At 37.8% G+C, this 144,179-nt stretch overlaps 2 protein-coding genes and 2 pseudogenes across 2 annotated transcripts; 1 reads left to right on the top strand and 3 right to left on the bottom strand.

Moving 5' to 3' along the window:
* Positions 1 to 2,283: 2,283 nt before the first annotated feature.
* UHRF2 (ubiquitin like with PHD and ring finger domains 2) lies at positions 2,284 to 86,457 on the bottom strand. The gene is made up of 16 exons (XM_058695418.1): positions 86,030 to 86,457; positions 79,267 to 79,500; positions 66,981 to 67,240; positions 48,487 to 48,705; positions 36,591 to 36,700; positions 32,496 to 32,682; positions 27,777 to 27,900; positions 27,375 to 27,482; positions 23,802 to 23,906; positions 18,317 to 18,423; positions 14,866 to 15,028; positions 14,039 to 14,179; positions 12,242 to 12,338; positions 11,757 to 11,914; positions 7,782 to 7,880; positions 2,284 to 6,802 (listed from the first exon to the last, which is right to left on the bottom strand). The coding sequence occupies exons 1-16, from the start codon at positions 86,180 to 86,182 to the stop codon at positions 6,656 to 6,658; spliced, it is 2,412 nt and encodes an 803-aa protein (XP_058551401.1). The 5' UTR covers positions 86,183 to 86,457; the 3' UTR covers positions 2,284 to 6,655.
* A 28,006-nt stretch (positions 86,458 to 114,463) lies between these two features.
* On the top strand, positions 114,464 to 115,078 carry LOC131490886 (large ribosomal subunit protein P1-like; annotated as a pseudogene).
* Positions 115,079 to 121,930: 6,852 nt separating this feature from the next.
* LOC131490766 (zinc finger protein ZIC 3-like) lies at positions 121,931 to 122,645 on the bottom strand (annotated as a pseudogene).
* An 8,464-nt stretch (positions 122,646 to 131,109) lies between these two features.
* TPD52L3 (TPD52 like 3) lies at positions 131,110 to 132,205 on the bottom strand. Its single transcript, XM_058693317.1, has one exon. It carries the CDS (start codon positions 132,002 to 132,004, stop codon positions 131,156 to 131,158), a length of 849 nt encoding a protein of 282 aa, XP_058549300.1. The 5' UTR covers positions 132,005 to 132,205; the 3' UTR covers positions 131,110 to 131,155.
* Between the last annotated feature and the right edge of the window lie 11,974 nt (positions 132,206 to 144,179).

Consider the following 144,179-nt stretch of genomic DNA (forward strand, 5'->3'; position numbering starts at 1 on the left):
ACTAGAAACAATCTCAAAGCCCATTGATGGGTTAATAGAAGATAAAACTGACTACTCCTCAGTAATAGAAAGAATGAAACTATCAATATATGCAATGACTTAGGTGGATCTCAAGGTTATCATGCTATGGGGAAAAAAACACATAAATCTCAAAAAGTTACATACTGTATGTTTCCACTGATATAACTTTCTTGAAATGACAAAATTATATTCATGGAGAACTTATTAGCGATTGTCAGGAGTTAGGGTTAGTGAAAGGGTGTGACTATGAAGTGGATAGCATGAAGCAATTTTTTTGTGATAGAACATTGAAGTATCTTTTTTTAATGTTTATTTTTGAGAGAGAGAGAGAGAGATAGAGTGAGTGGGGGAGGGGCAGAGAGAGAGGGAGACACAGAATCTGAAGCAGGCTCTAGGCTCTGAGCTGTCAGCACCGAGCACGTTGTGGGGCTCAAACCCACCAACTGCAAGATCATGACCTAAGTGGAAGTTGGATGCTCAACCGAGCCACCCAGGTGCCCTGTGATGGAACCTTTAAATATACAGTTACACCCATCTATACATGTATAAAATGTCAGAACTAGATTTGTCTAAAATGACTTCATGTAAAAACTGATGAGATCTGAGTAAGATCTATAAATTCATATTATTGCACCAGTATCAATTTCCTGGTTTTGATAACTTCTTGTGGCTATAGAAGATGTATCTTTAAGGTAAAGGTAAGTGAAGAGTACACAAGAACTCTAGAACTTGTCAGTGTACAATAAATTTAAAATAAAAAGTGAAAAAAAGTGAGTCGGGGGTATTCTCTAGAAAACTGAAGTACTTTTATAAGTATTATATTTTATAAGTATCTTATAAGGACTTATAGATTTGTTAAGATGTGTTTGTGTGAATTTTTGGTAAATAAATATCTGGGACCAAAATTAAAATGTGTAGTCTATATAGTTTAGTGGTGGTTGCAAACAAGCTCAAAAACTCATGCAACTTTTACTGTGATTTCTTAATAGATAACCAAGCTCAAAAACTCATGCAACTTTTACTGTGATTTCTTAATAACCAATCAGGCAAATTCTAACTAGAGCATTTGAGCAATATAATATAGTTCACGATCTTCACACAAACAGAATGAAGAACAGATATATGTGAGAAGGGAAGGGCACCTCAAAAATTTTTCCTAGTGTCTAGTAGAGTTCTAGTTACAAGTTTTTTGGAGACCATTTCCAGGCAAAATGTTCATGGGATTGCTATGCTTTCTACCAGTATCGTTTCTCATCTATGGCAATTCACCAGAGATTTAAAAAACAAAACAGAACAAAACAAAAAAAACCCCTGTATTTTCTCAAGGAAAAAAATGGTATTGAGTTAAATTCTTGGGTATGGTAGGGAAAGAATATTTTCAGAAACAAAGTGTCAGGGTTAGGTCATTAGAGATCTTAATTGAGTCTATGAATAAGGTAATCTTTCCTAAACTTGACCACTTTAAAAGAGGAAAAGTGAATGGTATTCATAATCACTCTGGAACAAACAATAAAACTTGGTTTGTCCTGATGAACTGACACTTAGGGTTACCCTATCTGTATTAGTCATCTTTTGCTGCATAACAAATTACCCCAAAGTTTAGTAATTAAAACAACATTCCTTATCATAGTTTCTGTGGGTCTGGAATCCAGAAGTAGCTTAGCTGGCACCTCTGGCTTCTAACAGGTCATGTTGTCTTGGTCATATTGTGTTAACTCAAAAATCTTAGGGTCTGAAGATTTACTTTTCACTTATGGTTACATGTTAATCATGGCTTGGCTGGGGGTGGGGTGGGCCTCTGTATTATTCTCATTCTGGGACCCAGGTTATGAGAAAAGCTGTCTTGGTGCTACTGATCCCCATGAAAGGGCAAAGAAAACTCTGGAGGGGCAATGAAATGCTCTGCCTAGAAGTGACACACAGCATTTGTTACAGTTCAATGATTAACTGGTCACATGACTATAGCTAGCCACAAGGAGGCTAAGATGTACAATCCTAACATGCCCTTGAGAGTCAGAAATACCAGGAGTACAGTACCAATGACTACCCTCATTCTGGTCAGTAAATATTCAACCCACTCTTGTGTCCTACAGAAATTACACGTCCCCTAGAATGATTATAATGAAAGGGCAAAAATGAAGTGTTAGTGAGAATGTGGGGCAACTAGATTCCCATACATGACTGGCAGGAATGTAAAATGGTATAAACCACTTTCGAATATCTCTTAATTTATCTTGAGTAAATACTAATGAAATTGGTGGGTTGCATAGTAAGAACATATTTAATTTATAGGAAACTTTCAACTATTTTCCAAATACTTACACATGAAGCAGCTTTATACAGCAATATCCTGGAAACTCATATATCCATTAGCAGATGCATTAACAAATTTTGGAATATCCATATATAATGGAATACCCAGTAATATGTTCAGATTTTGTCTATTCTGTTTTGTCTATATTGTTTTCATTTATTTACAAGAATTTTAATCTCAAACTACTCTTCACACAGCAGCTTGTTGTTATTCTATCAATGCAATGCAATTTTATACTTGAGGATATAGTGTGGCATTCTTTCATTCATTCTTTCAATAGTAGTCATTTGGTCTGCCTGTCTGGTCCCTCTAGCTAGTTCTTGATATCTTGTGTCTAGTGTTGGGTTTTTTTTGTGTGTGTGTGTAGCGTCTGATTAATCCAGGTTACTAAATAATTAGTTCCTTCAAGGATTTAAAGGTCTGATATGGGGATCAGCCAGCATACAACAGTTAAGCACAAAACACTCTTCCCAGCATAAGCTGGTGATGAGTAGACCATCAAGCTCAGTTCCCTCAAATCAGGTAGTCATGAGCTCTATCTTTTCAGGGTGCTCTGAAGAATAGGGAAAGGTTTGATCCCTAATAAGCAAAAATAGAAATGCCACACAGTGGACAAATCAGAACAGATCTCTATCCAATTTGTATGTAGACTCTACACTAAAATCCAAAGCTTTTAAGTTACAGGCAGGGCCCTTTTCTGTTAGCCAAACTGTCCTAACAAGTTTGTGAGAGAGCTTACGGTGTTTTAGATTGCTACCTCCCCAAAGCTTACTTAATATTATTTTGTTTCATTTTGTTTTTCAATGTTTATTTAATTTGAGAGAAAGAGAGCATGTGACTGGGGGAGGGACAGAAAGAATCCCAAGCAGGATCTGTGCTGTTGGCACAGAACCTGAAGTGGGGCTCCAACTTGCAAACCGAGATCGTGACCTGAGCCAAAGTCAAGAGTCGGATGCTTAACTGAGCCACCCAGGTGCCCTCCTTTTTTTTTTTTTTTTTTTTTTTAATGTTTGTTTATTTTGAGAGAGGGCTTGTGAAGGGGAAGGGCAGAGAAAGAGAGGGAGAGAGAGAGAGAGAGAATCCCATGATGGCTCTGAGTTGTCTGCATAGAGCCCAACATGGCGCTCAATCTCACAAACTGAGATCATGACCTGAGCTGCAATTAAGAGTCTGATCAGCACTTAACTAAGCCACCCAGATGCCCTTACCTAACATTCTTAAACATACCTGGATGCACATATTTGTTGAGTGAGCCATATTATTTAGAAATGAGTCTATAACTAGAGGCCCTTCTTAATCTAAGAAAATTTAAGAAAAAAAACTGTACTCATATGAAAGTGGCTGAGTACTTAATAGTAATCACTGTAACCTACTACATGTACCAGAATCCAGTGAAAAGCTCCTCTTTCAAATTTAAGCCTGAGACAACCAGATACTATGTAGTATCTGAAGGGATAACCATATCACCTATGAAGAAATCTTGCCAAAAAAACCCCTCACACCTAAATCTGGTCATGCTTGAATTCTAGCTACCAATTTACATAAAAGAGAAACAGGTTAAACCATACCACATGGTTATTGTCAGCAAAATCTTACTCTGTCAGACTCTAGAATAATTTAAACATACAAATCACAAAAAGTAAAGGAAAATTGATAGAGGGGATATATACAGACTAAAAGATACTTAAGTGATAGCAATTAACAATAATGTAAGGTCCTCATTTGGATCCTGATGCGAACAAACTAACCTAAAATATCTATATATGACATTTGAGACAATGGAATTTTGAATATTTACTAGATATTTGATAATAACGTTTTTTTTCTTTACATGTATGACAATGGTATTGTGGTTATTTCCTGTATTTTTTAGAGTAAACTGAAATATTTATGTAAAAACAAATGAAGTCTTTTAAAAAAGTTTAAAAGCAAAATAAAATTGCTTAGTTTGGGGCCGTCCTGGACTCCTGAACATGTTAAGCTGGAATCAGCTTTCTTTCCTAGTCTATAATGTTATAGCAAAGTTAAGACAAAACATAGTGTAGGGATGCCTGGGTGGCTCAGTCAGTTGAGTGTCTGACTTAGGCTCAGGTCATGATCTCGCAGTTCATGAGTTCAAGCCCCGCGTCGGGCTCTGTGCTGACAGCTCAGAGCCTGGGGCCTGCTTCAGACTCTGTGTCTCTCTCTCTCTCTGCCCCTTCCCCACTCATGCTCTGTCTCTCAGAAGTGAATAAACGTTAAAAATGAAAATTAAAATTAAAAAAAGACAATATATAGCCTAACTATTGAAATCATTTATTTTGCTAATAAAAGCAGAACAATCCAGTTCACGTAGCTGAAACTGGGAGATGTTCCCCACCCTTCATGCAGAGAGATGGCCAGTGCCAAAGGGAATACACTAGATGATGCAATTTAATGATTCATTTCAATCTAAAAAGGTTCTATTTAAATTAGATCCTTCAAAATAAAAATGATTCCAATGTCTGTTAAAAACAAGCCCAAAGTGACAACCATTCCAGTCACTATGCTGTAAGTGTTCCCCAGAACTTGATTTTGATGTGAGATCCTTTATAGCCCAACAGTAAAGACTGCCAGCACCTGGGCTTACATTGCCTGGTTTTAGCACAGCTGTGCCACTTCCCTGAGGTATGAACTTTGGCAAGTTCTTTTTTTTTTTTTTTTTAAATGTTTATTTTTGAGAGAGAGAGAGAAAGAGAGAGAGAGAGAGATAGAGAGTGAACAGGGGAATGGCAGAGAGAAAGGGAGACACAGGATCAGAAGTAGGCTTTGGGCTCCGAGCTGTCAGCACAGAGCCCAACGTGGGGCTTGAACCCACCAACTGTGAGATCATGACCTGAGCTGAAGTCAGACGTTTAACTGACTGAGCCACCCAGAAGCCCCTGAACTTTGGCAAGTTTCTTAACCTTTCTGTACCTCTGAGGTTCATCCATAAGATGGGGATAACAGGACTGCCTCTAAGGGTTGTCAGAAGGATTAAATAAACACACATATACTCAATAAATATTGGCATTATATATGGCTCTGAATTCAGGAATAGAAAAACTGATTCAATCATATTAAAACTTTACTCTGATGAAAACAATATACTTTCAGAGACCAGAACAATGTTTTAGCATATTCTCATGTCTGTGAAATAAGAAGTAGCACTGATGCTAAAATTGAACATAAGACAAGTTATTATAGAAAATTTTTCTAATTTAGTAAAATTAAAAAAGAAAAATCAAACATAAGGTGAAACCTGTCCTTAGTTCATACTAGTTCTTATTACCAAAAATCAAGAATAGAGAATTGTACAAAATGTCTATTTTAAAATGCACAATGAAATACTCTGGAAGTGATTACTTCTGGAAGTGATTACTTCTTAAAAATACATACTTACAAGCCAGACAAATGTAGAAAAGTGAAGTAAGATGAGCTATTTTTCTGGTCATAAAATATTTATTAATGTATACTTTAGGGAATATAGTGAATATAAAATTTAGGATCACAATATGAAGCAATTTCAGTCCTCTCAAAAGTCAAGCCCAGCCCTCAATGCTCTGCAGATGTAAAACCACTGGTGAGACTCACTAAAAGCAGTTTGACTAGTACAGAAGAGGCTTTTCATGAACATTTACAACTAGAGCATCTGAATACCTCTTTTAAGTGCAAAACCACACCACATTACACTAATGCAGCAACAATGCATTCATATTGTTCTCATTAGTCATTAGTAGTCAACTTGCATAAAACACCAGAAAAAAAGCACAATGGAGCTCACAAAATGGGCTAAAAAATGAACTTGTCCTTGCAAAACACATTGTAATGGAAGAAGACATTAAAAATGTATTATGCACAATACAGAAGCTGCGTTCCAAAGATCTCGAGTGTCATTTCCTTTTCTGTAAAATCAAATTACATGAACCAGGCACAACTAATATTTGGGAGGCAGTGCGTAGCTAAAACTTCATTTAATTACTCAATGATTTAAAAAATCCCCATACGTCTTTTCTGTCCTGAGGTAGTTGCAAAATAAATCATAACTTGGATATCAACTAGAGCTGAGGCTTTGACTTTTTACTGATTTAAAACTAGTTGTTACTGACAGGAACTACCTTTTGATATTTAAAAGACAGTTGAGAAATGGGCCTCTCACTACACACACAAGATAATGGCTATGTAGGAAAGAGGATTAGCTGCTTCAGAACGTGAGAGATATGGTCCACCATAGCGCTTCCACCCTCCCCGCCCCCTCCCCCCAACCATTTTAGATTCTTTATTGTCCAAAAAGCCACCAAGAGCAACACAGTAGTAGACAAATCATCGTCCTTTGCTGTAGCCAGGGAAGAAAAGGTCAAGTAGAGTCTGCAGAATCTCATTGGGAATCATGAGATAATTCTGACCAAGATCATGCCGGCAAGCAGGGCAGGAGAAAACTTGAGCCTTAAAGGAGCGCTGTAAGCAATCCTAAGGCAAAATCAAAACAGAAACAAAAACATACCCAATTTCATCAGAGTATAGCATGTAGAAAAGTCAAAGGCTTATGCTTTTAAATAGGAACTAGAAACTGAAGATGAACTGTAAAGGCCTGAATCTGCACTCTGAAAACTAGTCTATAGACATGGCTTTAAGTTCCACTTCCAGCATATATTGTGAGACTTCAGGTAAATGACCTTAATTTTGAGTGCTTTAATTTCCTCATCCAATAAAATGAGAGTGTTAGAATTTATGTATGATTTTCACTAGCCTCACCTACGTTGGATTTTAATCCTGTTCCTTCATAACAGAACACCTAAAAGAAATTTAGGATTTCCCTGCTTAGAACTAAGTTATATATCTTATCAAATCACTTAACACAGAATGTGTCTTCCAGAAATATATGGGTCAGGCACAAACACATATGTGGAAGATTTGTTTCCATGTTACAAAAGAAATTAAAATTCAGAAGCTAGGTCAGGACACACAACCACTGAGCAGTAGAGCAGGATTCCAACCTTGGTTTGACTAAAACTCAATCTTCCCCTTTACACCACACTAATAATGCAATATTCAACTCCTCTGGAAATGCTACCAGACAGAATCTGTTTTAGGTTTCATTAAGTGGATGGAATTATTTCAGTCCGCACTATAATATATAAAACATACATAAGCTATAACAAAAATAGCAATGATACCTTACTTTCTTCTCCATTTCAAATTCTCAACAATTCCAAACATGATACAATACCTTTGACTATAGAATACATATTTGACTATTACTGTCTATAGTAATAAAATTAAAATAAATTAAAACATGCATTACTGCCAAAATGTAATGAAATGTTTCTTAACTGGCAAGGTTCCACAACTATTCTGCTGCATGGAAAAATGTTTCACGTGCTAAAACTGTTTGGAGGTTAGTTGCCCTCTGTCCTAACAAGGGAAAATGAGAAAGAAACCTACTTACTTTACAGACATTATGGAGGCAATCTGTTGTCACAGGCTGGTAAACTAGCTCCTGGCAGCAGACACACATAAAAGATTGTTCCAATTTTTTCAGAAAATTCTAGAATGGCACCCAGGGGGAAGAAAATAAAAAAGGTTAGCTTTGTAAAAAACTACTAAGATTATAAGTAATTAGGGAAAAAATGTCTTTGTCACATTTAACACATTTTGTATTAAAAAAAAGTAACGGTAACCATAAGCAAATATGAAAATATAAAACCGAAGAAACTTCATTCCATAATATATACACATTAGTTTTAAATCTTATAATTGGTTTGGAAAAGCTGCAAAGTGAAAATATATGGCATTAAAAAGTGAATGTCTCCCCTTAAACCTCACATTCCAGAGATTACTATTTTTGCCTTTAACACAGTCATGGACATGTGTTAAACTAGAATTTAAATAAAAACTTAAAAGGGGGAAAAATATCAATCATGGATAGCTTGTTTCAAGGTCATTACATATAGATGTCTCTTTTCAAAAAAGCTGGGTGGGTGGTATTCCAGTAATATGAACACATTATTTATTTAATCTTTTGCTGTTAAGAAACTTCAATATTTATTTTTTAGCTAAATAAATAAATAAATAAATAAATAAATAAATAAATAAATAAATAAAAGCATTAGGCAATAATACTCTGTAGTATCTAATACTCCAAAGAATCAACATATTTATTCTCCTAGGATTATCTTCTGTGATATTTTGCCTCAATCCAAAAATCCCATATTTTCCTGATGCCAATGTTTACTCAAATTGGGACTAAATTATAAACGGTAGAGCCATCTAAAGCAAATATGACCAAATGGGTACTCATACTCATCAAAAGCGATTACTGGTTCCATTTTACCCAACTATTTCTTTTAAACTAGAAAGGTAAGTAGAGTTTTGAATAGTCACAAGGCTAATCTTCTGTTCAGTTATTTCTGGTAATATGGGAAAATATTTTATGTTTTTTTCTGTCAATAAAAAAGTAGAATTTACAAGAGTTTCAAGTTAAAATTAAACCAAAGATCCCATTTCAAAGTTATATCTTGAAACTAACTTATTTATGGACATTATAAAAGTCAAGTGAATTAGTAACAAAATATTATACAATATACTGGAAGAATAAAATGGGAGGAGATATGGAAAAAACTCAAACTTTAATACTAAGTACACCCCCCCAACACACAACAAACTACTTTGTTAATGACTGCTAATTTCCCTGGCATCTCCATGATACTTGTAATATGTACTAAGATATTTCAAATTTCTACAATGGGCGAGGTACTCATCTGCATCGTGGTGACAAAAATGCAAAGTCTCTCCTTTCATGGAACTTTATAAAATCAATTTCAGATAGTAATAACTGAGCAAACAAAGCAAACTAAAGCAACAGAGTAAAAGAGTGGCTGTTTTAGAAAGCGTAGCCAGGGAAGACCTTTGTGAAGACCTGTACTTTGCAGAGACTTACAGAGAAGAAGGAGTGAATGACATGAAGGTGTAAAGAATTTTCTAGTCAGAGAGATAGTATGGGTCTAAGGGCCTAGGAGAAGGAACAGGCTGAGCGTGTTTAAATAGCACAGAGCGTGTTTAAATATGGCTGAAGCGTTTGGGCCTGAGAGGGCCCATGCCAGATCATGTAGGGCCTTGGGAAGGTATTGGGATAAAAATATACTCACATATACATAACATATGCACTTATTTTAAAGCCACCATTGGCCAACACTTGGTTTTTCTGGCTTAATAAATGTGTTCCTGGCTTATCTGAAGAGAATGGGCATAAAAGCTGTTCACAACAATAGTACATACACATCCAGAGTAATCAATAGCAGCAAGCTCATAATCATCTCACCCAGGCATGCAAGATCCTGCCAACAGAGGATAACCTACTGGATACAATTTTGTCTTTTTTTTTATTTATTTTGAGAGAGAGAGAGAGAGAGAGAGAGAGAGAAAGAGAGAGAGACAGTGACAGTGAGAGTGGGGGAGGGGCAGAGAGAAGAGACAGAATACCAAGCAGGCTCCATACTGTCAGTGTGAAGCCTTATGAGGGGCTGGAACCCACAAAAACGCAAGATCTTGACCTGAGTGAAACCAAAAGTCATATGCTTAACCAACTGAGCCACCCAGGTGCTCCCATCTTTTTTAAAATTGTGGCTTGAGAACTGTCAATTATTGACTTTATTTCATATTAAAGTTACATTGAAAGAACTGACAAGTATACTTGGTTTGCATACAATTGCCAAGTCTCACAGGACTCAATCACTTCAATAATTTTTTTTTAATTGATAAACAGTATACACATATTAGCAGTCTTACACTGAAGCCCAATACACACATCCAAACCAGTCAATAGATGTTCAAGAGAACTTCCATGTACACTCAGGTAGCTTTTTCCTCCACCTGTATCTGCTACTTTGTCTCCTGCCCACCCACAGCTGGAACTCACCCACGTTATCCACCTAACCACCAGCTGTACCCCTCCAACTAGAGAATATTTAGACTATGATCAATAACTGTTTGCTGCCTCTTACTTTCTCTAAGTGAAAATGACCTACCAGGGTCAGACTCTCACTATGTCTGGGTCTCTTGGCTAAAAAGCAAGTAACACTTCACACAGAGCTCAATCACTTTCCTTCTGTCCTCCAAACACATAAGCTTCATTTTACCAAGAATAACCCATTATCATATACATAAGAAAAGGAAATGATGACTCCTAAAGGGTATTTGATAAATTTCACCCATTTCTAAAACTTTAAAAATTAGGGGCATCTGGCTGCCTCAGTCTGTAGAGCATGAGCATCTTGATCTTGGTGTCATGAGTTTGAGCCCCATTTTTGGGTGTTACTCAAAAATAAGTTAAAAAATAAGTAAGGCGTCTGGCTGGCTCAATCGGTAGAGCCAGGGTAGATCTCAGGGTTCTGAGTTCAATCCTCGTGCTGGGTACAGAGATTACTGAAAAATGAAATCTTAAAAAAAATATGTATACACACACACACATAGAAATAAATAAATAAATGTTTAAAAATTATATCAGGGAACATTCTTCCTTAATATTGATGACTATTTCTCAAACAAAAAGCAACACAAAAATTCAGAGTTCTAAATTTAGATAGAAAGATAGATCTTAACTAACCCGATTTCAGACATATGAGAAATTCTGGCTAATACACTGACAGAAATAAAAGGAGCATTGGAAAGAAGAAAATTAGTAGAAGATGACAGGATAAAACTTCAAGAGAAGATACTAAGGTTCACTCACAATAGCTGCACAGAGGAAAAAATGCAGAGAAGTAATTATGTTACACCTGACAAGGGGTTAATATCTAATAAACAGAATATTCTAATTTTAAGCAAATAAATTAAGACATAAATAAGAGCAAGTGAACAAAGAAGGAATAGCCAATTCACATTTGAAAACTCCAGCTTTTAGGATTTGATAAGGAAGCCTCATTTGCAAAACACAGCTTAACACAAAATCCACACACATCAGTTGTAATTTCTTTTCACTTTAAAATTTCATGATTACCAAAAATGGGAAAAAAAATCCAAAACATATAAAGTATTTAAATAAATCAACACTGGTTTATTTTACAAACAGGTTAAACATGTGCTGAATTGCTTAAGACTTATGCCATCATCAGATAACTTTGAACTATAGCAAAAAATTTCCTGATGAGTTTTAAATTAAGTGTGTTTACACAACTGAAAATTCTTCCCATGAATAGTGCCTTCAACATAAATGATTAAGTTCAGGCACGAAGAGGTCAAAACCAACAACTAAGAGGCCTAAAATCCACCTAAGAGCATTTAAGTATTACCTTAGATTATTTCTGAAAGTGACACTGGATGAGATGATTACATAAAAACGTCAAGTTTTGACTGACTTGCAAAGGAAAATTATTTTTCATCATGTCAATAATAAATCATTATTATTTAAAAAATCTTTACATACTGGACCTTCCACAAGAGATGCAAGCACTTCATCCCATAGCTTCTGGTTTTGATGATCTTCTCTGATTAGATGTTGTTGTTGAGGGGTTAGTTGGAAAGCCTCAACTGCTTCTGCTGAATCTGATGTTTTTAACACTTTGGAGGCACTTGGACAATCATCTAGATTTATTTAAAAATACATAAGCAGGTTTACTAGTGGTTCTAAGCACAACTATGAGACCTAAGAGTTAACTGGTACCAGTTAATGTTTAGCATGAAGATAACCTACACACAGCAGCATCTAACTTCGATGGAGTTTAGAATACTATGTTTGCTGCTATTTTGGCTCTGACACTATTAAAATACACAGAAAGCCCCCCACCACCCCTCCACCCCCAAAAAATCCTTCACTTTGCTTTTAATTTCTTAGGAGTTTCTCAAACTTTTCTCTTAATATTTTTATTAGAAACTATGATTTTAGGACTTATGTTTGCAATCATTACCTACCATCTGTAGTTGGCCTTTTTGAAGCTCCACTAGCCTGCTTCTTTGACTGTCCTTTAGTCTTCTTCCCCTCCTTATCTGAAGGGTAACCTACTGGATACTGTTGGGGGAAAAAGTACAATACAGATTTAAGTTTCACAGAGAAAAGGGGTTCTAGATGCTGCTGAGAAATTAAAAAAGGGGAGGTGGGGTAAGAGTCTGTATTTTCCCTAAACTGAAAGACTTTATATAAAGGAAACAAACATTTAAAGGACAGAAGACTATTAAAATCCCCAATTCAGTGTAAAACCATGTAGTTTTGACTGTTAAACATTCCATTTTATAAAATAATAATCTTAGTTTCAGATCTAAAAGAGGAAAGACAAGTTTTCAGGAGGTTTGACTAGGTGGCTTGAAAAGTGTGAGGAAGAAATTAAAGAATCTAGATATGAAGGTAAATGAGATCAACCCCACAGCACAATATGGTACTCACAGAGATGGTAGTACACTCAATTGTGGAGCCCATCTTTAAAAAACAAAACAAAACAAACCCACCCGCAACATTAAGGGTCAAATTTCTTATCTCCCAAAATAAGGTGGGGCACAGGGGCTTTTAGAGGACCTAAAGACACTAAATTACTGAATTCTTTATCAGCTAAAGGTTAGACTTTAAGGAATAAAATTCTAACTATTTGTGTTTTACTGGCTACCCTTACGGGGAGAACATACTTTGTTGATAACACTGATATTTAAAGCTCAACATGTTTCAGGCCCCATCAATGATGTTTTTAACTTAATCATAGTAGATGAGCTTACATGCTTCTGCTTAGTTTCAAATCTAACCTATCTAGAGCATTGCTCTGCTGAACAATGAATCTGAAAAATTCTTTTGAAAATGGATTTAACAAGTTATTTTTTTATATTAAGTTATAAAAAGAATATTGGCAGTTATTTTATCAGCTGATGGGTCTCATTTAAACAATCAATTCTACAAGTTTAAAAAGAAAACAAAAACAGACACAGACTTGCACTAGAAAACACACACTCACCTGCCTGGGTGGTCAGACACTTGCCCATAGTTCAGCCCCTACACATGCAGTGTGGGCAGAGCCAGGGGAAATGAAAAGCTGGTAGTCTTTACAGGAAGCACAACAATGGGGAATGATGGAAGATGAACTCAAACCATGCTCTGAAGTCAGTGTCAGGGACAAAGTCTAGGGTGCATAGGCAGTGGACGGGGGAATGTAGCCATACCATCCATTATGCATACAAAACCAACAAAGTCTTATATGGGTTAACAGCTGAACATGGGCAAAGGGGAAAAAAAAGGCAAAGCACTAAAGGTGGTGACAGGACAGGGAAGCAGCTTTGAGGGGGAAGAGAAAAAAGGGGTGAGGAAAAGTGAGAAGGGTAGGAGAAGCAGACCACTCTTATAAGCCACCTCCCCCTTCCCCTACCAGAGACACACCCCCTGTGCCCTCTATGATAAACTTCCCTTCTTAAGGTCTTCTCTATATTAATTTTATGTATCCCTCTCCTTCATTGTTCAAGTCATTTCCAAATTGAATTACAACTATTTTACTTTTCATTGAAGGCTTGGTTTTTCCCAAGCACAATTCTTGGTCTTAGAGCAGTTTGACACCTAGAATGCTACTACCTTTTTATTTGTTTTCCTTCTGTATACTTGAATGATTTCATTCCTCACCCCTTACAGTCCACTGATCAATTGCTGTGAGCTGTATCCAGTGTTAAGGCACAAAGATACTACAGAGGTGTGTGTTTTTATGAGCATACAGGTAGCCTAGACAAATGTAATCTAACCTGTAAACGTAGACATAGTCTCCTTGACCGTTCTATTCCTTCTGAGGTCCAAGGAGCAGGTTCAACATCATCTCTTCTTAAAAGGTAGCGCCAAACCAAGAATCCATGGCTTGATGAAATCTCTGGCCAGTATTTCACCACCTAAATCATAATTATTTCGGTACTAGTTTGAGATTTAATATTTAGACTTATTCATAATGCCACATTACTAGTTTAACTAAGTACACTTGACCTAACTGAATACAACTTCAAAAGATACTTGCTTTAAGAATAGTAAATAAAAAATCACTAGAATACTGTTTTTACCTTGATTTTTAATTAAGGTAGTTCCCACATAAGTACCCATTGCTATAAGTTTGAAATATTAACAAGATTATGCTGAATAATAGAATCTTGCATAATACAATATAAAAATGGTGGCAGTAAATGCCTCCATTTTTTAAAACAATACAACCTATCTGAACAATTATAATGTGCTTGGCTCTGAAAATCTATTATAATTAAAATAATTCTGAAAGATATAACAATCAGTATCTATGATGCCCATGTTATTTAAATAGTTTTATCACAGAGAATATATACTTATAAAAAACTTAACCTAAAACAGAACTCTGCCCTTATGGACTTCAAATAAGCATTAAGAGAAAAAATATCAAAGTTAGGAGCTCACTTTGTATATCTGTTACATTTCCAGAAAAAGTAGAGATACCAACTAAAGTGGTCTACTACTTCCTTTAGCCCACCCACTGTAGGGTAGTTCCCTGTGGCAACCCTGTCTTGAAAGCCCAGGAAAAATGACTAACAAGATGTCATGCCAGATAGAGCACCTTATAAATGCCATCATATCTGTTGCCTTCTTCAGGAGCATATTTGCTGATCTTCCTCCCTTTAAAACTGCGTATCACTCTGACTGGCTTACCAGCTCTCCAATTCCGAGACTCTGCTCCAATTTTATCATCCAATGGAGCATCACAGTTTAGGGCCAATGCCCTAAAAAATAAAACAAAGTCTTTATACCAAGTAATCTTTAAGTATATAATCGCATTATTAGCTCAATTAAAAGGTGAATTATGCCTTACCTGATAGTTAAGATTCTATGATTCTTTCCATATTATTCCAGATAATAGGATTATGCTTTCCCCCACCAGCAGAGAAGACAAATCAGTTTTCTGATGTCACCCCCAAGCCAGGGGATTGGTTCTCAGATAGCCTGTAGGGTTCTTCTGAAAGTAATAACATCTGTGCCACGTATAATAGAAAACAACTAGAAATACATGGAATTTTTTTTTAAATAACGAGGGAAGGGAGAAAGTTGGACACTAAAGCAAGTGATTGTTGTAGTAGTTATTTTTGATAAGGGAGGGAGTGAAGTATATTGCTGGAATAATGTAGAAAGAAATCCAGAAAAATAAATTTGTCAGCAAGGTACAAATGACCTTTCTAGGTCTACTTTCCACATTCCAGATGATAGAGATTCCTTACCGTTTAAAAGTTATTAAAGAACAATTTTAATATGAAATTATCGTTTAAAGATTTCTAGTAAAAAGGTAAGTTTAAATAAAACTGAAGCAATCAAATGCCTGCACTAAATCATGATAATAAAGATTTTTGGCTCCTCCAGATCACTATTTTTATGATGACACATGAACAAGGAGGAACACTGAGTGAGAAGCAGCACCTGATTTACTTGAAGCTTCCTTAGTATGTGTACTCACTTAGTAGTAATTAATCAGTAAGGTTATGTTAGAAGACCTTTCTTGGGAGAACTTAGTCCTGCCAAAAAAACAAAAACAACAAAAAAAACCAAACCAAACAAAAAAACCCCGAAGTCCCCACCAAATCAGAAACTATTTAAAATTAGTATTCTTCCTCTGAGATACCTACTTCCTAACTTAAGTGACAAGACACCACTGAGAACATGTAAGGTTAAAAACACACACACCCAATTTGGTAAATTCAGATATGATACAAAATACTTTTTCAGGGCATAATTCTTTTTATGCAGCTTCAAATGAAATTGACCGTAAGATGAAATGTGTAATCTACCCAAATCTCTTCATCACAGTTATATTGTTAAAGTAAATACAGTGTTTTGTTAAAAAAAAAAACAAAAAACAAAAAAACTTTCATAAATGTGGTCAAATAGTTGGAGTTTACCATGTTTTTTTTTTTTTATCTCAAAGGGAGATGCATTAAATCTCTGGGAGGTAGAAGAAAATGTATCCAATCTTCTAGTGTTAGTATTATATCTTATTTATGGAATACCTATTGAGATATACATACTTCATCTTCTTAAAGAGCAAGGAAAAGAATAAGTACTATTTTCACATGAACAGAATGAACAGAATGGTTTGGTACTTACAAGGACCTTTAGTCAGAACTGCCACCACTAACTGGCATTAATAACTCACTTCTATTTTCACATTAAGTATGTAGGTTGTTCAAGTATGTGAAGAGATTCCAAGAAGATCAAACTATGCAAAACAAGGCTTTACCATTAGTCTGCAGCTCAATTGGTTGTTTCTAACTGCCCTGATAAAGGAAGGCCAGGATACCTTGCTGCCCACTTCAGTTTCATAAAGTGAAAGAGCTGAGAAGAAATAGGAACAACCTTCTCAAAGCAAGAAGCAAGGGTCAAACTCCCTCTTAGTGGAGAAGGAAAAATAAACTGGACCATACACTAGTCAGGAAAAAGTGTAATATGGGTCAGAGCTAAGGGTCTTTGACCTTGGTTTTCATGTTTATGAAACATATATGTATCTTTGCTCAAGAGGTCTTTATAATCACAATGTGTACTCAAAACTTAATGTATAAATTAACTGAATGGATGTCAGAGTCCCTACGGTAAGTCAATCCTAAATTGTTTTCAGTCAGAATTTTATTTTCACTACCTTCTCTTAAATACAAACATTTTTACAACTTGTCAATTATTTTCTGAGATTGTAACATAATGGTAAACAGGGTTATACTTAGATTCTTTAAAAGCTTGAAAAATATTTACCATTTACATTACAAGTGCAGGTAGTTAGGAAACAAATCTCATTCAATCAAAATAATTCATTATTATTAAAGGGTAAATATAATCTTCAGATGAGACAACTTAAAAAAGCACTTTTAAAAATTCAAGATATACTTTCACTGACAAAAACACATCAAAATATTTCTAACTCCTTTTAAGATCATTCCTCCTAAAGAGCTGCTTTCTCGCTAGAAAAAGACTAGGGACTGGACTCCTACTTCAGGAATGTTTTCACCAGCAAATCTGACCTGTCTCCTCTGCTGGTTCAGTTAAATAATCCTACTGTCAGAAATAATAGAGAAGGAAGACATAAAAACAGACTATGTAATTTGGTATGCAACAAATTCTTGAAATCATACTGGTATATTCTTTACTTCACACGGTAATCAGAAATTAAGGGCACACTACGTAAAACCGAGTGATTCAGATTCAAAGAAAAATACTCATTTTTACTCAATAATCCATAAAACACTCGTAACAATAGGATATAAAAATTTTGACTTTATGAAATTGATCTAAAAATTATGACAAGTTATAATGTGGTTGTTGCTATCTGATGATCTGGGTCACTTTATTATTATTGCTATTAGCATGCATTTATGAACTAAAACATTTTGAAGTGATCAAGTTTTCTGCTCCCATGGAAGCTGGCATATCATTAATACCATAGAACAAAGGTCAGCACAAGGTGGCTCTTTTGTAATGCTTTATAAGCATTTGGTTAGAAAAGGTCACTTTTATAACTAAACATTCTAACACTTAAAAGACATTATAAATCCTAAAAGCACCTTGAGTATAGCTTTAAGTTTATCTGATATTTCACTTATGCCCACAAATGTGGGCTCCCAATCTTAAACCTACTTCATATTGGTGAGTTTCCTCTAAAAAGAAGTTTGTTACTTTAAAAGACAAATCTGTGTTGGGTAAAACATAACTTTGATCCATGAGGTAGTAGATAAGCCACCTTGTTCTCAATATCACTTATATTAGATTCCCTTCCTTCAAAGGTTTCAACATGTTTTAAAATGTAAAGCACATGTATTAAGACTCGGAATTATGTTATTTACAAAATATAAAGAAATAAGTTACAATACTTATAAACAATTATATAATCAGATAATGGGATTTTAAATTTAGATCTTTAACTCTCAATTTAAGATTCTGCCCTACAGAATAACTTACAAATTATATTAATATAATCAAACTTTTATACAAAGCCCAAATAAATAGACTTTACAAACTCTAACAGTAAAGAATACCTGTTCATGTTTGTTAATGTTTGATCAGCTGATGGTGCACCAATTCTTTTATTACCAGCAAGATTTTTACCACCACTCCCAGTGTATGTGAATTCATCACCTCGGTCCTACAGGAGAAAAATTTCAACATTAAGATACCTAAGCCCAAATATAATTTCACTAATTCTTGTTTTACAGTCAGAGCACTTGGTTAGGATGTTATGAATTTACACATACTCTCAAGGTATATACCAAAATCAGACAAAATTTAAATGCGGTGGATGTAGTATACCTTCAAGTTATATCAAGTTATCAAGTTGATCATTTTAAAGTTATAGCTTCCAATACTTCTAAATGTGGCTATTCTCATGCTATACATATAAGCCAATAATCTACAGAATGTTAGAAAACGGGCTCCTGGGTGGCTCAGTCGGGTAAGCGGCCAGCTTTGGCTCAGGTTGTGATCCTGCGGTTCGTGAGTTTGAGCCCCACGTCAGGCTCTGTGCTGACAACTCAGAGCCTGGAGCCGGCTTCGGATTCTGTGTCTCCCTCTCTCTCTGCCCCTTCCCTGCTTTTGTTCTGTCTGTCTCTCTCAAAAACAAATAAACATTATAAACAAACAAACATTTAAAAAAATTAAAAAAAAGAATGTTAGAAAATAAGGTCTTATGGACTGGGAATATTATTTCATTTAATTCAACGGTATTAAAATAAACATCAATATTAGCTTGTAGGTTTTTACAGAATATCATTTCAGTAAATCTGATTTCCCATCAGCAATCGATGTCATACCCAAGTTTGCTGTTAAATTTCAAAATTAAAATCCTTACAGAATACTAAGTTCCCCACATTTCATGCTGTACAGGTTCACTCAAATCACACTGAGATAAAAAAAATCTCCTAGCATTAAAAAGAACATTGGAAAAGAATTTGAAAACTAAAATCTGTATAAAGTATCTAGTAAATGTGAAAAAAACATGCCAAAGGAAGTAGGTATTACATAAACTAGCTCCACAAATATCTCTGTAATAGCTATAAATTTATATTGATATTACTAAGTTTCTATCTGAATCAGTACTCAAAATCAATTGAGAAGAGTATCAGTATACAAATTAATTCTATTAGCACTATCAAAATAGTGGTTCTTTTTTTTTATTATTGTTATAGTTGACACACAATATAACATTAGTCTCAGGCATCCAACATAGTGATTCAACAAAATTACACATTACTCTAAGCTAACCCAAAGTGTAGCTACCATCTATCACCATACAATGCTAATATAACCATTGACTATATTATTTATGCTGTCTTTTATATTCCCATGACTTAGTAATTCCATAACTAGAAGATTCTATCTCTTACTCCTCTTCACTCATCTTGCCCATTCCCCCACCCATTAGTGTTACTTCTTTATTGCAAGATTTTAATTAGTTTAGACTGAACTCAAGATAATGAAGTGTTCTCTATTAAATCCTTGTCTGTAATAAAGGTCAATTATTTTGCATCTTGTTTTTCCTTTGGATAAAGTCAAAACTAAAATTTCATGTTTAAAAAAAAATTTTTTTTTAATGTTTATTCACTTTTGAGAGATGGAGAGAGACAGAGTGTGAGCTGGGGAGGGGCAGAGAGAGGGGGAGACACAGAATTTGAAACAGGCTCCAGGCTCTGAGCTGTCAGCACAGAACCCTGCACGGGGCTCTAACTCATGACCTGGGGCTCTAATTCATGAACCGTGAGATCATGACCTGAGCTGAAGTCGGATGCTTAACTGACTGAGCCACCCAGGTGCCCCCAAAATCTCATGGTCTAGTAAGTGTTCTTATCTGTCTAAAAACCTTGACTTCAGTTTTTGTTGATCCAATACTGAGGACTATATCTTAAAGACTAAGGCTCATGACCTGAACCAAAATCAGGAGTTGGACACTGAACTGACTGAGCCACCCAGGCACCCCAACTCTGTCAACTTTTGAAGTTAGAATTGTGGCAGTGCAAGGAAAAGGGAGTGGGGACTAGGAGAGAATAATAGGGACAATCTAAGCTCAGTACTGTTTAAAACGAAAGAACAAAAACATTTCTGATTATTTTTCAAGCAGCAAATAAGTAAAAATAGTTATTCTACCTCATATTGTATTCTATGTCATTAACTCATCCTTACTTTAATCGTCACACCAATAGAAACTTTAATTGTCACTGGGGAAAAAAGAATTGTCAGACTGTCAGAGCTCAGTCGGTATTAGTTCAGACTAATTTTCCTAAGGAAAAATGATCAGCCCAAATTTATTACATCTTTAAGTCCATGTACCCCTGTGAGCCAGTAGCCTAAAGAAGACTGCTGTTTGAGAACCCCTCACATAAGAAGTCATCATTTATAGAGGGGACATACCACTGCCCCACAGTGACTCAATTTCCCAGTCTCTACTCTTTTTTCAAGTTGTAAAGCAGCTAACACAATAAGCTGGATGTTCCCATTCCTGCCATCATCTTTATCAAGCAAAAGGAGTTCATCTCAAATCATCTCAACACCCCCCGCCAAAGACTATCAGATAAATATCCTAAAGCATAGTTAACATCATTAAACTTTTCTCAGACACCTTTGATGATTCCTTAATTCAAGGCTATTTAGATAGAATACAGTTGCAATTTCTGTGAGTTTCTCTCTTCTAATACTCCTTACATGTTTGCAAAACTGGGTACTACCACTACTGCTGGTAACACTTCCACTTACTGTATGTGTGTGTGTGTGTGTGTGTGTGTGGTTAGGCTAAGATTTTACATGGATTCTTTTTACCCTCACATCAACCCTGTGATGTAAAGTATCATAAAGCCTTATTTTATAGATGAGGAAGAGGTTCATTAACTTCCCCAAAGTCACTTAGCTAGTAAGAGATGGCACCAGGACACAAACCCTAACTGTTTAGTTCCAGAATCTGTTCCTATCACTAAGCAAACTACTTCTCAAGACAACTAAAAGGCAGACCAGCTTTGTGGATCCTCATTCCTTAAGTGAGGTCACAAAGGACACTAAAACTAGCATTTGATTGTCAAGTTACTAGACTAAAATATTAACCAGTTTATCAACAGGTATTCAGTAGTTTCATGTCCATTCATCTGGACAGAACAAAGATCACTGGTTACATGGATGTTATACTAAATTAAAGGTTTCAAAACAAATCATTTTCTAAAAAAAAAAAAAAAAAGGAGCTTATTCAGGTTTCCTCCACCTATTTCTGTACATATGATCTGCCTATGATAAAAGAGGAAAAGATTGAAAATGCTTATAAAATATATTAACATCTCCAGATACATCTTAGTTGGTGAACTAAGCCTATGTGTTTTAGCCTTAAAATATTCTTACATTATTTAACATTCTTTAACTGCTTAATACACATCATTGAGAACTCATCAGTACTGCAAATGTTTAATGTTTGATTAGTAACTATATTCAAAAGATGGGGAAAAAGGGAAGTAATAATACCCACCTGAATTCAATTGGCACTCATTTTCAACTTTACATGTTTATGTTTCATATATTTAAGATAATCTGCTATAGACAATACAATTGTTTGAATTCTTGTTATGTTCCAAGATTACATAAATTACCTCATTTAACATCAATTATTTTGATATAAAATGGTGATACTATTTTCTCTATTTTACACATGGGGAAACTGAGGTTCACTGGGGTAAAATAATTAGGCAAGTCTCACACACAAATGTGAGACTCCAGATCAAACACAACTGGGTCGATGCTAAAAACATATTAAAGAGTTTCTACTGTTGGCTTGTTTTCTTACAGAGCCTTAAAAAAAAATAAGTGCCTACTGTAATAAACTATACAACACCCTTTGTATTTCTGAAAAATACAACTTCAAAATATACATGTTAAAGGAGTACTCAAAGACTTAACTTGAATATTTCCATTTTGTTTCCTTTGCCATGCTAATGCAAATGTACTGCCAAATCTGCCAGTCAGAAAAATGGCAAACTTTTCTACCTTTGTCTGAAAGCATACTACATCTTGGCTTCTCCATAGCTACTCTAATTCATCATTATAATATACCATGAAAACAAACCAATGAAACAGAATGGGAGAAAATACATGTAAAGTACACATTTAATGAACAGCAAACCAAACGTGACCCAATTAGAAAAATGGGCAAACGACCTGAAGATATACCACCAAGGAGGCTATACACACAGCATAAAAGCAAATAAATCATGCCTAACATCATCAGCCATTTGGGAACTGTCAACTAAAACCACAATGAGATCTCACTACATACCTATCAGAATGGCTAAAGTAAAATAAAGCAACAACGCTGAATGCTGGTAAGAATGCAGAGAAACTGAATCACTTACACACTGATAATAGGAATGTAAAGTAGTATAATCCCTCTGGAAAACAATTTGGCAGCTTCCTAAAAAAACTAAATGTTCAACTACCATATAACACAACAGTACACTTCTGGGCATTCATCACAGAGAAATCAAGAGTTACGTTTATAAAAAACAAAAAACAACAAAAGCCTGTACTCAAACATTTATCACAGTCATCTGTAAAGTCAAAAACTATAACAACCTGAATGTTCTTCAATGAGTGAATGGTTAAACAAACTGTGTTATACCTATATCATGGAATACTACTCAGCAATAAAAAAGGAATAAAATATTAATACATGCCACAATTTGAGAATTATGCTGGGCAAAAAGTACCATTCCCAAAGGTCACATACTGTATGATTCCACTCATAAAAATTATTTTTTTTTTTTGAGAGAGAGTGAGAGTGTGTAAATGGGGGAGGGGCAGAGGGAGAGTGAGAGAGAATCTTAAGCAGGCTCCATGATCAGTGTGGAGCCCAGCCTCACAACTGTGAGATCATAACCTGAGCCAAAATCAAGAGTCAAACACATAATGGACTGAGACGCCCAGATGTCCCCAATTATAAAAATCTTTGAAGCAACAAAATTATAGGAATGGAGAACAGATTAGTGGTTGTCAGGGGTTAGGGATGGGTTGAGGGAGAGCAGATACAGTATGTGTGGTTATCAAAGGGCAAAATGAGGGATACCTGTGGTTAAGGGAAATGTTCAGTGATCTGAATATATCAATATGTCAATATCCTGGTTGTGATACTGTACTACAGTTTTGCAAGATGTTACCATTGGGAGGAAAATGGGTAAAGAGCACAGAGATCTCTGTAGTATTTCTAATGCTACATGTCAATCTGCAATATCCCAAAATAAAAAGTTTAATAAAAAAAAATGAGCTCTGTAAAGTATGTTTTCATTGCAATAATCAGCAACCACATGTATACATAAATGAACACTTGTAAAGATTAAAGACTGTCAATTGACTTTTCTTATAACTTATATAGAAGTGACCACTTCAACATAAAAACTATGCTAAAAAAAGATGGGGTTTTATACACCCTACACAAAACTTCTGTATTTTACTGAATGATTAAGAATGGTTCTAAAGAACAAGGTTGTATTTATGACTTACTACTTCATCCGCAAATCCACCAGCAAGGACAAGAGAATAAGCCCCATCATTACTTCGACCATGAATTCCACCAACATGGGGCCTATGGACACCCGCTTCGCTCACCTATGAAATAAAGAGAGTCTCAAAATACCTTTGAACAGTTATGTTTACAAAATGCTTTCGTATGTATTATTGGATCCTAAAACCCTCCAACTAAGAACTGAATGTCACCCAGAGTTCTATCTTTCCTCCCCGACTTTACTTCTTTCTTACTACATATCCCCTAGGTACTAAGCTGATGACTCTTAAAACTGCTCAGATCTAGAATTCCAAGTTTCAAAATAATTATTAAATAATCATCATTTTATGTCTACCCGTCATTCCAGCTCAACTTGGGTCAAACAGAATTTGCTATCAGTGGCCCAGATCCCTCCCCATCTTATTTCTTGTCTTTAATTATGGCACTGCTCCCTAGCCACATGAGAAAGGCAACAGTCATTTTTGCATCATTCTTCTCTATTCTTAAAACACATTTGGTCACAAATACTGCTGATTCAATCTCCTAAATCTCTCAAGTCTTTACTTTTCTACTTCTGCTATAATCTTAGTTTGAGTCATGAATGTTATTAACCCCCCTTTTTCACTGCCTCCAGTTTTTTCCCTTCAAACCCCATTCTACCGATCACAAACAGAAAATACTTGTAAGAACAATTCTGCTTTTAATATTCAACTGCTTAAAATATATTAAATGGTCTTATTGTATACCAAGCCCAAATTAAGTATTACACATTACTCTCTCTCAATCTGGCTCCTATCTGCTTTCCCAGCCTTAACTTTTTTTTTTTTTTTAAAGTAATTTATCGCAACGTTAGCTAACACTGTATACAGTGTAGTCTTGGCTTCAGGATTAGATTCCCGTGATTGATCACTTACATACAACACCCAGTGCTCATCCCAACAAGTGCCCTCCTCAATGCCCATCTCCCATTTTTCCTGCCCCCTCAACCCCTCACCCCATCAACCCTCAGTTTGTTCTCTGTATTGAAGAGTCTTTTATGGTTTGCCTCTATCTCTGTAACTTATTTTTCTTCCTTTCCTCTATGTTCTTCTGTTTCTCAAATTCCACATACATATGAGTGAAAATCATATAATTATCTATTTCTGACTGACTTATTTCACTTAGCATAATACCCTCCAGTTCCATCCATATTGTTGCAAATGGCAAGATTTCATTCTTTTAAATTGCTGAGTAGTATTCTATTGTGTGTGTGTGTATGTGTATATATATGTGTATGTGTGTGTGTGTGTGTTTGTTTTGTGTGTGTATATATATATACACACACACACACACATACATACACCACATCTTTTAATCCATTCATCAGTTGATTTGGGCTCTTTCCATAATTTGGCTATTGTTGATAGCACTGTTATAAACATTGGGGTACATGTGCCCTTATGAATCAGCACTCCTGTATCCTCAGGATAAATTGCTAGTAGAGCTACTGCTGAGTTGTAGGGTACTTCTATTTTTAATTTTTTGAGGAACCTCCACACTGTTTTCCAGAGTGACTCCACCAGTTTGCATTCCGACCAACAGAGCAAGAAAGTTCCCCTTTCTCTATATCCTTGCCAACATCTGTTGCTGTCTAAGTTGTTAAATTTAGCCACTCTAACTGGTATGAGGTGGTATCTCAATGTGGTTTTGGTTTGTATTTCCCTCGTGATGAGTGATGTTGAGCATCTTTTCATGTGTCTGCTGGCCACCTGGATGTCTTCTTTGGAAAAGGGTCTATTCATGTCTTCTGCCCATTTCTTCACTGGATTATTTCTTTTTTGGGTGCTGAGTTTGGTAAATTCTTTATAGATTTTGGATACTAACCCTTTAACTGATGTGTCATTTAAAAATATCTTCTCCCATTCTGTTGCTTGCCTTTTACTTTTGTTGACTGTGCCCCTTGCTGTGTAGAAGCTTTTTATCTTGATGAGGTCTCAACAGTTCATTTTTTGCTTTTATTTCCCTTGCCTCCGGAGACATGTCAAGTAAGAAGTTGCTGTGGCTGAAGTCAAAGAGGTTGCTGCCTGTTTTCTCTTCTAGGATTTTGATGGTTTCCTGTCTCACATTTAGATCTTTCATCCATTTTTAATTTATGTTTGTGTGTGGTGTAAGAAAGTGGTTCAGTTTCATTCTTCTGTGTGTTCCCAGCCTTAACTCTTATCTTCTCCAGCTTCTCCTTCATAGAGCAAATTTTTGAACCAAAACTACTCAATGTTACCCAAACATGCTACCCAATTCGTTAATCATGCTATTCTACTACTTCAATGGCCTATTGCTTCTCCCCATAGGTCTTCAATTTTGGCTCACTAAAACAGCATTACTTTGTGTTCCTCAAATTCCCTGGACAGTGCACAGTGGGGCAGGGAAAGACACACATTAGAAGCCAGTGAGAAGCTAATAAAAGCCTCAGAACCTGAGTGTAAGCCTTGAAAACACCAGGTACTTCAGAAGATGGGACCACCTGATTCTCAATCTCATCAATCCTGATGACAATAAATCTCTTCTGATTCTTCCCCACTTCCTAAATGGCAAATCCATTCTTCTAACTGCTCAGGCTAACAACTGCAAACGCATCTGAGACAGTATTAATGGGGGCTTTTAAAGTTTGGGAATGAATTAGTGATAGGTATATAAAAAAAGAATGAAGCAAACAAAAACCCAAGGCAATTAAAAATATGCTAAGTGTACTTTTTATTGTATTTATATTATATTGTATTTATTTGTAGTATTTTTTACTGTATTTAAAGATTTGAGTCATACTATACAACATGCATATGTATTTAGCCAAAATTGTAATATAACCATCGCAAACATGGGAAGACACACAGTGTGTTAAACTTAATGCTCATCAACCATAGAAAGAAGTTAATAAAACTAAAATACAAAGACAAAAGCAGTATAAACATGCTACTTAGAAATAAGGAGGTAAATCTAGAAGAAACAGCTAAAACTTCAAAGTGGTGGTGCCTGAGAAACAGAAAATGAGGACAAAAAACTTTTAAAATCTCTATAACGATAAAATTACCTTTATAATAAAGAAATTAGAAATGGATACAACAGGAAAAGATGTGACAAGTGATTTTATCATTGGATCACCTGGCACTTCCTCTGACCAACAACTTAACATTCATTCCGGAGGATAAGCTACAAACAAAACACCCGGAATGAGCTTTCTTGGACTTCAACAACATTAAATGAGAACTTACCACAAATTTTAAAGAAAGAAACCCCTAATATTTCAAATATTAAATTCTCAGCAAGAAAAATTCTCTAGAAAGTTTAATAATGTTAACTGTCATATCTAGAAAACAGTAAAAATGATTAAAAAAAGCACAGCTGATGCCTAATTCCATGATGTATGGACCTGTTAAACTATGTGGAAGAGTCTACTCATCCTATAGAGAATCTTTCATTGTAACAACTGAATGCCATGCGATACAACCTAGATTAGCCCACTTATAATCAATAGATACTGACACTGCTACAATTTTTTACAACTTTACCCTTTCAACAAAGTCAATTTAAAAACATACCTGAACTCTAAATCTCCATGTTGATCCAACAGGAATCCCAGGAATAGGTCCATAATGATTAGAAGGAACAATAGTACATTCTCTAGTGCGACCAACACAGGCCATCCCCTACAAGTTATAGAACAAGTTGTTTGACAAATTGGTTATGTCAACCCTTAAAGCCAAATCTTAAAGTCAAATAAAATGAGAACAAAACAGAAACCTAACTGCATAATTAATACATAATTTATATGATTTAATTAACACATAATTAAGTTATAGCAAATAAACAATAAAATTATTTAATATTTCTGATACAGCAAATGTAATTTATGTCACTACTACTGTTGGTATCAAACAGTTATAACTTGCATTACAGTTAAAACATTATAGCTAAGAAGGAAAGATGACTTTCTTCCTTACCCTGCCCCAGTCTCTCCGGCTTTCAGTACTAGCTGATGGCATCTTTGCTTTCTTTTTACTCATCTTGAGTCTTTCACCAGCCTTTACAACTTCACTGGAATCAGTTTTACAGGAAGGACAATACCTTTAAAAGAGAAAGGAATTTTAATATACCATATTAAAGCCAGTAACAGAATGGCCTTTCTAGGTCAGAAAATGTTTTAAGATGTAATACTTGGTGTATAATATAGATGTTCAGCTGGCATTTTAGTATTAACTTTTCAAAATATTTATATGGTTAAGGTAGCAAAAAAAAAAAAAAACCCTTATCATTCCTTTAAAGAATGTGAAAGATAATATCATAGAATCTCAAATTCAGTTCAAAAGCCAGAGCTGTCCAATTCAAATGGCAGCATGCGCTCTGATCTTATCACTAACCTGGAGAATGGAATTTACTCATTTGAAGTTCCTATTATTAAAACAAAAGTAGCAAGAATAGATGATCCTAGACTGTTCAACTATACAACTGATACATCTCCCCATCTAAATTAGTTATTAGAACTCTCCAAGTCAAAACGTATAGTCTATCACAGCTAATATAGAGGATTCAAGGATGCTTGTTTATGTATTAGCCTTATCCCTAGCTCTTTTTAATTCCCTATACTTGTTTTTTCTTTAGCCTATTTGTAGTTAGTTACCCTACTATAACTTATATATCATTATAAGCTACCTTAAATCATTTCTTTTTTATTTATTTATTTTTTAAATTTTTTAATGTTTATTTATTTATTTAATATACGAAATTTACTGTCAAATTGGTTTCCATACAACACCCAGTGCTCATCCCAAAAGGTGCCCTCCTCAATACCCATCACCCACCCTCCCCTCCCTCCCACCCCCATCAACCCTCAGTTTGTTCTTAGTTTTTAACAGTCTCTTATGCTTTGGCTCTCTCCCACTCTAACCTCTTTTTTTTTTTTTTTCCTTCCCCTCCCCCATGGGTTTCTGTTACATTTCTCAGGATCCACATAAGAGTGAAACCATATGGTATCTGTCTTTCTCTGTATAGCTTAAATCATTTCTAAAGAGCAAAGTATAAATAAATATGTCTATAGAATCAGATGGGGCTATTCCTATGTCAACAAGAAATGGAAACTTGAGGAATACCCTAACAAAGATCAACTGGCGTCTCCCTGCATTAATTAATCTTAAATGTGCCTATACTTTCCATTTCATAATTATCCATATGGCCTATAGGGAAAAAAAGACACCGATGCCCACCAGTTAATTCTGACTGCCTAATTATGAGATATCTTGTTTAGTACTACAGGAAAGAAAAATGTAAGTCAGTCACTGATTCTGAGAAAATCAGTTAAGTTGTGATATACAGATGCAAAATCAAGGCAAAATTAAAATGTAGAAGTCAACAGATAATACCAAGTAGAATCCCTTCTAACTGAGAAATCAGGAGGTTTCCCAAAATTAATTTTACCTGATGTGCTAACTTTTAAAACTAATTTTATCAGAGATCTTAGGGGCAAAGCAGGTACTATTTCTGATGAGAAAAATGAGTTCAGAGGTGAAATGATTTGGAGACATAGAAAAGATGGTCAAACCTTCATTCCTTCATCAGGTTTGCTCAGAACCTCCTATGTCAGGCACTATTTTGATACTGGGGATAAATGTGATCAAAATGTTTGTACAGAGTAGTTAAGGAAAACTAGTACATATAATGAAACAATTTCAGGAAGTGACAAGTTCTATAAAGGAAATACCTCAGGGTTATGTGGATGTTAAGACTGATTAAACATGGCATGTATCTTTAGATAGAGTAGTTTCTGAAGTGATATTCCAGCTGAGACCAAAGGAGTCAGTTGGCCTCCTTTGAGAAGAAGCCAGGGAAGGCATTCCGGGCAAAAAGACATTAAGTATAAAAGTCCCGAGGCATAAGAAGGAGTGGTATGCCTTGAAAAACATGAAGGTTGGGAAGCTGAAGTTTAGGTCAACTCTGAACTGCACAGAGATAAGCAATGAGGTTATAGAACAGGCAGAGGTCAGGTCATTGATGGCATGGGCTTAGTTTTATTGTAAGTGCAAAAGGAAGACACTAGGGGGCTTTGAACAAAGATTCGGACTTAGTAAGATCATTCTGCTGCTATGGGAGAAAGGACACCTGGTAAGCATTGTGAAAGCAAGGACACAAGTTGGGTGTTTATTATACAGTTCAGGAAGAGATGTTGGTTTGGACTGAAGGGTGAGAGTGGAGAAAGATTATGCAGGACTGACAAGATCTGCTCATGTATAATTGGATGTGGACTATGTAAGGAGGGCAAAGAGAGAATCAAAGATGACGTTTAGCTTTTAAGCCTGAGCAAGAAGACAGGATGACTGTAGTATTTACTGAGGACTGAGGGAGGAGGAGGGTTTTAGGGGGTATGTTTATGGAAATCAAGATCTCCAGCTGGACTACTTTTGTGATACTTGTCAAGTAAGCAATTGAATGAATACAGGAATACAGAGCCCAGGGAAGATTAGCTATGAAGATATCAAAAATTTAGAACCATTAGCTTCATATTTAAAGTCTTATGATAGGATGAGGTCATCTAGGGAGCAAGCATGAAGAACAAAAAGCAAGTGAATAGTGCTGGAATAGTTTTGGAAAACTCCAAAATCTGGTAGATATGAGAAAACCAACAAGAGATTAAGAAGGAAAGGCCAGTGGAGTAGGATGAAAATTAGGTCATATGGTATCATAAAATCTATAAAGACAGAGAGCTGATAAGTATAAGTAAGGAGAGGGTTTAGACAGGACCAATGGATTTGGCAACACGGAATGTGTCTGTGAGCCTAACTTAAACAAATATAGTGGAGTTGTGAGAAGGAAAGTCCAATTGGAGAGCTGAAGTATGAACAGGAGGAGAGGAAATGGAAATTACCAATGCAGACAGTTCTTGAGAAGCTTTGCCATAAAGGAAGCAAAGAAATGGGATCAAGGGAAGGGTGTGTGTGTGTGTGACTGAATAGATTATAGGATACTGAGAATAACCCAGCAATGGCAATCTGGGAGAGGAATTCAATGTAGGAATGAAGTTCCTGAAAAGGCAAAGGGATACGGAACTGTGAGAGCAGACAGAAGGGCTCGCATTTTAGAGAAGCAGGAACATACTGTCCACAGAAACAAAAGGGAAGAAAAATATATGAGATTTTAGAGGAAATATGTTTACAGATGGTAAAATTCAGGCTGTGACCACGCAAGGCAGAGGAAGGGGGTGAAAGGAAGAAGTTACATCCCTTCCCTCCACCCACCCTTACAGCCTCTGTGGTAATACAGTAACAACCCTCCCAACAGATGGGGATAGGCCAAAGGGAAGAAAACAATCTATTCTTTACAGTAACACCAGCTACCTAATTGTAATGTTATTACAAGCACACTTCATTTTATTGCACTTTGCAGATACTGTGTGGTTTTTTGTTTGTTTTTTACAAACTGAAGGTTTGTGGCAACACTGGATCGAGCAAGTCTATTCGTGTGATTTTTCCAATAGCATTTGCTCACTTTCTGTCTCTGTGTCACATTTGGGTAATTCTCACAATATTTCAAACTTTTTCAATATTATTATGTTGTCAGGGTGATCTGTGATCAGTGATTAAGACCTGCTGAAAACTCAGATGATGGCTAGCATTTTTAGCAATAAAGTATTTTGCACACTTAATAGGCTACAGCATCATGTGTAAACATCAATTTTATATGCACTGAGAAACAAAAAAGCTCATCTGACTTGCCTTATTGGAATATTTACTTTACCAGACTGTTCTGGAACCTGTACTATCTCTGAGGAATGCCCGTACTTCTGAGTATGTCATTCCTTAACTTAACCCTCCACGCCAGCAATAGTCCAAAGCTTAAGAAGAAAAAACTTATTATGACATGAAAAAGTTCATTATTACTTTGAGCATGTTCTTCCCAGTCTCTTTTCTAATGATTTTGTTTTGTAGCTAAGACTACTTAGCATAGATTTTGGCTGGTATATTTAACCTTAGTGCCTGGTTCCACTTATTAACCTCATAGGATTAAACACAATAATCCATGTAAAACACTTTGTTAGCATCTAGCATATATTAAGCACTTAAATAACTATTAAGTACTATAACAGGCACATCTAAAATAGCTGAGGGATAAAGAGGCCACCCAAAAAAGCTTCCCAGATGGAATCACAGTTAAGTGAAAACCTGAAGGATAAATATCCTAAAGTTAAGCAAAGATGTATAGGTTTCAAAGAGAAAATGTGTCAAGTATAAAAACCCAGAGGAGAGAAAGACCTGGACTTACTTAAGGAGCTGAAAGATATTTAATCTGGCTAGACTGTAGAGTATTTGGGAAAATGAAGAGGAAAATGGTAAGAAATGCACCTGGAGAAATCAACTAAAAAAATATTGTGCAAGGCCTTGCATGGCAACATAAAACCTGAGAAGCAAAGGAATTAACACAATCAGATTTGCATTTTTGAAAGAACACTGACTCCATATTAGAGGAAGGACTGCAGGGATTAAAAACAGCTAGAGACTGGTTCACAAGCTGTGATAATAATCAAAGTTATCAATGCCAATAAACCACTGGCTATAAAATTTTAAGTGCTTTAATACACATTACATATCTTAAGAAATCTTTTTGTGGTTTAAATACTTATTTCACATTCAATTCTTAACACAGTAATAACAAAAAAACCCTGATAATCATACCAGTATTCCTCTTCAGGGACCTTATCCAAAGGTGGATTCAGGCAGTAAATATGATAGGCCATGTTACATTCATCACATAGAAGCTGCATGTTGGGTTCCTGTTTCCCACCACATATATGACAGGAGCAAGAACGGCACTTCTTACTTGGATCTCCACCACAAATATCACACTCAGGATCATTTTTCCCTAGTAAGAACAAAATTATAACAAGCTCAGTCTTAAAATAATTTTTATTATCTATGAATCTTGTAAAGAAAAACACATGAAAATAGCATACAGCTTTTCTTAATGAACAGAAAAAAAATCACAAAGAATAATCAAGTGTGGGACTTTAAGAATAAATGCCTGAGCTTCATTCTAAATTTTTTTTTTTTTAAGTTTATTTTTGAGACAGAGAGAGACAGAGCATGAACGGGGGAGGGGCAGACAGAGAAGGAGACAGAGAATCGGAAGCAGGCTCCAGGCTCTGAGCCATCAGCCCAGAGCCTGACGCGGGGCTCGAACTCACGGTCTGTGAGATCATGACCTGAGCTGAAGTCAGACGCTTAACCAACCGAGCCACCCAGGCGCCCCCTGAGCTTCATTCTATACTTACCAAAATTACAGGGATAAAGCACAGGCACAGCGGGCATCATTACCTGCAACCATGGGGATAATGTATACTTTTGCCTTAAAAATTTGTATTGGCTAGCTGGAAGTTCCCCAAATGTCCAGGGGCAATACAGTGAACTCACTAGGGCATCATAAGGTATCTTTAACTTTCAAGGAAAGACCATGAGGGAAGGGGAGGGGAAAAAATAGTTACAAACAGAGAGGGAGGGGGGCAAACCACAAGAGACTCTTAAATACAGAGAACAAACTGAGGGTGGATGGGGTGGGGGAGTAGGGGAGAGGGGAAAATGGGTGATGGGCATGGAGAAGGGCACTTGTTGGGATGTGCACTGGGTGTTGTATGTAAGCCAATTTGACAATGATATTCATAATAAAAAAATAAATTTCAAGGGAATACTACATTCTGTTAAAGTCGTTTGGATCTAACTACTTAATAAGTGGAACTATTAAATACCATGTACTCTGCAGACCCAAACCTTTCCTTGAATAGGCTAAAGTAGGAAGGGGAGGGCTGTTAAGAGTTAGCAAGCCCATTCTGGTTCTTATTCAAGTTATGCCCCAACATACTTTTTAACATAATAGAAATAGCATTTCTTTATTTGTCTTTAAAATTTATTTGAGAAAGAGAGCACATGCACGCATGAGCCAGGAAGGGCAGAGGGAGAGGAGAGAGAATCCCAAGCAGGCTCCATAGTCAGCATAGAGCTGATGTTACAAATGTTAAGATCATAACCTGAGTCAAAATCAAGAGTTGGACATTTAACCGACTAAAACACCCAGGCACCCCTAGAAATAGCATTTCTAACCCAGTTGATTTTTTTATCTTATTTGTCAATTGGTTCAGAACTCTGGCAACCTACTAAAATCCAAACACCTTCTACCCAACTGTTCCCTTGAAATTTTAAAATATACAGTATATATACTAAAAAATCTTTATGTTCACAATACCAAAAATTAAAACGTCAAGAGAAATGGTTGGGAAGATTTTATGAAAACTAAGGTAAATTTATATAAAATTCAAAAAGGACTACAGAATTTTTTTTTAATGTTTATTAATCTTTGAGAGAGAGAGAGAGAGAGAGAGAGAGAGAGAGAGAGAGAACACAAGTGACGGCAGAAGAGAGAAGACAGAGGATCTGAAAGCAAGCTCCATGCTGAGAGCAGCCAGCTTGATGCAGGGCTTAAATTCAGGAACCTGTGAGATCACGACCTGAGCCACCCAGGCACCCCCTGCAGAATTTTGCAGATGAATTATGTAGATAGAGGAAGAGGTCTAGGATGATATACATAGTTTGACTGATTACTTCTTGGGAGTTCTATTTTTAAATTAATATTGTTTTATATTTTGAATTTCTGACAAATGTACACAACATATTTGTGAGGAAATTTACCATATCAGAACTGATCTAGCAATATAAGGGAAATGGGAAGCCATATCTGAAAAAGAGAGGGGGAAGAGAAAAGGCACTGATTTCAGCACTATCTTTCTAACTGGTGACTGCCTTATTTTATTTTATTTTATTTTATTTTATTTTATTTTTGAGAGAGAGAGAGTGCAAGTGAGGGAAGTGGAGGGAGGGAGGGAGGGAGGGGGAGGGGGAGAGAGAGAGAGGGAAAGAGAAAGAGGGAGGGAGGGAGAGAGAGAGAATGAATCTTAAACAGTCTTCACAATATGGGGCTCAATCTCACGACCCTGAGAATCATGATCTGAGCTGAAATCAAGAGTCGATTTCGACTCTATTGTTGCTAATGAATGGCAGATTACAATTTTGTTTTACTTTCACTAAAGGAGCTATGACAACATACAAGTAATGGATGCATGACAGACCTAAAAACATGCCTTTGGCATGCTTAGATTTTTGGTATGAAGAGTGATATGATCAGTGGCAGTCTGGCTGTGGCTCTGAAATGATTTCTTCACATACAAGTTGTAGCTATAATGTGAGTAGCATTAGGCAGAGAAGAGATATATGGAGAATGAGAGAGAACAGAATACATGCAGAAGTACTGAGAATAGAAAGATGACAAAATCCTTATCTATCTTGGTTTTGCACTGTTTTACTGAGAATGACTAAGTTACATTAAATAGGTTTACTCAAATTACTCAAGTTACCTGTAATCCTAGGATATAACCACACAAGTACTCCTACAGAGTACACCTAAAGGTTCTTTAAAAAAAAAAATTTTTTTTTATGTGTATTTATTTTTGAGAGACAGACAGACAGACCATGAGCAAGGGAGGGGCCAGAGAGGGAGAGACAGAATCTGAAGCAGCTCCAGCTGTCAGCACAGAGCCTGACAGAGTACTCCTAAAGGTTCTTAATTCAAATCTAGATACATCAACATTGCAGTCTCAAAAAATGAGAATGGCTTAGACTGGTAACATGAAAGTCTATTTACTGATCTGTTAAAGGTCTTGTCTTGCTGTAATCTTGCACAATTGTGGTAAGAAGAGGTTAGGCAGAACGTTTTAGTCTGCCTAAAAACTGTATTTTTCTAAAATATACTAGAAATTGGGGGCACCTGGCTCAGTAGATACAGCATTCAACTCTTGATCTCAGGGTTGTAAGTTTGAGCCCCACATTAGGTGTAGAGATTACTTAAATCTTAAAAAACAAACAAAAAATACTGGACATTGACATGTGGCATAAAGCCAATAAATTGCTTCCCACAAAAAATTCAGAAGAAAGTATGAAACAGTAATCTATTTGGAAAGATAGCAATTCAATCATGAATTAAAAGACCTAAAATCTTGCCCTACCTTTGTTACCAACCAGCTGTATGATATTAAGCAAATACAATATGCACAGTGAAAAGGTAGGGCTACGTTCTAATATTCTCATGATTATTTAAACCTCATTTATTACCTCCCAGAAATTCAAAGTTTAATCATCATTACTGTCAGGCTCTACTCATATGAAAATAAGTCTCATTATTAAAAATCAATCTAGGTAGCCACAAAATTACTGAAATGTTATTTGGACAGATTTATAATAAGCGAAACAAGAAAATGGCAATAAAATGCCAAGGTGAGAAAAAAAATTTGTTTTTTTAAAAACAAATCTTATCAGGGGCGCCTGGGTGGCGCAGTCGGTTAAGCGTCCGACTTCAGCCAGGTCACGATCTCACGGTCCGTGAGTTCGAGCCCCGCGTCAGGCTCTGGGCTGATGGCTCGGAGCCTGGAGCCTGTTTCCGATTCTATGTCTCCCTCTCTCTCTGCCCCTCCCCCGTTCATGCTCTGTCTCTCTCTGTCCCAAAAATAAATAAAAAACGTTGAAAAAAAAAAAAAATTTAAAAACAAATCTTATCATTTGAGAAAAATTCACTAAACCAGAAAGGATCTTAGATCAAAACTGTGGTCATGAAAATAAATTTGTATGATCTGCAGCAGCTTTATACTTTCTCGGAAGTTATTCCCTGGGTGGTTAAAATACCAATCAAGTACAATATATGTAATCTAAATCCATAAGAAAAATTCATACTTAAAAACTTTCCATCTGCCAGTGAGAGGGGATGTGCTCCAGGTTTCTCGATCTTAAAGATTTCATTTACGAATCTTATCTGGCAGTCATTTAATTTTCCTTCAGAACCCCTGTTTAAAAAAAGAAGAAAAGTTAACTTCTGCCAGCAAAATCTAAATCATATACAAATAATTAAGAGTCATTTAGGAAACCCACTGAACTTTGTCTATTTACAAATTGGGACTATAGCTATTCCAATCACTTTGAGCTTTCCAATGGCAGGAAAAGTCAAATAGTGACTAGTTACTATTCAAAATTAAGTGTAACTTTAGTGTAATATTAGGAAAAAAATTTATAGACTTCACCTAGATTATCTAGGAACAAGACAGTTTTCTTATAAATACTAGATAAAATGATACTCTATCAATCAAAATAAAAGATTTAAATATATTTCCAGTAAATACAGTAAGTTTCTGGGTAAAAAGTTGACCTCTTATTAAAAAGAAAAGTCCTTCAGATACCAAGCCATACTCCTCATAGACACAGTTTATACCTGTTTGCATAAGCTTCTTCAAACTTTCCGGCTGTGACTATGGACTTATATGTAGATTTCTCCTTTTAACATGTCAACTTTGGTTTATATTTTTGAAGTTTTGTTATTGGGTATACAGAGATTTAGGATTCTTAAACTGTCATAAAATGGCTCTGTATCTCTGTAACGCATTCTATATCAAAAGTGTACTTTTTTTTGGTTAGAATTTGCTTGGTAACTTTTTCTATTCTTTCACCTTTTAAAACTTTTAATGTCAAATATTCACAAATGCAGAAAACTGCATAGACAAATGTGTAGTATAGCCAATTATAAGGTATACATTCTTGCAGACATCAATCATGACAGGAAATAGAACTGTTTACCTCAGAAGCACTTGACATGCTCCCTCCCAATCTCATTATTCCCTTTCAAGAGTTTTATTTACCTTAATTTTCTTAGTCTTATCACCTATCTGCCTAAGCATATGATATATACAGTTCTACCTGTGCTTTAAAGATTCTAACCTATCAATTTCCATGCAATCTTTTTCTTGCTTACAATTTGTTGAAGAACTGCTATTATTTGTCCTATAGAGTTTCCCCGCAGACTTGATTTTGATATGTGCATTCCCAAAGTGTAGTTTAAATAGGTTTTTTCCCCATCATTTGTATTTCTAGTAAGTTAGTAGTTGGATCCAGAGTAGAGGTCAAAAAACCCTAGTCTGCTGCCTATTTTTATAAATAAAGTTCTACTGGAAAAACTACTCATTTACGCATTCTCTATAGTTCATTTCGTATTATAGTGGCAGAATAGTTGTGATGGTGGAGACCATTTGGCCGCCAAAGGTTAAAGCTACCATCTGGCCCTTTGCACAAAACAATGGCCAACCCTTGCATTTAGAAATGCTTAATCAAATCCAGTTCATTTTTTGGTAAAACTGTTAATAGTTCTTGGAAGTGGTATACCAGGAAGCAGGAATCACTGCAGGTTATTTTGAAAGATGAACACCGTAACTGTTATTCTCAAAACAGCTTGCTGATCTAGTTTTATTATTTCAGTGTGCTTGGGTTCATCACATATGCTATAGTTACCCTCTCCTACCTCTTGTACGGCTGCTGATACCACACAGGTCATAGCTATCAGTTGTTTATCCCACCAGCTATTTTGGTGTTTGTAGGGGATACCACAATTCCCTGAATGGTTATAAATGTTGCCCATGACTTTCGGGTTAGATATTTTAGTTGTTCTATGTTTGTATGAGAGTATCTAGGGAGATTAAAAATCTATGCTGTTGTCATCTTCCTAGAATTCCATCTATCCTTGTAATTTCAACTTGTGTGACTTCATATTTAAGGAGTCTTTCTTATAAGCAGCATATGGGTTTTGTTTTTATCTCCTCTGGTGATCTTTAATATTTAGCTCACATATAGTTAATACAATGGCTGACATATCTGGGTTTGTTTCTACCATTTTACTATATGTTTTCTATTTTATCTACCTTTTTGTTTCTTTTACTCTTCTTGATTGCTTTCTTTTGAATTATTCTAATAATTATTCCATTTACCCTATTTTTTAATCTTTTAATATTTAATTATGTATTAAAATATTACTTTAATGTGGTGGCTCTTAGAGAATATACCAGGTAAAAATCAATCTACTTTTAAGTTCTCACTACTTCTCTGATCATATCAGAATTTCATAGCTTCATTTACCAACTTCCATCTTTTGTGGTTGTCCTGCATTTTATTTTACACGTATTTTAAACTTCACTATTATTGTGTGTTGTGAATAGTTTATTTGAACTTACTCATACAGTTACCCTTCCTATGTTTTTTCTTTCCTGTATTTCATGTCTCTTTAGTATCTTTTAGTGTAGTATGTTGGTATTGGATTCTTAGGTTGTTTTTTTTTTTTTTATGTCTTTTTTTTTCCTAGGATTTTTTTTAAAATTTATTTTAAAATTTACATTCAAGTTAGTTAGCATATAGTGCAATAATGATTTCAGGAGTAGAATCCAGTGATTCATCCACTATATATGACACACAGTGCTCATCCCAACAAGTGTCTCCTTAATGCCCCTTCTCATTTAGCCCATCCCCCCACCCACAACCCCTCCAGCAACCCTGTTTGTTCTCTGTATTTAAGAATCTTTTATGTTTTGTCCCCCTCCCTGTTTTTATATTATTTTTGCTTCCCTTCCCCTATGTTCATCTGTTTTGTATCTTGAAGTCCTCATATGCGTAAAGTCATATGATATTTGTCTTTCTCTGACTAATTTCACTTAGGATAATATACTCTAGTTCCATCCATGTTGTTGCAAATGGCAAGATTTCATTCTTTTTGATTGCTGAGTAATATATACCACATCTTCTTTATCCATTCATCTGTCAACGGACATTTGTACTCTTTTCATATTTTGGCTATTGTCGACAGTGCTGCTGTAAACCTTGGGGTGGCATGTGCTCTTCTGAAACAGCACACCTGTATCCTTTGGATAAATACATAGTAGTGCAATTGCTGGGTCGTAGAGTAGTTCTATTTTTAATTTTTTGAGGAACCTCCATCTGTTTTCCAGAACGGCTGCACCATTTTGCATTCCCACCAGCAGGGCAAAAGGGTTTGGATTCTTAGGTTTGGTTTGATAACATCTTTATCTTGCTTCATTTTTGTAATCTATTTTCATTAGAAATGTATTTCTAACATTTTTTATCAGTGTTCTCATATGTTGTTCCATTGTGTTCTAGCTTACATCGTTTCTGATGAAAACTCAGCTCATATTCGTTTTTATCTTTAGCTTTCAGCAGCATTATTGCAATATGCCACAGTGTGTTCTTTGTATTTATCCTGGTTAGGGTTCACAGGGCTTCAATTTGGACTATCTTCTCCCATTTTTGGAAATTCTAGTTATTAGTTTTTCAAATATTGTTTTCACCCTTCTCTTCTTTGGGAACAACAAATAGATGTAATGCATACCTTTTGCCAGGTCCCATGTGTCCGACAGTCTTTTCTGTGTTGTTTCTCGTAATTTTTTTCCATGTTTCAGTTTTGATATTTTTCACTGACTTGCCTATCACTACTCCTATCTTCTGCTATTAAGCCAATCTAATGAAGTCTTAGTTTCAGATACTGTATTTTTCAGTTCTAGAGTAATTATCTTATAGATTCCCAGTGATTTTTTTATAGATTCCAATTCTCAGTTGAAATTCTCCATCTTCATTTTCTTGAGCATATTAATCATAATTATTCTAAAATCCTGTCTGATAACCTGAATTATCAGTATCACCTATGGGTCCATTTTTATTATTGATTTTTCTTCTGGTTTTTGATTATGTGGCCCTATCTTTTGGTACCATACTTTTGGTTCCATGGCAAGATAAATATAAAGAAAATATAATCGCATATTGCAATAATGCTGCTGAAAACTAAAGATAAAAACAAAAGGAATATGAGCCAAGTTTCATCAGAAACAATGTAAGCTAGAACATAATGGAACAGCATCTGAAAACACGGACAAAAAATTTCTCAACTTAGAAATACAGTTCTAATGAAAACATATTATAAAAAATGAAGCCGAGATAAAGATGTTATCAAACCAAACAAAAATATTCAACAATGTAAGTATAAAACATTAGAGGAGGCTTCAGACCAATCTTCCTCGTGCTGGGAAGATACTGTGGTGATTTAACATTTTATTCAGCAACTATGCTGAGGCAAGGCCTGTTTACAAAATGTAGTCTACATATTTGTCTTAGCCATCCAGTTTTCAACTAAGAGCCTTTTGTATACTCTGTGGGACCATTTCACCCAGTGATCACAAAATCTGTTTGCCTTCGAAGACTACTGAAAACTCCACTGTGCTTTTTACTTACATTTTTAGCCTCCTGCCCAGCAAAACCCCAGTATTTAGCAAAAGTCATGTGAGGAAAACAGGCCATATGTGTGAAACATCCCCAACATCTGCCAAAAGCTCAGTCTCCACCCTGCCCCCAGCTGCTTTCAACTAGATCTGCTCTACATCCATAATTATTAGCAAGGGTTCCCAGGGCAAAAAGCAACTACAAAAACCAACTGCTTTCTAAGGTTCTTCCCATTCCAGAGTCATAGGCTCTGGTAGTTCTCCTTACCTCTCTGCTTCATTAACATAACAGATGATAATGTTATTTGAGCTGGCTCTTCTAGTTTTAGGTAAAAATGCTAATCTACTGCCAGCTATTCCATCCTACCTGGAAACAGAAACCTTCCATGTACTTCATTAGGTGGTACAATAAATATCACAAAAACAGATTCAAAACTAGAATCACCTTTTCATTTATCTATCATTTCAGTTGAAGGCTTACCATACCGATTTCCTCTGAACAAAACTGATGAAGCCAAAACTGAATCTAATAAACCACCAATTATAAAATACATTATTTTATGTACTACCAAAAAAGAACTGGCCTGCAATGGGGTAGTCTAAGAAGAACTCCCAAAGTTAGGACTCTAAATGGAAGACAACTATAAGGCACACTATTTTATGAAATCATAAAAAAGAAAAAAATTTGAGATGAGACATCTAAGAAACACCCTCAAAGCTAGGACACCAAACGGCTCTTCTCACAGTTTAAGATAAATGGTAAATAAACCACCTAGCAGGTAGAGATAAAAAATAAACATGGCCATTTCAATGTTATCAGTGGGTATAAGTAGAAAAAGTATCCCAGGAACTGAACCACAAGGTAGGATTCATGCAGGTTTGTAGATGCAAACTCAAACTCAATCTCTTAAAGAACACAACTTTGGTCCAATAGCAAGATATTTTAATTTGAGATGGTAAAATAAAGAAAACCGTTAATCTCCAATTCTATGAAATACTCTATTTACTTAATATTCATTATAACTAATGCCTAGAACAGGGCCTGGCACACAGTAGCCAACAAAAGTCAAGGCACTAACATTTCAGTGGTATGACAGGCAGAATGATGGGTGCCAAAGATATCTATGCCCTAAGTACGGGAACACGTGAATATTATACTACATGGCAAAAGAGAATTTGTAGACATGATTAAGTTAATTACCTTGAAGTAGGATTAGCCAGGTAGGCCCAAGGTAATTACAGGGGAACTTAAAAGTAGAAGAGGGAAGTGAGTCAGAGATATGCAACGTTAAAATGGGAGAAGTAGGCCATGGGCCAAGGCATTGGGAGGCCTGTAAAATCTGGAAAAGGCAAGGAAACAGATTCTCCCTTAGATTCTCCAAAAAGTGACACATCTCTGCTGACACTTTTAGTCCAGTGAAATCCATATAAGACTTCTGACTTACAGAACTATAAAATGGTAAGTTCTACTATTTAAGCCATTTAAATTTATGAATTTGTTGCAGCAACAACAGGAAACTACTACAAGTAGGGCAAGAGAGAGAAATCTCAGGTGATAATCAATACCACAAAGAAAGAGTAAGGAAACAATTCAATGCCCTGCATGTACATATGTAATGTTATACAACATTAAAAGCTTCTTTTGAAGTGATGTCTGAACAAACAACCAAGACAAGACACAGAGCAAGCCAAATAAAGATATGTGTGGAGCAGACCAGGCAGAAGAACAGCAAATGGCAAGGGCTCTGAAGCAGAAGCATGTTCATATGATTAAGCACCACAAAGAGGCCAATATGGTTAAAATACAGTAAACTTTGATTTATAACTTGATATGGACACCAAAATTGTAGTGTAAGAATGGTACAATAATAAGAATATCACTAAAGAGATGTGATGATAAATGAGTTGGATAAAATTTAGTAAGTAAAAAGCCCTAGAAAAAGGACACTGAAAATAAAGTACATCCATAGCTTACTTTAGCTTTAGATAAAGGATTTTCTTCCTATAGGATTCAAATTCTACTTTTTTGTCTTTAAAGGCTAAGTTTTTGTTAAAAAAATTTGAGAGAGAGCGCACATGCGCACATGAGTGGAGGAGGAGCAGGGGAGGGGTATAGGGGTAGGGAGAGAGAGAGAATCCCAAGCAGGCTTGGTGCTGTCAGGGCACAAGCCTATCTCTGGGCTCAATCTTACAAACTCTGAGATCAGGACCTGAGCCAAAACCAAGTGTTGGACACTTAACGGTCTGAGCCACCCAGGTGCCCCTCAAATTCTACTTATAAATATCTAAACTAACATAACTTCATGTGGTATTAAATGAATATGCATCACAATAGAAACTGAACAAAGTATTTTGTTTTTTTTTTTTTTTTTTTAAATTTTTTTTTTTTTTTCAACATTTATTTATTTTTGGGACAGAGAGAGACAGAGCATGAACGGGGGAGGGACAGAGAGAGAGGGAGACACAGAATCGGAAACAGGCTCCAGGCTCTGAGCCATCAGCCCAGAGCCTGACGCGGGGCTCGAACTCACGGACCGCGAGATCGTGACCTGGCTGAAGTCGGACGCTTAACCGACTGCGCCACCCAGGCGCCCCTGAACAAAGTATTTTGAAAAATGGACTTAAAACTCCTAAACTTTTGTTCTGAATTTTTTTCAAAGCTAAAATATAAACAGAAAATGATAAGCTAAAAATAGAATTTGATCGCTAGACAGTTTAAGCATATTCACTTTTTAGTAGTCACAGATTAAAAATAGAAACAGGGCGCCTGGGTGGCGCAGTCGGTTAAGCGTCCGACTTCAGCCAGGTCACGATCTCGCGGTCCGTGAGTTCGAGCCCCGCGTCAGGCTCTGGGCTGATGGCTCGGAGCCTGGAGCCTGTTTCCGATTCTGTGTCTCCCTCTCTCTCTGACCCTCCCCGTTCATGCTCTGTCTCTCTCTGTCTCAAAAATAAATAAACGTTAAAAAAAAAAAAAAAAAAAAAAAAAAAAAAAAATAGAAACAAGCATGAACTTTAACTCCGAGTTCCCTTATCAAATATCCAAGGCAGATTAAAAATCATGTCCTATATTTACTACTTCCTTTGCACCTTCAATACAATAGAGAGTATCAAAGCTGAAGTTTAAATAAAATTTAGATAAAATCAAGTTCCTTAAAAAAAAAAAAATTCTATTTCAAGAAGTAGAAAATCTGGATTGCCCTATGATCATTATAGAAATTAACCAATTATAAAAATCCTTCCCACAAAGAAGGCTTTAGTGAGAAGTTATACCATTCAAGAAAAGGAAACAAAACTCCACCATAAAAGAATATTCTCATTATTTTATAAAATCTGAATAATTTGTGAAGGACAGTTAAATAGGAAAACTAACATGCAAATTTTACTCATTAACACAATGCAAAAATCCCACACAAAGTATCCACAAAATACTTATGTCAAACACTATAGATATTGGTGAGATTTTGAAAGTTTTTTTTATAGAGATAAAGGAGAAAAAAGATGCCTGCTATAATCACTTCCTTTCAACAACATACTAAAATGCAGTTGGTGAATAAAAGAAATCAAAAGACAAAAATGTCATAATTCACACACGATGATTATAATCATAAAGATTCCCCAAAAAATCGACATGTAAATTAAAACTAATAAATCTAGTAAGGCTACTAGATCCAAGATCAAAGGTTACTTGTATACCACTAATAAAGGAAAATGAAATAAAAATACCATTTACAGGAATAACAAGTAGTACCTGAAGTTAAATAAGGATAACAGACACCCATATAAGATCAGATCTCTGGACGGCATTAAATCAGGATCTACCATATAATTGCCAACATTCAATTATTTTGAACCTACAAAGACATTTTATGTGATTCAACCTAATAAAAACATGAGAAAAACACATTAAAGACCTAAATAAATGGAGAACAGGCACATTCATGGATTAGAGTCAACACAATACGTATTAAATTCCCAATGGTTTTTATGTTTAAATTACCAAGATGACTTGGAAAATTCAAATAAAAGCACACAGACCTAAGAAAATAGAGAACTACTGAAGAGCAAGGTAGGAAGCCCTGTTGTATCATATCATTAAAGTGTGGAACTGCTATCAGGACACACAACATAGACCCATGGTATAGAACAGACATCAGATGGATGCATCAAATATAGTCACTTGATATGAGGGGATACTGAAAATCAGTGAGGGAAAAGTGGGTTTTATTTTAGCCTCTCTCCCTCAAAAATGGGCTTTTTATTTAATTTTTATTTAATTGTCAAAAAAATTTTTTTTCATTACTGATAGAGAGAACAAGCAGAGGAGGGGCAGAGAGAGAGGGAGACACAGGATCTGAAGCAGGCTCTGAGCTGTCAGCAGAGCTCAAACTCACAAACGGTGAGATCATGACCTAAGCTGAAGTCAGATGCCCAAGTGACTGAGCCACCCAGACACCCCTTCATTTTTTTTTTTTAATGTTTATTCATTTTTTGAGAGACAGAGACAGAATGCAAGTGGGGGAGGGGCAGAGAGAGGGAGACAGAATCCAAAGCAGGTTACAGGCTCTGAGCTGTCAGCACAGAACCCCATGCAGGGCTCGAACCCACGAACTGTAAGATCATGTCCTGAGCTGAAGTCAGACACCCAACCAACTGAGCCGCCCAGGTGCCCCCCAAAATGGGCTTTTTAATAAATGATGCTAGGAAAAATGATTATCCATATATATCAAGGTAAGTCAAACCCTCACACTGTACACAAAAACCTACTTCAAATGGATTAAAGGCCTACTAAAGAAAGATAAAACCACAAAGCTGCTTAAAATAATAATGCATGCTGGGCAGAAAAAGTTTTTCCCCTGCCAACGCCATGTTTTATTGAGATGTAATTGACATATACTGTGTAACTATACACCATAATGATTTGATAGATACATATACTGACAAATGATTACCACAAAAAGTTAACTTCCATCACCTCAGATAGTTTTAAGGTTAAGAATATTATTCATAACATGAAAAAAGCTATAAAAGATATTTTCTCTACATATAACTGAAATGGCCAAGCCCCCCAATTAGAACTCCTAAAAAATTAGTAATATAAAAAAAAATCAGTAATACAGACTACCTAATAACAGACTGCCTAGTAACAACAAAACATTTATGTTTGGAACAGAGTCCTCACAAAAGATATCTAAATTGACAATAAACATAAGGTTATCAATCTCCTTAGTAGTCAAGGAAATACAAATCAAAACCATAATGATACACTATTTTATTCTACACCCACCTGATTAGCAAAAATTCAAGTCTAACAAAATTAAGTGTGGATGAAAATGCAGAGCAATGAGACCTCTAATACTGCTATAGAAGTGTAATGTGATACAGCCCCTTAAATATTTGGTCCTACCTATTAAAGATGTACAGGTTTTACAATCCAGCAATTCTACTTCTAGACAAGATGCATCCCACAGAAATTAATGCACCAGAACACGGGGATAATGTCACAACAGCAAAGTTTGGAACAGCTCCAAACTATCAATGTCAGAATACATTTATACCTTCATTCTGATTTTTTATCCACTCTTTGTAGTAATGAGAAAAGACTTTTAAACATGGGGGAAAAAAAATTCTATCCACAAGCCACATACCACACTGGCTCCTTTTTGGCTCTCATGTTCCTAACACATCTAGTAAATACTTAAATGACAGGGGTGCCTGGGTGGCTCAGTCAGTTAAGTGTCTGACTTTGGCTCAGGTCATGATCTCATGGTTTGTGGGTTTGAGCCCTGAGTCGGGTTCTGTGCTGAATGCTTCCTCAGAGCTTGGAGCCTGCTTCAGATTCTGTGTCTCCCACTCTCTCTGCCCCTCCCCTGCTCATGCTCTCACTGTCTCTCAAAAATAAGTAAATGTAATAAAATAAATTTTAAATAAAAATTTTTTTAAAAAAACCTTAAATGACAGAACATGTTGCACTACTGGGAGAGGCATCACATAATTGTTCTAACTGTTTGCCTATCTATAATTTCCACTCAATTGTAGTTCTAGTCCCTAAAGCCAGGGTGCTCCACTCTAACTGTACTTCAGAATCACTAAGGGAAAACTTTTTAAATAGTGAGCTGTTTTTTGTTTTTTTTTTTTAACTCTATGAGTACTGTTACCTCTTCCTATTAAGTATACATGCTGTTTTTGTACTTCCTGTACTCAAGTACATTATAAGGCTCCCTATATAACCAATTTATATAGATGCCTTTTCTTTTTCTTCATGATTTATATCCTTATCAGAATTTCAAGCTGCTTGGAAGTCTGTGAGTTACATCTTTACCTAGAAGTGTGATTCTGTTTGTAGAAAGTTCAGAAACCATTTTCTAAAGTATAAGTTATTATCAGCACCTCACATTATTTTTCTTTATTGTAAGAGTCAGCAAACTTTTTCATCAAGAGTCAGAAAGTAAGTACTTTAGATTTTGCAAGCCAGGGAGTCTTATATTTTCAGTACACATTACTGTAATGGTATGCATTGCAATCATTGAACAATGTTTTTCAATACAAAAACAGCCATAGATCATGTGCAAATGGATAGGCATTCCAAAAACTATTTTCCTAAAATCAGGTAGCCAGTAGGCTATAGTTTATAGACTCCTACTTTGTATTACTAATCATAAGCAGATGCTTGACCTCAGATTTGTTACAAGATAGAACACAGCCATTATATTTAACATATAAATTATTATCTATCCAATATATATTATATATAATAATTCTGTTAATCAGAATTTGACAAGCGTTAGTGTGGCTGCTTCGTATATAAATACATACATATTTATACACACACACACACACACACACACACACACACACACACACACACACACGCACAACTGCCAGGGTCATTCTAGAATCCCCACTGCTCAACAGAAATGTTCTTCTAAGAATTCATTCTACAAAAAAAGCAGAGCAGAAAATACATAATCCAAGATTGTTTACTTAAACATTGTAAGAACTAGAAACAGTTTAAGAGGCTTTTCAAAAAGTAAATTAGTGAATTAATGATGGAAATAGCGGTTAAGTAATTTGGCATTTTGGGTGACGTTTTACATTTTGAATTCTCTTCGTTAAACTTGTTAAATTCTGTAAACTTAAGAAAATTACTATGAAGGAAAATTTCAGCTAGTCTTACAAGTACTGCAGATAGCTGATTAGGCTGATAGTCACTGCTACTACATCAACATACATCCTCTGTGAGGTAAGCAAGGATTTCTCTAATACTCAGTTATTTCCAAGATGCTTTCAAATAGTATCTCCAGTCTTAAAGCAGTGATAGACATTTAAGGGCCATTCTTATTTAAAAAAAAAAAAAAAAAAAAGAAAAGAAAAAATCTCAAGAATGTGTATAAAATAGTTCTCTTTTAGTATGTAAATTTTTATCTTTCATAGATTACATCTTTTTTACTGAGGAACATGTGAGTAATACCTAAGAATTACATTCCTTGATTACTTCAGTAATTATAGGGTATCAGTGTAGAGCATCTTACCCTAAGATAATATTCACACGAAGTTCTTTTTTGGTTCTTGAGATGGTCTTCAGTGCAGTAATTTCTGCATCAAACCAAAATCCTCTGTTACTAGGATTTTCTACAGAGTAATTAACCATTACCACATCACCAATATTTAGTTCATTCCATTTCAAATTGGTTCTAGCTCGTGGTCGAAGATCCTTGACATTTATTTCTACAGTACCACTTTCTGGATATCTGAGGAGAGAAAAAGAGAAGACTCACATAAGAATGTTGCTTATGGGGAGCCTGGGTGGCTCGTCAGTTAAGCGTCAGACTTGGGCTCAGGTCATGATCTCACAGTTTGTGGGTTCAAGCTCCACAACAGGCTCTGTGCTGAGAGCTCAGAGCCTGGAGCCTGCTTCAGATTCTGTCTCCCTCTCTCTGCCCCTCCCCACTAACACTCTGTCTCTCTCTTGCTCTGAAAAATAAATAAAAAAACATTAAAAACATTAAACAAACAAAAAAAAAAAGAATGCTGCTTATGATTACTACCAAAGACGAAAACTATATGCAACATATAAAGAATCAAATCATTCTTAATTTAACTTAAATGACATCTTTTCATGATTTTAATTGCCAGAATAAAGTTCTTGCTAAAATTTTAGTAAGACATTCTTTGCTAGCTTGAGGGGTGTGGGTAGGGGTAGGTAAAAAACACAAGTTCTTCTTATTCCATTTTTTTAACCTAAACTTAAGAATTACTTTAACAGTGGGTGCCTGGGTGGCTCAGTCAGTTAAGTGTCTGACTTTGGCTCAGGTCATGATCTCACGGTTTGTGAGTTTGAGCCCTGCCTTAGGCTCTGTTCTGAGAACTCAGAGCCTGGAGCCTGTTTCAGATTCTGTCTCTGTCTCTCTCTCTCTGTCCCTCCTCCACTCATGCTCTGTGTCTCTCTCTCTCTCAAAAATAAATAAATGTTAAAAAAAATTACTTTAACGGGACTAGATGTGGACCTCTTCCTGAACTTGAAATCAGTTTGAGATTTGCTGTTTGCTTTACACAACTTAGCACATTTCAATAGCCTCTGTTTTTCCAGAAAGAGAGAGGTAAAATTCTAGTTCTTACATGTAGCCATGTAGTCTAGTAATGGCAAAAAAAAAAAAAAAAAAAGAAAAAAAAGAAAAAGAAACTTGTATATATCAGAGAGTGGAACTGTGTGAAATAATTCTAGCAGAGTCTTGATTTTGTGCTTCTAATGGTAAGCTTAACATAAAAAACAAAACTGATCTGAACCTAAAGCTTTAGAAGTTTTCTAAATTTTCAGTCCTAACTTCTGGTATCAACAAGGCCAAAGACAGCAATGTAACAGTCTGTAGTGGTTTCTATAAAATTAAGACCGGTTGCCCCTATGTATTGCTTGGGAGTAGGGGGCAAAGAAATGAGTAATGTCTGGTTCCTACTCCTGTAAAGCTCAATCTTTTGGGTAGGCCAAACTACTGTAATATAATGATGTTTCTCAAAGTATGATCAACAGAATCAACATCATCTGGGAATATGCTACAAATGCAAATTCTTGGGCTCTACTTTGGATCTAATGAGTCAGATAATCTGGGAATAAGGCCTAGCAATTGATTTCACAAATCCTCTTAGTAACTGAAAAGCATGCTCGAGTCTGATAACCTAGTGTGCTCTAAGAATACAAGAATAAGTAGCATAGCCTACTGTGACAATATTAAGAAGGTAGAAACTAAGAGTAAAGACCATTAACCCTTAACCAACTGAGTGGCCTGCTCAAAATGTAAGTGGGTCTGAAATTGGAAGCATCTCTAGCAGAAAGCCTTGGTTCTTCTGAAGAAACCAAGTACTATGAAAGCCTATGACTCTCACAGTATATTTAACTCATTTAGAGTAAATGGGTATTAATTCTAGGTGAGATCTTTAGTTAATCATCCAAAAATCTCAGGATTAGCAAAGGGCCTCAAAGTGGATCTCGTCTATTTACCTTCTTATTGCCTTAATTCCCTTCTACCACAAGAAATCACGTAACCTCTGCTTGGACTGTGATGAGAGGGCAGTTTTTTTTTGTTGTTGTTTTTTCAAATTTATTTGAGAGAGTGCGAGCAGGGGAGGCACAGAAAGAGAATCCCAAGCAGGCCCTGCACCTTCAGTGTGAAGCCTGATGCAGGGCTCTAACCTGTGAATAGTGAGGTCACGGCCTGAGATGAAACCAAGAGACCACTGCTTCACTGACCGAGCCACCCAGGTGCCCCAAGGGGGTAAATTTTAACCCTAAGAAAAGCCATTCTATCTTCACATAGCTCTGACATAAAAAGGAGAACATACTTGATACTGGATCAAACATAAGCTTTGGAACTCATTCTATGCCCAAATTCCATGAAGGAATCCATATACTCTATCCACAGAAGACTTAATATTTGATGGTCTCAATGTCCCCACCACCCTCAATCTTCTCTTCTAAGTAAAAATATCTTCAACTTACAGAAAAAGGTTTTGAGTCCTTTATCATCCTGGTGCCTTCACTGACTGAGTTTAAATTCCCATTTTAGCTTCCTGCTATTGGGACTCCCTGGGAAAATTCTGTACCCTTACTAATACTCTGTCATGTGTAAAATGTAGCTTAATGATAACTAACTGTACGTCATGTGGTTGTTTTGAGAACTAAAATGAGAAGACTTGTAAAGTGCTTAAAATAGTACATAATAGGCTAAGTAAATGTTAGTTAAGATATTGTTATTACCCCACAGAAATAATCATAAAGAAAGAAACTGACAATTACAACATCAGGTTTATGGTTCTGCTCTTCTATTTCAATCCCATTTTTTTTTTTTTAATTTATTTTTGGGACAGAGAGAGACAGAGCATGAACGGGGGAGGGGCAGAGAGAGAGGGAGACACAGAATCGGAAACAGGCTCCAGGCTCCGAGCCATCAGCCCAGAGCCTGACGCGGGGCCCGAACTCACGGACCGCGAGATCGTGACCTGGCTGAAGTCGGACGCTTAACCGACTGCGCCACCCAGGCGCCCCTCAATCCCATTTTTTAATGGTCAAATCTTGGGGCGTCTGAGTGGCTCAGTCAGTTAAGCGTCAGACTCTGGCTCAGGTCATGATCTCATGGTTCATGAGTTCAAGCCCTGTGTTGGGCTCCGTGCAAACAGCCCAGAGCCTGGAGCCTGCTTTGGATTCTGTGTGTCTCTCTCTCTGCCCTCCCCTGCTTGTGCTCTGTCTCTCTCTCTCAAAAATAAACAAACATTTAAAAAAATTTTAATGGTCAAATCTAAATTTAGAAGTCTCTAACACTTGGGGCTTATACACTCATGTTGTTTCACAATGGTTTGGTCACAAAAATAACCAACATTTCTCCTAATCTGTAAAATGAAGTTAAACTAGATTTTTTTTTAGGACTTCCCTAATTTTGAAGTTTGTGAACTTGTTTCCTGCTTCAATATTCTTAAGACCATATAAGAAAACTATTCTTTTAGATGAGATTCCTTTTTCAGCTGTAATGTGAAAATTATACTTTGACATCATGACATTATCATGTATCTCTGTATGTTTAATACAGGAAGAAAGCATATTTCAATGGCAAAACAATTCTCCATTTGCCTAAGTTTGTCAAAAGTAGATACTAAGGAAATATTTTAAAGTAGAAAACTTGACCAAAGTTTCAAATTTGTATATAAAATCATGTTTATCAGAGACAAGGCAAAATAAATCATCCCATACACCACAGCAAGGGAATATAAGCTATATTTGCCATGGAAATAAATTTGTACAATTTCATAACAGAATTATACATACATATACTCTATATGTATATACTACTAGTCTATAGAAGGTAAGTCATGAAAATTAAGTATACTTCTTCTAATTCCAGCCACAAAAAGATGCTAAGTCAATGCTGTGTATAAACACAAACATGGAAGGGGCACATAAAACTACCCTTACCAAAATCAAGAGCATGCCAAACACTCAAATATTATTACTATTTACCTGAGCATCTCCATCTACAGACATCTTAGCGTAAACAGAATAGGAACACATAAACTCTACTATAATCCCAATTTTCTTCAGACTCACATATCCAACATTTCTAACAGGTATCTCAGAAGCACTTCAAATTCAAGGCAACCAAGATGGAATTTTCCCATCCTATAATCTGATTTTTGGTATTCTCTGAGCAAACTATTCATATTCCCAGAAACTCAGGAATTACCCGATTCCTCTTATAATGGCTTCATCCAGTTAATAAGTCCTCCTTATGCTATACCTTTGACACTACTTTAATGTAATTGTACCTCCTTAGTGAAGACCTGCATTTCTCTAAGACTATTGTCAAAGCCCAACATAGCTCCCTGTCTTTATGATCATACCTCAAAATATTTTTTGAAGTTTGATAATGGTCTGTTCACAGGTTGAGGGAAAACAAGTATTCTCAAACATTGCCGATGGGAATACAAAGTAGTATTGTCCCCTTGTAAAGAGAAATTTAGCAATAACCAGCAAAATTGCCTATGTTTACCTTTTGATCCAGAATTCTACTTCTAGGAATCCATCCCAAACATAGATAACAAAAATCCTTGTGAAAGGACACATTGGTGGACGCCCTGGTGGCTCAGTCAGTTGAGCATCTGACTTTGGCTCAGGTCATGATCTCATGGTGAGTCTAAGCCCTACATCAGGCTCTCTGCAGTCAGTGCAGAGCCTGCTTTGGATCCTCTGTCCCCTCTATCTCTGCCCCTCCACCATTCCCACTCTTTCAGAAATAAACATTAAAAAGAAAAAAGGACACATACACAAGCCTATTTATATATGTACTATCTATAATAGCAAGACTAGAAACAATCAAATGTCCATAGTAGAAAACCACTTGAAATAACATAATACAATTACATAACGGAATATTATGTTCCTATAAAAAGGAACAGAATTGTCTACAGTGAAATAATATATATGGAGAGCTCTATAGTAACTTAAAAAAAAAAAAGCAAGATGCAAACAAGTTTATAGTGTGCTACTTTATACCTAATAAGTGTGTGGAAATGCAAACATAAAAATACACTTGTATACATATAAAAATAGATGTGAGTGTATGTATGTGTATATATACGTATATATGTTTATTTTGAAACAGAAGGATAAACCAAAACTAATAAACATAGTTACTATAAAAAGAGGTAAGAAATAGAAGAAACCGGGATGGACACTTCTATTCATATATCTTGTTTTGGAGATTTACCTATAGATCACGTAATGTTTTATAAAAGCAAAATATTAAAAAAATGTAAGAAATTCCTTAAAATCAAAAGCATGGTGGCTTAAATACATAGACAGGAATCACTTTAAAAACACTAAATTAACAGTACACATCCCATACAGGGTTGTTTCCGAAGGACATAAAGTAAAAAACAAAAGCACCAACTTTCCAATAATCATATTGTTTGCAATATTACTACTACTGCCTATTCTGAAACTACAATGAATAGGATAAAGCAAATCAATGGTGTTATTAGGAACCATGCTGAAATTTTCAAGAGAAAAAATAATAAATGGAAGATTAAAGAGATTAAGGTATAACCCTTTAAATTTAACTAGAAATAATATCAATATAAAACTATGGTATATTTAGTATTTCCCAGCTGTGTCCAGTCAGAAAACCTAAAAATATGATTAAACAAGTATGGAGCAGCCCAGACTATGCACTCTAAATACCATCTCTAAAAAGAACTAGAACTCCACGAAGAAATGGCTGAATCCAGGCCTGTGAAGGAAATAGAAGAGCTGGGGACTCCTGCTGTACCTATTTGCAAAAAGCCCTCAAGAACTGTTGTGTGAAAATCAACCCAAAGGAGCCTCCCCAGGCCAGAGAGGGGACAATTTGGGCACAAAGAGCTTTAAATCAGGTTAAAATCTATTCATAATGACACTTAAGATTTTTAATCTTGTTGACCAACCTTTGGAGGATGATAAAGAACTTACTCTTAACACTCAAAAAGTTCAGGAATCAATAGTTTATCCTTTTATATATGAACCAATTGCTTGTTAAAGTTCTTTATGAAAGAATTATAGCGGGGCGCCTGGGTGGCGCAGTCGGTTAAGCGTCCGACTTCAGCCAGGTCACGATCTCGCGGGCCGTGAGTTCGAGCCCCGCGTCAGGCTCTGGGCTGATGGCTCGGAGCCTGGAGCCTGTTTCCTATTCTGTGTCTCCCTCTCTCTCTGCCCCTCCCCCGTTCATGGTCTGTCTCTCTCTGTCCCAAAAATAAATAAAAAACGTTGAAAAAAAAATTAAAAAAAAAAAAAGAATTATAGCTAGTAAATGAGGGAAAGATAGAATGAGGTATCATCCTTTTTGCAAGACAACAAAATAGTGGATACAGGTAAATAGCTGTAGAACCATTAAAAGCTAACAGTAGGGTGCCTGGGTGGCTCAGTCGGTTAAGCATCTGACTTCGGCTCAGGTCATGATCTCACAGTTCGTGAGTTCGAGCCCCACATGGGGCTCTGTGCTGACAGCTCAGAGCCTGGAGCCTGCTTCAAATTCTGTGTCTCCCTCTCTCTTTCCGCTTCCCCCGCTCATGCTGTCTCACTCTCCTCCAAAAATAAATGAAAACATTTAAAAAATTAAAAAAAAAAGCTAATAGCAAATTTCACAATAAATGGATCAGGATGACAACACCGAAATCTTAAGGTAAAAAAAGAGAAAAAAGCAGGTATTATGTGCCTCCCCGTATCTTACAAAAGGTAAGTAAACATCATCTCTCAACTAGTCTTATCAAATAAGGAATTTTAATAAGCTTTCAGGAAACTAACATTAACAGAAAAAAAAAGTTAAATACCACTACAGGGTTGTAATCAGGAAAGCCCAGACTTTGAAAACTGAATAAACTGTCACTTGCCTTGTGCAAATAAATTAGCAAGGGAGAAAAATGGGTGAAATCTGTAGGTTGAAACTTAACCTATCAATTAAATGCAATGGGTAGATTTATTTTGCTTTTGATCCCTATTTGGACAACCTAAATATATTTTTTGAAAAGACCAGACTATTGGGGCGCCTGGGTGGTGCAGTCGGTTAAGCGTCCGACTTCACCCAGGTCACGATCTCGCGGTCCATGAGTTCGAGCCCCGCGTCAGGCTCTGGGCTGATGGCTCGGAGCCTGGAGCCTGTTTCCGATTCTGTGTCTCCCTCTCTCTCTGCCCCTCCCCCGTTCATGCTCTGTCTCTCTCTGTCCCAAAATAAATAAAAAACGTTGAAAAAAAAAATTTAAAAAAAAAAGAAAAGACCAGACTATTGACTGGTCATTTGATATTCATGAATCATTACAAATTTCATGTGGGATTTGTTGGCTTGCTAGGGTCCCCAAGATTCAGTGATTTACTACGGAAACTCACAGGACTCTTTTTCACAAGGTTGTTTCTATGGCTATGATTTACTGCAGTGAAAGGATACAAAGCAAAATCAGCAAAGGAAAAAAGGCACATGCGGTGAAATCAGAAGAAATCAGGTACAAGCTCAGAATCCTCTCCCAGTGGAATCACACAAAATATGCTTAATTCCTCCAGCAACAAATTATGACAACACGTGTGAAGTATTATGTACCAGGGATGTGTAGTAAAGAATACTCAAGATTTTTATTAGGGGCTGGTCACATAAGCACTCAATTCCTAGCACGTACCAAAATTCCAGACTCCCAGAAGCAGGTGTTCAGTATAAACCATACTGTCTGCAGTTTAGACACAGTGAGTTTGTTTTTTTAAGTCAGGGAATGGTAAGAATCCTCTTGAAAGTGAATTTCTCAAACACCAGCCAAAGGTCCACCGTACAAACAGACCTTTTAAAGAATATCAGCCTGAGATCTGAGATGTTAGTTCTTCTCTTATACACTTTAAAAAGAATCCTGTCAGCTATTTTGCCAGCTGAATGCCCCGAGATGTTAAGATGAAGGTGAACCTTTAAAAGCTATGGAGAAAGAGTTGGACTAGATAGCAAAAGCCCTTAGACCATGTTGATCCATCACTTTGAAAGAAGAAAGGAGAGTTGGGCAAGAAAAGCATCAGAATGTGGTACAACTCTGACAAAGTTGACCAGTCCAACAGTGAGCCCTGTACAGAAACTGACTACATGGTCCCATAGTGAGCAGAAACTGCCAGGTCACACACACTAACTCACTGGAGGATGCCTGGAGAGCGTGATCTTGGCTCAAACACTGCGGCAGCTATCTAAGTGCTGTTGCTAAAAGTTATCAGCTAACTGCATTCATTCCTTGCAGCTAGTCATTTTTTTGTTTTTGTTTTTTTCTGAAGGGAGCAGTGCACCCACCATAGCTACTAAGGCCATCTATAAGACCATTTACTGGTTGAGATGAGATAAGGTTTGAGACTTGCTTCAAAATAATCCAGTGGTGCCTGAGGATGCTGGTTTAAACAACACTGGCTAGGAGTTCATAATGGTTGAAGCTAGGGCATGGGTTTGTTATACTTTTCTCTCAATCTCTGAATAAATTTAAAGATTTCTATAATAAATAATACAATGCTTTGTGGTTCAGGTTAAAATCCAAACAAAAGGCTCATCCTGCTTTTTCAGTTTTCCCATATATGTACAAAACCCAAAAAGTTAACACTCATGGCTTACTGTGAGGATAAACAGCCTGCCCTAGCCCACCATATTCCTGGCTCATATTCCCCAGATGCAACCATTGTCAATTCTTAGCTATTTCTTTTATTTACATCTGTATTTTTTAATAGCATGCTTAAACTTTGATTTTTTACTTTAAACTATTATTCTACCCAGTCCCCATGTATAGTTCATTTGTCTCCATTCTCCTCTTCTTTATAATTGCTAACACATAGTGCTGCTTTAAGTGTGCACATATATTTACAATCCTTGGAACAGAGGTATGCTATTCTAAGCCCCATTTTACAGATGAGGCACAGAGGTTTTCTGGACAGGAGCAGGAAGCAGAGACATGATTCCAACTCTGATGATCTAAATCCCATTCTCCTTCAACAAACTTTTTCTTGTTTTTTTTTTTTTTTAATGTTTGTTTGTTTTTGAGAGACAGAGAGAGAGAGAATGAGAGAGCAGGGGAGAGGCAGAGAGAAAGAAAGATGGGAGAATCCAAAGCAGGCTTGGAGCTGTAAGCGCAGAGCCTCACGTGGGGCTTGAACTCCCCAACTTGAGATCATGACCTAAGCTGAAATCGAGTCAGATGCTTCACCAACTGAGTCACCCAGGCACCCCAAACTTTTTGTTGCTTTTAAGAATATTATACAAACTTTGTAAAACTATGTTTTTTATGATTTTTAAAACATGTTGATTAAATAGTAATCACAAGAAAATAAAGTATGCTTTAATACCTGTCCTTTCTTCTACAGCTTTGTTTTCTGTTGAATGCTTAACTGTTCTGTGTTTATCATTACTTTACCTCCATTCTGCCCCTGTTAAAACTCCTGTACATTCAGACATTTCAGGCACTCAACCAATCTTTCAGGCTTTAAAACATCTTTTTTAGAGACCTCACCCTAGTCTAACCTGGACTAGTGTGCTCTGTGCTCTGTAAGCCTATACCTGTTCCACAGCTTCAGGCTGGGATCTCCTTTCATTACTTCTTATTTTCCTAACACGGTCTCCCTCTTCCTTGGTTTAAACTCTGAGCAGGGTGGGAGTAGTTAAAATGCTCTTTCATATAAATTAACCAATCCTCTTGTTCTCAGTTTTGTTCCATATGCCTACCTCCAAAGTAGCTCGTAAATCCAAGGCCTGAGCCTTCCAAAGGTTCTTCAATGCCAATTTAGTTGCTTGTTGTTGGCTTCTCATCCTTTAGGTTCCAGTTTTCTCCAGCCTGCTAAGTTAGGTATCATTTACCTATTAGCTTCGTACCTTCCAAAAGTTAGCTGCTTTCTTTTCTGTGTCCTTTATTCCTATTTCATTTGTTATCCTTGGGGTTTTTGCATCTATTCTTTTACTGTCTTCTAGGAGGGTTTAAGAAGTGGAGACAAACAGCCATCTTAATCTGCCATGTTTAAATGAAAAGTCTTTACTCACCTTTAGTTTTACTGCTTACTACTCACCATATACCTCCTACACTCCAGCTACAGTAATCTACCCTCAGGTAACCCTGTTATGTTTCCTACTTATCCTTGGTACCCTGCTATTCTCCTTCAGGAATACAAAAGTTATCTCCTCTACCTTGTACTCTTAGAGCCCTAGGTACTCTAAAAGCTAGGGGTGCATATTTCTATCACAGTACTTACGACTTTTCATTGAGGAGCAGGTACCATGTTCAAACTTAAGTGTGTTTGGGATATACCAGGTCTACAAATGTTTGGAAAGATGTAATGCATTAAATAACAAAGTCTACTTTTATATAACTAAGGCTCTTAATCAACTGTAATAAACTATGACCATTATATTTCGAAAAGATCCTTCTGAGTCTCCTTCCTTGAGCTAGATACTTAAGCAGGACCACAGAATTCTATGAAGAGCTAATACCGGCTTTTTAAAGATTGTTTTTGATGTTCTTAAAAACAAAAACCCTGGGGCGCCTGGGTGGCTCAGTCGGTTAAGTGTCCGACTTTGGCTCAGGTCATGATCTCGTGGTTCACAAGTTCGAGCCCCGCGTCGGGCTCTGTGCTGACAGCTCGGAGCCTGGAGCCTCCTTCGGATTCTGTGTCTCCCTCTCTCTGACCCTCCCCCCATTCATGCTGTGTCTCTCTCTGTCTCAAAAATAAACAAACGTTAAAAAAAAAAAATTAAAAAAAAAAACCAAAAAACAAAAAACCTGTAGTCAGTTCAACTGTTAATTACGCCAGTACTCAAGACAGCGATAGGCAGTCCCCAAAACACCATTCTCCCCATCCCTTGAGGTCCAGTGTATGGTTGAAGACAACCTCTGCAAATTGGCCCAAGCTGCGGACTTTTTTCAGCATTTGCACAGGGGAAAACTGTAGGCGACTGAAATATTTTACAAAATGTTGGATGCCTGAACAACTTCTAAAACAGGGCTCAAGACATCCTCAAAGACTGAAACACAGAGAGACAGGAATCGATCAAGGTCAACTTTACCTACATGGTGCCGAGGGCCAACTCTATAACGTACCAAAGTATGAAACTAGGGTCCTTCTTTCTCTTATATTACATGACTTCCTGTTCTCAGAACCTAAAGTCAAGGTTTTACTCTAATGTAAGATAAATCGTTCTAGTCAGCTACTTGCATTCTTTAGAGTTTAGACTACTTAGATAAGCTTAAAAATCTGTAAGCTTAGGGGTGCCTAGGTGGCTCAGTCGGTTAAGCGCCCAACTTCAGCTCAGGTCATGATCTCACGGTTTGTGAGTTCAAGCCCTTCATTAGGTTCTGGGTTGTCAGCACAGATCCTTCGGATCCTCAGTCTCCTTCTCTCTCTCTCTGCCCCACCCCCTTCTCTCTCAAAAATAAATACGGGGCGCCTGGGTGGCGCAGTCGGTTAAGCGTCCGACTTCAGCCAGGTCACGATCTCGCGGTCCGTGAGTTCGAGCCCTGCGTCAGGCTCTGGGCTGATGGCTCGGAGCCTGGAGCCTGTTTCCGATTCTGTGTCTCCCTCTCTCTCTGCCCCTCCCCGTTCATGCTCTGTCTCTCTCTGTCCCAAAAATAAATAAAAAAAAAAAATGTTGAAAAAAAAAAAAATTTAAAAAAAAATAAAATAAAATAAATATTGAGAAAAAAATTATAAAAAAAATCCCTGTTTATTGTTGAATCACTATGTTGTACACCTGAAACTAATATAACATTGTATGTTAACTATATTTAAATTAAAATTTTTAAAAATCCCTAAGCTTAAGTTTCTTCAGTAACATTTGCACTGCTCCAAATATTTGGATATCTTTTAGAGCTATCCTTCAGAGTACATGCTTTTGATTATTCTAAACTATGTGAAATCTTAGCAAAAGCCAAGTCTGTTTTCAACTCAAAAAACCACCACTGAGTAAAGACAGGGGAGTTAAATTTAAGGGAAATTGAGTATTACTCTTCAAAAATAGGTTTATTACTACATTTCCTTATGTGGCTTGTAGGCTAATGCTAATTTTAGACTCAAACTGTATTAACAAAGTGGTATCACTGAAACTTTCCTTCAAAACGTGGCTTCCTGGAGACAGCGTGCTTAAATAAGAACACCATTCACCTGGAGGCATGTTCTAGTTTAGCACGTCTTTAATGTCATACCGCATGCAAAAAGCATTTCTTATTCTAACTGATAACATTACTAAAATGTTACACCTTAATGTAACACCTTAATAAAATGTCACACCTTAAATGCAAAGCATACTCAGACAATTAAGAATAACTTATAATTGCTTATAGTAGGGCTTTACATATTACATGGTAATAATATCATTTGTATAAGACATTAACAATGGTAGATAACTACCGTTATATTTTAATAATATAAACAACATAATTATGTTAAATACCTATGTTAAAGATAAAACTCTATTATTTAAGAGTATCTACCAACCTGGCTTTAATAAATGAAATGTAGAAAGTTTGATTCTATTATTACTGGGTACTTTTCAACATTATTAAGGAAAAAAGCATAGGTCAAGTAGATATTTACTTGAAGATAAAGAAATTAAAGCTGCAAGAGTTCAAACAAAACAAAAACTTACCAATAAACCAAAGACCTAGAATTCAAACCAAATTCTGATTCTAATGCCTGAACTATGAAAGAACTACCACACTGAAAACTTAACAGGTCTCTGGGGTACCTATTTGAAAAGCAGATTCCTGGGTCCTACCCCAGGTCCACCCTATACAGGAGTGGGGGTGAATTTAGTGTCTCTCTGGAATCTACATTTTAAACAACTTTCCTCCATGAATCTGAAGTGCTGCTGACCAGCCTTTTGAGAAACACTAATGTAAAGGGACAATGTATAAATTTAAAAAGGTGAGGGTGCCTCGGTGGCTCAGTTGGTTGAGCCTCTTGATTTTGGCTCAGGTCATGATCCCAGAGTTGTGGGATCAAGCCCTGCATCGGGCTCTGTGCTGAGCACGGAGCCTGCATGAGATTCTCTGTCTCCCTCTGCTCCTCCCCTGTTACCACACACACTCTTAAAAAAAAAAAAAAAAAAAAAAAAGGAAAAGGTGAAATCAATATGTAAAGTCATTCTTCTAAGCAGTAAGCAGAAGAGCAATGATAAAGTTACAGCCCTAACTTCTGCCTCCTTCTGATTATAATCCATTCAGAAAATGGCATGTCAGAGAAAGTTGGAAGGAAATAGTCTAAGTCTTTGGAAATACACCTAACAATAGGACAGTTTGGACCTCTCATTGTTGCTCCCTATACTCAATACCAACAGGACACTGACTTGATTAAAAATCTCCTACTCTCTCTCATCAAAACCCAGAAACCATTACATCTTGAAACTGCTTAAAATATTTTTGGGACTCCTTCAGAAATAGATCACTATATCAATACAGTTAAGAAAATCAGTGCTGCTCCCTTACAGAAAAACTACTTTTATCTAAAATACCACTTGATTTTATTTAGAACTGGCTCAGTGATTCTGTGCAATAATGAAGGCTATGCAAAGGTACTCAAAGGCATGCACCACAGGGTAGGAATAGCTTGAAAAATCTTAAAGAATGCTGAAAGCAATGACATTATCCTAGGACACTTCCCAGATGAGCTTTTAATTACAGCCTAGCATAAGTTACCCTGCAAGTCCTAAGTGATGCTATGGAATTTCCATCTGATTTCAATCCCACGGTAGAGCCTTGACACTGTTAAAAGCAGTTTAACCTATTTAAATGTCGTGTAACACTAATGAGCTGTGGATTATCCCCGGAGAAAAAGGGCACAAAGGCATTCATGGACAGGTAAAGAACTTTGGTTCAAGGTATCTGTTCTGCAAAAAGCAATTGTAATTGGAAAGATTGACAGAAAACATTTTAATTATGTTAACAACCCTATATGCAATATATAGATATTTTATAAGAATGCTTCTCTCAAAATCACAGTATGGTAGAGTGGTTGCCAAGTATGTGCTTTCCTGAATTGGGATCTACTACTTACTAGCTGTCCAACATTAGGCAAGTTACTCTTAAATCTCAGTTATTTCCACTTAACACATAAAAAAGTATCTACATCACTGAGTTTTTATAAGGATTATATAAAAACAATCCAGGTAGAGTACTTGTTAGAATAATACTGTGTCAGGCACTGTACAAGATAATTATGGGGCGCCTGGGTGGCTCAGTCGGTTGAGCGGCCAACTTTGGCTCAGGTCATGATCTCGCGGTCTGTGAGTTCGAGCCCTGTGTCGGGCTCTGTGCTGACAGCTCAGAGCCTGGAGCCTGTTTCGGATTCTGTGTCTCCCTCTCTCTGACCCTCCCCTGTTCATGCTCTGTCTCTCCCTGTCTCAAAAATAAATAAAAGGTTAAAAAAAAATTAAAAAAAAAAGATAATTATTAAATTAAGCTAGTATACTTTAAAAAGAATACTTCAAAATAATTTACTAAAAAATCAAAACAAAAAGAACCTTGGTTTCTGAGGTAAACTGACATTGCTATTTTATTTATTTATTTTTTTAAATTTTTTTTTCAACGTTTTTTATTTATTTTTGGGACAGAGAGAGACAGAGCATGAACAGGGGAGGGGCAGAGAGAGAGGGAGACACAGAATCGGAAACAGGCTCCAGGCTCCGAGCCATCAGCCCAGAGCCTGACGCGGGGCTCGAACTCACGGCCCGCGAGATCGTGACCTGGCTGAAGTCGGACGCTTAACCGACTGCGCCACCCAGGCACCCCTGACATTGCTATTTTAAGTGGGAGAGGAAGAGAGAGAGGGAGAGCGAGAGCGAGTGAGGGAACACCATAAGAGCATGGAAGACCACACAGTTTTCATGTGATTATGAAAACTCTTAACAATGTTTAAGGATTTGAACTTTGCTGAATAATTACTCTTTCTTAACATATGGTATAGAAGGGGCTCCTGGCTCGCTCAGTCAGTGGAGCATGCAACCCTTGATCTCGGGGTTGCGAGTTCGAGCCCCATATTGGGTGTAGAAATTACTTAAAAATAAACTCTTTAAAAAAATAACTTCCATAAACATTTTCCATGTTTACATATATACTTCCTTATTCAAACTACTAGGTGTTTTCTAGATTTCTCTTCATAGAAATCAGGTAAAATTTAGAAATCAAGATCTCTAAAAGGGGAACACTCTTGCACTATTGGTGGGAATGCAAACTGGAGCAGCCACTCTGGAAAAGAGTATGGAATTTCCTCAAAAAACTAAAAACAGAGCTACCCTACAACGCAGCAATTGGGCTATTAGGTATTTACCCAAAGGGTACAAAATGCTGATTTGAAAGGGCACGTGCACCCAATGTTTATATCAGCACTACCAATAGCCAAATTATAGAAAGCCCAAATGTCTAAAAACTGACAATGGATAAAGATGTGGTGTGTATATACATACATATGCACACACACACACACACACACACACACACACACACAACGGAATATTACTCAGTGATCAAAAAGAATGAAATCTTGCTATTTACAACAATGTGGATGGAACTAGAATGTATTATACGAAGCGAAATAAGTCAGTCAGAGAAAGACAAATACACATGATTCCACTCATGTGGAATTTAAGAAACAAAACAGATGAACATAGGGGAAGGGAAGGAAAAATAAGATAAAAACAGAGAGAAGCAAACCATAAGAGATTTTATGAGCTGTATGAATTTAAAAAAAAATTTTTTTAATGTTTATTTATTTTTAAGAGACAGAGTGTGAGTAGGGGAAGGGCAGAGAGAGAGAGAGAGAGAGAGAGAGAGAGAAAGAGAAAAGGAGGGAGAGGGAGAGGGAGAGGGAGAGGGAGAGGGAGAGGGAGAGAGGGAGAGAGGGAGAGAGGGAGAGAGGGAGAGAGGGAGAGAGGGAGAGAGGGAGAGAGGGAGAGAGGGAGAGAGGGAGAGAGGGAGAGAGGGAGAGAGGGAGAGAGGGAGAGAGGGAGAGAGGGAGAGAGGAAGGGAGACACAGAACCTGAAGCAGGCTCCAGGCTCGGAGCTGTTAGCACAGAGCCAGACAGGGGGCTCCCACTCAGGGACTGCGAGATCATGTCCTGAGCCCAACTCGGACACTTAACTGACTGAGCCACCCTGGCGCCCTGGTCCTGTTGGTATTCTTAAAGCATGAGAGATGGAAAATAATATTCCAAGGAGGGAATAACCAGTCCAGCACAACAGTAACATTACTGGGCTTATTCTAGATATTTTCTAGGTATCTAAGGATGATAAAACATCCTTACAGTGCATTTTTAAATTAAGTTTATTTATTTTGAGAGAGACAGTGGGAGTGGGGGAAGAGAGGGAGAGAGAACCCCAAGCAGGCTCTGCACTGACAGCCGATACAGGGCTCGAACTCACGAAACTGTAAATCACAAACTGAGCAGAAACCAAGGGTTGAACACTTAACTGACTGAGCCACCCAGGTGCCCCCAGTTTAAGTATCTAATAGCCATATTCTACTGATTCACTTGGAACTTACTACTCAATAAAATTCTATTACTGCTGCTAAGCCATACACTCCAAAAGCACTACACAATGTATGCTCCATCCAAGGAATCAAGAACTTTTTTATTAGCTTAGTGAGATCATTATGTACTTTACTATAGTTTTTAACTTACTTTTCCAGTAACCATGGGAAACAAGATTAACAAGATTTGCTATCCATCTTTATTGGGTCATGTCTATACCAACCTTCTGTTATTTGAGATTCTTATCCAGAAGCTCATCTATTTTATACTTTGTTTTATATAGTCTTTTTCTCCTTTTAAAGATGTAAATGACATTTACCTACCACTAAGCTTCTGTCATCTTTTATCTCTTAAAGATAGTTCAACTATTATATCTTTTAAGTTGCCAACAGTGACACATTTAATTATAACACATAAAAGTATTTAGGACAAATTAATTTTAGTAAAAGAGAGTCTAAACCCAATAAGCATGAGAAGACTAACATTTATTCTAATGAAGACAAATTATCTCCTTCTTTAAAGAAACAAAAAACAAAACAACAACAACAACAAAAAAACCCCAGCCAAATCAATGCTGAGGTACAGTGATTTGTGCCCTAATTACACCAAACTCAGGCCTATCCCTGGAAAAGTCCTACTCCAATAGCAAGAGCCCCTAAAACTGTTGAAAATTTAATAAGCCTTGGTTTGCTTAGTGTTTAAAGCTTAATACCCTATTTCTTTGCCATGCCATTCTGTACAATATACTTTGCCAATACTAGATGCTTTACTGGATTATTTATTCTCTAAGAAATAAAACTCAAAGCAAATCAGGAACTCTAATTATTGATAGCAAATATACAGAGAGCTTAAGTTCCCTATACAGTATCTTGACTCTTTGCTACATCATTCATAAACTCATAAACTGATTACAACCAACACACCAACTCCAAACCCTTTCTATCTCAGCCTTGATTTACCAATAATGCCAGTTCTGGCCAATTCTAGATCTTAATATTCATTCTAGTTGTTGGTTATATGATGTCCTATTTGTTGTAGGAAGTCTCATTTGAAATAAGCAACGTTGGCAAGTTAGCCAAAACCATAAGAAATATCAGAAAAGTAGATTAAAGTGATCTACTTTTGACCCCTTTCCAGGTATCCTGGAACTCTGGGTTAACAGCAAAGTATTTTATACCATTTTATGGCAAGAAAAATCACAACTAGTTTTGGATACTGAACTCTTATACTAGATAAAGATTTGGTAGTCTAATATTTCCACACATTAAGGTTATCATGATGACTCGAGTTCATTTAGTGTGTTGAATAAATACTAAATCTGCCCCAATGGTAACTTTTATAGTAGGATTTTGAAAATAGGTAATTAAAAAAAAAAAAAAATTCAGTTTTAGAATCTTGACCCTCAAGGCAAATTCTTAACAGTTTTCAAATGAACATTTAAAAACATTTCATTGGGAGAGGGGGAGAAGGGAGTGACTGCTGGGTATGGGGGTTTTTGTGGGGAAGGAATAAAAATCTTCAAAAATTAGTTTGTGGTCATGAACAATCCTGTGAATACACTAAAAACACTGAACTGTACCCTTTAAATGGGTAAACTGTGTATGTGAATTTTCTCAGTAAGCTATTCAACAAACATTCTTAACCTCATCCTAAAAGCTACTACTCTACATGTTATTACATGCTTTCTAAAACATTACTGAATACATATAAACAGAAAAACCCACTAATATCACAGAGGAAGAGACAAAGAGAAACTATTACATGCTAAATTAAGCCAGGTATTAAGATGCCAAAAACAACAAACCACTTAGGAGCCAGAGATGACTAAGCATTAAGAAGCCCTTATTACAACCATTAAACAAAGGATAACAGACTGAACATGACCCCTAAAAGATTCCTCCAGAGAGACTATTATTTGAAAACAATCTTGGATGGAAGGCTTTGCTTCTATAAACAAAAATATGAATGAAGTCCTCAATAGCATGAGCACTTACTCATCATACTCGATATGATAAATAACGTCTTCATCAGCAGCAACAGAGTCTGAATTAGACGTAGAGGGCACACTGTCCAATTTATTTGTGTTCTCTTTGGAATTATGATTTACATTTCCATTAGTCCTTTTACAAGAACTGCCATTCTTCAGTGGAGTTTTGCCACGTGAATGTCCATCAGAAGCTCTAGTAACACTACGTATACGGGCTTCAAACCAAGCACCAAGGCCGACATCTCTGGCATCCACCAATTCATTTACCTAAAAAAAGTTTAAAATTAGTTAATGAAGCTTAATTTCATCTATTGCTTCAAAAACCATACTATAACTCAAGTTACTGTGAGAATTATCAAGGTTAATAACATTTGCAGCTATTCATGTTTAATTTCAAAGATTAGATCAGAACTATTCTTTTTGGACTATACTGTGAAATCTGTTATTTACTAATATGAAAATTAACTTTCCTTCCAATTTTGTTCAATGAAATAGATGTTTTCTTTTACTCCTTGCCTGGGTCTACATTAGACTTTTAAAAATATCATTCTTGTGTTCCCAAGAGTTGTTCTAGCAAGTCATTAAATAAGTATGTCACTTAGTGAAAAGCAGGGACTTCATAGTATTGTGGCTGTTATTGATTTGCTCCATTAATTTCTTCAGAATCCTAGCGATAACTTATATAGTCAGTTCAACAGAAAACAGTTAAGTATTAAACAGAAGAAACTTGAAAATGGGGGAAATTATACACATGAATAAAGAGAAAAATCTAGTGAACCTATATATATAAAATGGGGTAAGTTCCACTACCTGTTAATAATTCACTAACAAATACATTATTTAGTATTTCAAAGAACAAAGAAAATAAAAAAGAGAACAGATGTATAAGATGCAAAATAGATGTAACTCAGGTCTAGTGGATGATTCAGAACTAAACCATGCAATCTGACAAAAGGAAAACTGTACATTAGAAAATATGACTATCAGGGGCGCCTGGGTGGCTGAGTCAGTTAAGCGTCCGACTTTGGCTCAGGTCACAATCTCACGAGTCGTTGAGTTCCAGCCCGTATCAGGCTCCACGCTGACAGCATGAAGCCTACTGGGGATTCTCTCCCTCTCTCTCTGTACCTCCCTGGCTCATGGTCGCTCTCTCTCTCAAAATAAATAAGTAAATAATAAATAAATAAATAAAATATACATGTATATATACATATAAATAAAATATATATGTATATATATAAAGGTTTCAAACTACCAAGCTAACATACAAGGTAGACTATAGACAAAACCAAAAAATATTAACAATCACTGCCATTAGAGGTATAATATCTGACCAAAAGTACTGTAAATAATGAATACAACAGCAAATGAAAAGTTTCAAAGACATAATAACATCTGACATAATATGAGAACAAAGAGTTTAGGAGGACAGAAAAAGATGTAAGGGTAAACCAGTCTAGACATAAGAAAGAATCAGAGCTGAAACATGATATACTTTACACAAATTAATTCATTTGGACACAAATGCTTTTCTTCCTCAATAGTCACTGACAAATTTAAAGACATTTACTTTCTTACTGGCAACATTAGGTAAAACAAAAACTAAAGTTAAGGTCTATCATACTTGGGAGAATAAACTGAGACTATTCTTTCACAGCAAATCAAAATATAAGATTGTATGTAGCACTACATAATTATAGAAGAAAATGTGGCATGCAATGGATACTGAAATAGTAACAGGAAACATAAGGAAATCTAAAAATACTCCCATTGCTTATACATCACACATAAGAGAACTTACTATCTCAAAGAGGTAGGACATCCTTTGAGTACAGCAACCTGAGACTTATAATTGTAAACAAGATCTACAAATTTTCATTAAGCATATGACAATGTATATAACCTGGGTGGGGAAAAAATGCCTTTTAATTAAAAAGTAAGGTTTTTGCACATTATGTGGACATACTAAACTAGGTCAAATTTGAATGTGTCAAAATGCATGCAAGAGGTTAAAGGTAAAGCCTAGGTTTTGAATATAGTATAGAAGACGGTACTTAATATGATTAACATGAAAATAGGATACTGCCATGGTAAATTTCTGGGGATTTCATGGTAATCCAGTTCAAATTCAGAACTGATTGATAAAAAGTTAGGATATGTTATGATAAAAAAACCCTCTGTAAAGTAGGTCTAGATGAAACATATCTCAGTAATAATGGCCTTATGTGAAAAACCCACAGCTAACACACTCAATGGTGAAAAACAGAGTTGTTCCCGAGGTCAAGAACGAGACAAGGATGTCCACTCTCACCACTTTTATTCAAATTAGCACTGAAAGCCCTAGCTACAGCAATTAGACAAATAAATAAAAGGCATCCAAATGGGGGCGCCTGGGTGGCTCAGTCGGTTAAGCGGCCGACTTCGGCTCAGGTCATGATCTCACGGTCCGTGGGTTCAAGCCCCGCGTCAGGCTCTTGTGCTGACAGCTCAGAGCCTGGAGCCTGTTTCAGATTCTGTGTCTCCCTCTCTCTGACCCTGCCCCATTCATGCTCTGTCTCTGTCTCAAAAATAAATAAATGTTAAAAAAAAAAAAATTAAAAAAAAAAAAGGCATCCAAATGGCAAGGAAGAAGTCAAACTCTCATTATTTGCAGATGACATACTATACACAGAAAACTTGAAAGACTCCACCAAATAACTGTTAGTGATAAATGAATTCAGTAAAGTCATAGGATACAAGATCAATGTACAGAACTCTGTTGCATTTCTTTTTGTTATTGCATTTCTATACACTAATAAGGAAATAGCAGAAAAGAAAATAATCTCATTTACAGTTGCACCAAAAATAATAAAATTATCCAGGAATAAACTTAACCAAAGAGGTAAAAGACCTGTACTCTGAAAACTATAAAACACTGATGAAAAAAATTCAAGACACAAAGACAGAAAGGCATTCCATGCTCATGAATTAGAAGAACAAATACTGTTAAAACGTCTAGACTATCCAAAGCAATCTACAGATTCAACACAATCCCTATCAAAATACCAACAGCATTTTTCATAGAACTAGAAAAAAAAAAATCTTAAAATTTCTATGGAACCAAAAAAAGACCTCGAGTAGCCAAAGCAATGTTGAAAAAAGAAAAACAAAGCTGGAAGTATCACAATTCCAGATTTCAAGTTATACTACAAAAAGAGATAATAATTAAAGCAGTATGATACTGGGGCACCTGGGTTGCTCAGTGAGTTGCACGTTCAACTCTTAATTTCAGTTTAGGTCATGATCCCAGGGTCGTGGGATCAAGCCCTGCATCAGGCTCTGTGCTGAGCATGGAGCCTGCTTAAGATCTGCTGTCTCTCCCTCTGCTCCTTTCTCCTGCTTGCACTCTCTCAAATCAAAAAATAAAAACAAAAAACCCAAAAACACCTAGTATGGTGCTGACACAAAAACAGACATATGGGTCAATGGAACAGAACAGAAAACCCAGAAATAAACCCATAATTATATGGTCATTTAATTGTTGACAAAGGAAGAATAAAGATCCAATGGGAAAAAGTCTCTTCAACAAATGGTGTTGGAAGAACTGGACAGCCACATACAAAAGAATGACACTGGACAACTTTCTTACACCGAACACAAAAATAAATTCTAATGTGGGACCTAAAATCATCAAAATCCTAGAAGGGAGCACAGGCAGTAATGTCTCCGACACTGGCCATAGTATCTCCTCAGTATGGCCATATGATTTGTCATAAATCACTATACTCAGGGAAGGGAAATAAAAGGAAAAATAAACAACTGCGACTACATTAAAATAAAAAAACTTCTGCATAGTGAAGGAAACAATCAACAAAACTCAAAGGCAACCTAATGAATGGGAAAAGATATTGGCAAATGACATATCCAATAAAGGATTAGTGTCCAAAATATATAAAGAACTGATAAAACTTAATACTCAAAAAACAAACAATCCAATTAAAAGATGGGCAGATGACATGAATAGACATGTCTCCAAAGAAGACATACAGATGGCCAACAAACATGTGAAAAGATGCTCAACATCACTCATCATCAGGGAAATGCAAATCAAAACTACAAGGAGATATTACCTTACACCTGTCAAAATGGCTAAAATCAAAAACACAAAAAGCACCCAATGTGGGTGAGGATGTGGAGAAAGGGGAACCCTCCTGCACTGTTGGTGGGAGTACAAACTGATGCAGCCATTGTAGATAACAGTATAGAGGTTCCTCAAAAAGTTAAAAATAAAACTACCTTATTATTCAGTAAAGCACACTACTGGGTGTTTATAAAGGATACAAAAACACTAATTTGAAAGGCTATATTCACCCATGTTCCACCATTATTTACAACAGCGAAATTATAGAAGTAGCCCAAGTATCCATAGATAAATGAATAAAGACATGGTGTATACACACACAGACACACACATGTAGTATTATTCAGCCATTAAAAAGGAATGAAATCTTTGCATTCCTTTATTTATTATTATTTGCAATAACATGGATGGAGCTAGAGAGTACAATGCTAAATGTCAGTCAGAGAAAGGCAAATTCCATGATTTCACTCATGTGAAATTTAAGAAAACAAATGAACAAAAGAAAAAAAAAAGAGAGAGACAAACCATGAAACAGACTGAACTACAGAGAACAGCCTGGTGGTTATCAAACCGGAAGTGAGTGGGGGATGGATGAAATAGGTGATGGGTTGGGGTGCCTGGGTTAAGCATCAGACTCTTGATTTCAACTCAGGTCATGAACTCATTCGTGGGTTCATGAGATCAAGCATGGTGCCTTCTCTCATCCCACCCTCTGCACGCACTCTCAAAATAAATAAATAAACTTTAAAAAAAAAAAAGGGAAACAGGTGATGGGGATTAAAGAGTACACTCACCATGATGAGCACTAATATACAGAATGTTGCATCACTATACTGCACATGTGAAGCTGATATAACTGTGTTAACTATACTGCAATAAAATAAAAAGAAATACAAAATCTAAACACCTCTACCCTGAATAAATAAACAGAATTCTTATATAAAAATCTTCCTATCACCATGGTGTGGGTGGGAGGGGAAGGTGGGCTCACTGACAAGTTGTTTATCTAGAAAGAGGTAATCTATCCTCAGCCAGCAAGTACCTCCCCCAAAGAGGTCAAAACATCAAAACATGTAAAGATACAGGAAAACAAATTAATGGGGGAGAGGTGTTTGAGCTGAAGTCATGAGATAAAGTTAAAAACAAAACAAACCCAATTATATAAATTATGTAAATATAAAAAACATAGCCACATTCAGAGAAGAATCTACCACATCCAAGTAGGTGATATAAAAAAAAGAAAAAAAGGTGGGGCGCCTGGGTGGCGCAGTCGGTTAAGCGTCCGACTTCAGCCAGGTCACGATCTCACGGTCCGTGAGTTCGAGCCCCGCGTCGGGCTCTGGGCTGATGGCTCAGAGCCTGGAGCCTGTTTCCGATTCTGTGTCTCCCTCTCTCTCTGCCCCTCCCCCGTTCATGCTCTGTCTCTCTCTGTCCCCAAAATAAAAAAAAAAAAAAGAAAAAAAGGAAGTATGGGAGGCAAGGAGAAATCATTAAAAAATGAAATATCAACAAATACTAGAAAATTTACTATATGCCAGGTGTACTCCTAAGCACTTTATATGTTCTGTTTAAAACACACCAGCTCTGCAGATAAACCTAGGTTTAAGTTTGTCTCTAACATCTACTAGATATAACCTAGAACAAATTACTTAACCTCCCTCACCTCAGCATCTTTATATACTTTGCTGTGTATTAAGAGATTGGGTGACAAAATCCACACGATGTGCCAACCTAGCAAGCATAGACACAAATGAAACAACTTTGCCTCCTTCTGCTAAGTATCAGTATGTCCAATTATAAGACTCATTAAACCTCAGTATAGTCTTAATACCATAGTCTTCTTAGTAAAGATATTAGCAGTTTATAATTATGCTCATTAACTCCTTTAGTAACTATAATACAAAGTCATTCTTATTTTCGAATGAGGTACAGAAGTAAATACACTAGTCCTCAGAAGATACACAGCTAGAAGTGGGAACTGTGATAAAGCTGATACAGGTTTCTCTGACTCTGGGACTCTCTCACTATATCATGTTGTTTTCTAAAATTTACAAATCAGAGAACAATGTGGTTCCATTTACATAGAGTTCAGAAAGAAAATAAGGGATGCCAATATAGGTTAAAGGTTATTAAAAGGTTATTAAAGGGTAACAATAGGATAAAGTTAATAAAAAGTGAAGAAATAATTACCATAGAAATTTGGGTTATTAGTGGGGTGCCTGGGTGGCTCAGTCAATTAAGTGTCCAACTTCAGCTCAGGTCAGGATCTTGTGGTTTGTGAGTTCGACCCCCACGTCAGGCTCTGTGCTGACAGCTCAGAGCCTGGAGCCTGCTTCAGATTCTGTGTCTCCCCCCTTTCTCTGTCTCTCCCATGTTCATGCTCTGTCTCTCTCTGTCCCTCAATAATAAATAAACATTTAAAAAAATTTTTTTAGAAGTTTGGGTATTAGTTACAACTAGGGAGGAGGGAGTAAGAATCAAGAGGGGGCCCCTGGGAAGTTCATGGGGGACTGCTTTATATTTCCTAATTTGGTGGTATTTACAGACATTGACTTCATAATATTTCACTAAGCTCTACTTTTTTGTATTGTCTATTACACTTCATAATCAAAAAGGTTAAAAATCAAGAAGAGCTGCACTATATGTAAAAGAAAATACTAAAGTATCCAGGAATTTTACTTAGTAATTATTGTGAAGTTTCCTCTTTCCTTTATTTCCTATAATGAGCATTAGAATATATGTAAAATTTAACAGTGCCACACACTTAACTAAACTCTAAAGGGCTTATTAGCATCATCATTCCAGAGTTATTTAGGCCAAGATGACAGTCATTTCAACAGTAGGATCTACTGTGAGTCATTCAAAGCTTCTGCATCCAAAAACCAGAACTAAACTCTATTTAGGTATTAAAAGTCCACTTTGTTTGAGAAAATTACCTCTCAGAAACAATGGGAACGGATGGACCCAGCCTCTGCACAATCTTCCACAGGCTGAGTGTGATAATGATATCTAGTTTCATTATGAAAAGATGTCTGAAACTGACCAAATGTTGCTCAGTTACCAAATAGGGCGAAACAAGAATGACGGTGGGTAAGAATTTCAGATTAAAATTCTATCTTCATGTATTAAGTTTAAATGTTTACTTATGCCACTTTTGAGATACTAACTTGAAAATGCATTTTTTTGTATCCACTTGAGGTCCAAAGAAAAGTTTAGGCAAAAAGGAAAGCCCCAAATCTGTTTGCTCATCCATAAAGCAATTTTAATTACAGACAGTCCTATGTCTATGAAAGGAAAATCTTTGCAAAGCAAAAGTGACATAAGCAGTAATTCAAGACAAAGGCAAAAAAAACCCTCCCAATTTTACTGAGCTAGGAACAATTTAATTTTGATGAGATTTGCTTAAAGGAAAATATTCAAAACAAACCAATTTAAAGGTAGCAGCTTCTAAGAGTTTTCAGGTTAGCCAAAGATAAGTTTTAATAGCTAACAACATTCCATGAAAACAGGGGGCAATATCATTTGTTTATCCTTGCATCTCTAATATCTAGTACAAATATATACTAGATAACCATTTATTCGATGAATGAATTACCCAGAAATAAGCACTTCTACATCAAAAAAAAAAAAAAAATCAGTGAAAATTTCAAATACCTATGACAATTACTAAGCTTAATGAAAAAAGCAAATAAATCTGTTACTCTCTTCAACTAGTAAGTTAAATGCAGCTCTGACTAAACATTACAAATAACAGCCTTTTGAGAGTTTAAGTTCCAGCTTGTATGTGTGTTTCATGTGTTTCCTAAATGAGGAAAGGGAGACCATGTAAAACTTGCCACATTTGTACCACTGGGAAGCAGCTGAACTGGAATTTGAAAGCAAGTCTGATGACAGAACTGAATACCTTAACCTCTACGCTATATACTAACATGAAATATAAGAGTTGTTTAAAAAGTTAGGTACATGAGGGGTGATTGACCAGCTCAAGTCAGTAGAGCATATGACTCTTGATCTCAGGGCCATTACTCAAGCCCCACACTGGATGTAAAGCTTAAAAAAAAAAAAAAAAAAAAAAACCCGACAAAAAATACTCCTGTGTCCTATACATAAAATCCTCTTTAAAAAGAAAAAAAAAGAAGAAAAAAAATGTATTAAAAAAAGTTAGGTGCTAGAAATAGTGGGCAAAGTAGTAATACTGAAAATGAAATGCATAGATCTGCTGAGAAAAGCAGTTTCTCATAATGGTCTTCTGAATTTGGTTGGAGACATGGAAGGGTACTGAGAAATATGCTAAACAGAAAGAATTTAAGTTGACTAGACAGCTTAACCTGGACAATACATAAGCTGGCCCTCCTATGAAAATAAATTCTATACCTTCACTGCCCAAAATCTATCAAGTCAAATGTAGCAGCTTCTCAACTGTTACCCTTAGCCAAAAAGTCAAAATGTAAACTTAACATAGATACAGATGGCTACATACATATTTATGGATATATGGATATACAGGAATTATATATACATACATAAACCTCCTTAGTCTGGCATCTAAGGGTAATAAGAGCAATGATACTCCAGTAGCAAGAAGCATACCTAGTCCCCAGATCTTGGTTTCTAATACCATTCCCCAATTAAAGAATCAAGGCTCCTTAAGGAAATGGTTGATTCCAGGGCTGGGGCAGAAATAACTAAGATGAGCCTGGAGCAACTTCTAGGGCCAGAAAGAAGGTGCTTTAACAAAAACAAAAAACCCCACAAAAATGGAGGTATACTGAAGGGATATGTGGAAAAAAATATCCCTACTGATGTGAATAAATGACTAACAAAAAATAAATGGGGGAAAAGAGATCAGTCTCTCATGTAGAATTCCCAATACATTTTGTAGGTAATCTACCCTTCATGAAGTAGAGTTCATAACTCCCTCCTTAAGTTTGGGCTACAGGTAGGGACTTCATCTCAAAGACTACAGCATGGAAAAAGGGGGAGGGGAAGAGTAACTTCACAGTGAAGAAACTTGACAAATGTTACCTCAGCCAGGTAATTAAGGTTCATAGCAACAGGGATAACTTAACTACTGATGTAAAAACCCAAGCTATAATTAGCAAATGGAATGCTGATAGCTTGTGCCCTACATAGGATGTGATGAAAATAGCACTATACTTCTGTGGTTTTCCTCCAAAAATATGTAAATCCAGTCTAATGATGAGGAAAACAAGATGAATACTAATAGAAGGGTATTTTACAAAGTATCTGACCAGTACTCCTCGAAACTGTCAAGGTCATCAAAAAGAAAAGTCTGAAAAACTGTCACAGCCAAGAGGAGCCTAAGGAAATTCAACAACCATTCTCTATCGCACTAATGTAAATATGGTACCCTAGATGGGATTCTGGAATAGAAAAAGGACATTAGATAGAAGCTAAGGAGACAGGGTTCATTAATTACAACTATGTACCATAGTATCATTAATGTAAAATGCTAAAGTTAACAGGGCAAACCAGGTGTGTAATATATGGAAAATTCTAGTATCTTCCCAATTATGCTATAAATCTAAAATTGTCCTAAAATAACAAATTTATTTAGAAAAAAACATAGAAAATACTGGTTACTCAGAGGGATGAAATCTCCAAAAGGGGACTTTCAATATTAATAATTCTGTCTAAATTTTGAGTACTACATAAAAGTTTTAAATTTATTTATTTTAATGTTTTATTTATTTTTAGAAAGAGAGAGCATAAGCAGGTGAGGGGCTGAACGAGAGGGACAGAGAATCCGAAGCAGGCTCCAGGCTCTGAGCTGTCAGCACAGAGCCTGACGCGGGGCTCGAACTCACAAGCTGTGAGATCATGACCTGAGCTGAAGTTGGATGCTTAACCGACTGAGCCACCCAGGCACCCCCATAAAAGTTTTAATTGATATGTCTTGCTCATATCATGTTAATTTATTCCCAGACTTTACATTTTCTTATTGTAAGTTTTTTTTCTTTTGCTAAATGATGGTAACAAGGAAAGCTATTGGTATTTAAAGAGCCACCTTACTGACTGTTCACATCCTTCTAATAGGTTTATCTTAGTCTTTCCATATATCCATAAATAACTTTGCCTTCTCCAATATTTACACTTTGTTGTTCTCCTGCCTATCTGCATCATCTAGAAAGACGTTAAGTAACAGCATTAACTGACTTCTGTGGCTCCTGTCTTTAATGGGAAGGCTTTTGGCTTTTCCCCACTATTATATGAAGTATGGTTTAAAATATTCATCCACTCCCCTTGTTTCACTTACCAAGGATTTTTTAAAATTTAGAAATGGACCCCCCCTTTTAAGATTAGATCACTTATTTATTAATATGATGAATTATATTACTATATTGGGGGTTGGGTTGGGTGAAATGGGTGAAGGGAGTCAACTGTGTGGTAACAGAAGGTAACTAGACTCGTGGTGATCACCTCGTAGTGTTAGCAAATTATAAAGCTGTACACCTGAATTTTAGGTGGCAAACTATAAAGCTATATAACTTGAAACTTCTATTTAAAAAAAAAAATCCAAATAATGAACTATCCCACTTCTTGACAAACCATACTTGGTCAAGGTATTATGTTCTTTTAACATATAATCATAGTTTTATTTGCTAAATATAACTTAGGTTTTACATCAATAACTTAGTGATACTGGTGTCCTTTTTGTCATGTTTTAGAATCAGCATTATATTAAATTTAAAAAGCAACTGGAAGCTTTCCTTTTTTTTAAGATGTGGGTCAATTTAGATAATACAATAGAGGTTTAAGGTAATTTATCAGTGTAGCCATCTAGACCAGGTACTTTGGAGATATAGGTCTTGGTGGGTTTTCTTGATTCTATATACATATGGACTTTCTGCATTTCTCCTTAGATCAAAAATTATCTCTATTTGCATTTTCTTAAATAATTTATTTCAGCTACCAATTTTTTAAATTTTCGCCTTAAAAATGCTCTAAAAAATTGAGTCTAGGTCCCAATTTGTCCCAACCAGTATGAATGAAGAAAAATAGTTTTAAGGATAGAAAAGGATGAAGGAAACTGTCAATTATTTCTACAAAATTTATTAGAATTTGAAAAAGTTGGTAGATACAAGGGTCAATAAATATTATCAATTGCACTTCCATATGTATGCAAACAAATCACAATTTTAAAAGATAACCATTTATAATAGCATTTAAAAATGCAGCTACTAGAATAAGATATATAGAGAAAACTGATAATGAGGTAAAGATCAAAGTTGATGGAGACATTATGTTCAAGAATGAAGGTCAATTCTCCAAGTTACTCTATAGATTCAGTTCCCATCAAAATCCCATATTATTTATCTGCAGAGTTTTGGCAAACTAATTTTAAAATTCTTACATGCAAGTGTTAAGCAAGACACCCTTGAATAGGAATAGATCTGGGAGATGGGGGATAGGGAGGTAACAGTCTACTAGGCTACTAGTACTTAGAATAGTATAAGCACAGAAATACACAAGCAGACCAATGGAACACAGTAGACAGCAGTTATGCAGCATCCTGTGAGTGAACGAGCACTATTTCTAGACAAAAATTCCTAATGAAATTCTAGAACATGTGCACCTAGATACACAAAGGTTCAAAATAGCTGAAACTGGGAAAAGTCCAAATGTATCTATTAATCATGGATTAAATATACTGTAGCATGTTAATAGAATAATGAAATCATGAAAAGTAAAATACAACTATATGCATGAGAATCAAAGCTGTGAAAAAGTAGAATTCCATTAGATAGAATTCAAATATAGGCAAAGCAAATCATTTTTTTAGAGATAACATAAGTAGTAACACTAAAGAAAAACAAAACAAAATGATCATGATAGTTTACCTCTTCAGATAAGAGGGAGATATGTTCTGGGAGAGGCACACAAAAGGCTTTAAAAAGGAACTGGCATTATTCTACTTAACCTCACTGCAATTACATAGGTTTTTGTTTTATATTCTTTAAACTCTACTTATACATTTTATATATATTTATCTATATACTTCACAATTTTTAAAGACTACTTTTAAAAGTTAAAGTATCAACAGCTCAGTCTTTACTTGCAAATAAGTGAAGATTGATTGCCATTTGAAACATTCTAAAGAGAACAGACATCTGTATTCTCACAACTATGAAGTCTAAAGAAGACAACATACCTTATATAGCCCAATGCCAGGATCAATAAGAAAATCACAAGTTGATGTAGACGGCTGACCAGAAAGTCCCACCCTTGGGGTTTTCTTTACTTTAGGTGGGCTATTAGAACAGGGTTTGGCCTGTACATCAGTCTGTTTAGATGTGCTAGGAAGATCAGGGTCTGGGCGAACTAGTAGCTGAATTATGTCATTCAGTCCAACATCATAGTCAAATAAAGTATATCCATTTTCCAACTAGAAAAAAAGAATAAAAAAGATTAAAATGCTTCTCTCAAAATTTGATCTTTCTACATACATCTTTAGTTACTCAAATGTCCTAGCCAAATTATTAAAACAAAATTCATAGCAATGCAATTTAGTGAACTTAAAACCATTCCTACTACTTTATGGCCTCTGATGTCAGCATCTTCTCAGGACCTCAATAAATTCTTAAGAATCATTCTGTATTACCTATCAGGAAGACGGATAGCCACTGAAACCAAGAATGTACCATTGCTTCTGTGACTTCAACACCCAGGCAGAAAAACTCTAGATTTCTCACCAGGTCTTATTTATTTTAATTAACAGTATCTGAATCCACTGTAAGAAAGGAAGGTGAATTTTGAAAGTAAGAGGTTTTATGATCTTATGTTCATAAAGACATTAAGTTAAAAATTTTATGTTTCTGAAGCACTGTAACTTTTTTTTAAATCAAAAAAAATTGAAGAATAATTACAATTATTGTTCATAGTATTCCACTTGCCTAAAGTTCTCTAATTCTATTTGTAAAGGTTGTCAAGTTGTATCATGAAAAGTCTTCCAGGATGAATAGTGAATAAATTATCTTGCAACTTACCCATATTTTGGTAGAGACCTTGCCCACCTCCCCAATTTGCGGAAGTCCTAATCCCAAATATCTCAGTATGTGACTTTATTTGGAAACAGGATCTTTACAGAAGTAATCAATTAAAATTAGGTCATATGAGTGGGCCCTAAACCACTGTAATTGACATCCTCATAAAAAGTTTAAATTTGGAACACAGAAACAAACACAGAAGGAAGATGTGGAGGCAGCCACCTGACTGGAGCAATGCACCTACAAGCCAAGGAACTTAACAATGGATTGCTGGCAAACACTAGAAGCTGAAGGAAACAAGGATTCTCTATTAGAACTAGGAAACATGACCCTGATGATATTTTGATTTCAGACTCATAGCCTCTGGAAATAGAAGACAATAAATTTCTATCGTTTTAAGCCATGTAAGTTTTGGTACTTTGTTATAGAAACCCTCGAAAACTAAAAGTCTCCATTTTGTTTCTTTATAAAGTCAGTTGGCTATTTCACCATGATACAATAATAAAACCAAACTCCATAAATATCAAAACTATCATTTCCCCAGAAACATTACTAATTTAATCACTATTCATTTCCCCCTCTTTGTATATCATTCCTGTCACCAATCCTCAACTCCCTAACACAATAAGGCCATATTTCCAAAATCCACCAAAGAATGAAAGTTTGCCCATAAATATTGATAGACTTACTAAATGTACTAGATGAGTAATTTTAATTCAAGTGGTCCCAAAACACATCTAGCACAATCCTGCACATTACAGGTGTTACAGTTTTAACTACAATATGGGATCAAAAAATTCACAAATTTCCCAGGGGGGAATTAGACACCATCTCACAGGTTAGTTAACATACTTATTCCAAATAAGCCTAAGGAGTCTCTCAGGTCAATAAGCAGATAAGTCCCTATAGGGATTAGAGACTGTTTTGTTTTTAAATAAGGTAAGCAAAGGAGTACTGATGCATAGGGGCACTTGTACCCCAATGTTTATAGCAGCACTCTCAACAATAGCCAAATTATGGAAAGAGCCTAAATGTCCATCAACTGATGAATGGATAAAGAAATTGTGGTTTATATACACAAAGGAGTACTATGTGGCAATGAGAAAGAATGAAATATGGCCCTTTGTAGCAACGTGGACGGAACTGGTGAGTGTTATGCTAAGTGAAATAAGCCTTACTGAGAAAGACAGATACTATATGTGTTCACTCTTATGTGGATCCTGAGACACTTAACAGAAACCCATGGGGGAGGGGAAGGAAAAAAAAAAAAAAGAGGTTAGAGTGGGAGAGAGCCAAAGCATAAGAGACTGTTAAAAACTGAGAACTGAGGGTTGATGGGGGGTGGGAGGGAGGGGAGGGTGGGTGATGGGTATTGAGGAGGGCACCTTTTGGGATGAGCACTGGGTGTTGTATGGAAACCAATTTGACAATAAATTTCATATATTGAAAAAATAAAAAAATAAAAAATAAATAAGGTAAGCAATATTAGCAAACAACAACTTCCTCTAATCCTGAATTCCTGGAGAAAACAAACTCAAGGAGCAAAAAGAACACCTTTTTCATTTGAAACATTCACACCTTCATTTGACATCCTCCAATACTCCTTTCCCCCAAAAAAGGTGAGAACATACTAGTTCTGGAATAGTTAAAAAAGTACAATTTGATCAAACATACAACTATTGCACATTATGACAGTGTTCAAAGCAGAAAATAAAAACTCTGTTAACATTTATAGGGCATGCAAACCAAACCAAAACAGTACAGTACATGCAAATTAACTGGAAGGACATTTCCTAAAATGAAGAGAGCTGTGAAGGCAGTAAAATAACTGGAAATCCAAAGTGCTTCCATAAACATTTTTCCATTGAAATCTGAGGCACAAGAGTCAGAGCGATAGTGGGGACATTCTCATATTCAATACCTCTGACTAGTTTCTACCAAGTGATTGGTCCAAATAACATAAGCTGCTTCAAATGGGATTTCGTTTGAAAGGAAAAGCAATGTGTGTAGTAAAACACGAAGCATATCAAGGCATGAGGCCCTATAATAGAAGTTAGGTTTACATTAACATGTAACTTTTCCTTCAATTATTCATGCTTGCTAGGAGAGTCACTTTTACCCAGATTATCTACTCCTTCCCTAATTCATAGGTATTCAGTTTTCAAAAAAAAGTGATTATCAGCCATTGCATAGTAACTTCCACACAGCTAGGCTACTGTGAATAATGTTGGAATGAATGTTACTTGAAAAGTAGTGAAGTGCCCCCAAATTAATGAAAGTGCAGACTGGAATTACTGTCATTTATATTATACTGTAAGAAAGAGATTGAGTCACTTAGAAATTATAAACACCTATGCGTTTCAGGCATGTAACTATAGTCCATCAATGTCTCATAGCTGAAAACGTTTCCAACTGCCATCCTAGAAGACAGGGGCACAATCTTAGAATACTAGAAAGGCAGGAATGGCCCTAGAATTTTTTTATTATTGTTTTTTGGTTTTTTTTTGCTGGACTGCAGTCTTCAATTTGTATTGGGTTGAAGTCAGAAATTCCAGGTAACAGTAAGAACTAGAAAAGTGATGCAAGGGAAAACTAGGAAGCAAACACCAACTGACAATTGCTGAGAAGTCAGGGGAGGAGAATTCATTCCAAAGGGGTTACTGATAAAGAATGCAGGTAAAGGGCATGAGGTTGACAACTTTTATGTATCTTTCCCATCACATATATAATATAAATATGACATACACATTCTCTTTCCCCTTTAAATAGGCAAAAACTTTTACTTTGTAATCCATGTGAAAACAGAATCTAGGGGCAAAAGCAACTACTCTGTTTTTCTTCAGCTTTGGTTCATGTCCCATCTACAGTGATACAAATGAAAAAAAGAGGAGGGAACAAATTCCTTTAAAAGTAGGAAAGCTCCGGATTTTCAAAATATTTAGAGATCCATCAACCTAACTCTTCCCTAAAGACCCAATCCCCAGGATGCACACTCAAACTCCCAGAATAATGTCCAAGTGAGGTTACCTTACTCTAACCAGAACTCACAGCCCAGAACTGCTATTTTGACCCACAAAAGTGGAATCAATTACTCTGCTTCTCAAATTTAATTTGCATAGAGATCACCTGGGGACCTTATTAAAAATATGGATTCTACTTCGATAGGTGTAGCGTGAGGCTCCCAGGTGAAGCTAAGGCTGCAGGTCCTGCTGATTCAGGGACCATACTTTGAAGAGTAAGAAATTAGGAGACCGACTATTTTTCAACTCTGGTGGTCATGAGAATCTCCCATGTGGTCTTGTTATATTCAACCACTTGCAATTCTGGGGTGAGCTGAGCATCTATAATAAATATCCACAAGTGATATATACCAAAGACTATAAGTAACAGTCCTAACAAAAAGGGGTGGGGAATAAGGGAGAAAGGGTACCACTTACATCACAGACACCATAAATTTATCTATGACTTTTTTTCTCACTATGTAGTAAGGGGTGCCTTTTTCTGATAAGCACAAAGGCAGTTTACAAGTGAGAGAAAGCCCTGTGATGCCAATCCAGTAGTTGTCTGCTATAGACACACTACTCTCTCCATGCACTGTGAACTCCAAAGAGATAATAATCACTGCCATGGCTACTTAGCTCACAAAGAAGTAAACAAAACAGAGCAGTGTCATCCTTCTGTCTTCAACTCAATGGGGCACCGAAGGTCCATTCCTCATCCCTACTGGTTTATCACTGAGCTGAAGAAATCAAAGTAGTGAGTTAAGAGTCCTGGGGGAAGAAGTACAAAAGGATAATTACCCTGAACAGTTTTTCCCTAAACCTGGAACTGACTTCCTGGTTTACTGGAAGTCTACTTTGTTGACCTAAATGTAACTCTATTTCTACTTTTTCCTCAAGACAGCCATGTGCAGGTTCTCTTTTTGCATATTTGATAATTAGACTTTAGGCGTGTTGCCCAGGAATATATTCTCATGCTTCATTTCTCTCTCGTGCTGAAGTCACCTAAGTATCCCAGAATTCATGTACTATTATCCCTAGCTAGAAAATAAAACTCAGAAGACTTGATAACCTAATTTTCATCTTTGACCAAAAGATAAAAAAGGGATCACTGGAGGTACAGCAATATAAAGCTACATGGGGTTTAACATACACGATTTCAAAAGCAAGATTTACAACTAAAAATTGAACATGTGTTTTACAAGTCAAACAGTAAATGATCAACGTAAAAGAGCTGCAAACACATATGAAAGATGCTACCACTTATTTGGAAACAAAATAGGGGCGCCTGGGTGGCACAGGTCACCATCTCGCGGTTTGTGAGTTCGAGCCCTCATCCGGCTGTGTGCTGACAGCTCAGGGCCTGGAGCCTGCTTCAGATTCTGTGCTTCCCCCTCTCTGCCCCTCCTCCCTTGCTCATGCTCTTTCAATAATAAGTAGACATTTAAAAAAAAATTAAAATAAATTAAAAATAAAAACAAATTAAAATAACCTTGGCTCTTTCTCTGAGTATTGTTACTCTGAATTTCTGGGTAGTTTTTGAAGCTAAACCTATGAAGAGAAGAAAAATATTCCTTTCAAATCCTTTGTGGCTATAGGAAAACGTTGGGGTGCCTGGGTGGCTAGTAGGTTGGGTAGCCAACTTCAGCTCAGGTCCTGATCTCACAGCTCCAGAGTTCGAGCCCCGTGTCAGGCTCTGTGCTGACAGCTCAGAATCTGGAGCCTACTTTGGAGTCTGTGCCTCCCTCTCTCTCTGCCCCAACCCACTCGCATTCTGTCTCTGTCTCTCTCACAAATAAAAAAAAAATTAAAAAATTAAAAAAACAAAACAAAAAAAACGTTACTTCCAACAAATCAACAAGCTACATTTATTCCAAACCACAGAACTGGAGCCAAACTGTGGTCTACCCAACTGGAGAATGCCACCTTTTTTAGTGAATTAAAAAATAATAATAAGGCAAAGACAAAATAGAGACCTGCCTCTAGGTATAGACCATGAGAGACTTCTGGTATAGGTAAAATATTCAATATGTCAGGGCAGGGCCATACCATGCATGTAACTACTAGAGACACCCACAAACACCCTCACTCACTGCCAATACCACTTTCAGCCTTGTACGTACCGCTGGTTATGCTCCAGTTGCAGTGTTAAAAGATTGGGTGAGGGGGACATTAGAAAGTGAGAACAGGAAGAATAAAACAGCCTTTCGTACTCTTTTCCACTGTGAAAATAATCCCCCTTGCCTATACCTGGCAGCTTAAACCCGATTCCGAATTACATCAAGAGCTCGCTCCTTCAGCCCAAGTCTCCAATCTTCAAGACAGATTTCAATTTTAGAAGAGAAGGTGAAGGAGGGGAGCCAGAAGTTTTGGGAAACCTTCGAATCTTCAGTGTGTTCAAAACCCTTCACAGCGAGCAGGCAGAACTAGGGATCTTGTGCCAAAGAGGAAGCGATTTTTAAGTTTTCCCTCTCCTATCTGCGAGCCGCGGAAGCACTGCGAGCCGTTAGCCGGGTCAGCCCTCCCCACCCGCACCGTGGCATGGCCGCCAGAGCCAGCTGCCCTCCCCGCCTCCAGGGGCGCCGGACCCCACTGAGCGCGGGAAGCGAGGGAACCCAGACGCTCTAGCGGGCTCTGCTGCGAGCTGCTGTTGCCCAGCTGAGAAAGAGGGGTGAGGTCTCCGCGCTCTGGGAGTCCCCTCCTCTCACCCCTCTAGGCGCACTTCCACAACGAGCTGGTAGGGACCCGCTGCACCCCCTCGGCGGGCCCTGGGCCTGCGCTATGAGCCTCGCGAGCTGCCCATCCCAGGAGGAGCCAGGTGCTCTCTACACGCGCTGCGCACCAAGCCCTCCGGCCCGCCGAGCCCACGCGTTTTGGAGGCGCCCTGGAAGCCCGGGCTTCCCGAGAGGGTGCGGTGGGCACGCCTCACCTGCTTGCCCCGGTAGAACAGGCGCTGGCACTCGGGCCGCACGTCGAAGAGCGCCCACACCCGTTCGCGCAGCTCCTCAATTGTGGCTTTGCGAGACACGTCCTCAATGGTGCGCGTCTGGGAGCCGTCGATGGTGCGAACCTGGATCCACATCTTGGCTCCGGGAAAGGGGGCTGGCCCGGCTTTGTCTCCCCCCGCTCTTCGGACGCCGCGCCCCGCCCGGCCCGTGCGACTTCCCCAGAGGCTCCGGCTCTCTGCGGGTGGCGGGCGAGCGCGCGCACAAACGAAGGAAACCGACCAGACGCTGGGCCCCACTGGCGGCGGCGACTGCTAGACCTCACGCCCGCCCAGCGGAGCCGAGAAGGAAAGGAAACCGGAACCAGTCGCAGGGTACGCCACTACCGCAACCGCCGCCTCACAAATAGGAAGAAGCCTTGTCTGCGCCGCGCGGAGTGTTTACTTATAGAGAGCTCTAGCTCCCACATGGAGGTCACGGCGCCAACCCGGATCTCGCGAGATCGACGGCCGGTTCCGCCTTAAAGAGGAAGCAGCGAGGGAAGAAGCTACAGACCCGAGAGAACTAAGATGGGAGGGTGCGGGGAGGGCGGGTTGAGGGGCGGGGCTGCCGAGAGCAGTTACTTGTCTCTAGGCCTGCACCTGGGCCCTGAACACGCCCTCTAGCCTTTGGGTTTCGGGCCGTTACAAAGCCTACCACAAGGGTTCCCGGCTTAGTACCGGTTTTGGGACTGAGCAACTCCTCAGGTCTAGTGGATACAGCTTATGTGATCTCAAAAACATGTCCAAAATAAACTCTGGCGTCCACTTGTATGATCATGAAAATGGGGGTGCGGGCGGGCACGGCCTAGATTTCTGAGAAAGCACACAAGGAAGTGAGCCTGTCCCACCGCGCTCGGCGGGACACTGCCCGCCAATGGGGCCTGGCGGGGCCCGCTGCCCAGGAAAGGACCCAGGATCCTGCTTCGCTAACTTCCCGCCGGGCCCGAATGCTGCCTTCGCGTGGAAACCTGCTTCCTGCGGTTTTCCACAGCTGGGCAGACGTGGCGGCTTCAGTTCCGCAGGCCGCTGGTCCAGCTGCTATCTCTCCGATCCAATGAGGTCACACCTAGACCTCTGTGGGTCGCCCGGTGGGCCGCTCTCCAGGACGTTGTTTGTGGACCTTCCTTACTGGTGCGCTTTTGACCTAAGGGATGGAGGGGTCATGGAAAACACTTAACAAAGGATGCGGAACTACACCCCTCAGAGGAAAAAACTCCCAAGATCCTACCAGGAGTAAATTCTCAGAAATAGGCCTATCGCAGCATTGCTTAACAGTGGGTTTATTTAAAACGAAAATGCTTTCATAAGAAGGAAAAGAGCATATGAAAGTAGAAATACTTTAGAGATATAGGTATAAAATTATATATATATATATATATATATATATATATATATATATATAACAAGATTTGGACTTTATATTTGCCAAAATCCGTAACTTGAATATTCAGTCTGATGCTAATTATTACCATAAAGGCAGAGCAGCATTTTTGTAAAAACCAATTCAAATAATTACAAGTACAGAGAAGTCCAGAGTAACATTAAAAAAGGATGCCCCAACATGGAAGAGACAGAAAAAATGGAATACATACACATATTTTGGGTGTCTGCTCTTGCTGAAAATTTTACATTCACTTATATCCTCTAAATATAATTCATCTTGTCTGCTCCTGATTTAAGTAAAGCAAATATTGAATATTCATTATATGTGTAAATGAGATGATGGAGATATGTAAAGCACACTTCTAACCTGCCTCAATAAGGGATAGCTATTTGCTATGAAAAGAATACGCTAGGGGCACCTGCATGGCTCAAGTCATGATCCCATGGTTTGTAGGATTTGGGCAGGTGTCAGGCTCTGTGCTGACAGCTTAGAGCCTGGAGCCTGCTTCAGATTCTGTGTCCCACTCCCTCTCTGCCCTTCCCCTGCTCACACTCTGACTCTCAAAAATAAACATTAAGTTTTTTTTTTTTTTTTTAAAAAGAATATGCTATACCCTTGTGGAGGCATGTTAAGAGTTTCTTTAATTCTCTGTGTACAGAGAATTTACAACCTAGTTTAGGTAAGGTTTAGAAAAATGAAAATACTAAAGAATCATTTAGTATAAAATAGTTTGCTGTCAGTTTAAGCAGTAATTAGCAATGAGAGAAGGAGGACTACACTTACACTAGAGTGTAAGGATGGGGTACAGCTTGACCTGAGTTAGATGTTATATTGTAATGGGGACAGAATTTAAATGTTCAACTCATGGGTTGAGATAGATCTGAATTATAATCCTAGTGTTGACATTTACTTCAAATGTGATCTTGGACAAATTATTTAATTTCCTCAGTGTAAAATAGTGCTTACAACATTTAATGAATATATAGTGTTTAACGTAGTACCCATTCATTGGTAGCACACAATAAATTATTTTCATGCTATTATTATGGAGAGGATTTAGATAAGCAGAGAATGCCCAAAGAGGGGAGAGTGCATAAGCACAGACTGAGGGTATGAATTTTTACAGGTCAGAAGAGATCGCATATCAGAGAAAGGTTGACTAAATAGAGAAGGGCAGAGTGTGAAGATTAGCATTCAAAGCAGTAGGTTTTGTGGGCCCCATGGAGAAACTAAAATTTTAGGGAGCCCACCAATGTGATTAAATATGCATCTGGAAAGACAGTACAAGGTTTGTTGTAGGATGTCTTAGGGAAAAACTAAGGGACAGGGAAAGGAAAGGGAGATGAAGTCAGAAAGCTTAGTGAAGAAGCAATTGTGCCATTTTCAGTGAAATTTTGTGGCAGTGGCTAAGAGAAGAAAGGGTAGATTCCAGAATATTCTAGAAAATGAACCCTTGTTCATTCACACTTGTAAAATGTGTGAATATGAGGGTTGTGGAAATGTGAAATGCTGAGACTAATTCCCAAGTTTCTAGTTTAGGAGAAAAATGAGTTGGCTTGGGTAAATGGTGATGCTCTTAAACTGAACTAGATGGAGATATGTAACTGACCATTGGAAAAATAAGTCCAAAGTTTTTAAGGGAAGTAGAAAAGTTCTGACAGAGGAACTAGTCAAGACCTCTGTACTCACCCCCATGAGGGGATTTATCCTTGTTAATGTAGTGGAGACCTCTTGGGGGGAAAAGACAACTGTCAAGAGTGGTATCTATTTGGAATGTGTGGGATTTATGTTAATTTAGTCAATATAGATCCTAAAGGATTGGTAGGACAGGACTTAGAGGTGTGAGACCCAGAAAAGATATATTTGTCATGTGGAGAACAAATTAATTACTTCTGGAAACATAAACTTGTGTGTGTAGTAAGTTACTTAGGATATAAATAAGTAATTGCAAATAGTGATTCTGTATGTAACAAAATACATTCTGTATGTAACAATACATTCTGTATGTAACAAAATGTGTTTCTGTATTTCATCGCACAGTACATATTGTAACTAAGGTTTTACCTCTTTCCCTACAGTGCTTTTTCCTGCTTAGGAAAATTCCTAAGTTGCAAAAGCAAGATAGAAGTTCTCTGACAAAAAACAAAATATGAGACAGTTCTGACATAAACATACCTTATTATCACATGTATAGCTGACACAACTTGGATGTGAATAATCGAAGAGAAGAGGAATTATTTTCACGGATAAAGAGTAAATACTAAAATTTATGCCATCAGTCATGACTCAATATTTCTGCAAGTCAAAACAGGCAAAACAGAAAAAGATTGGTTTTTGAACTAATTATTCTAGACTCCTCATACCACAGAATATCTCCTGTTTTCTCACCTACTGTTCAAACTCAAGAACTTTCATATACATTAAAAATGAATTTCAATTTCCTCTTTGAAGGTGGGATTATCATCTTTTCATCAGCATCTCTATGTTGGTGGTCTTCCTTTTGTTCCACCAGAGCTACCTGCTTGCTCTCCTGGAGTCTAAGGGCAAGGAATACATCAATGGAATCAGTGCTCTCAGGTTTCCAGTTGAATCTAGCCAGTAGGGAGGAAGCTCAGACAGTAAACTGGAAGAATAAGGTCAGCATATTTATTCTTCTGGCTTCCCCCTCTGAAAGTTCACCTCTAGCTGTCTGTTGCCTTCCTGGGAAGTCACTATTCCTCTCACAGTGGCCTACTCTACATGACTCATTTTGCATGTTCTGATAATCTTTCCTTTCTCTTGTTGCTTTGGGTCTACAAATTGTAACAGCTCTACAGCCCTAGATTGGCCTGTATGGCCCATCCATACCCTTTTAATTGAAGATTTTGTTATAATCTCTAGTGCTATTTCTAAAAGAGCTACACGTTATGAGAAGTGAACTAGAATTTCCATTGACTAAAAAACACTTCATATTGTGGCTTATTACTTAAATTAGCTATGTTTTGAAGGGTATGCTCTTTCTTTTTGATAGAATCACAGATTTTTACTGTGGACATCTGCTTTAGAGATCATTCCGGTCTACCTTGTCTTTAATGAATGAGAACGTGATTTGGACACAGACATGTGACCCACTGTGTTCTTCCTCTTTTGCCAGAGTTCTTTACTCTTCAGCCACCCCTCTTTTGTTTCTGTCAAGGCTTCTCCATTCACTTTGTTCAGAGAATAATCCTTATCCTATCCTACAGTGTATCTGGTTCTTTGATGGCTCACATAGAAGTGGGAACCTGGGATTCTCACCAAAGACTTAAAATTTATCCATGTTTTCAGTCACATGTTTTCTCTTGACTTCCAAAAAAAATGTTCTTAAGATTTTATTTTTAAGTAATCTCTACACTCAACGTGGGGCTCAAATTCACAACCTTGAGATCAAGAATAGCATGGGCTACAGACTGAGCCAGCCAGGCACCCTTCCTGCCCTATAAAATTGGTCCTCCTATTGCTGAACCTTTCTGATGGTCTTTGGATCAATTCAGCTGAGATTCCCCCCACTGAAGGCAGTTAGGGCTCAACTTTCTGATTACGGGGTCAGTGCTAGTTACAACTTGCTCTGTGAAACAAATTTTAGAGGTTTAAAATAGCAATAGTGACTACACAGCTTCTGTGGCATAGGAGTTCTGAATTGGCTCAGTTGGAGAGCCTGAGTTCTGGCTCAGAATTCATTAAGCTATTATAATCAGATGCAGCTCAAACTGGAACAATGAGGGCTAGAGAAGTTGGGGATTAGCTAGGCATCTCTCCCTAGGAGACTTTCCCTCAGACTTCTCCATGTGATCTCTCTCTTTGGGCTAGTTTGGGCTTTCTCACAGCATTGCTGCCTTAGAGTACTTAGGCTTCTTACATGGTAGTTGAAGACTTCAAGGGTGAGAATTGCACTCAGCAAAGTATAAGCTGTATCACTTTTTATGGCTTTGTTTGAAAGACATATAGCATCATTCCACCATACTCTTTTGACTAAAACATTCACAAAAGCCCACTCAATGTCAGGGGGACAGGATAGATACCCCATCTCTTGATGGGAGGGGTATCAAAATCATGTAAGAAGAACATATGGGATGGAAGATATTGTTGCAGCCATTTTGAGGAAATAGAACTGTAGCATAACTTCATCTAATTTTTTGTATAACCAAAGAGTTTTTAAATTATGACACACAGGGGCACCTGGATGACTCAGTCAATTAAGCATCCGACTTAGGCTCATGTCATGATCTCACAGTTCGTGGGTTCGAGCTCCGTGTTGGGAGCTGTGCTGATGGCTCAGAGCCCGGAGCCTGCTTCAGATTCTGTGTCACCTTTTCTCTGTGCCCCTCCCCTGCTCACACTGTCTGTCTGTCTCAAAAATTAAATAAACATTAGAAAAAAATTTTAACAAAAATAAATTATGAAATACATCAGTAATACAAAAAAGATACAGAGAATAATATAATAGACACTCTTGTATTCACCACCTTGCTTTGGAAATAAAATATTTCAAGTAGTTAAAACCCTCTCTGCTTACATTCTCTTCCTTTTTCAAACAGATAAACATTGTCTTGAATTGGATATTTATTACTATTAGGCCTGTCTTTATGCTTTTAATACATGTACATGATGGCTCAGACCCTGGGCCTGCTTCAGATTCTGTGTCTCTCTGCCCCTCCCCCATTTGTGCTCTGTCTCTATCAAAAATAAATGAGTGTAAAAAAAATACATGTATTTCTAAAAATAGCAAACAACTGTGATGTCTTTTTAAGGTTTATATAACATGATTCTTTATAATATTGAAATTTATGTTTTAACTCAATTTTTTTTCTTTTTATTTAAAATTTTTTTTTTCAACGTTTTTTATTTATTTTTGGGACAGAGAGAGACATAGCATGAACGGGGGAGGGGCAGAGAGAGAGGGAGACACAGAATCGGAAACAGGCTCCAGGCTCTGAGCCATCAGCCCAGAGCCTGACGCGGGGCTCGAACTCCCGGACCGCGAGATCGTGACCTGGCTGAAGTCGGACGCTTAACCGACTGCGCCACCCAGGCGCCCCAACTCAATTTTTTTTCTGAGATTTATTTATGTTACTATATAACTCTAGTACAAACTCTCTTAAAGGTTCATATGGTAAATATGTTTTCTGGACAAGCGATGTCTTGCAACTTTTCATTGTACAGTTGCAATACAAAAGCAGCTCTATTCAATATGTAAATGAATGATATGACTGTGTTCTCTTTTTTTTTTTTTTTTTTTGAGAGAGAGAGAGAGAGAGTGCATGAGTTGGGGAGAGGGACAGAGGGGGGAGAGAGAGAATCTCAAGCAGGCTCCATGCCTAGCATGGAACCCAAAATGGGGCTCATTTCCACAAGCCTGGGATCATGACCTGGGCCAAAATCAAGAGTCAGATGCTCAACAGACTGAGCCACCTAGACATGGCTCAGTGTGCCTATGTTCTGATTAAACTTTATTTTATAAAAATAAATTCAGAGTGCAGCATTGCTTACCTAAGCCCTAATATAACAATTATAATACTACAGATATCTCATGTTCCCTAAAACTTACTCTAGGTTATAACCCATCTCCAACCCCATCCCTATCATACTCCTCTGCCTTAAGAAGTTTTGAGCAACACTGACTTAGGAATAAAATTGGCAGATTTGCTAAATTTTGATTTGTGGGAAGCCTCACTTGACTCTTGTTTTCATCTTTTATTCTTGAGGATAAAGGTCAGCAAATTCCTATCTTTAGACCCCTCTAGCCACTATCTTTTGAACTTGACCTGGCGCTTTCTTACCATGACTTCTCTGCCTAGAACATTTATGTCAAGATTTCCCTCAAATGCCATTTCTTCCAGGCTGCCTTTCCTGATACTCCCCAGCTGAAGGAAATGCTTCTCCTGTATTCTCATACTTAGATCATGTCTCTACTCTTAACACTTAACTCAGAGCTGCAATTATTTGTTTGCATGACTGTCTTGCCCCATTAAATTTTTTATTCCCTAGAGGACAAGGAGTCAGTCTCATTATCTTTGTTTCCAACACAAAATTCAGTGCGTGGTACCTAGATATATTTAATAAGTGGTTGTTGAAGGATGGAAGGGAGGGAGGGAGGAATTAGAGTCTATTCAGGTATCTAATTGGAACAAAAAACAAATTTGTGTAATCTGTAGGCCTCTAAATATGGAGATTCCTCTTTCTTCATCATTCTACACCAACTTACCACAGAGCATTTCTTCATGCTCTCCTACCTCTTCTTTGCAGGGAGGCAGATAAATCATGTATTCTTTTATACAGATAATTATAATTTTTACTAGAAAAAACTTTGCTGTACATTTTCTTATAATCTAAATTACCAGGTTTTAAGAGGTTAAACAGCTTTAAAACTATTGCTATTTATGACGAACAAGAAAATTGACATAATCAAAAAATAGATTTTTCTCTAGAATAGTACAGAGAGAGAAAATACAGTGTTTCAATTTCATTAATATAATATTTAATTTGCTATTAGGATTTACTGCCTGTGAAGGGGAAAACTTATTAACATAAACACTTTCTATAGTAGGGTGTTTCCCCCCATTTTCCAGTTGAAAACACATGTTGATGCTATTTTGCTGATTTGCCTGAGCAAGAAACCCTTTGTAATTGATCTATATCCATTTAGTAATTAGTTTGTTTAATGTAGGTTTAATGAAATTGCGTAGCATAGGGACACTTGGGTGGCTCAGTTGGTTAAGCATCTGACTTCGGCTCCGGTCATGATCTCACAGTTCATGAGTTTGAGCCCCATGTCAGGCTCTGTGTTGACAGTTCAGAGCCTGGAGCCTGCTTCAGATTATGTGTCTCCTTCTCTCTCTGCCCCTCCCCCACATAACACTCTGTCTCTCAAAAATAAATAAGAACGTTAAAAAAAATTTTTTTAAAGTGTGTATTATAATGGAAAGATCATGGGCTCCAAAATCAGGGACACTTGAATTTGAACCTGCAATCTGCTAATTACCAGTGTCATAGCATTTGGGCAACTTAATTAATTTCTCCGAGCCTTGATTTCTGTATCCAAAATACAGAACACCGCAAGAAACAAATGAGACAAAGTCTCATTGAGTAGGCACTTTGTTTTTGTCACAATTCATGAATGCATTCTGTCAATAGAATTTATGCTGGTTTTCAAATGATTCTGTTGGTGATTTCAGATAATAAAGAAATTGTAATGGGAAGCACTGTTGTCATTTTAAATCCATTTATGGATTTACAGATTTATGTTTATGAGCTTGAGGAAGCTCTTTCTGATAGGGTTCCTGTCAGCTCAAGATGGAGATGAATTATGAAGTGCTAACTTTGCTTGGCAAATTTACATATATCTAAATTATTATTGTGTTTCATTAGTTCAACAAATAAATCATAATACTTACAAGGCACTTTAAGAAGGTTTCTAGCCTCTTGTGAAATCCCAGAGGATTTCCAAAACTCAGAAAGATCTACTGTTTGCCTTCTCTCTTCTCATTCCCAGAATCCAAATTTAAAATCTAAAACATAACTTTGCAAAGCCAAAAAAAAATCACAAAACAATTGCAAAAATATTTACAGTGATATAACAGTCTCATTTTCTACCTGGTACCTAAAATGATGTTTAAAACATACAAATAAACCAAATATATCTAATGTACTCCCTACAAAACTATACTATTAAAATTGTATTTTATAAAGTTTCCATACAGTGAGGAATTTTGTTATTACCTTTAGGTTGTTGAAAGGGGTTTTTTTTTGTTTTGTTTGTTTTTTAGAGGGGGGGGGGCAAGTGAGCAAGGGGCAGATAGAGAGAGAGAGAGAGAGAATCCCACAAGAGGCACAGAAAGAAAAAGAGACAGAGAGTGAGAGAGAGAAGTAGGGCTCACCTGAAGAGGGGCTCATGTTTTACTCGAAGAGGGACACAAGCTTACCTGATGTAGGGCTGAAGCTCATTGGATGCGGGACTCGAACTCACAAACCATGAGATCATGACCTGAGCCGAAGTCAGACGCTTAATTGACTGAGCCACCCAGGCATCCAAAAGAGAGGGTTTTTTAAAAGGATATTTAACCTAAGCCAGCATTACCTTGATTCCAAAACCAGATAGAGACCCCACTAAAAAGAACTATAGATCAATTTCCCTGATGAACATGGATGTAAAAATCCTCAACAAGATATTAGCCAACTGGATCCAACAATACATTTAAAATTATTCACCATTACCAAGTGGGATTTATACCTGGGATACAGGGCTGATTCAATATCCACGAAACAATCAGTGTGATTCATCACATCAATAGAAGAAAGGACAAGAACCATATGATCCTCTCAATAGATGCAGAGAAAGCATTTGACAAAATACAGCATCTTTTCTTGATAAAAACCCTCAAAGTAGGGATACAAGGATCATACCTCAAGATCATAAAAGCCATATACAAAAGACCCAATGCTAATATCATCCTTAATGGGGAAAAACTGAGAGCTTTCCCCCTAAAGTCAGGAATAAGTCAGGGATGTCCACTCTCACCACTGCTACTCAACATAGTATTGGAAGTCTTAGCCTCTGCAATCAGACAACACAAAGAAATAAAAGGCATCCAAATTGGCCAGGAGAAGGTAAAACTTTCACTCTTTGCAGATGACATGATACTGTATATGGAAAACTCAAAATATTCCACCAAAAACCTGCTAGAACTGATTCATAAATTCAGTAAAGTTTCAGGATATAAAACCAATGCACAGAAATTGTTTGCATTCCTATACACCAACAATGAAGCAACAGAAAGAGAAATCAAGGAATCGATCCCATTTACAATTGCACCAAAACCCATAAAATACCTAGGAATAAATCTAACCAAAGAGGTGAAAAATCTATACACTGAAAACTGTAGAAAGCTTATGAAAGAAATTGAGGAAGATACAAACAAAATGGAAAAATATTTCTTGCACGTGGATAGGAAGAACAAATATTGTGAAAATGTCAGTACTACCCAAAGCAATCTACATATTAAATGCAATCCCTATCAAAATAACGCCAGCATTCTTCACAGAGCTAGAACAAATAATCATAAAATTTGTATGGAACCAGAAAAGACCCCAAATAGCCAAAGCAATCTTAAAAAGAAAACCAAAGCAGGAGGCATCACAATCAGACTTCAAGCTGTACTACAAAGCTGCAGTCATCAAGACAGTATGGTATTGGCACAAAAACAGACACTCAGATCAATGGAACAGAATAGAGAACCCAGAAATGGACCCACAAACGTATGGCCAACTAATCTCTGACAAAGCAGGAAAGAATATCTAATAGAATAAAGACAGTCTCTTCAGCAAGTGGTGCTGGGAAAACTGGACAGCGACATGCAGAAGAACGAACCTGGACCACTTTCTTACACCATACACAAAAATAAACTCAAAATGGATGAAAGATCTCAATGTAAGACAGGAAGCCATCAAAATCCTGGAGGAGAAAGCAGGCAAAAACCTCTTTGATCTTGGCCACAGCAATTTCTTACTCAACATGTCTCCAGAGGCAAAGGAAACAAAAGCAAAAATAAACTATTGGGACCTCATCAAAATAAGAAGCTTCTGCACAGCAAAGAAAACAATCAGCAAAACTAAAAGGCAACCGACAAAATGGGAGAAGATATTTGCAAATGACATATCAGATAAAGGGTTAGTATCCAAAATCTGTAAATAACTTAACAAACTCAACACCCAAAAAACAAACAATCCAGTGAAGAAATGGGCAAAAGACATGAACAGACACTTTACCAAAGAAGACATCCAGATGGCCAACTGACACATGAAAAAATGCTCAACATCACTCATCATCAGGGAAATACAAATCAAAACTACAATGAGATACCACCTCACACCTGTCAGAATGGCTAACATTAACAACTCAGGCAACAACAGATGTTGGTGAGGATGCGGAGAAAGAGGATCTCTTTTGCATTGCTGGTGGGAATGCAATCTGGTGCAGCCACTCTGGAAAACAGTATGGAGGTTTCTTAAAAAATTAAAAGTAGAACTACCCTACGACCCAGCAATTATACTACTAGGTATTTATCCAAGGGATACAGGTATGCTGTGTTGAAGGGACACATGCACCCCAATGTTTACAGCAGCACTATCAACAGTAGCCAAAGTATGGAAAGAGCCCAAATGTCCATGGATGGATGAATGGATAAAGAAGGTGTGGTATATATATACAATAGAGTAATACTCAATGACCAAAAAGAATGAAATCTTCCCATTTGCAACTATGTAGATGGAACTAGAAGGTATTATGCTAAGTGTAATTAGTCAGAGAAAGACAAGTATCACATGAGGACTTAAAGACACAGAACAGGGGCACCTGGGTGGCTCAGTCGGTTCAGCGTCCGACTTCAGCTCAGGTCATGATCTCACAGCTCGTGGGTTTGAGCCCCGCGTTGGGCTCTTTGCTGACAGCTCAGACCCTGGAGCCTGCTTTGGATTCTGTGTCTCCCTCTCTCTCTGTCCCTCCCCCACTTGTGCTCTGTCTCTCTCTCTCTCTCAAAAATAAGTTAGCATTAAAAAAATTGAAAAAAATAAGACACAGAACAGATGAATGTAAGGGAAGGGAAGCAAAAATAATATAAAAATAGGGAGGGGGACAAAACATAAGACTCCTAAATATGGGGAACAGACAGAGGGTTACTGGAGGGGCTTTGGGAGGAGGAATGGGCTAAATGGGTAAGGGGGATTAAGGAATCTACCCCTGAAATTATTGTTGCACTATATGCTAACTAATTTGGATGTAAATTAAAAAAAATTAATTTTAAAAATGCGACTAAAAAAATAAAGGATATTTGGCTCACATATTTTCTTTTACAAACTACCATGAAGATTTTTTATTATGAACATTAATATAATTTATAGACTACAAAGAATTTTAGTGAAAGACTAGAGTAAGAGATAGCAGAGAGAGCTTTGAGCAAATTGTAGTTTTTCTTGGCTATCAATTTCCTATCTGTAAATTGTAATGAGCAATAAAAGTAGTATTGGGTTAGAGTAAACCAATAGTTCTTAGCTCGTGGTGCAGTGGCTCATAGCTTAAACTTTGGAGACGGCTTTGGAATCAACTCTGTGAGGCAAGCCTCAGTTTTCTCAACTGTAATCATTTAGGTACCTAATAGATTTATGGTAAGAATAAATGAGATATAATATGTAAGTACTTAACATGCTATTCAGTGAATATTGAGTATCATTAGCAGCAGCAACTATTGGCAGGACTCAGAAACAATTTATGTTTGAGTTTTTCATAATGATAATTAAGAATTTTTTCTTCATCAAGGACTCGCGATATACTTCCTATATTTGTTAGATTTTGCAGCACAACAAGCCACTCCAAAGCTCACAGGCTTAAAAAAAAAACAGCCATTTATTTAACTCATAATTCTCGATGTTAACAATGTGGACTAGGCTCAGCTGAGCAGTTCTTCAGGTTTCAGATGATGGCTGGCTGATCTAGAATGGCCTGACTTGAAATGATCTGTCACTGCACCATTAGGGTCTAGCCTGGACTTGTTCAGATAGTGAATGTGCAGGGTTCTGAGAAAGCCAGTGGAGCCCTGCAAGGCCTCTTGAGGCCTAGGCTTAGAATTGGCACAATGTCAATTCATCAGTATTGACCAAAGCTGTCAAAAAGCCAGCCCAAATTCAAGGAGAGAAAAAATGGACTCTTCTTCTTGACAGGAGGAACTGCAAAGACTCATAAAGGGGTAGGGAGGGAAATAATTATGGCCATTTTTGTAATTAATCTAAATCTAAATCTAATCACCATCTCCTACTAATCCTAGAAGTAATATTTATCCATTGGTATACTTTTCTAGCATTAGTAAGCTTATCACTCTATTTTTCATAATACTCCAATCTCTCATTCTACCACAGATTGTGGTATTTGTTTTAAATTCATAGCAATAAAAAATGTTTTTAAAAACATCACAACAGGGGCACCTGGGCAGCTCAGTGGGCTAAGCATCCCATGTTGGCTCAGGTCATGATCTCGCGATTCGATTCGTGGGTTCGAGCACGGTGTCAGACTCTGTGCTGACAGCTCAGAGCCTGGAGCCTGCTTTGGATTCTGTGTCTCCCTCTCTCTATGCCCTTCCCCTTCTCACGCTATGTCTCTCTCACACAAATAAATAAACATTTAAAAACATTAAAAAGAATATCACAACAATGCTTAGTTTCTTAAAACTTACCACAAGTCCCAGGAGAATGGACTAAAAATAAAAAGACTGATAATGTTGAGTGTTAACAAGAGTAAAGAGCAACTGGGACTTTCATACCATGCAGGTGGGAATGCAAATTGATTCAACCAAATTTGAAACCTGGGCAGTTTCTACCTACCCACCCTAAGAGCAATTCCACTCATAGGTATATATGCAATAAAAATTAGTGCATATGTCCAATAAGAAATGTGCAAGAATGCTTGTAGTAGCCTTAGTTATAATAGCTCCAGGTTGGAAACCACCTAAGTATCTATACATATGAGAATGAATGAACAAATTGTAATATATTTATACCATGGAATACTATAGAGCAATAAAAAAGAATGGACTATTAATATATGCCACACATGAATGAATCTCAAAAAAATTATGCTGAGTAAATGAAGGCAGGCACAAAAAGCATATGCTATATGTCTCCTTATATAAAATTCAAGAAAATGCAAATTTAATTCATAGTGTTAGAAGTCAAACCTTTGGGGAGTGAAGGAATTGGCAATGTTGACTGAGAAAACGTCTGGGTAAGAGAAACTTCTCGGTGATAGTAATATTCTATATTGTGATCTGGGTAGTGGCCACAGGCGGGTTTATATATGGAAAAATTACTTCTGATGTGTTCATTTTATGTATATCAAATGTTTATATTATACCTACACTCACATAGTTATATGGATATCCTTCTTAGAAAAAGTGGACTTCTTATTTCTATGGGTAATACAAATGAAAAGGTAAATTCTACCCCAGGCTTCAGAGTTGATCTGTAGAGAGAAATTAAAAAACCTTCTGCTTTTCTCTCTCCTTTTTCAGAGATTTATTAGGGAGAAATCCCAGTATAAGAGTTTGATCTGGTCAAAGGTAAAGAAAAGCAAAATTTAAAAGCTTCTGCAGGTTCTGCGATTAAGGATATTGATGAGAGGTTGGTTGTTCTGTATTTTGGGGAAGGTATGGTGGTGTGTGCACAAGCATATGTGTGTGAATGTGTGTGACCCTGTGTGTGCACATGTTGTGCACACACATGTTATGCATGTATGTGTGCCCATGAGTGTCTATGAGGGTGCATGTGTGTTTTCTACTAGATTCCCATAGGGGGAGCTAGGAGGCATAGCTTTCCTGTAAAATAGCAAAAGTGTATGCTCTAAGTTCCCAAATTCTGCTGAAGATACTGAGTACTATTATTCTAGATATAACAATGCAATTTTGGGGAAATGTTTACCTTCAAGTGAATTGCTCTAGGTGGAAGTGGGGCACAAGGCACAGAGCCTAGGACCAGTACATCACTCTAAAGTAGGGTTAGAATCTCAGTGTGAAGGTAAATGGAGGGGATCTCTGAGGCAAAGTGACCTTTGAAGGAGGGTGATGGAAGGAAGTCTAGGAACTATGCTGCTCTGTCAAGGGGACACTTATTTCTGTTTTTTGGACCATGTAGCGTCTGGTTCTATGTTTTTTCCTACACTTTAATTCACTCTACCTTTCTCTGAATTCTTCAGAAAAACATAGTACCCATTCTGCAGCCTTATGTTAGGGGTGTTGTGGGGACAGTGGCAAGGGAATTAAGAGACAAGGCAGTAAACGGAAGAGCAGCCTTACCATCTCTGAGGTCAGTGTAACTGGAACCACAGGGTATAGAGAGGGAGGACGATGATCCTAGAAATTACGAGGCCACCAGGAGTGAAGTGAATCGAACCCCACTATGTGACAACAGAGAAGCTGCTGCAACATAGACAAATGCAGGTGGGGGTGGGAGACAAACCCCCTGAGGTAAGGCAGGGCTGGGAAAGATGAGGGAGAATGAGCAGACACTTGGCTCACAGTGTGGTTTTGGATCTTTGAAAAAGAGACTGAATGACATGTGAATGAGTAGATCATAAAGAAAGCGACCTATTGGATTTTTTACCATATTTTGAAACATCCCATGCGTGTTTCAATTTTAAAATGCGTGACAATTTTAAAAAGTCAAAATAAAGAGCTAAAATGCATTTGCATTTAGCTTACTGTTATCATGAAAGTATGAGAACAAATTGAAACAAGGTACAAATTTTAAAGAGTGGGGTTATACTTAAAGTATATTCCTTGAGGATTTAAATTATTCCAAATTATTCATAGATCAGTGGGGGAAATCATGGATTAGAAATAAATGTGGTTTAAATTGTGCATATCTTCACCAACTTTATCCATAGTCAGCAAATAGGCTAAATACATTTTAATTGTCAAAAATGACAAAAGAAACTCAACAAGAGTAAATGTAATTGAGACAGGGGCTTGCCCTTGTCAGATTTTGTATTCAGTAATTTCAACAAAACAACCCTTCAAATATTACTGGAAGATTTTTTTTATATGTCCCATAGTCTTGGAATGTTAGTAAAAATAGAATGTATTCTCCTGAATGTCTCCTTTGAAGCAGAAAGTCCAATCAGGCTAATACTAAATGTAGCATGATTTCCTTCTGTCTTTTCTGGGCTCAGTCCTAATCCATATGTAGTGATTAAGATGGTAACTCTGAATGTGGCCCCATTTTGGAGCAGTCAATTCAACCCATGGTCATTAAAGCATCCAGACCTACATGGTCATTGTATCTGCTACTGTGTATGGAACCAGTTTATTATTTTCTGTTAAATTATTTGCAGAATTCCTGAAGTTGTTTTTTTTTTTCCTATCCTCATTAGTAGGCATTTATTTGTGGCTCAAAAATACTTGAATGCTTCAGATATTGTATTAGTTTGCTAGGGTTGCCATAACAAAATACCACAAACTAGGTGGCTTAAGCAACAGAAATTTATTTTCTCACAGTTTGTAGGCTTGAAGTCCACGTTCAAGGTGGTCTTGAATCAAGCAGGTTTGATTCTCCTGTGGCCATTCTTTGTGGCTTGCAGATGGCCACCTGGTTGCTTTGTCTTCACATGGTCTTTTCTCTGTACATGTGCATTCCTAATGCCTTTCCCTCTTATAAGGATATCATTCATATCAATTAGGGTCCTACCCATATGACCTGCTTGACCTTAGTTACTTCTTGGAAGGCTGTGTCTTCAAATACAGTCATATTGGGGGTTATGACTTCAACATGAAGTTTGAGGGGAGGGGGACATAATTCAGTTCATAGGATATTGCCACACTCATGAACTTGAAGTTTATCATTACCCACTTGCCTTTTAAGATTGCAACTTACTGCTAATTATAAACAACAAAATACCTTAAGTAAAGGATGAATTGCTATTGGAAAAAACCTTGGAACTAATTTAGGGATTTTAAAGTTTATTTCAGCCAGGTAGAACCTCAGATTGCTAAGAGCTGAAAGAATTATAACCAGATGTTGAATATTAATCTTAGAAAATTCAGTTATCTTAAATGTTAGTAAAACCATTGGCAAATAAATAACAAAAACAACTGTGAGAAAGAATGTAATGACCTGATCTTTTTTGCTTTGCAAATCTAAGAAAATCTAGATGAGATATTTTTCAGAACTTTTCCTTTTAATGAATCATGTTAAACCCTAAAATACCTAAAGAATTTTGCTTTCTAAAGCTAAATAGTTAAGATGCACTTTCCTTAAAAAAGCAAAGAACTCAAAAATGTAAATAAATAAGTTCTAAAAATATGTAATGAGAGAAGAAAGAACTTTGTATATATGACCTAAAGAGATAGAAACGATACGTATGTTTTAAGAATAGCTATTTTTTTAGAAAATGAGGAAAGAGTACTGAGATAAATCATGTTAAAAGATGATTGCTGCTCTGATTTGGCTTTCCTACTTTTGAAATAAACATGGCATGGATGCCAGAGAAGAAGCCTGTGGTTTTTCTGCAAATCTGGAGTGGCTCTTGCGTGCTGGCAAGTTTGGTGTGCTTGTTCTCAGAGAAATTCTTCCTATTTTGACAGTCCAAACCCTTCATTAGAGTTTAAAATATGATATTATGATCCCATAAAGCTATAGATATAAAAGACACTTTAAGTTTGCTTTTAAAATTAAAGGTAGAAAAATTTGCAATCTGTTCATTTTGCAAGCATGGATAACCACAGGTTTTATCCACTGTAAATATTTTAATTTTCCTGGAAAATTCATCTATTTTTGTTTTTGCTGTTTAATGATATTTTCTGAGAGAAAAAAAAAGTTTATATATCTGTATGTCTAACTTTAATGGTTTCTAGAATGGCTTATGAAAAAAGAAAGAAAGAAAGAAAGTCTTTCCCCCACTCCCCCTTCTGACATTGGTAAATAAATGCCCTTCAATGATATAAAGCAGTGATAAAAATCTGTTGAAGTAACCACAGAACCCCCATTATGATAAGTATGTTCTAAAGACAACTTTTTTTAGGAGAAAATTTAGAGAATATTGTAATTTCTATTGAGGTCCACAAAGATAAATATGATTTTAAGTAGTCAAAGAATCAGAAATGGTCAGTTTTAAAACAGAAATTATTTTCTTTCTCAGCCCCAAAGTTTTTATTTGTCTTTTATTATCTTTAGTACCTAGACAATACATATTCATTGTAGAAATTAGAGATAAACAGAATGGGGGAAAATCACTTGAATTTCTACCATCTCTTAGAAAAAAACACCGTGAATTTTTTTTTTTTTTTGAGAGAGAGAGAGAGAGAGGGCTCAAGTGAGCAAAGGGCAGAGGGAGAGAGAATCCCAAGGTGGGGGGAGAGAGAGGGAGAGAGAGAGAGAGAGAGAGAGAAGTGGGGCTCATGTCCACCAGAAGCGGGGCTCAAGCTCACCTGATGCGGGACTCGAACTCACAAACCATGAGATCATGACCTGAGCTGAAGTCAGATGCTTAACTGACTAGCCACCCAGGTGCCCCACCACTGTGAATTTTTTCATATAAATACTCTAGTCATTTTTCTATGTGTATGTAATGTTTACTTAACACTTAACAGAATAACCTGAACAATGTTTGTTATTATATAGAGATCTATTTTGATATTTTTGATGGTTTTGCATAATATCTATTGAATGGATAACATATTTAACAAACTCCCAATGGTAGATATTTGGGAAGCTTCTAAGTTTTGCTCGTATAAAAAATACCTACATGAACACACACATGCACACATACACATATCTATAGCTATATCTGTATATTTACATATCTATCCCTATCTATCCTTATAAGTGATAAATGATATTTGTTTAGAATAAGTTCCTAGATATATATTCACTGGATTAAAGAACATGCATATTTTGATGGGGCGCCTGGGTGGCGCAGTCGGTTAAGCGTCCGACTTCAGCCAGGTCACGATCTCGCGGTCCGTGAGTTCGAGCCCCGCGTCAGGCTCTGGGCTGATGGCTCGGAGCCTGGAGACTGTTTCCGATTCTGTGTCTCCCCCTCTCTCTCTGCCCCTCCCCCGTTCATGCTCTGTCTCTCTCTGTCCCAAAAATAAATAAAAAACGTTGAAAAAAAAAATTAAAAAAAAAAGAACATGCATATTTTGAAAGGTAGAAGCCCTCTTAACCAAAGAGATAAAAGCTGGTAAATGGCCTATTAATCAAAATAGGTGGCTAAAGAGGGAAGTCATAAAAATATTATGTATATTATTATATATATTTATACACACAGACAAGCATATATATGTATAAAATCTATACATATATCTTAAGCATTTTACTTTTACTTAGAAAATATAAATTACAAATGTATTCATTCACCCATTTGAATGAAATTTTAAAATTTGTTTTTAGGTCAATGGAATTTATTCTTGTTGCTGTTGTTGTTGACAATGGGACCCATGATTAAAGTTCCACATAATCTTTGTTGGATAAATGACATCTGCAATGAATTGTTTAGGGTTTTTAGTTTCCTTTTTTTTAAGGTGGGGCAAAAACTGAGAAAAATATATATTCCTCCTCCTATATTTTGCTCCTATTTTGACATTTTTGTGTGTGTGGTATGTCTTTAGAATCTATCCAAAGCATTTCATTTAGTTTTCCCTGAAACATCTCTTTTTCTTTTCTTTTACATAATACGATTAAATAACATAATTGCAAAACAAGTACAATTGCCATAAAAGTGTTAAAATAAAAAGCACTGACTCTTGATAAAAAGAAAATTCAAAATGTCAAGAGCAGATCAAAGAGTAGCCTATAAAGCCTATAAAGTAGCTGGACTCAATGGGTCCAGGCCATCAGTGTGTTTTATAGAAAGAATACAGTGTCAGTTTATCTAATAATTTAGTTAATTCAGGATTGGTTGAGAGAGTTTCTACTAAACTGCTTTCCAATAAAGTTCCATTGACTTGCCCTCTTATCAACAATATATGAGGGCCTGTCTCCTTCCATTCTAGTTCTCAAACTTCAGTGGATATAAGAATCACTTACACAGCTTGTTAAAAATGCAGATTCTTAACACACCATTTTAACATATTCTGATTTGGGGCAAGTCCCAAGAATTTGCAAAATATCAACCAAAGTGATCAGGTCAAAATATTTAACTCAAGGATGAGATTTTATGATTCTAATTAACCCACAGTCTTCTAAAAAAATTTGGTTAAGGTAACAAAAAAATTCATCTAGGTCATTTCTCCTCCTTGATTAATCCCTCCTTGATTAACTCTGGAGAGATAACTTTTTGGAAAAGAATTCTCTTGGTCTAGCTTTTCTGTGATAGAGATTTTGGCAATCTAAATATTCAGATTTATTTAAAAAAATTGAAAACTAGATATTTGAAAAATTTAAATGCATCTTAGCAGTAAGGAGTAGATCCTCTAAAGCACACCAGGTAGGGTTTTTCAGAGTTGGATTAGGATTCAGAGGTAACTCAGATTCTTTTTTTTTTTTAATTTTTAAATTTGAGTATATTTGACATACAATATTTTGTTAGTTTCAGGTGTAAAACCTAGTGATTCAAGTTTTCTATATGTTATGCTATGCTCACCACAAGTGTAGCTGTCACCATACAATGCTATTACAATATCATTGACTATATTCCTTATGCTGTGATTTATTCATTCCATAACCAGAAACTTGCATCTCCCACCCCTTCGCTCAATTTGCTCATCCTTCCCATCTGCCTTCTCTCTGGCAACCATCAGTTTGTTCTCTGTATTTATATGTATGGTTGGGCTTTTTGTTTGTTTATTCATTTGTTTTGTTTTTTCATTCATATTCCACATATAAATGAAATCATACAGTATTTATCTCTCTCAGTTTGGCTTATTTCACTTAGCATAATATCCTCTAGGTCCATCCGTATTGTCACAAATAGCACAATCTCATCCCTTTTCATGACTGTGTAATATTTTGTTATATATGTAATATATATGTCATGTAATATATATGTCATATATATATCACATATTATTTATTCATCTATTGATGGACACTTAAATTGCTTCCATATCTTATCTATTATAAGTAATGCTGCAATAAACATAGTGGTGCATATATCTTTTCAAATTACTCTTTTGTTTTCTTTGGGTAAATACCCAGTAGTGGAATTATTGGATTATATAGTATTTCTATTTTTAAGTTTTTGAAGAACCTCCATTCTGCTTTTCACAGCAGCTGTACCAATTTACATTCCCACCAATAGTGTATTGTTATGCCCAGAATTCGTGATCCCCAAAGACCACTAGGGAGCGAGGCCGATGCAAGAGCAAAAGAGCCTTTATTCGAGCTAGCTCGAGCTCAATCCCCTACCTGCACCGACCCAGCGGTGAGATACTGGGGAGAGAGAGTGACTTTCAAAAGGACAAAGGTTTTATTGGGGCCTAGGGGCAGTTGGTGAGGTAATGGCTGTGGCCTCAGCCGATTGGCTGGGGAAGGGTCCGAGTCCTATTAGGCAGGTGGGGGGGGGGGGTTGCTCAAGGGGAGGAGGTGTGGTCAAGGTGAAGGACACAGAATAAGATGGAGTCTGCCGGCATAGGCCCGCCCTTTCAGTATGAGGGTTCCTTTTTCTCCATATCCTCGTCAACACTTACTATTTCTTGTCTTTTTTATTTTAGGCATTCTGATATGGAATACATTCTTTCTTATGTATTAAACAATTTCATAGGGGCAATCTCACTTTAGTTTTTATCCAAGTCACTTTGCTATTAAACAGAATTTAAATAAACCTACAGTAAGGTAAATGAAAGAATTTGTTCTCTAAAAACCATGTCTCTTACAAGCCAATGATACTAAAACCTGAATTTATAATAAGGAGATAATGCTCATTATCTCCTAAAACAAGAACAACAAAATATTCTTTTTTTTTTTTTGATAGTAGAAAACCACAGTTAATTTACTAACACTTTTAGAGGTTTAGGGCCTTAATTAATCTTGACTAAATTGCAGTGTAGCTACCTAGTGTCTTGCAAAGAAGAATGGTGGGGAGCAAGGGGATTTTTATCAGGTTTTCTTGTTTTTTTTTCGGGTTTGAGAGGTGGTAGTCAGCTGCAAAGGAAGATGATTTTTTTCACTGGGATAAATGTTTCTGAAATTTTCTTGCCAACCTAGGGCCCTAGGACACTGAGTTAGCCTGGAAGCCAAGGCTGGCCTGATGGTGTTAATGGATGTTAGGAGGAGAGAATGCCCAGAGGTTCGGGAAGGGTTGAAAAGTAAAGAGACTTTCTGGCTCTAGGAGACTGAAGTAGGAGTCTTATTTTAAGGTGCCTGAGGCTTCCATCTGTGAGTCAGGCAGGAAGTGTTAAAGGCCTCAGCTTTCTCTGAGAAGTGTGGGAGTAAATATACATGAGCTTCAGGCTTAAAGTCCAGGGCTTCACTGAAGATGACATTTTGTGAGGGAATTACCCTTGGGAACAAAGATTTGGTATCAGAGGGTCTCTTAGTGAAGTTCAACATATAAAGGAACTAATATTTATTGAATGATTTATTATATACATCTTTTCATTTAAAATTGTTATCATCCCTCAAGAAGTTAAAAAAATGGTTGACATAAAAGATAAAGGGATTGCAGTAAAAGGCATCATCTTTATAAGGCTTGCTTTTGTATTCATAATTTGGGACTTAACGACTAGAGAATTGGCTGATGTCAGACAGTGCTGTGTATCAGACACCTTAGTCTGTAGTACATGATGTTCTGAGAGATTCTTTCCTTGACCATATTCAGGGTCCCCTTAAGACCTCTTTTCCACCAGGCCTCAACCTTGGTTTATAAAGACTGCAGACGCTCAGCATAAACAATTTTATTCACTGTCTCCCAGCACCCCCAAGACTGGAACAAACTCTAGCAGGTTTCTACAAGCTCAAAGCCATATACCTGGGAAGTTCCTGCTTGGGAGAGCTCAAGTCTGCCAAAATAATTTACTGTTTATTTCAGTCAACACCTGACAATAGGGCCACTGACTCCCAGTCTCTGTGAGAGGGTAGAAGCCTAACTTTGATAAGTACCAGTTAGCAAACTCAGATGGCCTATTCACATTGACCAACTTACCTACTGACTTTTTTGTAATCTCCCATTTTCCAGACTGTCAAGCTCCTACTTATTCTTTTTCCTTACTCCCTCATTCTCCCTTTAAAATGCCTAGTCACTTCTACATGAATCAAAGCTAAACTCAATTTATAGTGGATTCTTTTCCCAACTGCAGTAGTTATTGAGTAAATCTGTCTTTACTGCCTTTAACTAGAGTCTGGCTTTGTTTCTCTTTGGCAGTTTTCATAATAAGTTGGAATGGCTCTAGTTGTGAGATGATATTTCCCCCACGTCCCCATTTGTGCTATGGCTGTACCAGACATAGCTTATGGATCTTCTCAGATTAATTCAACCCCACAGGTTCCACGGTTCTTGGTTGCTTATCACAGTAGCTCTAGGGTCTTGTCTAATCCATCTGGAACTAGCGGACATTCAGAGGCAATGTGGAAGTGCAGGGGCATTAATGCTGTGTGGGCAAACTTGAGTAAAGGAAAACAGGAAACAGGAAGGAATCAGCAGGTAAATTGCCTATCTTTCTTTCTAACAGAAGATTTCAAGACATGGTGGCTCCATATGGCCTTTTCTAGAGAGGTTCTGTGACACTGAGCAATCCATTGTGTGCTTTTTGAAGCTATGATCAGCTAAGTAATGTACTATTGTGTTTGCCTTCTCTCCTTACCTGATGGAATTCTCTTTTTCTTCATTCTTGCTTCCCTGAGATTGCACTCCCCAATAAAACATTAGCACAAAATTTTTGCCTCAGGCCCTGGGTTTTTTTTTAGAAATTGAGGCTAAGAAAATGGATTCCAGGATTAGCCCTAAAAAGAAAACCCTCAGGATGGAATTTTTGAGTTGGGTTACCTACTTAACTAAAGACAATAAAGATCCTGTTTCTGGTGGTAAGTGGGGTATTAAATGATCCCTGGCAGTGAAATCACAATTAATGAAGTTTTGCCTGTGGTTAGTTGGGAGGAGATGCAAGATGGAGGGCAGCATATTTTCCTTAGCTGCCTCTAAAGTAGTTGATCTTTCCAGGGAAGCAAAGTCTGCATTGGTTTAATGGTCATAAACTCCTTTAGTTTTTGTTTGTCTGGGAAAGTCTTTATCTTTCCTTCTATTCTGAAAGACAGACTTGCTGGATAAAGGATTCTTAGCTGTATATTTTTCCAATTCAGCACATTGAATATTTCCTGCCTCTCCCTTCTGGCCTGCCAAGTTTCAGTGGATAGGTCTGCTACTACCTGTATGTGACTAACCTTGTAGGTTAAGGATCTTTTGCCATTAGCTGCTTTCAGAATTCTCTATCTTTGTATTTTGCCAGTTTCACTATGATATGTCATGGTGTTAACCTGTTTTTTTTTTTATTGTGAAGGGAATTCTCTGTGCCTCCTGGACTTGGTTGCTTGTTTCCTTCTCCAGATTAGGGTAGTTCTCCGCTATAATTTGTTCAAATAAACCTTCTGCCCCTTTCTCTCACTCTTCTTCTGGAACTTCTCTAATACAGATTTGTTTTGTTTTATGGAATCACTTAGCTCTCTAATTCTCCCCCTCATGATCTAGTAATTTCCTTTCCTTTTTTTTTCAGCTTCATCATTTTCCATAATTTTATCTTCTGTTTCACCTATTATCTCCTCTGCTTCTTTCATCCTCGCTGTCACTGTACCTAGTTTATTTTGCATTTCATTTATAGCATTTCTTAATTCATTGAGACTATTTCTTCGGTCTTTGATCTCTGCAGCAATAGATTCTCTCCTGTCTTCTATGCTTTTTTCAAGCCCAGCTATTAGTCTTATGATTGTTATTCTAAATTCTTATTCAGATATATTGTTTATATCTGTTTTGGACAATTCTCTGTCATTTTTTCCTGAATTTTCTTTTGAGGCAAATTCTTCCATTTCATCAGTTTGGCTAGGTTTCTTTTACATGTTTTATTTTTTTATTTAAAAAAAATTTTTTTTAATGTTTATTTATTTTTGAGATAGAGAGAGAGACAGAGCATGAACGGTGGAGGGTCAGAGAGAGAGGGAGACACAGAATCTGAAGCAGGCTCCAGGCTCCGAGCTGTCAGCACAGAGCCCAATGCGGGGCTGGAACTCACGGACCCTGAGATCATGACCTGAGCCAAAGTCGGATGCTCAACCGACTGAGCCACCCAGGCGCCCCTCTTTTACATGTTTTAATAACTTGTTACATGTCCTGCACCTGCAAGTACTACTATATTAAAAAAGGGTCACACACTGTCCAGAGCCTGGCACTTTAGGAAGTGTTTTTGAAGTGTGTTGCATGCACTCTGTTGTTGCATATTTGGCTGCTCTGTCCCACTGGTCAGTCCTCTGCAAAGCTCCTCCTTGCTAGTAGTGGTGGAGTATTTGGACCTTCAACTAGGTGTGCTTTGATTTGTTCGTTGAGGTAACCCTGGAAAAACAGGAAAGGAGGGGGAAGCCTGATCCCATACAAAAGAAAAATGAAAGGGAAGAAAAGAAGACCAAGCAGAGAGTCAAGCAAACTATAATGCTTAATCCAGAGAAAGAAAGGAAAATAAAGAAGCAGAAAATATAGAAAAGGTGTAAAAAGAATAGAGTAAAAATGCCTGATTAAACAAACAAAACAGAAAAAAAAATAGTGTGTGTGTGTGTGTATATATATATATATGTACATATATGCATATGTATATATATATGTATGTATATATGTATGTATGTGTATGTATATATGTAATATAATATGTATATATGTAATAATATATGTAATATAATATGTATGTATATATGTAACAAGAATTGACCAAAAACAAATCAGAAACTATGCACCTGATTCCAAAAGAGAAAAAGAAGAGGGTAGAAGGAAAAAGAAAAGAGAAGAGAAGACCAAACAGACAAACTGACAGACGGACAAACAGATAGACAAAAACAAAAAACAGTTGTCTTTTGGTGACTGGGACCAGTGACTGTGCTGGTCTGCAGGAGAAGCCGTCTGGTTGGCTCAGTGTCAGTCTTCCTCAAGTAAGCAGTTGCCATGCAAGGAGGGGTGGGGTTTGGTGTAAGAGGTCCCGCCTCCATCGGGGGCTGCCGTGCTGCTCCCTTAAGTCCCATGTGTTGCTGTTGGGGAGAAAAATGGCAACACTCCAATCTCTCCTTCCTGGACCGGGTGTCTCCAACCATGCTATTCAGGCAGCCCTCACAGAACTGGCGTGGGTGATCAGCTTGCCTGGCTCCACAGTTATCCTTTATCTTCTAGGTGCTTAGCTGGCATTCGAAACCCGATGTCTTAAAGGGCCCTGCACCACGCAAACCCTGTTCAGGTGTAGTGCCTTGCCGATAAAAGGCCTTTGGCTGGTGCCTGCAGGGTCTTTCATCCTTGGCAATATACCCTCTTCCCACAGAACTCAAGGAAGGAGACTGTCCTCTCCCAGTGCTCCCCTGAGATTGCTATAGCACCCCAGGGCTGGCTCCTTCTCCATCAGGTGCATGCCTCTTCTGTAAACTGTGGCCTGAAGAAAGTCAGACTTTTGAAACCTCTGAAATTTCAGCTCCTAGGGCTGTTTGGAAAATAGAAACTGGCCTCTCCGTATTTCTCGTTCCCCAGTCCTTGGTCCGGGGAGGTTTTCCTTCATAATATTTCAATATTGTAATTTCACATCCCCTCTGTCTTTCTCTTCCTTTTGTCTCTCCACAGAAGCAGTTCCCTCCCCTTCACGCCTAAGCTGTTTTATCTCCCCCAATGCACATGCATGCAATTAGATCTCACCAAGCTTATATCCCTCCACCTGTAGAGATCCTTCTGCCACTCCATAGATTGAATTCCTGGGTGTTCCAAGTGATCTTTATTTATTTATTTATTTATTTATTAATATATGAAATTTACTGTCAAATTGGTTTCCATACAACACCCAGTGCTCATCCCAAAAGATGCCCTCCTCAATACCCATCACCCACCCTCCCCTCCCTCCCACCCCCCATCAACCCTCAGTTTGTTCTCAGTTTTTAACAGTCTCTTATGCTTTGGCTCTCTCCCACTCTAACCTCTTTTTTTTTTTTTCCTTCCCCTCCCCCATGGGTTTCTGTTACGTTTCTCAGGATCCACATAAGAGTAAAACCATATGGTATCTGTCTTTCTCTGTATGGCTTATTTCACTTAGCATCACACTCTCCAGTTCCATCCACGTTGCTACAAAAGGCCATATTTCATTTTTTCTCATTGCCACGTAGTATTCCATTGTGTATATAAACCACAATTTCTTTATCCATTCATCAGTTGATGGACATTTAGGCTCTTTCCATAATTTGGCTATTGTTGAGAGTGCTGCTATAAACATTGGGGTACAAGTGCCCCTAGGCATCAGTACTCCTGTATCCCTTGGATAAATTCCTAGCAGTGCTATTGCTGGGTCATAGGGTAGGTCTATTTTTAATTTTCTGAGGAACCTCCACACTGCTTTCCAGAGCGGCTGCACCAGTTTGCATTCCCACCAACAGTGCAAGAGGGTTCCCGTTTCTCCACATCCTCTCCAGCATCTATAGTCTCCTGATTTCTTCATTTTGGCCACTCTGACTGGCGTGAGGTGATATCTGAGTGTGGTTTTGATTTATTTCCCTGATGAGCGATGTTGAGCATCTTTTTATGTGCCTCTTGGCCATCTGGATGTCTTCTTTAGAGAAGTGTCTATTCATGTTTTCTGCCCATTTCTTCACTGGGTTATTTGTTTTTCGGGGGTGGAGTTTGATGAGCTCTTTATAGATTTTGGATACTAGCCCTTTGTCCGATATGTCATTTGCAAATATCTTTTCCCATTCCGTTGGTTACCTTTTAGTTTTGTTGGTTGTTTCCTTTGCTGTGCAGAAGCTTTTTATCTTCATAAGGTCCCAGTAATTCACTTTTGCTTTTAATTCCCTTGCCTTTGGGGATGTGTCGAGTAAGAGATTGCTACGGCTGAGGTCAGAGAGGTCTTTTCCTGCTTTCTCCTCTAGGGTTTTGATGGTTTCCTGTCTCACATTCAGGTCCTTTATCCATTTTGAGTTTATTTTTGTGAATGGGGTGAGAAAGTGGTCTAGTTTCAACCTTCTGCATGTTGCTGTCCAGTTCTCCCAGCACCATTTGTTAAAGAGACTGTCTTTTGTCCATTGGATGTTCTTTCCTGCTTTGTCAAAGATGAGTTGGCCATACGTTTGTGGGTCTAGTTCTGGGGTTTCTATTCTATTCCATTGGTCTATGTGTCTGTTTTTGTGCCTGTGTTCCTAGTGATCTAACCTGGATACAATTGTGTTGGAAGGATGAGGGGAAATCCCAACCCCCCTACTTTTCCACCATCTTTACTCCTCCCAGGGAAATCTGCATTGGGGTGTGGCCCAGTAGCGCCCACTCAGCAGTCTCCCACACCATGGCCTCTGTCTAGGAGCTCGCCTGCATCTACTGGCCCTCATCCTGCATGATGATGAGGTGACAGTCTCAGAGGATAAGATCAATGCCCTTATTAAAGCAGCAGGTATTGGGGCGCCTGGGTGGCGCAGTCGGTTAAGCATCCGACTTCAGCCAGGTCACGATCTCGCGGTCCGTGAGTTCGAGCCCCGCGTCAGTCTCTGGGCCGATGGCTCGGAGCCTGGAGCCTGTTTCCGATTCTGTGTCTCCCTCTCTCTCTGCCCCTCCCCCGTTCATGCTCTGTCTCTCTCTGTCCCAAAAATAAATAAAAAACATTAAAAAAAAATTAAAAAAAAAAAAGCAGCAGGTATAAATGTTGAACCTTTCTGGATGGGCTTGTTTGCAAAGGCCATGGCCAATGTCAATATTGGGAGCCTCATCTGCACTGTAGGGGTTGATGGACCTGCCCCAGCAGCTGGCACTGCACTGCTCCTTCTACCATGGCTGCACCTGAGAAGAAAGTGGAAACAAAGAAAGAAGAATCAGAGGAGTCTGATGATGACATAGGCTTTGGTCTTTTTGAATAAACCTCTTCTGTAAACTGTTCAATAAAAAACTGAATTCTTAAAGAAAAAAAATAAAATAAAATTATATACTCTGGGCAGCTAATGGCTAACTTAAGGGATCCTCTGAAAACCAGCAGGATCAATGGCAGTCTGGCCTCAGGGTAGAATGGGTTGAAAATCAGATCCAGATTCTAATTATAAGCACAGTAAAGATATAAAGGAATTTAAATTTGTAGCTTAATATGTATATACTATATTAAAACCAGGAGCCAGGTAGGAAAGAGGGCACAAAAAATCTGTTATGAGGATATTTAAATGGGTAAACCTAAGAACCCTCAACTAAAAATTTCCCTGAAATATTCCTGGGACAGTGGAATATATCTGTTTCCTTTGCTAAAGGAAAACACCCTCCCCTTTCCTAAATCTGTACAATGCCCTCACCTAAAGCAGGTGCCTAATAAGATGATACTTGTTCTCTTTAAAAGCTGCTTCTGCCACAACTCATCACATCCAGGCCAATAACCAGGGTCATAATTCAGCATAGCCTGAGAGAAAGGGTACAGTCCCTGCTTAGGGAAGAAACAGACTACCTATTAAATGACAGAATCTGGCCATTACATATATTAGCAGAGAACAAGGGAATATGTATAAGAGTGAATTTTGAGAATATCAGATCAGGGGAATATAAGGCTGGACAGAAGAGAAGTCACAGGTATGGGGGTATCTTCCATGACTCAGGATTCAATGTTCCAGGACTTAGAGTTGCTCTAAACAAACTGTCAGGTTGGCTTCTTTAAACTTGGTCATGACAATGGCCCAGGGTATGTGAGGTGAAGTTGCCAGTTGTATTGGCATTATACTGAGCAGTGAGGACATATGGATCAGGAAGGCAAGAATATTAGAATGGATTTACTATGTACAACCTGAGAACCTGTTGCTGATTATGTTCCCTGAAAGACTCAGAGCTCACTCCTATCTCTAAGGCAATAGGAAATATACTAGTGCTGGGTATTCCAGTTTCTTTAGGAAGCTTAGTGGTGCCTGTTCTCTGCAAGTGATGCTTGTAGATGTGGAATGGAAATTAGGCTGCCTAATATTAATGAGGATAATGGGATTCCAGAATGACAGAGACCTATGGCAGGACTTAATTCTCAGAGGCAAGATGTACATAATTAACACAATGGACATCAAAATCAGAATAGCAGTTAGAGTGTATTGGCCGCGATGTACCCATAGTGATTTTAGGGGCAAGATACATGGAGAACTATCAGGCATTGCTTGATTTGGATAACAGAAAATTTGAGAGCTGGAAAACTGACATCAGTGCTACAATGAAAACTCACCCAGTTTCTAGAACTAAATAGACCCAGAGTCCATTGACTGAAGGGGAGACCAGTCAAGGTGTCTTGGGGGAAAGTTGAGCTCTGAGGTTCCCTGTCTTTCTGGTTTAACAGAACCTTAATGAGTTGACCTTCAGGGCACAGTTGAAGACACTGCTTTTAATTTGACCCTTTATTTCTGGACAGACCTAACCAAACATGTTATTTAATAATTATTTTTTATTTCATTATATTCCATGATATGCTTGTAACACAGACTCTACAGATGTACATACCAGTGGGAGTGGTTGCCTCAGGAGGGTAGACCTCAGAAGAGGTCCTTGCAGGCTCTAGGAGGAGGCTTGATGCTGTTTGGACAAAGCTTTCTGTGGTCCTAGCAATCTCATGTGTGATTTAGAAGAGTGAGAGATACTGGGTTTTGATAGGCACATCCCTTGGCCTGTGGACCTCATTCTATAGGGAGTGGCATGGAGGAAGGAAAGCTATAAAATGCAGGATTTGGGGCAGGGCCTGGGTTTATGGGTGATGTGGGAAGTAGGGATGATTGAGGAACAAAAAGACTGGTGAAGCTGAAAGGAGGTAAACATGGGAGGCTGTGGTAATAGGATGAAACTGATGAGATAAGCCTTGAAGACAAGGAATTTAGATTTTTGTTTATTGGTATGGTTGTTTGCCAGTCAGACTGCATTTAGGTCTGCAGAGCCTTAAGTAAGAGCTGATTAGGACCTTGTCTGAGGCTTATCTGCGAAACTTTGAGACAGAAGACCTTCTGAAGGAAGGGGCTTAAGATTTCAGCGAGTTTGTGGTGAAGCAGAGGTCAAAGTAGACCAAAGTAGACCAAGATAATATCATAACTTGAGGAAGGAGCTTTTCCATAATATGATTCACCATGTATACCCCAGGCCTGAAACTAGAAACAAAGCCTATTTTAACTCACGTAAGAGCTGGGTAGGAGATAGAAGGCTACACTTTGCTATGAAGCTGACAAATGTTTATGTTTCTTTTTTTTTTTAATTTTTTTAATGTTTATTTATTTTTGAGACAGAGAGAGACAGAGCATGAACGGGGCAGGGTCAGAGAGAGAGGGAGACGCAGAATCTGAAGCAGGCTCCAGGCTCTGAGCTGTCAGCACAGAGCCCGACGCGGGGCTTGAACCCACTGACCATGAGATCATGACCTGAGCCGAAGTCGGACGCTTAACCGACTGAGCCATCCAGGCGCCCCCAAATGTTTATGTTTCATACTGTCTTGGTTTCACTTACAAACACATTGAGGTTCTTTACAGCAGTGCCCTTGGATACCTTTCTTTGCATTCTACCTTTCTGTAAAATGAACTCCAGTTTGCCTGAATCTCAAACCCTGGTTCTGCAATCTCAACCTCTGGATTTGGGTTAAGTATTAGTTCTTTGTCTTGCCAGCTTTCCAATTGTAAGCTTTCCCTAATGGAGTCTGATTTCGCTGGTGTGTCTGACCTCCTGATGCCACATGGCAAACACTGTTCTAGTTCTGAGCACTTGCAATCTAACTTCTGCCCTAGCTAAAACAACCTCTGTCTCCCAGTGAGGAGAAATTGAGCATTTTGTTAAGAACCACCAGATTCAGAGCACCTGCTTGGTTGCCGTGGCAACAAGGCAATGGCTCTGTTTTCCTTTAGTTCCTGGGCTCAGAGAATATGACACTACAGAAGGAAAATTCAGAGCCCCACAGACAGTTTCCTGTTGTTGGGTCCACCCAGTCAGTGTAGGTTGGGATGCAGATACAGACCACGCTTTCATAGTTACTGGGGCTTGCAGCTGTTGTGGGCAGCTAGGCTCATCCCTATTTACCAATCCAGAGAAATGTAGAGGCAATTCAGCAGAATTCTCTGAAATTAAGCAGTCATAATGATTTGTGAATATCCAGAGCTTTGGTTGGGAACTGGAGAAGGAGGGAGGTGCTGGTGGGTGCAAACTGATTGCATTTCTAACATACTGCATTTTAAAAGATGTGGAGGGTGGTAGCTCTGCTCCTGAAGCCCAGAAGCCATTGCCAGAGGGGAAGCAATAAAGGTCCACCGATAGGTATTGCTTATCTGCTAGGAGGAAGAATTGACACCTCTAGAGCTTTATGGGCTATCATGTGGGGAAATGAGGCAGGCGTGGTCCAAAATTCCATCACAATTCAGCCACAGCCTCAAGAGAGGATTATGTAATAACCTAGCTCAGGTCACCAGGCTTGAGCCTTTCAATATTAACAAGTCGTTAGGGAAATAAGTAAGTCAGAGAAAGATATCATATGATTTCATTCATACGTGGAATTTGAGAAACTCAACAGATGAACATAGGGGAAGGCAAGGGAAAAATAAGATAAAAACTGAGAGGAAGGCAAACCATAAGAGACTCTTAAATACAGAGAACAAACTGAGGGTTGCTAGAAGGGAGGTCGATGGGGGGATGGGTTAAATGGGTGATGGGCATTAAGGAGGGCACTTTTCTGGGATGAGCACTTGTTATATGTAAGAGATGAATCACTGGGTTCTATTCCTGAAGCCAAGGTTACACTATATGTTAACTAATTTCAATTTAAATATAGATAGATAGGTAAATTAAATTAAATTAAATTAAATAAATACAGGTTAAAAATATATTAACAAGGCTTTGTACAAGGCTAGAAATGAAACTAGCACGTACTGTGCTTCCGTCTCTCTCGTGATAGCAAGGCTACTTTTCCAAGGCATGTGCATGTGTTTGTGTACATACCTGTTCCCCTCTGTCAGCTCCCCAAAGCAAGTCACCTATATCCTTATCACACATCATGACTATTTTTATGCAGATTGCATTACTCATATTCTACTTATAAAAGATACTTGCTTAAAGATCATCTATTGCACAAAAATTATAGATTAATTATAAAGATTTGTTGTTGGCAATTAATGTATAGGGATACTTCCTCTGGCAAGTGCCTTTTTTTGTACAGAGGAAACTTTTGGGAATGTTTTACACATGATGTTTGCACTATAAAGAAGTACCCAAACAATCTTTGGTAATAATGATTGATGCTTAGTAGTGGCAGCAGGACTTCTGCCATTTGGGAGACAGTAGATAGCTGAGAGCTTGGATCTGAGTCAGATACACCTGGACTCAAATGTCCACTCTGCCATTTACAAGCTGCAGAGATTTGGGTAAGTTTCTTAATCTTCCTGCCTTAATTTTTACATTTGTGAAATTTCTTCCTTAAAGTGCTTTGGTGGGATTAAAGAAGATAATCGGTGTACAGACCTTAGAACGTAGCACTCAAATAAATGCATGACATGAAGGTTTATCGGACTTTATCACTGTGCTCATGCTTATGAAGGCTCTTTAAATATTTGCAGAACATTTCCTTCTTTTTTCTTTTTTTTAAAGATGTGCCAAGATTTTATTTCTTCAAAAAGAACAATAAACAAAATTCTATAATTCAAAATTATTATGTAGAATACCAAATGACTGCCACCAAAAAACCTAGAGCATTGCCCCTTCAAGAGGAGGAGGTACTTAAGCCTATTTATTACATTTCTAAATTATTTACAATTCCTTATCTCAACCATTCTATTTGCTCATTTGCAAGCTGGTTATTCATGTAGAGATTGGGCTTTCAATATTAAACAGCACCCTAAATTAGTTTTAAAAAGTCTCTGGATACTTTACTCATCCAACCTTCTCCCCCAAAAGTAACATATAACAACTATAAAATAACTGTTTGCCCAAATGAGTTTCTTCACTGAAGATCAAACGGATTGTTAATATTTTATCACAAAGCAAATAACCATTTTTCATTGTTATTGATTTTAATGTAAACAATGCTCTTAACATCTGTGCCTACACACCATGAACTTTAAAAATCCATATTTTGCAAATGTTTTTTCTTTCCACAATGTCATTTCAAAGCTGCTATAAAAATGTTATGAATAATTGTGATATTTATCAATTGAACTATATACAGTAAAACAAATCAGACTTTGCCTTCCAAAATTGTAAATGGACTTTGGTTCTTTAATGAAGCACTTTAACCATAAGAAAGCATGGCTCAACTGGCCTTACTCATCACCACTGTTTCAGACATATGGTAGCTTTTGAAAATATATAGATAGCTAGGTTTGATAGGCAGATTAGATAGGTCATAGATAAAAATATATAAATATATATGTATAAGGGTGATCTCTCAATATATACAGACATGCATTCTGCTGCAATGTTCATTTTTATATAAGGTAATAAAAAAACTAGGGGATATAAACCTTAAGTTTAAACCTTATGTTTATGTATGTAGGGAAGGGATGATTAAATCCAGCTCTCAGTCTTTGAAATACAAGATTGAGATGTTATGGCCACTAATAAAACCGATCAGTAATATTTGATTTGCATGCTGAAAATCCAGGACAAACACATTTAAACTTGCAGTTAAAGGAGGATCTCCCCAGATGGAAACTGACACTGTAAGGAATCCGCACTGAAATAAGAAAATAATTTAACAATTTAATTTAACAATTATGAAAGGAATATGAGTGAGTTATAAATACCAACAAGCAAGATCCATTTGCATACATCTCCTCTTTGTAGAAGGTGGCTGTTATAAAACAAGAGAAAGGAATCAGTGGCTCAAAACCTGTAAATTGTGTTCCTCTTTCAAAACAATAAAATCTAATGCTAAAGCAGTTATAATCAAAAGTTGTACAGCATTTGTTAGAAAATATTTTTCCATTAATATTGTTCAGTTTCTGGCACTTGTATCAATAATCAAATTACAAATGATAACTATGACAACAATGGATATGTATTTACAAAAAAAAGTTGTTACAAAAGGAAACTGTGTACTTAACGTTACAGTCTGTGGAGAGATAACATCACATCCTCAGCCTGAAAAAAATACTGAACAGCTTTGACCCCATTAGACAAAAATACATTCAGAAGTGTAATGCTTTGAGGAGAAGTTCAAGACATAACAGGACTTTAGCATGCTTTAAGACCTTGAGAGTTGAGGAATGCCTACCCAGGTGTCTCAGTTAGGTATCTGACTCTTGATTTTGGCTCAGGTCATGATCTCACAGTTAGTGAGATCGAACTCCGTGCTATCAGCAAAGAGACTGCTTGGGATCCTCTCTCTCTCTCTCTCTCTCTCTCTCTCTCTCAGAATAAATAAATAAACTTAAAAAAAAAGACTGAGAATTTAAACAATCACCAATAAGGTGAAGAATTTCCATCAGTTTAACATCACCACCACGAACAGGCCTTCTATAACTTCCTCTCAATAAACAAGACAGGCATTAAAATGAACTGAAGGAGTTTAGGAATGTGGTATTCAGAGAGCAAGAAAAAAGGGAGAAAAAGCAGTGAAAAGAAGTTTTAAAAAAATCCTTCAAATTCCAAAACATATTTTCTAATCCTGAGAAAAGGGCATGGCTACTTTGGGATCTTGCCCCCAAACCTTCCCAGACAAATGCAATTACCAAGATGTAACCCCACCTCTTGCCTTAAAACTCCATTTCCATCTGCTTGGTCTTGGTTTTCTCTTTAAAATCCATTTGGTCCATTCTATGGTTAACAGGGTTTGTTTTTGTGTTTGTCCTCAGACATACCATTTGTTAAAATTGGGAGGAAGTCCAGAGTTGTGGCTGGTGCTAGTTTGAACTGCAGATGGGGTTTTAGTGGTATCTTTGCTGTTTGCAGAAGCTACAGTGGGTGGAGTAGAAGATTCAGATTCATAGCCTGAACTGGCAGCAGAAGAGGAATCTGACCCTTGAGATTCATAAACCTTCATGCACTTGTGCAGGGAGCTTGGGTGCAGGACTTGTTGCACACTTTGCAGATGAAAGGCTTGTCCAAGGTGTGCACATGTGTGTGCTTCTTGTGGTCACTGCTGTTGGCAAAGTGTCTGTTATAGCCTTCAAATTCGTATTTGAAAGGCTTCTCCCCTCTATGGATCCTCTTGTGGACTTTGTGGTTTTTGGAGCAGGCAAAGATCTTCCCACAGCCCAGGAAGGGGTATGGAAAGGGCTTCTGGCCCGTGTGCACTTGAATGTGGTTGGCCAGTTTGTAGTTCACCTTGAAGGACTTGCCCTCACGAAGGCACTCTTCCCAGTAGCAGATGTAGTTGTTCTGCTCCAGGCTGTCTACATGCTCCATGGTGACATGTATCACCAGCTCGTGCATGATGCTGAAGGTCTGGTCACAGCTCTTGGGCTGGCTGAGCTGAGCCTCCTCGATCCACTTGCACAATGTAGGAATTTCTTATATGTAAAAATGTTAATTACCAAATCATAATATGAAAATGCCTGTTTCATCTCTTGCTATTTTCAAATGATGTTTCTCCCCCCGCCCCACCGCCCGGGTGGTGGGGTGGGCAGGGGAACCTTGCAATGTAGGAATATTTCCATGTACTAGAAATTGATTGCATTGTTTTGCCAAGGGACTCCCAAAAAGGATAAATATGATTTGGTGGCTAGCTTGCATATAAACAATGAGCTATAGCTCACATAGTATTGGCATCTTTTCAGAGTTAACTAAACTTTCAGTTTTACTAAGAAGACTGCATTTTCTTCCTGCCCTCCCTGCCTTACACACACATATATACACATGAACACACACCTACAATTATACTAAAGTTGCTACAATAAAATAAAGTTTAATAACTCAAATTTAGATAAAAATTCTCTAAGCTTCAGTAAGGAGGGTCACTTGAATCAGATATATTTTAGCAATTTTCATGATCAAAATGTCCAAAGAAGCTAAAATTAAATTTCTTTTCAATTTTTACTTGTTCTTTTATATTTCTAAGCAAGTGAGACACAACATCCTTGCTTTTGACTCTACAGGAATCAATGGATATGTTGGTCAGTGGCCTCAGAATCCTTCAAGACCTTGCCAGAAGGAAAGAAACATATTTCATTTTTTGAAACATTTCTTTTTTTTTTCGAACACACTCCTTGACCTCTAGAATGATCAAAAGGCAATATAAGGAAGCTTTCAAGCAAAAAGGACACATGATCTTTCCTTGTCTTATGAACCTAAAAGTCCTAGAAGACATCAATGTGTCTTCCTCCCTCATTTAAATGTTGCACAGGCAGTCTTCATGTAAGAATGGAAGAATTCCAATGGCCCATTTGAAGTAAGCTATATAGAATTCAGGATGCAGACTCCTTAGAAACCATATTATGCATAATGGTTAGCTATGTTTATTTTTTTTTGAGAGAATATGGTAATTATTTTATTTTATTTATTTCATTTTATTATTTTTTTATTATATGAAATTTATTGTCAGATTAGTTTCCATACAACACCCAGTGCTCATCCCAAAAGATGCCCTTTTCAAAGCCCATCACCTACCCTCCCCTCCCTCCCACCCCCCATTACCCTCAGTTTGTTCTCAGTTTTTAAGAGTCTCTTATGCTTTGGCTCTCTCTCCCACTCTAACCTCTTTTTTTTTCTTTTTTTTTCCTTCCCTCCCCCATGGGTTTCTGTTAAGTTTCTCAGGATCCACATAAGAGTGAAAACATATGGAATCTGTCTTTCTCTGTATGGCTTATTTCACTTAGCATAACACTCTCCAGTTCCATCCATGTTGCTACGAAGAGCCATATTTCATTCTTTCTCATTGCCACATAGTACTCCATTGTATATAAACCACAATTTCTTTATCCATTCATCAGTTGATGGACATTTAGGCTTTATCCACAATTTAGCTATTGTTGAGAGTGCTGCTATAAACATTGGGGTACAAGTGCCCCTAGGCATCAGCACTCCTGTATCCCTTGGGTAAATTCCTAGCAGTGTTATTGCTGGGTCATAGGGTAGGTCTATTTTTAATTTTTTGAGGAACCTCCACACTGTTTTCCAGAGTGGCTACACCAATTTGCATTCCCACCAACAGTGCAAGAGGGTCACCATTTCTCCACATCCTCTCCAGCATCTATAGTCTCCTGATTTGTTCATTTTGGCCACTCTGATTGGTGTGAGGTAGTATCTGAGTGTGGTTTTGATTTGTATTTCCCTGATGAGGAGTGATGTTGAGCATCTTTTCATGTGCCTGTTGACCATCTGGATGTCTTCTTTAGACAAGTGTCTATTCATGTTTTCTGCCCATTTCTTCACTGGATTATTTGTTTTTTGGGTGTGGAGTTTGGTGAGCTCTTTACACATTTTGAATACTAGCCCTTTGTCCGATATGTCATTTGCAAATATCTTTTCCCATTCCGTTGGTTGCTTTTTAGTTTTGTTGGTTGTTTCCTTTGCTGTGCTGAAGCTTTTTATCTTCATGAGGTGCCATTAGTTCATTTTTGCTTTTAATTCCCTTGCCTTTGGGGATGTGTCAAGTAAGAAATTGCTGCGGCTGAGGTCAGAGAGGTCTTTTCCTCTTTCTCCTCTAGGGTTTTGATGGTTTCCTGTCTCACATTCAAGTCCTTTATCCATTTTGAGTTAATTTTTGTGAATGGTGTAAGAAAGTGGTCTAGTTTCAATCTTCTGCATGTTGTTGTCCAGTTCTCCCAGCACCATTTGTTAAAGAGACTGTCTTTTGTCCATTGGATGTTCTTTCCTGCTTTGTCAAAGATGAGTTGGCCATACGTTTGTGGGTCTAGTTCTGGGGTTTCTATTCTATTCCATTGGTCTATGTGTCTGTTTTTATGTCAATACCATGCTGTCTTGATGATTACAGCTTTGTAGTAGAGGCTAAAGTCTGGGATTGTGATGCCTCCTGCTTTGGTCTTCTTCTTCCAAATTTCTTTGGCTATTTGGGGCCTTTTGTGGTTGCATATGAATTTTAGGATTGCTTGTTCTAGCTTCGAGAAGAATGCTGGTGCAATTTGGATTGGGATGGCATTGAATGTGTAGATAGCTTTGGGTAGTATTGACATTTTGACAATATTTATTCTTCCAAATCATGAACACGGAATGTTTTTCCATTTCTTTGTATCTTCTTCAATTTCCTTCATAAGCTTTCTATAGTTTTCGGCATACAGATCTTTCACATCTTTGGTTAGATTTATTCCTAGGTATTTTATGCTTCTTGGTGCAATTGTGCATGGGATCAGTTTCTTTATTTGTCTTTCTGTTGCTTCATTATTAGTGTATAAGAATGCAACTGATTTCTGTACATTGATTTTGTATCCTACAACTTTGCTGAATTCATGTACCAGTTCTAGCAGACTTTTGGTGGAGTCTATCGGATTTTCCACGTATAATATCATGTCATCTGCAAAAAGTGAAAGCTTAACTTCATCTTTGCCAATTTTGATGCCTTTGGCTTCCTTTTGTTATCTAATTGCTGATGCTAGCACTTCCAACACTATGTTAAACAACAGCGGTGAGAGTGGACATCGCTGTCGTGTTCCTGATCTCAGGGGGAAAGCTCTCAGTTTTTCCCCGTTGAGGATGATATTAGCTGTGGGCTTTTCATAAATGACTTTTATGATCTTTAAGTATGTTCCTTCTATCCCGACTTTCTCGAGGGTTTTTATTAAGAAAGGATGCTGAATTTTGTCAGATGCTTTTTCCGCATCGATTGACAGGATCATATGGTTCTTATCTTTTCTTTTATTAATATGATGTATCACATTGCTTGATTTGTGAATGTTGAACCAGCCCTGCATCCCAGGAATGAATCCCACTTGATCATGGTGAATAATTCTTTTTATATGCTGTTGAATTTGATTTGCTAGTATCTTATTGAGAATTTTTGCATCCATATTCATCAGGGATATTGGCCTGTAGTTCTCTTTTTTTACTGGGTCTCTGTCTGGTTTAGGAATCAAAGTAATACTGGCTTCATAGAATGAGTCGGGAAGTTTTCCTTCCCTTTCTATTTTTTGGAACAGCTTGAGAAGGATAGGTATTATCTTTGCTTTAAATGTCTGGTAGAATTCCCCAGGGAAGCCATCTGGTCCTGGACTCTTATTTGTTGGGAGATTTTTGATAACTGATTCAGTTTCTTTCCTCTTTATGGGTCTGTTCAAGCTTTCTATTTCCTCCTGATTGAGTTTTGGAAGTGTGTGGGTGTTTAGGAATTTGTCCATTTCTTCCAGGTTGTCTAGTGTGTTGGCATGTAATTTTTCATGGTATTCCCTGATAATTGCTTGTATCTCTGAGGGATTGGTTGTAATAATTCCATTTTCATTCATGATTTGATGTATTTGGGTCATCTCCCTTTTCTTTTTGAGAAGCATGAGGTTTATCAATTTTTTTTTCTAAAAACCAACTCTTGGTTTCATTGATCTGCTCTACAGTTTTTTTAGATTCTATATTGTTTATTTCTGCTCTGATCTTTATTATTTCTCTTCTTCTGCTTGGTTTGGGGTGTCTTTGCTGTTCTGCTTCTATTTCCTTTAGGTGTGCTGTTAGACTTTGTATTTGGGATTTTTCTTGTTTCTTGAGATAGGCCTGGATTGCAATGTATTTTCCTCTCAGGACTGCCTTCGCTGCATCCCAGTGTGTTTGGATTGTTGTATTTTCATTTTTGTTTGTTTCCAGATATCTTTTAATTTCTTCTCTAATTGTCTGGTTGACCCATTCATTCTTTAGTAGGGTGTTCTTTAACCTCCATGCTTTTGGAGGTTTTCCAGACTTCTTCCTGTGGTTGATTTCAAGCTCATAGCATTGTGGTCTGAAAGTATGCATGGTATGATCTCAATTCTTGTATACTTATGAAAGGCTGTTTTGTGACCCAGTATGTGATCTATCTTGGAAAATGTTCCATGTGCACTCGAGAAGAAAGTATATTCTGTTGTTTTGGGATGCAGAGCTCTAAATATATCTGTCAAGTCCATCTAATCCAATGTATCATTCAGGGCCCTTGTTTCTTTATTGACTGTGTGTCTAGATGATCTATCCATTGCTGTGAGTGGGGTGTTAAAGTCCCCTGCAATTACCACATTCTTATCAATAAGGTTGCTTATGTTTGTGAGTAATTGTTTTATATATTTGGAGGCTCCTGCATTTGGCGTATAGACATTTATAATTGTTAGCTCTCTGATGGAGAGTCCCTGTAATTATTATATAATGCCCTTCTTCATTTCTTGTTACAGCCTTTAATTTAAAGTCCAGTTTGTCTGATACAAGTATGGCTACTCCAGCTTTCTTTTGACTTCCAGTAGCATGATAGATAGTTCTCCATCCCCTCAGTTTCAATCTGAAGGTGTCCTCAGGTCTAAACTGAGTCTCTTGTAGACAGTAAATAGATGGGTCTTGTTTTTTTATCCATTCTGATACCCCATGTCTTTTGGTTAGCGCATTTAGTCCATTTACGTTCAGTGTTATTATAGAAAGATATGGGTTTAGAGTCATTGTGATGTCTGTAGGTTTCACGCTTGTCGTCATGTATCTGGTACTTTGTGGTCCTTCCAACATTTCACTCACAGAATCCCCCTTAGGATCTCTTATAGGGATGGTTTAGTGGTGATGAATTCCTTTAGTTTTTGTTTGGAAAGAGTTTTATCTCTCCTTCTATTCTGAATGACAGACTTCCTGGATAAAGGATTCTCGGCTGCATATTTTTTCTGTTCATCACATTGAAGATTTCCTGCCATTCCTTTCCAGCCTACCAAATTTCAGTAGATAGGTCTGTCACTAGTCTTATGGGTCTCCCCTTGTAGGTTAGAGCCTGTTTATCCCTAGCTGCTTTCAAAATTTTCTCTTTACCCATGTGTTTTGCCAGTTTCACTATGATATTTCATGCAGAAGATTGATTCAAGTTACATCTGAAGGGAGTTCTCTGTGCCTCTTGGATTTCAATCCCTTTTCCTTCCCCAGATTGGGGAAGTTCTCAGCTATGATTTGTTCAAATACACGTTCAGCCCCTTTCTCTCTCATGGAATTCCTGTTATACGGATATTGTTCCATTTGATTGCATCACTTAGTTCTCTAATTCTCCCCTCATACTCCTGGATTTTTTAATCTCTCTTTTTTCTCAGCTTCCTCTTTTTCCATAATTTTATCTTCTAATTCACCTATTCTCTCCTCTGCCTCTTCAATCCGTGCTGTGGTCACCTCCATTTTATTTTGCACCTCATTTATAGCATTTTTTTATGTCCTCATGACTGTTTCTCAGTCCCTTGATCTCTGTAGCAATAGATTCTCTGCTGTCCTCTATGCTTTTTTCAAGCTAGCAATTAATTTTATGACTATTATTCTAAATTCTTGTTCTGTTATATTACTTAAATCATTTTTGATCATTTTGTTAGCTGTTGCTACTTCCTGGAGTTTCTTTTGGGGAGAATTCTTCCATTTCATCACTTTGTATAGTCCCTGGGGTGGCTCCAAACTGCAGGGCACTTCCCCTGTACTGTCCAGAGTACCTTGTGTTGGTCGGTGGGGCCACAGTCACACCTGATGTCTGCCCCCAGCCCACCACTGCGGTCACAGTCAGACTGGTGTGTACCTTATCTTCTCTTCTCCCAGGGGCAGGACTCACTGTGGAGTGGTGTGGCCCCTGTCTGGGCTATTTGTACATTGCAAGGCTTGTGGTGCTGTTTTGATGGGATCTGGCATATATTAGCTGGTGTGGATCTGAAAGGTGCACAGAGGCGGGAGGGCCAGGCTCAGCTCGCTTTGCCATCAGTGGTCCCCTGCGGGAGGGGCCCTGCAGCACCGGGAGGGAGGCAGACCCTTCAGAGAGATGGATCCACAGAAGCACAGTGTTGGGTGTTTGCGTGGTGCAAGCAAGTTCAGTGACAGGGACTGGTTCCTTTTTGAATTTTGGCTGGGGGATGGGAGAAGGAGATGGTGCTTGCCGGTACCTTTGTTTCCCTGCTGAGCTGAGCCCTGTCTCCCAAGACACAACTCTTGTTCCCAGTGTCCTCTCACTGTCCCCACTCTTTGAAAGCAGAGCTGTTGACTTTTGACATTCCAGATGTTAAGTCCCACTGGCTCTCAGAACTCATGCAGTCCGGCCCCTCCGCTTTTGCAAGCTAGACTCGGGGGCTTTGCCTTGCCAGGCGGGCCTCCCCTCCACCACCCCTCCCTCCCACCAGTCTGTATAGCGTGCACCACCTCTCTGCCCTTCCTACCCTCTTCCCTGGGCCTCATGTCTATGCTTGGCTCCAAAGAGTCCATTCTGCTAGCCTTCTGGCAGTTTTCTGGGTTATATAGGCAGATGTGGGTGGAATCTAAGTAATCAGCAGGATGCGGTGAGCCCAGCGTCCTCCTACGCCACCATCTTCTTGGGGCCATATTGTAGGGCAACTTTCTATTGCCTGGTTTTGTTGTGTAATAAACAATTTGGCTCTCTTTGTTCCTGGCTCCTTGGAGGGTGCTTCTAAATCCTTGGAATTTCCTGAGTGATAAGAGTGTCTTTGTTATTTATGGTAGGTCCCTGGATAGTTTTAAGGTATGGGTTGGCCCTGCTGGAAAGACCCACCCATGTGATTAGAGGTTTGGGGATTTGGGCCACATGATATCAGCCTGAACCCTGAACCTTTGAAGATGGAAGCGGGGCTGGAGCTTGAATTCAATCATGTGGACAGTGATTCAATCAATCATATCTATATAGTGGACCTTCAATAAAAACTCTGGATACCTGAATCTTAGGTGAACCTCCTAGGTAGGTAATCATACATCACTGTGGTGGGAAGGTGATGTGTTCTGAGTATATGGAAGCTTCATATTTCCTCCAAGATCTCATTCTATGTATCTCTTCATTTGGCCAGTCCTAATTTGTATCCTTTATAATAAAACTGTAATTTTAAGTATGGTGCTTTTTGAGTTCTGTGAGTGAAGACAGAAACTTCTACCTCAGGCAATATGACTGAAGGAATGAAAGTAGCTGCCAGGTCCTGGCATTTTGAAAATGGAAAAAGAACAACTCTTCCCCCTCCACCCCCAAATACCCTGAGGACTCAGGTTCTGTTTTCTTTTCAGTTGGGGCTAGTTTTAAAAGAGGACAGACTTGGAGTCAAAGAGACCAGTGATGTATAAAATCAGTTAGGTCCATTCGGAGGCATAAAGAAGGTCCAGCATTACAGGGGATGGGCATCATGTTTAAAATGCTGCAATGCTGCTTAACATAGGGGTTTATGTTTCTTGACTTTGGCTATGTTTTCCCTCCAGCCCCTCAGATGCAGATGGCAACAAACTAGGAATTGCTGGAGAACAGAGAAGCAATTTTTTCCCTTTTAGGTGGCATGCTATTGTGGCAGGCACATGCTGTTATAAGGGATAAACTTTGATATACAAAAAGATTACAAACACAAGGCAAAGTCAAGTCACAATTTCATCTTGAATCCAAAGTGGCAATCTCCTAAATTGAAGCTAGAGCTACTTTGTTTAATTAGGAGCTTCAAAAAAAAAATCAAGTTTAGTATTATGTTACAATTAGTCTAATAATACTTTCCCCTCCTTTCTGAGGGTCTCAGAGAGAAAGGAGTGTTCTTGATCATCTTTTTAAAATAAAAATTGTAGGCCCGGTAGAGCTTTCAAAGTTCCTTCTGAGATTTAGGGAAGGAAGGAAATGAGGAGGGGATAAAATTACAGATTATTTCATACATTTTCCCAGTTCTAAAAAGAAAAGTACTTTGGCATTCTGATAAACTAGTTTTCCAAAAAAGATTCTGGGCTTTGGCCTAAGGTCCCTCTAAAGCCATTGTCCTGTCCATTTGAATGCAACTCCAGAAAGGCTAGTATAGTGATACATTTCATCTACTAACTTTAGTGTAAAATAACGGGGTACAAAATGTTGGGTTCTCCACCCCAACAGCAGCAAATACCTATGTACAAATGGGAACTCCTTTTCTCAAAACTGAACTATGCCCATTTCTTGAATTAACTTTGCCACTGTGGTTTAATTGCTTATTTATGATAGGCAGAGTCACAACTGTGATGAGGAAAGGGAGTTTTTGCACTGGTTAGGTGGCCAGGCAAGATTACCAAGGGGTTCATACCGGCTCCAGAAAGTGAAGCAGGTCATGCCCACTGCTTGCAACCAGATCATCTCCACTCCTTGGAACCAGAACAACTCCACTTCAGTAAACTGGATCACTCCCACTCTTGGAAAGTAGGAGCGGATCGTCTCTCCTCCCTGAGGCTGGGAATGGATCATCCCTATTCCAGCTGAAGAAGGAAGGTAGACACTGCCAAGCTGTCTGCCACCTGCCACTCTAGACTTGATTGTCCCCATCAGACCTTCAAACGATCTGGATGTGGCTGACTTCTTCATGTCTCCAAGCTTCCTGCAGATGGCAGAGCCCATGGTGGACAGGGCAGCTGACATCTTTTGTTTCATGTCGACATTGGAGACTTGAACATCGTGCCAGCTTTTGTACAGATTCTGCCTCAGCCCCACCAAGGTTATGAGGCCCAGCTTTCTTTTGAGCTCCATACAATGTCTTTTTTTCGCTGCCAAGGCATGGCGTAAGGTTACAATTTTCCCGTCTAATTTAGTGAGCTCAGATTTGAGCTCCTTTCCTTCAGCCTCTGTGAGATCCTCTAGTTCAGCAGTTGGGTGGGATTCATGTGTGCTTGCCAAGGTCTCTGTCATGGTTCCTGGCATGGACTGGAAATGAAGATCTTCATGAAGAGAGTCCAGGTCCAATTCTTGGTAGAGAGAGTCATACTCGTAGCCAGGGGAGAAATAATCTTGGCCAACAGAGTTGAAATCTAAACCTGCAGAGTCCGACCCTTGGCTTGTGGAGTGGGACTCTGGGAGCGATGCATCCATGTCTTATTAGGTGGACCAAATGCCTTGGCGACTGGTTGGGTATTCAGACGTTATTCTGACATGCAGAATGGATGCCTCAGCCCGGAGGGTCCACTTCTGGGTAGAGGGTAGGGAGTGGGCAGCGACAGGGACCTGCCCCTCTGGCTTCGGGGCACAGAGGCAACACTTACTGGCTGAAGACAGAAGTGGAAGGAACCTGGGGTCAGCTGCAAGGACTCTAACACTGTGGGTGGTGGTTCGACATCACAATGATCGTGTAAGGTGGGTAGTGGGCCCATTATTGTCAGAGAAGAGAGGTACTTTTCTTTCTGCTATAGTAGGGGGTAAGTCCTCACTTTCAAACAAAGTCTGACTTCCCTTACAGACACCAGATATTGTCAAACTCTTGAAAATCAGTTGAGCCCTGTGTACAAACAGAAAATTTCTGAAAAAGCTCAATACATAAAATAAATAAAAACCGCCCCAAAGTGGGGCAGAGAGTCTAGAACTCTTGGCCTTGACCTGTCTCCATTTTCCCTTCCCAGGTTACCAAAGGGCCTCAAGAAACTCTTAGCACTACTCATAAAGTAGGTTTGGAGGCTCCTCATAACTCTTGAGTCTCGATGGTGACTAATGTATTCACATGGCATAAATTATCAACCATGTCAGAGGCTTGGGATGGTGAAACTCAGAAAGTGAATCTCTCCACTCAAAGTTGTCTGTTATTTTTGGGAGTAGAGAGAAGGAGAAAAGTAAATCTGTAATAGTTGCAGCAAATTTAAGCTTAACAAAAAATGAAGACTGTTGTAGTGTGAGAATTCAGGAGAGAAGGAGTAAGCCATGGAAATGGGCATGGTTTTCAATATTGTAGTTCCATTTTTTCTCCAAGCAACCACTCAAATTTCGGAAAGCATGTCTGTCTACATTGATGGTTATCAGTTGTAGGAGATGGTCTGCAAATAAAAATGGTAGTTGGACAGGTTCTGTCAGGATGTAAAACCACCATATCCCTTATTTCTACTCAGAGGTTGTAATGTATGCAGTGGAAAAATCAGGACTTCAATCCAGTGAGGGCAGGTGGTCACATATTTCTTAGCCCATTGTCAGGCTACCATTCCCAGGGAATAGCCTTGAGGAAGTTTTAGCTTTTGTGATTTTGTTGGAGATTCTGGTAATTATTGCAAGCATGATCTTGTGGAACATGATGTGATCCCTGGAAAATTTCAGCAATTTGCCATATGCATGCCATAGGTAACTACATAGCATCTAGCTGGGCTGCAAACTAACATCAAACCATTCTTTGGGGGAGGAGGAGGGAAGATGGTGGCGTAGGAGGACGCTGGGCTCACCGCGCATCCTGCTGATCACTTAGATTCCACCTACACCTGCCTAAATAACCCAGAAAACCGCCAGAGGATTAGCAGAACGGAGTCTCTGGAGCCAAGCGCAGACGAGAGGCCCACGGAAGAGGGTAGGAAGGGCGGCGAGGTGGTGCACGCTCCATGGACTGGCGGGAGGAAGCCGGGTGGAGGGGCGGCTCGCTGGCTAAGCAGAGCCCCTGGGTCTGGCTGGCAAAAGTGGAGGGGGCGGATGGAGTGTGTTCTGACAGCAAGTGCGACTTAGCATCTGGGAGGTCATAAGTTAACAGCTCTGCTCGGAAAGCGGGAAGGCTGGAGAACAAAGGGAGGGAGACCTGCTGAGCCCCCGGAGGGCAGAGCTCAGCTTGGCGGGGAACAAAGGTGCTTGCCAGCGCCATCTCCCCTGCCCATCCCCCAGCCAAAATCCCAAAGAGAACCAGTTCCTGTCAGGGAACTTGCTCGCTCCGAGCAAACACCCAACTCTGTGCTTCTGCGGAGCCAAACCTCCGGCAGCGGATCTGACTCCCTCCCGCTGCCACAGGGCCCCTCCTGAAGTGGATCACCTAAGGAGAAGCGAGCTAAGCCTGCCCCTCCTGCCCCCACACACCTTGTCTACCCACCCCAGCTAATACGCCAGATCCCCAGCACCACAAGCCTGGAAGTGTGCAAGTAGCCCAGATGGGCCACGCCACCCCACAGTGAATCCCGCCCCTAGGAGAGGGGAAGAGAAGGCACACACCAGTCTGACTGTGGCCCCAGCGGTGGGCTGGGGGCAGACATCAGGTCGGACTGCGGCCCTGCCCACCAACTCCAGTTATACACCACAGCACAGGGGAAGTGCCCTGCAGGTCTTCACCCCTCCAAGGAATATCCAAAATGACCAAACGGAAGAATTCTCCTCAGAAGAATCTCCAGGAAATAACAACAGCTAATGAACTGATCAAAAAGGATTTAAATAATATAACAGAAAGTGAATTTAGAATAATAGTCATAAAATTAATCGCTGGGCTTGAAAACAGTATACAGGACAGCAGAGAATCTCTTGCCACAGAGATCAAGGGACTAAGGAACAGTCATGAAGAGCTGAAAAGCGCTTTAAACGAAATGCAAAACAAAATGGAAACGACGACAGCTCGGATTGAAGAGGCAGAGGAGAGAATAGGTGAACTAGAAGATAAAGTTATGGAAAAAGAAGAAGCTGAGAGAAAGAGAGATAAAAAAATCCAGGAGTATGAGGGAAAAATTAGAGAACTAAGTGATACTCTAAAAAGAAATAATATATGCATAATTGGTATCCCAGAGGAGGAAGAGAGAGGGAAAGGGGCTGAAGGGGTACTTGAAGAAATTATAGCTGAGAACTTCCCTGAACTGGGGAAGGAAAAAGGCATTGAAATCCAAGAGGCACAGAGAATTCCCTTCAGATGTAACTTGAATAGATCTTCTGCACGACATATCATAGTGAAACTGGCAAAATACAAGGATAAAGAGAAAATTCTGAAAGCAGCAAGGGATAAACGTGCCCTCACATATAAAGGGAGGCCTATAAGACTCGTGACTGATCTCTCTTTTGAAACTTGGCAGGCCAGAAAGGCTTGGCACGATATCTTCAGTGTGCTAACAGAAAAAATATGCAGCCGAGAATCCTTTATCCAGCAAGTCTGTCATTTAGAATAGAAGGAGAGATCAAGGTCTTCCCAAACAAACAAAAACTGAAGGAATTTGTCACCACTAAACCAGCCCTACAAGAGATCCTAAGGGGGATCCTGTGAGAAAAAGTACCAGAGACATCACTACAAGCATAAAACATACAGACATCACAATGACTCTAAACCCGTATCTTTCCATAATAACACTGAATGTAAATGGATTAAATGCGCCTACCAAAAGACACAGGCTATCAGAATGGATAAATAACCAAGACCCATCTATTTGCTGTCTACAAGAGACTCATTTTAGATCTGAGGACACCTTTAGATTGAGAGTGAGGGGATGGAGAACTATTTATCATGCTACTGGAAGCCAAAAGAAAGCTGGAGTAGCCATACTTATATCAGACAAACTAGAGTTTAAATTAAAGGCTGTAACAAGAAATGAAGAAGGGCATTATATAATAATTACAGGGTCTATCCACCAGGAAGAGCTAACAATTATAAATGTCTATGTGCCGAATACCGGAGCCCCCAGATATATAAGACAATTACTCATAAACATAAGCAACCTTATTGATAAGAATGTGGTCATTGCAGGGGACTTTAACACCCCACTTACAGAAATGGATAGATCATCTAGACACACAGTCAATAAAGAAACAAGGGCCCTGAATGATACATTGGATCAGATGGACTTGACAGATATATTTAGAACTCTGCATCCCAAAACAACAGAATATACTTTCTTCTCGAGTGCACATGGAACATTCTCCAAAATAGATCATATACTGGGTCACAAAACAGCCCTTCATAAGTTTACAAGAATTGAAATTATACCATGCATACTTTCAGACCACAATGCTATGAAGCTTGAAATCAACCCCAGGAAAAAGTCTGGAAAACCTCCAAAAGCATGGAGGTTAAAGAACACCCTACTAACAAATGAGTGGGTCAACCAGGCAATTAGAGAGGAAATTAAAAAATATCTGGAAACAAACGAAAATGAAAATACAACAATCCAAACGCTTTGGGATGCAGCAAAGGCAGTCCTGAGAGGAAAATACATTGCAATCCAGGCCTATCTCAAGAAACAAGAAAAATCCCAAATACAAAATCTAACAGCACACCTAAAGGAAATAGAAGCAGAACAGCAAAGACACCCCAAACCAAGCAGAAGAAGAGAAATAATAAAGATCAGAGCAGAAATAAACAATATAGAATCTAAAAAAACTGTAGAGCAGATCAATGAAACCAAGAGTTGGTTTTTTGAAAAAATAAACAAAATTGACAAACCTCTAGCCAGGCTTCTCAAAAAGAAAAGGGAGATGACCCAAATAGATAAAATCATGAATGAAAATGGAATTCTTACAACCAATCCCTCAGAGATACAAACAATTATCAGGGAATACTATGAAAAATTATATGCCAACAAATTGGACAACCTGGACGAAATGGACAAATTCCTAAACACCCACACTCTTCCAAAACTCAATCAGGAGGAAATCGAAAGCTTGAACAGACCCATAACCAGAGAAGAAATTGAATCGGTTATCAAAAATCTCCCAACAAATAAGAGTCCAGGACCAGATGGCTTCCCAGGGGAGTTCTACCAGACGTTTAAAGCAGAGATAATACCTGTCCTTCTCAAGCTATTCCAAAAAATAGAAAGGGAAGGAAAACTTCCCGACTCATTCTATGAAGCCAGTATTTGATTCCTAAACCAGACAGAGACCCAGTAAAAAAAGAGAACTACAGGCCAATATCCCTGATGAATATGGATGCAAAAATTCTCAATAAGATACTAGCAAATCGAATTCAACAGCATATAAAAAGAATTATTCACCATGATCAAGTGGAATTCATTCCTGGGATGCAGGGCTGGTTCAACATTCGCAAATCAATCAACGTGATACATCACATTAACAAAAAAAAAGAGAAGAACCATATGATCCTGTCAATCGATGCAGAAAAGGCCTTTGACAAAATCCAGCACCCTTTCTTAATAAAAACCTTGAGAAAGTTGAGATAGAAGGAACATACTTAAAGATCATAAAAGCCATTTATGAAAAACCCACAGCTAACATCATCCTCAACGGGGAAAAACTGAGAGCTTTTTGCCTGAGATCAGGAACACGACAGGGATGCCCACTCTCACCGCTGTTATTTAACATAGTGCTGGAAGTGCTAGCATCAGCAATTAGATAACAAAAGGAAGCCAAAGGCATCAAAATTGGCAAAGATGAAGTCAAGCTTTTGCTTTTTGCAGATGACATGATATTATACATGGAAATCTGATAGACTCCACCAAAAGTCTGCTAGAACTGATACATGAATTCAGCAGTGTTGCAGGATACAAAATCAATGTACAGAAATCAGTTGCATTCTTATACACTAATAATGAAGCAACAGAAAGACAAATAAAGAAACTGATCCCATGCACAATTGCACCAAGAAGCATAAAATACCTAGGAATAAATCTAACCAAAGATGTAAAAGATCTGTATGCTGAAAACTATAGAAAGCTTATGAAGGAAATTGAAGAAGATACAAAGAAATGGAAAAACATTCCGTGTTCATGATTTGGAAGAATAAATATTGTCAAAATGTCAATACTACCCAAAGCTATCTACACATTCAATGCCATCCCAATCCAAATTGCACCAGCATTCTTCTCGAAGCTAGAACAAGCAATCCTAAAATTCATATGCAACCACAAAAGGCCCCAAATAGCCAAAGAAATTTGGAAGAAGAAGACCAAAGCAGGAGGCATCACAATCCCAGACTTTAGCCTCTACTACAAAGCTGTAATCATCAAGACAGCATGGTATTGGCACAAAAACAGACACATAGACCAATGGAATAGAATAGAAACCCCAGAACTAGACCCACAAACGTATGGCCAACTCATCTTTGACAAAGCAGGAAAGAACATCCAATGGACAAAAGACAGTCTCTTTAACAAATGGTGCTGGGAGAACTGGACAGCAACATGCAGAAGGTTGAAACTAGACCACTTTCTCACCCCATTCACAAAAATAAACTCAAAATGGATAAAGGACCTGAATGTGAGACAGGAAACCATCAAAACCCTAGAGGAGAAAGCAGGAAAAGACCTCTCTGACCTCAGCCGTAGCAATCTCTTACTCGACACATCCCCAAAGGCAAGGGAATTAAAAGCAAAAGTGAATTACTGGGACCTTATGAAGATAAAAAGCTTCTGCACAGCAAAGGAAACAACCAACAAAACTAAAAGGCAACCAATGGAATGGGAAAAGATATTTGCAAATGACACATCGGACAAAGGGCTAGTATCCAAAATCTATAAAGAGCTCATCAAACTCCACCCCCGAAAAACAAATAACCCAGTGAAGAAATGGGCAGAAAACATGAATAGACACTTCTCTAAAGAAGACATCCGGATGGCCAACAGGCACATGAAAAGATGTTCAACGTCGCTCCTTATCAGGGAAATACAAATCAAAACCACACTCAGATATCACCTCACGCCAGTCAGAGTGGCCAAAATGAAGAAATCAGGAGACTATAGATGCTGGAGAGGATGTGGAGAAACGGGAACCCTCTTGCACTGTTGGTGGGAATCCAAACTGGTGCAGCCGCTCTGGAAAGCAGTGTGGAGGTTCCTCAGAAAATTAAAAATAGACCTACCCTATGACCCAGCAATAGCACTGCTAGGAATTTATCCAAGGGATACAGGAGTACTGATGCCTAGGGGCACTTGTACCCCAATGTTTATAGCAGCACTCTCAACAATAGCCAAATTATGGAAAGAGCCTAAATGTCCATCAACTGATGAATGGATAAAGAAATTGTGGTTTATATACACAATGGAATACTACGTGGCAATGAGAAAAAATGAAATATGGCCTTTTGTAGCAACGTGGATGGAACTGGAGAGTGTGGTGCTAAGTGAAATAAGCCATACAGAGAAAGACAGATACCATATGGTTTTACTCTTATGTGGATCCTGAGAAACGTAACAGAAACCCATGGGGGAGGGGAGGGAAAAAAAAAAAAGAGGTTAGAGTGGGAGAGAGCCAAAGCATAAGAGACTGTTAAAAACTGAGAACAAACTGAGGGTTGATGGGGGGTGGGAGGGAGGGCAGTGTGGGTGATGGGTATTGAGGAGGGCATCTTTTGGGATGAGCACTGGGTGTTGTATGAAAACCAATTTGACAGTAAATTTCAGATATTAAAAATAAATAAAAAACAAACAAACAAAAAAAACAAACCTTCCTTTGGGTTTATATTATTAAATAACCCTTTCATATAACTCAGTAGTGTTTATTATTGTGTTACCCTGAAATGTGTGCCTTCTTAGGTTAAAAAATGAGGATTGTTCTTGTTGGAAACATGAAAGCTGATGATGGTTTGGCCATGTGTATTAAGGCCTGAAAAGGGCATCAAGGACTGCTTAAAAACAGATTTGTTCCACAAGGTGGACTTTTCTTCCATTGCCTGCAGAAACACTACTCTTTTCAGGAATGCTCTGGTTCTGAACCAGAAATCTTTCAAAACTGAGGATGAAAGTTAAAAAACACCCTGAATTAAGCTAAGTAGCATGGAACACGCATCGTCCATTCAAAGTTGAGATTCCAAATGACCATATTTGAATTTGTATTTGATTTATCCTTCTCTGAACACTTTTGCCCACCAGCCTCACTACCTATTTTGTGTCTATCCTTACATGCCATTCAATTCAAGGAATGAAATCCTTTGTTAAATTTTGATTATTGTAAGTAGTGTAATGATTTCTCTCATAACAGAATTGACTCATTCTCTCTTAGCAACTTCATTTCCAGATTCCAAATAAAAACATGGACTTTGGAAGGGGATCTCCTAACTAGAGTGTTCTGACCTCCTGAGTAGACCTACCTGTACAAATAAGTTACACAATGGAACAATCTGTTTTATTAGGCTTATGCAGAAGCACATATGAAACAACACATATTTTGAAAACACAGATCTAGCAAATGAAATTTCATTTAATTTATAGTGATTCTAACCAATTGTTTCAATAAACTATAGTGTTAAGTTGTAAAATACCAAACTATTGACCCATGGTTTCAGGATCTTACATCTCTAGATTAAACAATGTAATAATTTATATCACATAGAAAAGTTAACAAAGTTGTTAATCTGAAACTGAAAGCCTTTCAATGTTATTTATGCATTAAAAAGAGCCAAAATATTTGATTCAGTAACATATGAAGAAAGAGTTTGAGAACTATTTTTAATCCTAAATTTGCTATCTTTTGTTTCCAAGGAAAACATTATTGACCCATTTTTAGTAAAGAATGAGCATTGAATTATTTCTCTAGTAAGAGTGATGGATTTATACCAATCCTGTGTAAACACAAAAGTAAATGGTATGAGGAAAATGAAGTTTTTTTCCCTCCTAATGTTTAGAAGCTCATATGTTATGTTTTATATACAAATTATTGGAACTTGAATGTAAAAGCAAAGCCATAACCTTCACCAGGTCTGGATTGCTTGGGATGGAAAAAGTAAAATTGTCATATTTGACACTTGAGTCTAGAAATGATTAGGGACTTGTACAAGTGCCAGCATGTTTAACCATTTGACTTCTTTGGTATAAAAGACAAATATAGAGCTTTCTGAGTTGTAAAATAATCCACATTGGTGGTTCAGATTGCTTCTAAAGAACTGATAATTCATTTTGTAGTCCAATCCATTGCCGTGCTAGATTTAACCATACTGAGTACTCTAAGGGTTTATTTCTAATATTACGGAGCTGCTATCATGAACATTTTGTTCATTTTAGCTGAATACCAGGAAAAATGCTTAAATATTTAATTGAGCCTGAAAATAAGGCGTGTAGTTGAAACTCTAACCAGTGAGAATGTTTCAAGAATAGGAGGAAAAAATTGGTAGTTGGGCCTTTCTTGTGGAAAGCCAGAATATTATGTTTGATTTCAGTTTGCAAGTTATTTTCACTACTATCTCACATCATCACCCAGATCCATCAATAATATATACAGTGTGTCATCCTCCCCAGAGGTATTCTCCAGCATGAACTGGAATATTTGCTGTAGTTTACAGCTGCAAGTATTAATTGCTAGCAATACTCATATTTCAGTGGTTGAGTTGATCTTAATTTTAGATGACATTTCCTTTCAGTAGCCTTCTACATGGACTAATTCATTTTAGAAATACTTAGCCATGGGACACCTGGATGGCTCAGTTGGTTAAGAGTCCAACTCTTGATTTTGGCTTAGGTCAGCTCCAGTCATGATCTCATGGTCGTGAGATGGAACCCCATGTAAGCTCTGTGCTGACAGCACAGAGTCTGCTTGGGATTTTCTCTCTCTCCTTCTCTTTCTGCCCCTCCCCCCCTCAGTAAATAAATAAACTAATAAACCTAAAATAAATACTGAGCCATATTACAGAATATGATTTTCCTTTCTGAAGCCCAAGCATACTTTCAGGATGGTAAATTGGAGCCTATGACTGATACTCACTCTCTTCGGTGGTGTATGTAATTGTGGCAGGAGTCCCCAGAGGAATGAAATTAAAGTTTAGAATCTGTTCTCCTTCTCACAAGTGTCCATCTGCATGAGTTGATATGTATTCAGTGAAGGGATTTGTCAGGAGGAATTTTTGCATACAGATCTTCAGAGTTAGAAGAAGAGAAATGACAGGGAGATGGACAGATGACGGGAAAGGAAAATGATCAAAAGATGTAGAAGCTCCACTAGATTAAAAACAAAGATTCTTCTTATTGGAGACATGAGGAGTGTATGTATAGGAAGGCCTACAAAATGTCACAAGTGCTCTTTAAACACCGCATTTTGTTATAATTTTGTTCTAAAGAATAGACTTTCCTTTGATACTTGCAGAAATGTTAGTGGTTCCAGGAATTTTCCCAGACTCTGAACCAGAAACTGCTTTCTTGGCTAAGGATGAAGGGCAAAAAAGCCTATGAACTAAGCTAAATAAAAGACAGTATGGGGAAACTTTAGTGGGAATTTCACAATGTAAGGTGTTCTCACTCTCTTCATTTGGATAAGGAAAGGGTGGTGGGGGGACAGATTCTCCCTTCCCAGAAGTTTGACTTTTGTTTTCTTTTTACATGTCGAAGGACAGCATGTTGGAAGGTGAGTAAGTCCTGGGGCAACAGTGGAGAATCATACAGAAGAAAGTGGGCAAAGCCGATATGTGAACAAGAAAAGAGTTAGTCAGTTATGGGCTGGTAGATATAGGTTGGTTGTGTTCTGCCAAGGAACTGAAGTCTTGGCGTGCTTCTTAGGATATAGAAGTTCAGAGGATGCCTTAAAGGGAGCAGGATATTGTAAAAAGACAAGGTTGGGACTTGCTACTCACTGTCATGCTCCTCTCCAACCAACACACTTCTTGAATTACATGCAGTTCCAATGTATGTACTGCTATAATGTCTGCAGGGGACCCAGATTACTTGACCCTTAACTAAGCAGGAAAATTTAGCAAGAAAATTTAGGTGGATGATGTTTAGATTTGGGGTACCAGGAGATACGGCTTTCCTCAAGTGAGTGGGCACAAAGTGGACATCTACAGAGAGGAGAGTAGAAGTGCATGCAAGGCCTAGCCCTGAACATACAGGACTCCCAGAACTAACTGAGAAGACCTGTGGTGGGGGAGCTGAAGTCCTGAAGTTTGGCACTGTGGGGTTAGAACTGGAAAAAATGTGGGGAGTGAAGCAGTTTGACTGACATATCCACACACTGCAGAAGCCTGGGAACAATCAGGTTATTAGTAGAAAACTCACACTCTTTTATTTTATTTTATTTTATTTTATTTTATTTTATTTTATTTTAATTTTATTTTTTAATGTTTATTTATTTTTGAGAGAGACACACACACACAGAGTGTGAGGGGCGAGGAGCAGAGAGAGAGGGAGACACAGAATCTGAGGCAGGCTCCAGGCTCCAGGCTGTTAGTGTAGAGCCTGATGCAGGGCTTGAACTCATGGACCTTGAGATCATGACCTGAGCCATAGTCAGACACTTAACCAACTGAGCCACCCAGATGCCCAACTCATGATCTTTTAAAGATTATGAACATTGTGGTGGATTTGCTGTAACATGAAAAACCTAAAGCCTGGACTCTGCACCCTGGTTGCTTAGCTCATCTTGTCTTAAAATTGTCATGCCTGCTATGGCAACAGCATAATTACTTTATTTCCTTGATTCTGAGATACAATCATTTGTAAGATACATCTTCATTTTAATGAGAGGTTTCTAAGAGGAAAAACCTACTATATTAAATCACACATTGATTTAAAGATGCAATTCCAATTTTAGAAACATTAAAATGCTACAAAATGTACATTTAGAATTAAAGGAATACAGTAGAAATGCAGCAAACAATAAACACTAATGGCTCTGCTTGATTCTTCAGCTGGAATTAAGAATGGACTTTCTCTTTTGGGGTGTGTCTTTCCTACCCAGATTAAAAAAAATTTTTAATGTTTTACTTATTTTTGAGAGAGAGAGAGAGAGAGAGAGAGAGAGAGAGAGTACAAGCGGAGGAGGGACAGAGAGAGAGGGAGACACAGAATCCGAAGCAGGCTTCAGTCTCTGAGTTATCAACACAGAGCCTGACATGGGCCTCAAACTCACAGACCACGAGATCATGACCTGAGCTGAAGTTGGGCACTTAAGCAACTGAGCAACCCAGGTGCTCCTCTATCCAGAATTTTTAAAATTAAAACTAAAAAAAATTTCAATGTCATTTTCAATGTCAGTGTCACAGTGTTCTATTAGTTTCAGGTGTACAATATAGTGATTCAACACTTCCATACATTACTCAGTGCTTATCACAAGTGTGCTCCCTAATCCTCATCACCTATTTTACTCATCCCCTCCTCTTGCCTCCGGAAACCATCAGTTTGTTCTCCTAGTTAAGAGTCTATTTTTTGGTGTGTGTGTGTGTGTGTGTGTGTGTGTGTGTGTGTGTGTGTGTGTCTTTTTTTTCCCTTTGCTCATTTGTTTTATTTCTTAAATTCCACATACGAGTGAAATCATGTGGTATTTGTGTTTCTCCGACTGGCTTATTTCGCTTAGCATTATACTCTCTAGCTCCATCCATGTTTTTGCAAATGGCAGGATTTCATTCTTTTTTAGTGGCTGAATCAGAATGGACTTTGATTTGCATTGGTTTCTCTGCCCTTTC

The sequence above is a fragment of the Neofelis nebulosa genome, chromosome 12 (genome assembly GCF_028018385.1).
Source record: "Neofelis nebulosa isolate mNeoNeb1 chromosome 12, mNeoNeb1.pri, whole genome shotgun sequence".
In the NCBI taxonomy this organism is placed as follows: Eukaryota; Metazoa; Chordata; class Mammalia; order Carnivora; family Felidae; genus Neofelis; species Neofelis nebulosa.

What these genes read in the sequence shown, in the direction of transcription:
- UHRF2 (XM_058695418.1), bottom strand. Translation starts at nt 86,182, where the DNA reads ATGTGGATCCAGGTTCGCACCATCGACGGCTCCCAGACGCGCACCATT. An exon ending in CGTGTGAATATTATCTTAGG is followed by an intron (nt 36,701 to 48,486) that starts GTAAGATGCTCT and finishes TTTTTTAAACAG; the next exon opens with GGGTTCTGAAGGAAAATTAA. An exon ending in GCCTCCATAATGTCTGTAAA is followed by an intron (nt 6,803 to 7,781) that starts GTAAGTAGGTTT and finishes ATTTTGCCTTAG; the next exon opens with GATTGCTTACAGCGCTCCTT.
- TPD52L3 (XM_058693317.1), bottom strand. Translation starts at nt 132,004, where the DNA reads ATGGATGCATCGCTCCCAGAGTCCCACTCCACAAGCCAAGGGTCGGAC.